This window comes from Adiantum capillus-veneris, chromosome 14, assembly GCF_014529385.1.
Source record: "Adiantum capillus-veneris isolate H3 chromosome 14, ASM1452938v2, whole genome shotgun sequence".
NCBI classification, from domain to species: domain Eukaryota; kingdom Viridiplantae; phylum Streptophyta; class Polypodiopsida; order Polypodiales; family Pteridaceae; genus Adiantum; species Adiantum capillus-veneris.
Window position 1 is genome coordinate 17,513,174 of NC_140944.1, and position 144,179 is coordinate 17,657,352.

A 144,179-nucleotide genomic window follows, 5' to 3' on the forward strand; every position below is an offset into this window, starting at 1 on the left:
GATGCTAGTGAGCGTGGTCGCACTATTCCACTTGTAAATCCTCTTTCTTTTGATAAATCAATGAAGAGCTCGGTTTCTACGTACATGATTTATGTCAAAGAGTCTCTAAAAGCTAATAATGTTTCATCAAATGAAAATGATAGGAATCAAGAAGAGTTAGACTGTTCTACTTTTCTAAAAGGATTCCAAGATGTGTTCATCGATGATATCCCTATGGACCTACCTCCAAAACGAGGGATGATGACCATCGTATTGAGCTCCTTCCAGGAAGCTCACCGCCTAACAAACCTCCTTATGGAGTCTCACAAGCTCAACAAGAGGAGATTATGAGGCAAGTACAGGAATTGTTAGACAAAGGGATGGTGAGGCCTAGTTCCTCTCCCTTTTTTTCTCCAGTCCTTTTAGTGCAAAAGAAAGATGGTACATACCATATGTGTGTGGACTATCGAGCACTAAACCATATCACTATCAAAAACAGATTTCCCGTGCCTCGGGGTAGATGATCTGTTTGATAAGCTATAAGGCTCTACCTACTTCAGTAGGATTGACCTTAAGAGTGGCTATCATCAAATAAGGATAGTGGATGAAGATATCCTAAAGACCGCGTTTCGCACAACATTTGGTCTTTATGAATATCTAGTCATGCCTTTGGCTTGACTAATGCACCAGCTACTTTCAATCGTCTCATGGAGAAAATTTTTAGACCATATCGTAAAATCACTGGAGTGTTCTTTGATGATATCATCATCTACTCCAAGTCTTTGGAGGAACATAAGCAACATCTCCAAGTGATTTTTCAAGCCTTGAGGGAGAACAAACTTTTTCTCAACCAAAAGAAAAGTGAATTCTTCCTTCAAGAGATTCAATATCTAGGTCATATTATCTCTCACGATGGTATTCGTATGGATCCATCAAAGTTAGAGGTAATAAAATCATGGCCTAACCCAAGGAATCTACATGAGCTAAGAAGATTTATTGGTATGTGTGCATACTATAGACGCTGCATAGCAAAATTCTCTCAAGTAGCAGGACCACTACACGACTTAACAAAGAAGAACGTTAAGTTTGTATGGACTGCTAAGGAGCAAAATGCTTTTGAAAAACTCAAAGAGAAGCTTACTTCCCAACCAGTCCTCATGCTTCCGGATCTCTCAAAGCCATTTGAGGTCCAATGTGATGCGTGTGGTGATTGCCTTGGAGCGGTTTTTCTTCAAGAAGGGCATGCCATAGCATATGAGAGCCGAAGGCTCAATAGTGATGAACGAGTCTTGGGCATTTATGAGAAAGAGATTTTAGCTGTTCTACATGCCCTAGACACATGGAAGCACTACCTATTGGGGACTCCATTTATCCTACAAACCGAACACCAAAGTCTCAAGTATTTCATGACGCAAACCAAGCTTTCCGACAAACAAATGAGGTGGGCAAATTTTCTTTCGCAATTTAATTTCCATATTGCTCACATAGCTGGTAAGCACAATCAAGTTGTCGATGCACTTTCACGACGACCAAAAGTTAATGCGGTGTCTATAGATACTCACAATGATCTATCCTCTATGATAGATGAGTATGCTACTGACCCTGACTTTAGAGACATAATGTCAGCCCTTGCTTTGGGGAAGAAAGAGGAACCATTCACCTTGCAGGATGGTTATCTTCTCCACGGCAATAGGCTAAGTGTTACCCATTCCCTTCGTGAGAAAGTTTATTGAAGGAGTACGAGCGGAAGTGCGACGCGAGAGAGAGTGCAAGAAGAAGAGCACGAGGATATGGTGAAATCTCTCTCTACTGTAATGTGTAGAGCATAGTGAGTTTTTATTAGGTTTTTACAAAAGAATATGTGTACATACCTGGCGGCCCGCCCACTTACCTGGGCGACCACATTGGGATTTATACCCCAACAACCTCCCACTTAAAGTCCAATGTGGTACTTTAAGTGTGAGAGAAGCTACTATACAAGCTAATATACAAGAGATGTAGAGAAGTGATGTACTACCCTACACCTAACTGCTTGCGAAAATGCGCAAAGCTCTCTGAGGGAAGTCCTTTTGTAAGTAGATCAGCAAGATTTTCTATGGTGTGAACTTTGACAAGCTGAAGTTGCTTATCCTCGAGCATTTCCCTGATGAAATGATACTTCACATCCACATGCTTTGTCTTTGAGTGATAAACTGGATTGCGAGCCAATTGTATAGCACTTTGACTATCACAATATAACACAGGCATCTCTTCTTTGATTCCCAAATCTGTTACTAGTCGATTAAGCCAAATTGATTCTTTGCATGCCTCTGATGCTGCAACATATTCAGCCTCTGTAGTAGACTGAGTAACACAATCTTGTAATCTACACATTAGGAAATTTTGGAGGTCATTTGGAGGGCCATATGAAGAGAGAGAAAAATAGAGCGCGTCCAATGAGCATAAAGGCTACGTTACGTAGAAAAGTACCTGGAAAAACTCAAAAAATAGGAAAATAGCATAAAACTTTCACGAAACTAGGATTGTAGCATAGTAATTTCCTTACTTTTACCGAGCTTTTAGGTGCTTGCGTGTGGTCCCACTTCTGATATTCTCTCATGGTCATTAACGTACTGGAGGGTGACCATTAAGCCCGCACAAGATATTGGAATTTTGAAACACTTTCCCTCCATTAGAATGCTTTCAAAGTGAATCTCCCTCCACTAAAGCTTTTCTCTGAGAGTTATGGCATCCACGTCTTCTCGCCCAAGAGCCTCAAGGTGTTTACTGTCTCTCACACCAACAAACAACAACGGCACTTTGCCTAGAAGGCCAAGTAGTAGCATATCCTCAATTACAATACCAGCTTCAATAAGTGCAGACAACCAATGGGTTGGACAAAGGATAAACAAAGGTTCATGGGTCCTCATGCAACCAAGAAGACCCAAGAGGTTTAGTGGTATCAACGTTTACCGCTCAGCATGGAAGGCTAGGGTGTTGGATTTCAAAGTTGAGATCGGCAAAAGATCTGTAAAGGAAGTTCTTGTTCAGCATGTGTTTACCCATCCAGAGGTGATAGCAAACGGTGGAAATGTATCAAATATACATCAACCACGTTGCAATTGTAAGTACTCTTGACATGTGAACTTACTGATACTCTCATTATAACTTTTCTTATATATTTTGCAATGTTTCTCCCGCTTGTTATGAGTAATGTCTCTACTCTTCACAACTCAATTACATTAGATTTGTCATTTGTACTTATTGATACTCTTAGTTTAACTCTTCTTTTATATATTGCAGATGTTTATCCCTCTTCTTATGAGCAATGGGAGTTTGTGGAGTGCATAATAGGCCTCTTCCATGTTGTACATGCCCATATTGGTTCTCTACAGTATTCAGAGAGGAGCAGCAAAAGATTGGCTGATGAGGGAATCTTTTTTTATGACCACTTTTACCAACTCAGCTCAGGCAATAAGAATGGCATGTTGGTGAAACTACCTCTACCGACCGATTGGAACACTGTGGACTGGCCAGTTCCCGAGGAAACAATGGTGGAGGCAATGCGAAGTAAGCTCTACAAGGATATACAAAGGTCTCTGCGTAGCTCTGTTCCTACCAAACTGGTTCGAATTGCAAACTTTTGTCCTGTTGCACTCTTCATAGAGCTGTTTCATAGCTACAACATCAGAGTTACAAAAACTATGTTCATGTGCAAGTCATTTCAGCAGTCATCCTGTGACAAACTTCTTGACAAAGGATGGTATGCAAAGGAAGAGATTGGTTTACGGTGCGAGGTCGCGCTTGATACTCTAGTTGTCAAGTACATGATTGCAAGCCAATCACTATTACTCTCATTTTGGTATATGCGATCACAAATGCTAAACGGTAAGTACATTCCTATGGACCAAGTTTCTGCAGGTTTGGAAGATAATCCTACTGTGGATGTGGAAGTGATTGATAAAGAGAATGGCCTACTATTGGTGGTTACAATAAGGGAGCTATGCAGTCTTCAGCATTTGCGAAATGACATCATTGAAGAGTCAATGGACAAGGAACTATCAGATTTTTCCTTTTTCTTAGCTGGTCGTAAGGTGATGCGGCGAAGAGAAAAAGATATTTTGTGCAAAGAGTTGGATGGTCGGGTTGAAGTAGTGTCAATGTAACAGATATTCTTGTAAACCCAAGTGTATACAAATGACTTTCAAGACATGAAGTTTATTGATCTCATTTTTCAATTGTGCCATGTGAAAAAGTGTGCTTGAAATACATTTGTTTACCACGTCAAATCTCTCTCTCTCTCTCTCTCTCTCTCTCTCTCTCTCTCTCTCTCTCTCTCTGTCTATATATTATATATATATATATATATATATATATATGTTAGACAAGACAAAGACAGATAGAAGAATCATCTTAATTCATTAGAAAGTACAAACTCGTCCGTGAACAATGGACTGAGATACAATTTCTGTAAGTATGGAATCAGAATATCTTCAAGGTAAAAATCGAAGGAATGCCCCTCGAAAGAAGGTGGTGAGATAGTTGTTCCCGGCGGATTTAGTTCTCCCTTTTCGGGAGTATCGTCAATTAGTAGTGTATTAGTTGCATCAAAGGGTACACCGATTTGGCTAAACGGTTTGTACAAAAGAGGTAATCCTGGTTTTTTAGGGTGGTAGTGGCCCTCAACAGTAACGCATTTTCTTTGATCATACAAAAAGGCAAAATCTGACGTGTGAGCTTGGCATACACTGCAAACTATTGCAACTAGTGGCGATAAGTTTTGCCTTTGCATTGAAGACCATATGCCAACTCTGAAGCGCGGAAGAAGAAACTCAATAAACTCCTTGGTTCCTGGACGAACCACGACTCGACAAGTTCCCATCCGAAACGTTTGCAAATCATCAAAGGGTCCTCTATCACCGAGAGACACCCGCATCAGCAGCAATCCATTGATGTCCAAGATAATCAACCTCTGTAAAAGTTGACAAGTACATATAAGTAGTTAGAAGCTGAACATATTTTGCCATACTTGAATAGACATTACCGGAACAACCGTATCTACAGGTAGCAAGGGTCCATACTGGGTCTCTGTAGTGTTCATGTCATTGTTGCTCTCCTCCGCTTTATCTTCATAGTCATCATTCAAAGCTTCATCAGGGGTCTCCCCCATGGCCCTTTCTGCCTGATTCAAGGTTGATCGGCTTGCCTCATACATCCTTTCCTGATCCATATCATTTTGCTCGTCCCGAGGCCTGCTTTCCTCATCCATATCCTTTTGCTCATCTATAGGCCTGCTTTCCTCATCTTCGATTTCAGCCATAGGCTCTTTTGGCTGTTCCACAGGCTGACTTGCCTCTTTTATTGTCTCCTCCGGTTGAACCTTAGCTGCTTCCATATGCTCATTTGTCCTTTCCTCATCCTCGACTCTTTGATCTTCTGCTGATATGACACCCTCGGCCCGATGCGATTCCACTGTATCGGATGTAGGGGTTTGTCGTGGTGGCACGTCATGTTTTGTAAGATCAATAGTGCGCTCATCCAAGCCGCTATCTTCAAGCTCTCTAGGGCTAGACATAGTAAGCAGGTGTTGTATTAAACTTACCCGGTATCTTTGCAAATAATCATATGTGTAGTTTTTTAAAGCACTCTGCAAAATTGAAAGACCACATGATGAGAATTCTTTTATAGACTAAACCAAAACTAACTGAATGCATTGCAAAATGGGTACCTTAGTCATGAAAGGTTTTAATGCAAAGTAGCTTTGCAGGACATATTCTGCATGGAGAAGACATCTCCAGCCGCAAGAATTCCCATCGGTTTGATTTGGGACAGGTACTTCTTTGATTGTGGCCTTGTATAGTTCATACCTTCCACATAGCTTGCCATAGGCAAGCAACAACCTCTTTATACAACTGCATTAGGCAATGTCAAGATGTTAGCATGAGGCTTCAAATTTACATGGATATCTATAATAAACACTTTCTGACACAAAACACTTACAGCCTAATTTCAGGGTGGGTTCCTTTTATTGAATTGAACACCCACATTGCTGGTTGGTCAACATCAAGGCATATGAGACTCCAGTGATGGTTGTTCTCATATGGGAAGATGATCACAGTAACTTCCAGCATAGCACAGTGGCGGAACCAGCTCTCAAATGTCCCAGATGGACTATTCTTTTGTCTAATAATTACAGACATTTGTGGATCAAGGAGAAACACCTCTGTGTGAGTGTGCAGTGGGAGTTGACTTTTGATCAGGCTGCAGAGACTCTACCTGAGTTAGCAAACCTATTATCTGAGTTTTCAAAGCTAGCAAGATAGTAACACTTACTTAAGACAAGCATAGATAATTGTGTCTGAAATCTGAGCATCTGGATTCTGCAATAAATCAATGTCCACCTTTTCCAGAGCTAGGCTTCTGGTTCCATCTACAAATGGTATCTCTGCAAGCAAACCATTCTTCATTGAAAGCAGAGTTTCTTGATTCATTGCCTCTATAGACAGGGTCACATTGCACTCTGTTTGTTTCTGGGACACCTCTGCTACTTTTGCTTTCTCCTGAAGCTCTGCTTCCCTGATTTCCTCTGTTTGGTGAGCAATAGTCTCTGCCTTTGCCCTTGTATTCACATCATGTGTGACATCTACAACTGTGAGCTGAGGCACTAGCTCCGGGGGTATAACAAAATTTCTCTCATTTTCTTATCCTTGCACACATTGGGGACCAGCAGTTTGTCATACCTCCACCTTATTCTTTTCAATGTCTCACTATCTTTGTCCATTATAGTAACCCTGTGGGCATGGGCTGCAACAATGGTCATGTCACTGAAGTACTCCAGTAGAAAGTCCTCAGCTGCTTCCTGTAGAGCCATCAATGCCACCACCTTCCACCTTTTGGTGCCCCAGGTAGCTTCATCACATATGGACCTCACCATCCTCTGGAAGGGCAGTTTTGGTATGCATAAATCTACACATTTTTGTGCCTTTCTGATTTCTCTGAAAAGTCCCATGCAGGTTTGGAGCTTCTTCATCCTTGGCCCTTTCAGAATTTTATTTGGTTTTCCAAGTCTTTTCTTTGGGGTTGTTGATCTACCACTTGCTTTCGATGCTAATCCTGGACCCTTGCCTGCCTTCCGTGCAGTGGCTTTTGTTCTAGCCATCTTACTGTACACCAAAAGAAGAGTCTCAATCCCCTTCTCTCTTTCTATGAATCTCTCTCTCTCTCTCTCTCTCTCTCTGACTCTCTGTGACTCTCTCTCTCTCTCTCTCTCTCTCTCTCTCTCTCTCTCTAGCTTAGCATATATAACTAGAGAGAGAGAGAGAGAGAGAGAGAGAGAATTCACATTACTAAAGGCGCGCACAGACCACTGTTTAACCTCAACAAACACGTCCGCGTGCCGTTAGTATAGGTTAAAATAACACACCGATACTCTCTCTCTCTCTCTCTCTCTCTCTGCTCAATGGACTGTACTAACGGCGCGCATAGACACATGAACTACGGGTATGACTCTCTACGCGCGCCGTTGGTATAGAGAGAGAGGGAGAGAGAGAGAGAGAGAGGGAGAGAGAATGTGTGTGTGTGTGTGTGGGTGTGTGTGTGTGTATTTTTAAGATGTGTGTCTGTGTGTAAGTGTGTGTGTTTGTGAGTGTGGGTGTGTGTGTGTGTGTGTGTGTGTGTGTGTGTGTGTGTGTGTGTGTGTGTGTGTGTGTGTGTGTGTGTGTGTGTGTGAGTGTCTGTGTGTGTGTGTGTGTGTGTGTGTGTGTGTGGGTGTATATGTGTGTGTGTGTTTGTGTGTGGGTGACAGAAACAGAGATAGAGAGATTTAGGCAAAGCCAGAGGGAGAAGCAGACCTTCTTTATCTCGCTGCGTGGGGTTGCTGTCGGAGACGCAGGCTTTGCTCTTGCACACTCTCTATCTCACTCTCTCACTCACTCACTCTCTTTCACGAGGTGTAGTTTTTCTCTCTCTTGACCGCTTTATATGGCGTACAAAAAGTATACGGAAATAATAATGACCACACGTGCGACCGCATGCAAATATATTTTAATTGATTGTGACACGTGGGGCGCCGCCGTGTGTATCCGTTAAAGGTGTGATTTTGAGAGAGAGAAAGAGAGAGAACAATAGAGAGAGAGAGAGAGAGAGAGAGAGAGAGAGAGAGAGAGAGAGAGAGTCTTAGAGAGACAGAAAGAGAGAGAGAGAGAGAGAGCAGATTGTCACAAAGAGAGAGAGAGAGAGTGAGAGTCTCAGAGAGAGAGAAAGCGTGATCAGCTTGTCACAGAGATAGGGAGAGGGAGAGACACAGATTGAGAGAGATAGAGAAAGAGGGAGTCCTTACTCTCAGAGGGAGAGAGAGAGAGAGAGGGAGGGAGAAAGACAGACTCCGCTTGACACAGAGAAAAGCAATGGAGGAGACACCGCCCTTTGAGTTCCTGCAAACCCCACCAAAAAAAGGTGATCTGTCACTCTTTCTCTCTGTATTTCTAGCAGTTGGTGTGTGTGTGTGTGTGTGTGTGTGTGTGTGTTCTTCAACACACACACACACCTCAATACCAATAGTTCCATAGACAAATACACAGACACATCCTCTCTCTCTCTCTCTCTCTCTCTCTCTCTCTCTCTCTCTCTCTCTCTCTCTCTCTCTCTCTCTCTCTCTCTCTCTCTCTCTCTTTGCATTTGTCCATTGGACTAAAGGCGCGCGAGGAAGGGAAAGTTCCTTTGGCTACTCTCTCCGCGCGCCGTTAGTAATGTTATTTCTCTGGCAGTTGTACTTAAGGCGCGCGGAGAGGTTTGCAAAAGGCACATTTCCTTCCTCGCGCGCCTTTAGTCCTATAGACAAATGCAAAGTGAGAGAGAGAGAGAGAGAGAGAGAGAGAGAGAGAGAGAGAGACTAGGTGTGTTTCTGTTTTGGTGAGAGACAGATATATTTATTTATTTATTTATTTATATTTATAGATATATTTATATCTATAAGGGGAGAGAGAGAGATCATGATGGTTTGGTTTTGGCAGAATTGTCATGTTTGCTCATGGTTTTGACTTGTTATGTTTCTTGATGATTAGGATTAAGGTCCAGTAGGCAGAAGAGGCTGAAACCAGATCCAGGGCTTGTGCCAGGATTTCAAACCTTGCAGGCTCAGTTGCTTAATGTATCTGCCAAAAGAACTGTTGACTTTTGTCAGGACATATCTGAGGAAAAGTTTCTTGGTGAAGACCAATCAGAGAGGTCACCAGGGCAAGAAGATTCCTCACCCGACAAGGGTGTGGTGCCCTGTAAGGTACATCTCAAGAAAAATACCAGAAAGAGAAATATAGACTTCTCAGATGATGCAGATGTGCTAGAAAGTACAAAATGTAAAGAAAAGGAGGATGTGTCTTCTCTGGAAGACCCAGCTGCAACTGATGAGAGGCTGTTTGATTTTGCAGCATCTTGTGGTGCTGGGGACAAGTATGATCTAATTCATTCTATGTTTAATCCAAAGTTTGACATTGAAGACCTATTAACTCAGCACAGTAATTTCTTGCAGTCCTACAGAGATAAGTTTGAGGTGATGGTGCAGGTAGGAAGGGTTGTTCTGCCTACTATGACTCTTGTGCATTTAAATGACTGTGGTGGAAAGGGACAGGGAGTGAAGAAGTATAGGGAATTACCACCCTCTTGCCGACATTCAGTCTGCCCTTTGCACCAAAAAGAATGCAAACTCATTCAGGAAGCCTTTGGCTTTATGATTTACCTCAACAGCCTGTTTGGATTCCTCATGCAGAATCCTGATGAGGTGTTAGAGGAGCAGGATGCAGCACCAGAAGAGGAATGCGAGGAGACAACTCATATGCAAGAAGTCAAGGAGGTTGAAGACACAGTCGACCTTGAGGTTGAGGCAATTGAAGTACAAAGAAGTAAGATGCTCTCTGTGAAAACCACAGAAATCAAACTTCCATTGGATGTCAGTAACTTCACTGAGAAGCATGCTCAGATGATGTTGCCAGCTGTGCCTGAGTTCAGGATTGGAGACAGGACCTATATCTTCTTACATGATGTGCAAAGTGTGTTTTATTTAAGGGAGGATTTCTCCCTGGCTATTATTTCCAGAGTCCAAGAGGAGAGGAGTGGATTTGTTTCAGAGGATAGTAGTGATGATGAGGCAATGGAAACATCCAGCAATCCAATGGAATGCCTTCGAAGATGCTTTGAGAAAGCTGAAAAATACAAGGAGACACTACCTGATGAAGCCACCTTCCAAGCAATAAGACAAAGCCTAAGACCATCGAAAAGTAACAAAGAAGTGGAGGATTGGTTTAACCATTCAGGTCAGGGGTCAACTACATCTGTAGACCTGTGGCAAGAAAACCTCTTTCTGCAGGATGAGAGCTTCATGGTATCTCTCTCTCTCTCTCTCTCTCTCTCTCTCTCTCTCTCTCTCTCTCTCTCTCTCTCTCTCTCTCTCTCTCTCTCTCTCTCTCTCTCTCTCTCTCTCTCTCTGTTTGTGTCATTTCTGACATTGTATGTGCAGTCTTGGATTGCTGACAAGGATGACTTCCTTCGGCGCCGGACAAGAGAGTATCGAGGAAGGGATGCGGCCCTAGCACAGTACCTTTCAAAGCTCTGCGAGTCACCGATAGTAGTTTTTCACAATTCCATGTCACAAGAGGGTTCAATAGCAACTTACACATTCAAGACACTATCACGCTTCTTGGGTGGACCGGTGCTGCCCAAAAGTGCAGATAAAGTCATTCTTGTTGACAAAGTGTTTGCTAGAGATTGTTTTGGTTACTGCCCAGGCTATACAGGTGGTCGGGCAGCGTATTACTACACGTACACAGCAATGGCACTAGCTCTTGGTAGACAAAACCCAGATGAACTTTTAGAGTATGGCAAACATCTCATGATTCGTTACAAGGGTGACTTGCCAAAAAACAAAATTGAACCTGCAAAATCTTGATACACTTCAAGTAGCAATTGTATAAGATCATGTATTACATAAATTTTTTACAATGCCATCCACTCAGAGTATCTTTCTCCACTTGTGATTCACATACACCATTGTCTCTCTCCACCTTCGTTGACTTTCACGAGCTCCGGAGTTGTTGTATGCCATTGATCTTTTAGCTTTTTGTTGTTGTAAATGTCTGATGGCTTGTGCTGTTGCTGAATTTGCCAAGACTTCTTTTGCCTGCATTCGATGAATGATTCTACGATAGAACCATTCAAATAGTTCTCTCAAACTGTTAGCCTTGATTCGAGAGCCACCATGTCGTGTGTGCCTGAAATAAGCATTTCTCGCCATGTAATGAGACTTTTCCATCCCTTGGGTATTCCATATTGCCGGGTTCCCATACTTCTGTATAAAATATGGCAAATGATTGAAGATGATGTGCTGGATATGAAAACAGATTAGTTAGAATGTTTTACACTCACATATTTGCACATAAGAGAGAAAGAAATACATGATAATACAACCATGTAGTGAGTAATCTGGTGTCTGTCCATGCCGTGATTATGTTTTCAGAAGGGTGAGATTTTCCTTGAACTTGTTCATATCACCTTTGACCACATCATTGGGTCCGCACATCAAAAATAGGATGTCTATTGATCGCCAAACCTCAGCCTTCGCGTTACGAGTAGTTGGTCGTGGTCTTTGACTGCAATATGTAGCTTTTTCCAGCTCTGATACTCTACCTTGCTAACATAAGATGTGTTATATATTTTTCCATGTTTTGTAGCTTTATCTCTTGTACCTTGGGGCTTAGATAAAAACCTCCGTGCCTTCACCCCAACGATGGATGGTTTGCATGGGACATCCTTCCAGCAGTTGATCTCTTTCATCCCGCTGGATTTTCACATTGCCACCATGAAGCCCCATATCCGACAGTACCATTTCTAAGCACTGCAAGGCTACTTGTCGTTCTGCAGAGTTCTTAATCTTCCAAGCAAACCCGATGTATAAGTAGACCAATTTCTCTACAATTCTACAAAGGGCATGCATTGTACAAATGTGAACATTCACAAGTGGTATTTTCAAAACTGGTCGAAAAGCAGGATCCTCAATGTGACGTGTTGGAGCTTTTCTCCACCACTTTGGGTTCATGACCTTTGCAGGCTCCATGCAGAACAAACACGGTGACTTTGCCATTGCACCCATTCCACAATTATACATGCACTTTAATGTTTTAAGGTCACCTGCAAGATGCCACTGAACTTGAAAGTCTCCCCTTCCATCTAGACGTAGTACCTCTCCCTGGTTAGTCTGTCGATCAATCAGCTCCGGAATATTAGTTCGATGGAACACCCAATATAGAATCTCATGATCTTCTTTCTTTACCTGCAACACAAAATAAATGAGACTTAAGTAGATCTGAATATTTGAGCTTACTTGAGAATATCGCTTACCTCAAACGCACCAAGCCACCATATGTTAGATTCTGATTGAACACTAAAATATAAAGGATCATCACTGGGACACTTTGAGAGGGCTCTATTCATTAAAGTAATAGTAACACGTTCTAGCTTATTTCTCTTTAACAAGCTCACACTCATCCAGTTTTAACACAAAATGTAATAGTCCACTTGACTCTTCAAATGTGATATTGTAAAACTCCACCATTCTCTTCTGTAGTATCCGCAGGTCCATAAAAATATTGTTGAACTCATCATATGCCACAGTGTTTGCTCCATGGCCACTGTAAGTTGCTTTAATATGAAAGGGCTGTCCAAGATAGTCTCCCCTGTGCCTCGTTAAGCTGAAGCCTCTCTTTCCAAACACTTGAGGCTGATGGTAGAAGTTTGGATTTTATACCCTTCCTAACAAAGATGGATGAGACAGACTTTTGGATAGCCGAATATCCTCTTTTGCTTACACCAAGTGAATCAAGTGTGCCTTGTATCTCTTTTGCAGGCACTGAGTTCTCTGAAATAAAGCGGTCCACTACATTTCTTTGTAGAACCTTAAACTTCTTGTCATGTACTATATCTGCTGCCAGGCTTCTACTTATAAGTGGCTTCAATCTCTTTCCTATATTGGCTTTGGGGTCAATGTTTTCCTTGTCAGGATAGATTGAGTCTCTACATGAAGACAATGCATAAGTAAATAACAGAAAATTTGCTTCACTAACACTATTTAGGCACATGAAAACAATGCATAACAAGAAAAAACAAAGAGATTACTTAACTAAGACAATGTAGCCAACCAAGAAGCATCACCTTAATGCTCGGATTCTTTTCTTGAGACCTCCTGATGCAACCTGCAATGTTTCAAGATTGCGCAATTTCTTCTTTCGGATACGACCACCCCAAGATGGTGTCCTTCATTTGACAACTTCGCACCTTTTCTTTCAGTTCTTGTACCTCTGTTTTATGTTGCAAAATGGTAACCTGATCTGTAGAATGTAAATGTGAAAGGCGAACAATCTCACATTGTTGAGCTTGGAAAATGCTCTTGTAAGTTCCAGCTTCTCTTGTAAGTGATTTACAATAACCCAGAAGGCCGTTTTCTCCATCACCAGCAAAGTCAATAAGCTTGTAGGATTGACAAACGGTGGAGACGCATTAGTTATTGGATTCTTAGGGTAGAGAGAGCCTCTCGTCCAGATATCTATGTGTTTAGCTCCTTGAGCTCTGAGCGTGTCTATGGAGGTGGGAGGTATATGTGTGTGTTGTTTTACTGCGCTTAATCAATGGTTGGTACTCATTGTCCAAATCAATGTGAAGGTGATATTGGCTCGTTTGTGGGTAACATTTGTGCCATTTGAGGAGTGCGCCATTAGCCAAATGTGCAGGTTTAATGGAAAGTGAATAGCGGCTGCGGATTCGTCCCTCCATGTTAGCCTCATTCCCTCCGTATTGACGTTGTTCATTCAATACAACTAAAAAGAGTATTATCCCTCAATCACTACGAACGAATGTTCAGAGGGGTAAGGAATCTACTTAAAGTACACTTTTTGAAGTTTTACTATGAAAGACCCAGCTCTTTTATTTGTCATTTTTTCTAGAGAGAGAGTGCAAAAAATACATTTCTTAGAAGGCCCTCCAAATGACCTCCGAAATTTCCTAATGACTCCATGATACTGCTCCACCAGCCAATGTAAAGACATACCCTGACGTAGACCTTCGGTTGTCTAAGTCACCTGCATAATCCGAGTCTGTAAAACCCTTTACACTTAGCTCCTGACTCCCATAGCATATACGCATACTCTTTGTAGCTTTCAGGTATCTCAATATTCCTTTCACTGCCTCCCAATGTTTCTTGCCTGGGTTTGACATGTATCGACTTACTACTCCCACTGAAAATGCAATGTCTGGGCGAGTAGCAATCATTGCATACATCAAACTACCCACTGCAGACGCATATGGAATCTTATCCATTTCAGCCTGTTCTTCAAAACACAGGACAATCTTGTTTGCTAAGTTTCACATATGGTGGCAATGGAACACTCAATGCCTTTCCCTTCTCCATATTGAAACGTTGCAAAACCTTGTCAATATACTCTGTTTGAGATAACCAAATCAACTTCTTTGATCTGTCTCTCTCAATGCGCATACCAAGTATATGACTTGCCTCACCCATGTCTTTCATGTCAAACGATTTTTCCATCTTTGACTTCAAAGCTGAAATTTCTTCCAAGTGCTTGCCAGCAATCAACATGTCATCCACATACAAAATAAGGATCAGCCAACTACCATCCTTAGCCTTCTTTGTATATAGACATTGATCGAACTCACTACGTTTGTAGCCTTGAGAAAGCATAAACTTGTGGAATTTTTGGTACCATGCCCTCGGTGATTGTTTTAAGGCATAAAGACTCTTTAACAACTGGCATACCCAATCTTCCTTGCCTTTCTCAACAAACCCCTGTGGCTGCTGCATGTAAATTTCCACATCTAAATCGCCATGCAAGAACGCTGTCTTGACATCCATTTGGTGCAACACCAAATCTAATATGGCAACCAATGCAAGAAAGCATCTCAATGTAGTCATCTTGACCACCGGAGAGAAGACTTCATCAAAGTAAATGCCTTGTTCTTGCTTAAAGCCCTTGGCAACAAGCCTTGCTTTGTACTTTGGCTAACTATCATGAGCGGTGATCTTATACCTGTAAACCCATTTACAGGGTAGAGCCTTTTTGCCCCGTGGTAATTTAACTAGCTTCCATGTCTCGTTTTTATGTAGAGCTGTCATCTCTGACTGCATGGCCAATTGCCAATTGCCGGAGTCCTTCATTTGCACTGCTTCCTTGTAACATGAAGGTTCATTGCAATCAGTCAACATGACATAGTTCATAGATGGAACAAACCTATCAGGAGGTCGCGTGACACGTCCAGATCTACGCACAATAGGTGGCTCAGGCTCAGCCACAACCTGTGGTTCCACTCTATCCTGTCCTTGCTCCTCTTGAGCCCTGACATTTTGTCTTGCACGTGCAGGTCCATCTTCTTGGAAGACAACTCTTCTAATCTCCTCAACCCTCTCTGGTTTAGAATGATATTTGGATTCATTAAAGTGAACATCATTGCTGCGGACAACCTTTCTGGATTCGGGATCCCAAAGTCTGTACCCCATCTCACCAGAATTACCATAGCCTAGAAAGATGCACTTTCTACTCTTTGGCTCAAGTTTGTTACTAAATTCCTTTGGAACGTGAGTATATGCCTCACAACCAAAGACTCTGAGATGCTTGTATGAGGGCATTTTGCCTGACCAAACCATCTCTGGCACTGAATCCTTCTGCAAAACCTTTCTAGGAGATCTATTTACAAGATGAACAGCTGTTGATACAGCTTCAGCCCAAAACCCATTTGGCAGCTGTGCATTAGACAACATACTTCTGACCTTCTCTTGTATGGTCCTATTCATCCTCTCAGCAACACCATTTTGAGGAGGATTGTAAGGAGCAGTAAGTTCACGTTTTATACCTTTTGACTCACAAAAGTCCTGAAAGGCCTTGAAACATACTCTCCACCATTGTCAGTGCGTAAGCATTTAAGCTTCTTGCCACTCTGATTCTCCACAAGTGTCACAAACGTTTTGAAAACACTAAACGCTTAATCCTTGTTCTTGAGAAAGTAAACCCATACTTTCCTCGAGTAATCATCTATAAATGTCATAAAGTAAGAAGCTCCCCCTAGAGATAGGTTAGGCATAGGTCCACACAAATCACTATGAACAAGTGCCAACTGTGTATCTCTTCTACTGCTTCTTCTATGCTTATGTGGCTGTTGTGTTTGCTTACCATACAGACAATGTTCACAGAATTCAAAATCATTAAATGAAAAGCTAGGCAAATAACCAGAACGAGACAAGGACATATGTCCTCACCGGCTATGCCACAAAGAAATGTTCAGCTGCTCGGTTACATTGATTACATTTGATACATAAATCATGTAAAGTCCTCCAGACTTTACTCCATGTGCTACTGTCATATATAGAACCCTTGGATATCTTCCACATGTTCTGTCCAAAAGTGGTGACGTAGCCAGCATCATCAAGTAAACCTGTGCTGATCAAGCTCTTTGTAATTGTGGGAACATGTCTCACATTCTTCAGCGTGAAAGAAGAGCCATTCTGAAACGTCAATTGAACATCTCCAACACCTAAGATCTCACATGTCTGCCCATTGCCTAGCCGAACATGATCTTTAGTGGTCACATAAGAGGTAAACCACTCCTTGTTTGGAGACACATGAAGTGATGCCCCTGAGTCTATTATCCAGTCACTCAGTGCATTTCCATCAGATGCTGTAAGAAGAGATGAGTCCATTGTATTCTTCAAGAAGTAGATGTCTCCTGACACTAGACTGTCATCCTCTGCAACAGTGTTTGTCACATTTATTTCTTGAATCTTCACTGAGGACTTGTTCTTCTCACCATGGTCTTCAGCTTTCTCTTTGCCTTTTTCTGCTTTTCATTCTCTGCAGTCTCTTTTCATGTGACCCTTCTTGCCACAATGGTAGCATTCTATGTCACTCTTGCCTTTAGCACTGCGGGACTTTCTACGAGACTGATTCCTCTTTCCACCTTTGTACTTTTCTTTGGTCCTTCCCCTGACAACTAAGGCTATTCCTTTGCCTTTGTCCATTGTCTTTCTATTGGTTTCTTCATTAAGCAGACTTCCTTCTACACCTGCTATGTTCAAACCATCTGGAGGTGTAGAATTACTCAAAGCTGTGCGAAAAGTGTCCCAACTTTCCGGCAATGTGATCAATAGGAACATAGCTCTAACAGGTTCATCAAACTTGACACCTTGAGCTGACAACTGACTGTAGATGGTATTGAATTCATTCAGATGATTGGACATAGGGGTCCCTTCTTTCATCTTCAAGTCAAAAAGCTTCTTAAGCCAGTATACCTGTGAAGTTGCACTCTGCTTCTCATAAAGATCACTCAGCTTTAACCATGCTTGATAAGCCGACATCTCGCCTGATGCATTGAAGTAAACGCTTTCTACCAAAGTCAGCATAATGGTAGAAAGTGCCAATTCATCCATTTCGCTCCATTCATCTTCGTCCATATCTTCTGGTTTTATCCCCTTGAGCTTTATAGGTTTTATCTGCTTCTTTTGTACCAACACGTGCCAAATCTGCTTCTTCCACAATGGGAAATTGGTTCCATCCAGCTTCTTGATATTGTAAAGAGCAATGTCCTGTGATCCAGCCATAGCTACGCTTCACGGTAGTTTACTTTTCTAGGAAAAATTCGGCAGAGTTTCCCCTGTAAACTGACCTCTAAACCAATATCAACCTGTCAAATGAACCAAGAAAGCTTCAAATTTTGCATAAATTTCGGCAGAGTTTCCTTTGTAAAATGGCTCTGGTGTACTCAAAAACAGACCAAAAAAAACAACTCAAAAAACACTGTCTCTCTGACACTGTAAGCTGCGGGTAAACCTGTCCTGCACCTGTACTGTCTCTCACTGTCCTGTCACTGTCTTGTAAGCATATACTGTGACAATGCCTCAATGGCAGTAAAGCAAAGATGCAATCCCAACTGTCTAACTCACAGTCAATACATCCTAGCTGCCTATCTAAGGGTGCTCGAGGGATCGCTCCAAGACCTGTATCACCGAAAGGATCTCAACATTCGAGAATCCCCCAGCTCAATAAAACCTCACTCGACCCTCAACAAAGGCTGCAGTAAATTTGACAGTACATAGACTTCCCACAAAGTCATACATCCACAAATTTCCCACTGTATACTGTAACCGCTGCAGCGGTTGTTTGCTGCGTGACTCACAGCCAGCAAACCCTCAACAGACATACATCATCTCTGACAATACATCCCATGTGGAAGTACCTGCAATGTCAGGATGAAATCTGGAATATCAAGCAACAAACACAAGCTACCTGATGAACTAGTGGATATCGCCTACAGTGTGTGTGTGTAGATGCGCCCGTGTCGTATGTGACACGCCTCCAAGAACTATGAGCCATCCTTCGATGTGTAGACAGCCACAAATCAACACTCTGGGAGTGTCGATATCCTTAGCACCTGCAGTCGTAGGCCAAAAAACCCAAATTTGCAGAGTCGGATCTGCACCCCCGAGACCACGTAGTCGAAAATGGCCTGCGCAGACCTTTGTCGAAGCCGAACGGTGACCGAGATGACCTCAGAATGAAATTCTGAGAGCACCGCGCCTTTGGGCTCGGCCACAATATTTGGGGCCGTGTCTTTGCCTGTCGAATTTCACTCCAATCTGAGTTGGTGACTCTAGCCTCCTGCAGTGCTGCCCCGAGCCTCGATCTGAGCTCTGATACCAGTTGAAGGAGTACGAGCGGAAGTGCGACGCGAGAGAGAGTGCGAGAAGAAGAGCACAACGATATGGTGAACTCGCTCTACTGTAATGTGTAGAGCATAGTGAGTTCTTATTAGGTTTTTACAAAAGAATATGTGTACATACCTGGTGGCCCGCCCACGTACCTGGGCGACCACATTGGGCTTTATACCCCAACAGTGGAGACCATCGTGAGAGAGTACTACCAGCTTGCTCTGGGTTCTGACGTTATTCTGAGGAGGTGGATCAAGGGTGTTGCACGGGACACCGTGAAACATCGACGAGATGCAGCTCGGAAGGCTTTCAGGAGCGGCTCGCCGAACCCTTCGGGCATCCCACACGAGACGTGGCTGCAGATCAGGGAGGATGAGAAGACAACGGCCACGCGATTCAGACAGCAGCGTGAGGCCGCGCAGATACGACAGATGACCAGGGGGCATCTCATCTGATCGCTTGAGGTGAAACGTTCATATGTGTGAGTTGATTTAATTAAGTAAGTAGATGTGAAGTAATATCAATACTAATTTTGTGAGTTGTCCTATGTGCAGGTTGTGACGCCTAGTCATCAGTGGACCGGATTTCATATATATGCTTTGTGAGACACCGACACGCTTCCGTGTCTCCTTTTGTATAGACATATATACATGGTTATGATTATTGTTCAGACAGTTATTGTTTTCCTTATGGTTATGGTTATTGTCATTATCATTGTATAGGGATGGTTATTTCTCCTATTCTTGTATAGACATAGTTATGGTTTAGGTTTTGTTATGGTTATGTTTAACTTTCTGGTTATGCTTATGGTTCGTTATGCACTACTAGCCAAGGGGTGTGTAGCGACGGCCTAAAATCTACGGGCGTCGCTTAAGCGATGACGAAGGCGATGCATAAGCAAATCTCTGCCCGATGCATAAGCGACGGCCGATGCATAAGCATCGCAAAATTGTTTTAAAAAAAGTTGGCGTCTTTTATGGGACAACCAAGCCTTGCTTATGCGACGCCATAATTAAGCTTTGCTTATACGACAGTAAATAACGATGGCCTTTGCGACGTTTGCAGACTGGATTACGTCCCTTAATGGACTCTCGGGAATTCTCAGTACCCGCGGGCTCCCAAAGTTCGCCGGGCTTTTCAAACGAAGCTCCTTCTATGTTTCTTGGCGAACACCAGCCACACAATTCAGGTATGCTCTCCTCCCTCCCACACCCTCTCTTGGAAATGTTCGTATGTGTGTGTGTGTGTGTGTGTGTGTGTGTGTGAGAGAGAGAGAGAGAGAGAGAGAGAAAAGAAAGCTTTATTAACATCTTCTAGAGGCCGAAGTCGGCATGTGTGTGTGTGTGTGTGTGTGTGTGTGTGTGTGTGTGTGTGTGAGAGAGAGAGAGAGAGAGAGAGAGAGAGAGAGAGAGAGAGAGAGAGAGAGAGGTGTGTGTGTGTGTGTGGAGAGAGAGAGAGAGAGAGAGAGAAATAAGTGTTCAAGTAAGTGGTATCATAAGCGTTTGTGGTATTCTTTATGGTAATGATATCCAATGGGTATATGGTCCCCACATCTGTGTGATCAGTGTGATTTGTAAGTCCTAAACTTTGCAACACAAATTCATTGTTAATAAACAACAAGTCATCCATAAACCTAAATGAGAGAAGGAAAGATTTTAGTCTAACTATAATTTAATCGCGATAGACGTCAAATAAAATCTAATTCAAACCATGCCAAATACAAATTACACCATAATGGGGAACAAGAATATCCCATAGGGATTCCCTTAATTTGTTTGACTATATTGAAACCTAATTTGGTATAGCAATTATCTAAGACAAATGCATTGATGCTAATAAAATCATCAAAATGAACAGATATCTCTTTTTGTTTCTTAGTGAGAATATAAGTGCTTCTAGATTTTTTAAACCCTTTATAAACTAAGGTATTTATTACTTTCAATATGTTTTTAAGAGACTCAATCAAGCTATTGGGACCATAATGAGGAATAGCTTCATAGCATGATTTTATATCGAAAGTATGTATGCTAAAGATTGTTTTAGGTAAATTAATTAGACAATCATATTGATTTTGAATAATCCAATAAGCATTGGTATGAATGTGTGTGAATGTATATATTTTGTTGTGTAAGGACTCAATGTATTCCATAAGGCTATTATTTATTGTCTTTAATAACTTAGTTATAACTGATGTAACATTGGAAAACATGCATCCCATTAGGAGAAATATGAACCTTGCATGGGCCTTGTAAGGAATCCTAATTTTTAGGGATTAAGGCTAATGTTGTGTGGGTTTAGGAGGCAAGGGCATTGAAGAAGGTAGTTTTGAGTAGGCTTTTCTAGCCTTTTTTTTAGACAAATGTAGGATGTGGACCTAAAGGGTTGCTTTCTCTCTCTAGCTTTTTTTAAAGTGAAGGAAGCATAGGGGTGTGTCCACATCAGCAATTCCGTGGGTCAAAAAGAGTCAAAATTTGACTTTTTTTTAAAAAATTCATTTTTATTTGTTTTTTACTTAAAACTCCCCCCCAACATATATACATATCCAAAAATCATTTTTTGACCCATTTTTTAACCCACAAGCTTAGAAAGTCCATTTTTTCAAAAATCTTTCCCCCAAAAAGTAATAAACATTTTGTTCTCTCATCTCCTCCCTCCTCCCTCCTCCCTCCTCCTCCTCCTCTCTCCCCCCTCTCCTCTCCTCTTCCTCCTCTCTGCCCCTACCTTCCTCCTCCTCCCAATCTCTCCCTCCTTCTCTCCTCCCATCCTGCTCGGCCTCTCTACCCTTCCCCCTCTATCTTTTCATCATTTGCTTCCTCACGCAACAGCTTCCATGGTGCTCACGGACATCACAAATGGTTTGCTTCCACCACCACGTACTCCGCACACTAGAAGCATACATATTCGCTTACCCACGGCATTTGCACCGAAGACCACTAGTGAAGGTGATCAAAGGTCATCACAGGAACGTCGCACCGCTTGTGAGACCAATGTTGACATTTGGGTGGATGGCCATTTGTACCCTTACGATCCTATAAGCCGCTTCCATCGACCGTTTAATAGCCTTTCCACATTTCTTCAATTTCTTGGGAGGAGAAGCAGGCTTGTTAGGCTATTGCAAGCGGCTGTGTATGGGTGCAGGTGCTTCTTTGCATATGTGGATGCACGAATGTCAAGCTCTTCACCTCAAGACGACGGCATTACAAGAGAGTGTTGCCTCTTCGGAGAGGGTAATTAAAAGTCTTGAACAACCAATGCAAGAAAAGGAGTCCCACATCCAGAAGCTTACCAACACCATCACATACTTGAAAGAAACACCCCTTGGTGCAAGGGAACGCAAACACCCGTATTCATCCATTGAAACTCTTGCACATTCCGGAGGAGCACGCAAACGATGAGTTACAGCCACAAGGTGATTTGGTCTTTACTTGCATGCTGCATTCTTACTTCACACTATTTTCTAACATTTATGTTTATTTGTTGCTAGAAACTTCATCCAGGAGGCATGCGGTGGAACAAGCCAAGATAATCGAGTCAACCTTCTCACTAGTTGTCTCAATACGAGGAAGTTATTTCTATCTTACAATCACCTGGAGGTAAGCACATTAAGGATGCAGTCACCAAGGACCTTATGCGTAAATTAAGAAATGTGGTTAATGATGATGACGTTCAACAAGCTTGTGATGAGGCTGGAATCAGCACCAAAGCCTATCAGGCTATTTTTCAACTCCTAAAGGATGCCCTCAAAGAACATGGCATTGTGGAAAACCTATTTTCCGTTCCTCACAAGGTCAAGCTCGCAAAGAAGGCCACAAACGAAGATGTGTTCTCCCGCATTGGGACATACCTACACATTGAGGACACAATGCCAACTTCCCTTTATGCTTCGTGCGCAACAAAGACAAGGGGAAAAGGTAAGAAACAATCCATAAGACCTTCAAATAAGGGCTTTCCTTACACAATGTGGAACAATATTTTCGTGGATCTTAGAAGGCTTCAAGAAGCCATGCTTAGATTTTACGAGTTACCTGAAGAAGGTGACACACTTTACTTTTTTCTTTGGTATTATTCTTTTCATAGAAGCTGAAGTTTAAGGTCTTAGCACTATTTATTTTGTAGTGCTTGGCACAAAAGTCGCTTTTGTGCTGAAACTCGATGAGTGTCAAATAGTGAAAGGCCGAAGGTTAGAGAGGCTAAGTGTCACTCTAATGAACGAGGCCCTTCTGCAAACCAAGCGAAGGGATTCAGTCGAGCCATATCCCACCCTATCTTTTAGCGTGCAATCAGAGAAATACATTTGGTGGTTGGGTGCTATTGAGGTGCCCAAAGAGACCAATGGAGTACTTTCGTGGATTTTTTAGAGAACTCCATGGATCACAGAAGTAATACACTCCCAAATTGCAGGTCAGAAGTTGGAGATTGAGGGCTTTGGTAGTTATGATGTGGAGTGGCACTTAGGTGGGGATTTGAAGACCATAAAGTGTTTGCTTGGCTGCAAACAAGGGGCTTCTTCTCTCATGCCTTGTCTATTTTGCACTCGAGGGTACAAACCTAATGGACAAAAATCACATAAGAGCACTGCAAAGGCCAGTAACATGCTTCCATGGCAAGGGCATGGAGAACAAGGGTTAGATTGTCATGATGTCGGAGATGAAGGTAGAGAATGGGAAGCGTCTATTCTGAGATGTCCCATGCTCAATGCCCCAGACCGTGATCCAAAGGACCACACTTGGAATCCAATCTTTCGATTTCCTCTATCAAATGTACATTTTTGTACATTACACGCATTCATGCGTATTTTTGATAGGCTATTGAAGCTCCACATTGACTATGCTTTCACAATGAAACCGTTGGAAAAGTCCCAGGAAGCGATCGAAAGAGTGGAGGTACTCTTGAATTCCATTGGCTGTCACGGTGGAAATGTGTCTATAGTTGCTGCAAAGAACACAGGGGAGGCCCATGAAATTGCTCAACAAGTGTCAATGAGTGGACAAAAAGCTAGACACTTTTTGAAGAAATTTTCCCAAGGAAAGCCAAGTCGATATGATGCTCAAAGCAGCTCCAACCAGCAGGCAAGTAACCTTTGGGAGCTTTGGAAGGAGTTACGCAAAGCTACTACTGACAATGATTCAAATGGCGAGCTTGCAAACAAGCGCAAGCAAGTTTGGGCCCATTTTGATAAAATGGTCAAGCTTATGAGCCTTAACAGCACAACAGAAGAACAATGGCAATCATTTCAAGAAGCTTTGGCGGATTTTACCAAGGTCTTCACCCTTTTTTGGGGTGAAAATAACATCACACATTACATGGTAAGTCATTCATGGTGTATTCATTACAAGGGATTGTTTTTATTTACTAATGTGGATCGTTTGCTCATGTGAACAACATATCTTGTTTGTGCATGGTGCATTTTTTATGCACAAGTATGGATCGCTTGAAATTTTTAGCACTCAAGGCATGGAGAAGTCCCATTATCGAGCAAGGGGAGTGTACTTCATGAATACTCGACATGGTGGTGGAATGGTGCAATCCAATTATTTGGAGGAGATGTTCAACTGGTTTTTTTGCACAACATTTGCTCGTAAGCTAACAATGGAGTGTGCGCGACAATCCAAGATTGCTATTGAAGTGCGCAAATGGAGTCGTCAAGAGCATAGCAACAAGTGGAAAATGTCGCAAGGTCCCACCAAGCATGCTGCATGGCGGCGATGCAGAGTGCGACAAGGATCAAAGTGGATACTGTGCAAGTCACTAAACGTGAACGCAGGGTCCAACTCTTAGCGACATGTTTATTTAAAAAATAATACTTCTTTTAAAAAAATTAGTGTGAACAGGGCCCTTTTAAAATGGGCCCTTATAAATATTGCATGCTCTCATAAATCACTCATTTCTTAAGAACAGGTGAGCTCTTACCAACGAAATGGCGCGCACCAAACAAAGCGCGAAAGAGCATCCGCCTGCCAACAAAAACACCCTCCAAGGATGTGAGAAGCCGTCATGGCTTAAAGGCACAAGAAAACGGCCACGAACACCTGGCCGTTCTAGGAACTCTTCTGGTAGTGGGCATGGTGGTAGGGCATGAGAGTCATCAAGGACTGTTGAATCTCCACCTCCTCAAGATATAACACCTAGAAAGAGAATGAAGCAACGTGCCCAGCACTGGAGAGAAGCAGAGGGCCAGCAAACATCAGAGTCCGATAGGGAGCAGCCGTCGCGCCCCCAATCACAAGCAGGACCATCCAGGACTCGGGTGGTCAATACAGACACCGAATCAGAGAGTGAGCCACCATGGCTGCGAGAAAACATACCGCACACACACCGGGTGGCCGTTGGGGGGAAGACATTGCCTCAAGGCAAGGGAGCTCTCCCCACACGACAAGATCGGCAACCAAGGGAAGAGGAAGAATCAGAACAGGCTGCAGAACCAGCCCCTAAGCATGTAAACAGACGCAAGTCTAAGTTTTTCAAGAAGCCTTCACGGCGCCCGCTAGCAAATGTGCAAGTGCCCCCAAGACAACCGTAGCGGCGCCAAAAAATAACAAGGGCATTTATAGAAATCCGCCACTACCAGAAGAGGATGGAGCTCTTGATTCGACGCGCCCCCTTTGCTCGCACTGTGAAGGAAGTGCTTCAAAGCTATGGAAATCAGTATAGAATGCAAGCAATAGCGCTAGAGGCTATTCAAGAAGCTGCAGAGGCCCACATCATTTCAGTGTTGGAAGATACCAACCTATGTGCCATTCATGCAAAGCGAGTGACAATACAGCCAAAAGATATGCAGCTTGCACGACGACGATGCGACGAGACTTCAAGCATTAGCCGAAGTTACCCCTCTTTTTGTATTGCACACCCTTATCTTTGTAATGATTTGACTTTCCAATGACAATATGATCAACGGTTGTGTCTACTCTGTCTATTATCTTTGTAATTTCAAGTTCTGTATGTAATTGTAGTCAATTTCAGTAAATTTGTGCATTTTAAGTAACCTTAGGGGTAGATAAGCCTACAAGGGGCAGAAAAAGGCCTGGCCACAACGGCGCGCAAATGGCCCATCCAAAACTGATGGATGGGCCATTTGCGCGCCCTTGTGGCCAGGCCTTTTTCTGCCCCTTGTAGGCTTATCTACCCCCAAGGGTACTTAAAATAACCAAATTTACTAAAACCTATTGGTTTTGCATCAATATTTTATATGGATCCTTATGGACACCTTTTTTTGGTCATTTCAAGCTTTGAATTCCTTATAGGATATCAAAACAAATAACATATTGTGAAACCAAGTGTCCAATGTAATTTGACTTTTTGGTGCAAGGGTGTAGTAGGTAGAGCTAAAGCAAGTGATAGTTTGCTGGAAACTTCATTTCATAATTGATTTGAGCTTTTCTAGTGTCCTTGAGTGTGAACATATACTGGAATTGCCATAAAAAGGTTGCATTTAAATGAATGATGCAAAACCAATCCATTGCAATAAATTTGTGCTTTTTAAGTACCCTAGGGGTAGATTGGCCTATAAGGGGCAAAAAATGCCTGGCCACAAGGGCGCGCAAATGGCCCATCCAAAACTGATGGATGGGCCATTTGCACGCCCTTGTGGCCAGGCCTTTTTCTGCCCCTTGTAGGCTTATCTACCCCCAAGGGTACTTAAAATAACCAAATTTACTAAAACCGATTGGTTTTGCATCAATATTTTATATGGATCCTTATGGACACCTTTTTTTGGTCATTTCAAGCTTTGAATTCCTTATAGGATATCAAAACAAATAACATATTGGGAAACCAAGTGTCCAATGTAATTTGACTTTTTTGTGCAAGGGTGTAGTAGGTAGAACTAAAGCAAGTGATAGTTTGCTGGAAACTTCATTTCATAATTGATTTGAGCTTTTCTAGTGTCCTTGAGTGTGAACATATACTGGAATTTCCATAAAAAGGTTGCATTTAAATGAATGATGCAAAACCAATCCATTGCAATAAATTTGTGCTTTTTAAGTACCCTAGGGGGTAGATTGGCCTATAAGGGGCAAAAAAATGCTTGGCCACAACGGCGCGCAAATGGCCCATCCAAAACTGATGGATGGGCCATTTGCGCGCCCTTGTGGCCAGGCATTTTTTGCCCCTTATAGGCTAATCTAACCCCCTAGGGTACTTAAAAATCACAATTATACTCAAATTGACTGCAATTACATACCTTGAAATAACAAAGTCAAAAAACAATTCATATCACCAATTGAAACAATTTTCAAGATTGACAAATCAGATTGAAAAGAATTTGCAATATAGAGAGACAATTTCAAATATTTTTTATTCCTTCTAGCACGGTGATTTTACATCATGTATCTGAGGAGTTCAGAATTTTTTTGACCATTTCCTGGCACCTATTTTGCGCGTAAGGCAACTCCCCAGTCAAGAGGGACTGCGCTATGGCATTTGGGTCAGTTGAGCCAATGGAAGCATGTATCCCTATCTGGGCAAGCACTTTACCACGAAAGCCAGTGCCAAACGCTGTGCATACAAGGGATCTACGCACTAGGAACACTTGATGCGCAGTTTGAGCAATGGTACTCAAACACAAAAACTTGCTCAAAGCTTTTAACGACCAAGTCATAAAATGGGCTTGGGGAGTAAATTCATTATGGATAATGGCCACATCGCCAGGGGGGAGTTGTCCGAGGTAGTGCGCAAGGGAAGCTTGAGGTCCAAAGCCCGTCCGCTTGCCACCCGTCCTTGCAGCAAAATCATCAACCTCCACAACATCCTGTCATAAACCGATGAAAGTTGAGAAAAAAGACAACGAAGGATAAAATAGTAACATGAAAATTAGGATACAGTTTACCTCCTGCTCCTTGTCATCCTCCTCCCTGTTGCCCTTTGCATCCAAGTCAATGGTCCCATGCACCACCACAGATACAAGTTTGGTGGATATCAGATGGGAGGTTGCATAATGGCATAGGCATCAAGCTAAACATTGGCTTGCGTGTGGGTATTCATCAGGCCATGTGCAACTGCTCTGCTCCACCCGACCTCCGCACATACAACTGCAATAGTGTCAGCAACAGAGTCCCCATCTGGCAAGAGCTTGCTTTCTAGGGCATCTGGCATATTGTCTAACACTAGGTTGGTAATGGGACACTTTTATGTCCTGGGACACTTTTATGTCCTGTTAAGTGACCATTTTCCTTGAATTATGTCAAGAGTTTCAAAATGGATTTTGGTGTGCTATCTATCTAGAAAGTTGTCTCATGAGCTGAAAAAAACTCGACATTTTTTTGGAATATCAATTCCATCTTTAACCTTGTCCTTGCACAACATTTCACAAACTAAACTGTGTGAAAAAACGGGTCCTGTTTTTGGCTTTTTTCAACTTTTTGCAACTATACCACTCTAGAATTCATGTTTGTGAGGTCTATAATGCTAGAGAACTATACTTAGTAGTCCTCAACATGTCCTGATGCTTCTAGGGAGAAATAAATGTTAAAGTTGTAAGTTATGAACAAATTACAAAAATTGTCAAATCCTGTTTTTTAGCCAATTTTAGCTCTTCTATGATTTTTTTGGTGGCTTTCATGATATCCAAATGCAGTTTTGATTTTCTATGTCGCATATTGTAACATAAAGCTAATATTCCTTGAGTTTTGGGGCACCTAATACCCTATTTTGCATAGTAGACAACGATGATTGATTTTTTCAATTATAGAAGAAAACGAAACATTCTAGTATATCAAGTATAGCTTTTTCAATATTGTTAGTTTCTTGTGACAACTACATGCATTTTGTAGGTAGTAACCATATCTAGTCATAAGGATCAAATTTGGCTAGATATTGAATAGTTTCTATGGGATTCTACAACTCATAATGTTGAACCCTGATTTTTCATGTTTGCTGTATTTAGCACTTCATCTTTGTCCCCAAGATTCCCCTTGGTAAGAGATGTAATATTCTTTTGACATGCTCCATGGCTCCTTATGAACCTAAAGAACAATAGGGAACTAAGAAAACATGCATATATTATTTGTATTGAGCGTGGCTATAGAAACTTTGATGATAGGTTTGCAGAATGGTAAAAATTCAACTTTTTTGTACCTATTTCTTTTGGCAAAACAAAAAATAGTGAGTGAGAAGCAATCATATGTTCTGGTCACCAACCCATTGAAGTTAACTAGGGAATTTATCTCAAGTCCTACAAAAATCCCTAATCTTATTTTTATGCAACAAAACGTAAGAAATGACTGTTTTGATGAAAATGTACTGGTCCATCAACTTTGGAGGCTTGGTGTGACCAAAAGATGAGAAATTTTACAAGTTTCTTATTTTTTACATGTGTAGTAGGCCTTGAACTATAACCTCATGAAAGGATTTTACAAAATGAATGGATCTGCTATGGTTTTGGAGGTTTTTTTCAAAACCCTGAAAGGACATTTTTATGTCCTGTTAGGTTACCAACCTAGTGCTAAGGGACATTTGTTGCTGTTGCATAGCACGCTCAAGCATTCATCCATGCACAGGCCAAATGCTTTTTCCAAATCAAGCAGGAACACAAAATCCTCCCCATCCACTAACAATGAGGAGAAGCGGCTAATTTCTACCTCTGGAATGGCCACATCCGTCAGTGGTAGTGGCACTGGAGTGTCACTAGGGCCAGCCGCAACTATGGATTTCTCAACCACTTCCTCAAGACCCCTAGGGTACTCGAGCTGGTGTGCTTTTCCTTCCGCTGCAGGGTTCATGGGGATAACCTGCTGCTCCTTGGTGTCCTTGATAAAGGACCCAACTTGAAGGTGTGGTAAGCGGAGCTCCTCCAAATCAGGTTCCTCGCTCACCAAGAAGATAAATGTTGCAAGCCGAGAAAGGTACTCCACCCCCAACTTGCGCTTCTTGAGCGCTGACACCCCAGGGGCTTGCTCGTCCAAGTAATGGCCTGCATTGGTTGCAATTTCTTGGAATCGTTGCAACCGCTTGGCGAATGGGCGATCACCTTTGTGTATATAGCGCAAAAGATCGCAAGGCACCCAGATCCCTGCATGTGGGGGGATAGATACAGAATATTTTATGATGTGCTCCTCCATGAACGCAGAAATCTCCTCAAATGCATCCATGTGAAGGGAAACTGTGGCGTCAAGGTCAGGGAGACGAGTAAAAAAGGTGTGGAGGTCCAACTTCCCTTTGTATTTGGTGTCCTCGAGGAAGAGGATGAAGCGTGACAAAGGGGTGGATGTGGGTACAGATGCAGAGGCTGTGGCAGCATCCATGTTTAGCCTGGGGTGTGGATAGAGAGTGGAGGAGCTCAGGAGTTGCAAAAGTGAAAATAGTGAATGAGTTAGGTGGCCCCCCTTTTATAATGTACCCTTTTTTTAAGACATTAAAAAAAAAAGGCACTTTCACCAAAAAATGATTTCTCATCCCAATGCAAAAAATTATATTCAAAGGCATGATTTGCCGAAGCAAATCATGTTGATTACAGCGGGGATCAATATGAAAATTGCAAGAGTTACAAAGTTATAAGATCGATAGCATAGTTCCATCTATCCCCCAGTCCTCCTCGACCTTTAATTTGTCTTCCATTCTCTTCCCAATCTGCGGACATTCATTACAATAAGCATCTAATGATCGACAAACCATGATGTATTGAAAATGTGGTGGAAGGATTCTCACCTTGTGACCTTGTAAACGAAATTGTGCTTGTTGAAGGGCCTCAAAATCCATAATAACCAAATGTTCTCGAACATTACTGAGAGTCCAATGCTTGTTCACTTGGACTGCCTCCAAAGCATCATTGGGCATCTTCACTGCAATGTCAAAGCTTGCAATAGTGCCGTCTACACTCTGTAAGGGAGTCCACACTCCAAGCTTGCACATCCAACGATCATAGTGAAATCGTATGTACAAGGAGGTGCGGGATTTCAAATAGCGCATTCCAATACCTGAAGCTCCAACCTTACAACGGTACCGGTCCCCATTGTGCATGCCCTCCACAAAACCCCAGTCCTCTTCTAAAAGCCTTCCTAATTCCTCGTAATGCGCATCTTTACATACAAGCATTGTGGTAGTCTCCACAAATCCAAACTCTTTAAAAATGTGCACAAAACAATGAATAGGCAAACACCAGCTCAAGCCCACAGACCTAGAAGCTTTAGAGTATTTCAAAGAGTTTTGGACATCCATTATCATCTTTTGCTTGAAAGATGCTACCGACCACAAATCTGGGACCGGCCACTCCATACTTAATAAGGAAGTTACTTTGATGGGTTCAAGCGTTCCAAATGCTTGTGTAGAAGTAGGGACAATATAGGAGTGAGAATAGAAGAAAATCCTTCTTTGAACCAGTTTGGTTGGGCAAAGATGCGGGAACATTATTGCTCCAATATCCGCATGTATAGCATTGAATGTGCCGGAGAGACTATGTAGTGGCTGCTCCTCCACCAACGTGGATGGAAATATGACTATAAATTCATGACAAATGTTAAGTATGAATCCATAATAACATTACACTGTGATTTCACACCTAGCTTTGTATTCTCAAAACATGTACTTACAATGTGTTGGAAATCGAGGTGGTTGTTGCAAGTGCATGGTTGACATTGAGAAAACATGTTGCACAATGGCTATGGTTCCCTTGTCTTTGCGGTTCTTGAAGCCAAGGAGCTTTCCTTTCCAATGAAGATCCAAGTTTGCACGATTTCGCACACGATGAGGGCCAACAGCAGATGGTTGCATGTATACCCAAGCACCTTTGGTGAACTCTTGTGGCACCCACTCATCATCTACACCTCTAGTGTTGTGGCATGCAAGTGCTGTGACCTCATCCTTTGGTCGCCTTTGCGAAGTAGAGTTGGCCATGGTTGAGCAAAGCAAACTAGGAGGAGGAGAAGAACCTTGCTTGTTGCTACAATGTAGGTGTGATAAAGTGATATGAGAAAATGGTCAACCCTTGTGGCAATGGGAGGAGAAGGTGGACAACCCTTGCTTGGTGTGGCACTGGGAGGAGAAGGTGGATAAACCTTGCTTGGTGTGGCAATGGAAGGTGGTAGGGGAGGAGAGAGGAGCTTCCTTGCTGCAGCAATGGAGATGGTGTAAAGAGAGAGAGTGTTGGAGTAGAGGATGAGTGTGATGGTTGCAACCAAGGAGGGGTTGGAAAAGGGGTTCTAGAGAGAGAAAATCCCTTTTTTCCTAATAACTAATTTTGGGGGAGCTCTGGATAGCAAAAAAAGATTTTTAAAAATTTTGAATTTTAGGGTTTTTGGATGCACGTTTTGACTTTTTGAGATCAGAAAATGCTTTTTTGACCATAAAATAGTTTTAGGGGGGTTTTCAGAAGATGAAATTTGAGTTTTGAAATTTTTGAAAAATTTCAAATTTTTGGGAGGATTTTTTCAACAACCGGATCAAAAAGGAGGGAAGTTGGAGGTTCCATATGCCCCCCCCCCCCCCCCCCTCCCCCCCCTCCCCTCCCCCCCCACCACCATCTCACTAGGTAAGAGCCCCATTTAAAAAGTGTAAGACTACTTTGTCCCCCTACATTTTTGAGGGCATAGAGTGTGTCCACCACCCTCTTCTCATTGGCTGGCCTCTAATTAACCTTAATCCCAAAGGGCCCCTAGAGGGTTCATATTTTTCCTAATGCCATTGCATTAGTGATCCAACGGAAGTCATTTTTATGATATTTTAAAATTTCCCATTAGGTATGGGAATGTATAATGCAAAGGTGAATCAATATTATTATTCAAAGAGAATTTACAAATTGCTTTAAATATAGTATTTTCCTCTACCATGGAGTATTCGAACCACTAGAAGATATCCTTAATTTAGCGGCATTTCTAAAGAGTTTTTTACAAATAAAAGTGGGTGTTTGGGTTGACTTATCCAATCCACAAATGAAAAGATGAGTAGTAAGATAAGCAATCTCATCTAATAAATCTTTATTTCTATACCAAGATTTTTGATCTCTGTCTATGATTTGGGAAAAATAGCAGAGAATTCTCTCATAACTATCTTTTGTTATAATATATGATGTGCTACAGACTCATTGATGCACATTAATTTACACACTTTTGGCCAACAATCACATAATTCATTAATGATTTCTGCTTTGGGATTCAATGGTTCATATGGAATATGATTTAAGCCTTTACTAACCACTTCTTTAAGCAATGGATGTCTACATATCTCTCTGGTTTGTAGTTACTACATGGCAACCATAGTTATCAAAAGTTTTGAGAAATGGTTTGAATCTTTTTGAAGTGGAACAAATACATTCTACTAGTGGGAAAGAGAAGTTGCAAAAAGTTTCTAAGGGTTTGTATAGTAAGGTGGATAATTTTTTAGTGTATTTCCATTGCAAACCCGATGTTTAATTCCTTAAATGTTTTGTTAATATTAAATTCTTTCAAAACCTCTTTAAACACACATTTCAGGGGATAAGAAATCAAAGAACTTATTAACAAATAGGACATGAACAAAATCTCTTACTACATTTCTTCTTAGTGGGAAAAAGAGAAGAGATGATTAGCTTTTCTAGTTAAGAAGCGAACCTGGTCATCATCATCATTGAAATCCAAAGCTTTCGAAGTTTCTCCCCAATTCCTCTGATCCACGAAACTGTCTGGCTTTTTGGTAGCGGATTGCATACTTCCAGGGGTATAATGAAGCCTTTTGAATGAGTCTTTGTTTTTAGAAGGCTTAAGAATAGACTCAATGGTGTTTGCAATAGAGTATTTACTAGCTTTGGGAGTAATTGAGTATTGGGACTATAGAGAATAGGCCACGGGATGCCTCTAGCATATGCTCATGAAACCAAAAGTATACAATAAGAGCAGTTCTTACCTCTATGGAATAGCTGCTACCCACCCAATGAATGCATAGACTTGTGCTGGGTCCAGAAGAGAATGAAGAAAATTTGGGTAAATTTTGGAAGACAAACCATAAAAGGTGGTCTAGCCAAAGGATAGAGGCTGTGCAAGATGAGTTAGGGTCTTCCCTCTTGCATTGACATTTTAAAAAAGGTCTAAAGGTATTCCAACAATTCTTAAGGAATTTTTTTTGGATCCTTGGATTTGTCTTGGTTAATGGGCCCTTTTGTTCGTGCTATAGTGACAAATTAGAGCATTTAGAAGAATCTATATCAGAAAAGCTTGATTTGGATAAGCTCAAAAAGAAATCAGAAGATAGTAAGTGCTTTGCTTGGATAGCAGTGGTTTTAACAATTCTCTACAAGATCAGGGGAGATGCTACAAATAAGGGCTAAGGATTCTAGTGAGAAAGGAGCCATGAGCTCAAAATCCCATAGCTTGTGATCAAGTCGAATAGAGTCCAATTCGACTTGTCTAGGAGGAAGTAAACGAACTAAAGTAGAGAAGGCTACAGAGATGTTTTTAGAAGGAGATAAGTCAGAAGAATGAAAAGCTAGAGTAGACAATGCTTCTTTCTCTTCAGGGTCCAATAAGTCTAAAATCCAAGAGAGGGTTTGAAAACTTCCACTTGAGATTTAAGCTCTATAGGAATAGATGGGAATACCATTTATTTGTAAAAGCTTATTTACGATTATTAGGTAGGGATGAAAAGTAAAAATTCAAATCACTTGAATCTTGGCAATCTATTAATGATAACGAGATTAAATAGCTTATTAAATGCCTCAAGACAATCAGTGGGGTTTTTTCGTGATGTTACGAGAAGAGAAATAAATCATCATTTATAGATGCAATGTTAAGGCAGACAGGGTTTTGTTTTCACATGATAATTTTTCAAAATCTAGGAGTTTCTTATCTGAAAATCAGGGCCTTAAAACAAGATAAAATGCATTGTGTACCAATGGGAGGAATGGGAATAGGCGATTTAGTAGCAGCATATCCAGGTTTAAACCAATGATGGAATCCATTTCTCCTAAATAATACATGTAAACAGTTAAATCTCTAAACAAATTTTCAACTAAATTGACACTTAAGCATATGATACTAGCCCGACCAAAGGCTAGTTAGGAAACAAGGGTGTGTGTGTTTTATGTTTTAATCCTAACCACAATTGGAATCATATGCTTAAGTACAATTTAGATTGAAGTTTCAATACAAAATAAATTATCTTTATGATCATAAATTCCAAAAAAACATAGCATTCAACTTTACAAAGATAAATTCACAAAGAAATTGGAATTTTGTAGGAGATGCTTTTTGCCACAAGCATTCCTAGCTAAGGGATGAGAGACTCACCTGCCAACCAACCAGACAACACATAGTTAGAATTAATCAAGTATTGAATGGCGTGACAAGTGTAAAGCGCCCCCCCATCCACGTGTTATAGTAGTCACACATCTAGCAATGCGTAGCATCTTGCATTCTCCAATAATGAGGTAAATTATCCATTGAGAGAGAGATGAGAGAGAGAGAGAGAGTAGAGAGAGAGAGAGAGAGAGAGAGAGAGAGAGAGAGAGGAGAAAGAAAAAATAATCACCATTTAATAGAAATCGGTTTTAACTCCCAACAATCTCTTATTTTGTAATCAGACAAGTTGAGAACATCTTCTCAAGACATTGAATTCACAACAAAAATATTATTGTGAATATGCATGTATCTATAAATGTAGAGGGTGTGTCCATGAAACTTATAGATTTAAAACCATCACCACGTTTGTAGTATATAATCCCTATTGTATTTATCACAAAACCCTACATTTCATTGTATGGATGTAACAAATAAACCAATATACATATGCACTTATGTCAAAATTCCTTACCGTGTGTGTTTGTGTTGTTTGTGTGTGTGTGTGTGTGTGTGTGTGCACGCACGCGCACATATCGATTAGAAGTATATATTTAGTTATAATCTCTAGCTTTGCTTACTTACATTTGAATGAGTGATTGTGTGTGCACGCGTGCACACACGAACGCACATGCGCACAGGATTTTATACATGTGCATGCATTTTTGTAGGTATAGTGTATTCTCAAGTGAGGGTGTGTTTTGATTCTTTTTGGTGTGTGTGTGTGTGTGTGTGTGTGTGCAAGTGTGCATGCGCACATACATGCACAAGCATGAATGTACCTATGGGTGTGTGAATACATATCATATGAAAACATTTGTACAAAAATTGCAACAATTTCTTCACCATATTTAAAATTGATGACAAAATGATGAATTAAACAACACCTGTGAAGTTGTGGCAAGAAGTAATGCCATGTTGCAAATCACCTCCAAGACTGTGATGTCCAAGGGTACCTTGATGATTGATATAGTGCTACAATTTATACTTTGATTGGCTTCTCAACATATGTAGCTATCATAGAATTATGTTAAATTGAAAGTTAGCAAATAGTCTTTCAAGTTCTACTGTGTAGTACAACTCAAGCTTGTGTATACTCAAGGCTCTCTTGGTAGGCAGCCATCACTCTTCTTCTCCTTTTATCCTCATATGTCCTAAATCTGTTGAAGAGTAGAGTGACCTATTATTAGATACACCAATTTCTATTTTGCATAGAGACAATATTGTGAGTGTGTGTGTGTGTGTGTGTACATGTGAGAAGGAGAGAGAATGATAAAAAACAACAAAGCTGCAATCCATTTCCTCCTCTTTTAGCAATACCCTTTTATTTAAAAAGCAATGCCTAGGAGAGAGTTGTGTGTGTGTGTGTGTGTCCAAAACTTCTTTTGTATGGTGTGCATGAGAGCTAGTGGGAGAAGTTTTTAGAGGTAGGGAAAGTATTTTACACAATCTTTCGTCTTTGTTTGAAAAGAAAAAGTATATGTGATGGTCCTACATGTTTCCTTGTCAATGCAGCCACTACATTTTAAAACAAGTGAAGGATTTTCAAAAAAGTATTTGGATATCTTATTTGTACCCTTCCAATTTGTATAGAAAGAAATTGAAAGCTTTCTCAAGGCCTTGAAGCCACTACATTTTTAAACAAGTGAAAGATTTTCAAAAAAGTATTTGGATATCTTATTTGTACCCTTCCAATTTGTATAGAAAGAAATTGAGAGCTTTCTCAAGGCCTTGAACGGATGCACTTATATGACGTTCTTTTTTGTACATCTAGTGAAAAGGTAGTTTTAATGAGCCTTCAAAATGCAAACTAGGGCCACCATTCAAATTTGAGGGTTGGGTGAGAGTCACACCCAAAAAACATTTTAAGCAAATAATAATAAGATACCCACCCAAAAAAAGGGGGGGAGGGGGGATCTCCTAATTTTGAGAGTGAGTGTGTGTGTGTGTGTGTATACATGTGCAAATATACTGGAGCTTTGTAAAACATCAAAACCTAGTGTGTGTGTGTGTGTGTGTGTGTGTGTATGTGTGTGTGTTTATTTGATTCATACTCTCACCATTTTTTGTAAATCAAATAAATTGATATAAGTTTAAAATTTATTGATACAATTTCATATAATAATAGTAAAAAAATTGGTGATGGTCTAACTCACTCTCTATAGAACTTGGGTATGTGTGCATGTGTGTGATGCATTTTTGTACATGAGGTCTTTTTCAGTTTATTGTGTGTGTGTGTGTGTGTGTGTGTGTGTGTGTGAGAGAGAGAGAGAGAGAGAGAGAGAGAGAGGAGAGAGAGAGAGAGAGAGAGAGAATGTTTTATTAACGTCTTCTTCTAGAGGCCGAAGTCGGCCTATGAGACAGAACCATGTATATATGTGTACCCTATGGTAACCAAAAAGGATAAAAGTGCTGAAAAAACTAAAGTAAAGTGGTACATACTGCTAGGAAAAAGGTGATACAAGGTTACAGTAATCCCCTCAAGGGTAAGGGTGAGTACATGTGTATGTAAAATGAGGCGATGGAGCTCTATCTCTAATGGATGTGTAGCTATATACTCATGAGATACAACCATAATATGAAAACTAGCTCCATCTGGTACCAAACTGGGTGGTAGGATATCATGCATAGGTGGGTAGGGTGTGAAGAGTCCCTGTAGTATGGTGGCAGGGTCCAAGTAGACTCGCTGTATCGCTCTCTGTCTAGCCTGCTCTTGGTGTGCTCGGATCTGGTCGATCTATCTTTGGTGTGCTCGTCAGGTCCGAAATCCCACAAATCTAGGTCGTCTCCTAGATCTAACCACCTCTCCCTACTATAGAGTGACCCTCTCTGTGTGGTAGTGATAGGGGGTGCTGGAGTCGCTCGATGAAAAAAATCTGTAAGCTGGGATTGTCTATCTCCACTGGGTGACTGTAGCATCAGATCTCTATGTTTCTGAATCTCAAGAAGAAAGCGTCCAAGCTGTCTCTGGTCTCTGGACTCCATGAGCTCTTTGAGTGTAGGCTGTCCTAAAAACAAGGCAGTGTAGTGGCTCCGTATATCATGGTAGGCTCGAGAGCTGCAAACATAATACTCCTTGCTCTGCACCTCTGCTCTACATATCCTGCATATCCTGTGCTCTCTAGGATATGAGCTACTCGCCCTACCTCAATCTCTAGTCTGTGTGAAGAGACTTGAAGCTGTCCAATGGCTACTCTAGTGTTGTGGGCATATAAACATCCATGTATCTAGGCCTTTCGATGAAGCCATCCTCTAGAATAGTCATGAACTGATCCTTGTAGTACAACATCTTTAGTGGAAGATGCTGTCTAGGTGTTGATCCATGTCTCCCTGATATATAGCTGCCAAACATCATGTTTGAGCACCTGATTCCTCTCCTCATGGGAAAGGCGAATGAGTGGTGATTCGGGGTTGTACTAAAAGGGTGGTAGCTACTGAATATCCAAACCATGGGTGTTGAACCACTGTGTCACCTGTGCATACCATGATCCACTCTCTCCAGACTCAGCTAGCTGGCGGGATGCCTCAAGTGCTCCATGTGATGTCTATCTGGGGGAAGTTGTCGCACTCGCTGGATAGAACATACTGTCTAAAAAAGAGCCTCTACTAGCTTAGGTGGTGTGGCTAGCTCTGCTCTGATGATGTCATGTGGCACTGAGGGTTTCCGTGTATCAAACGGGATAGTAGCATAATAATATGTGGGTGCTCAACCTTGTGTCCGAGAGAGAGAGAGAGAGAGAGAGAAGAGAGAGAGAGAGAGAAGAAGAGAGAGAGAGAGAGTGATTGATGGAGACAGAGAGAGAGAGGGGCATTGCATGCTTGGAAGAAGAAATAGGGGCATTGTGAGCGCTCTAGGAAAGCATTCGTAGAAGGAAAAGATTTCATAGTGAATTCATTTAGTTGTTTGTGTAAAAGAACTCGTGAAACCACAGTGGTTTGTTGATACTGTTGTTTTAGAAGACTCCACACATCTCATGTGTTGTTGGAGATTGCCGAACTAGTTGTAGTTGTTTGCCCCCGAGATGAAGGACGATTTCGGTGAGTGCTTCAAGGTCCTTTTTATTACAAGCATCAATGCCTGCTTAGGTGGCAGGTGGCTTTCCTGCAACTATTACACCATGGTTTGCCTCTGTTTCATCAATGACTTTCAAATTGCCTGCTTTTTCGAGAACCATTTGGAGTCGTAGACTCCATGGAAGATAGTACATCGTATCCCATAAGATAAGTGGGTGTCTGGTATCTCGGCCTCGTTCACAAGACCATTCTCAATAAGTTGGAGAAGATGCTCTCTATAGCATTAGTTACCTGCAAAGGAAATGGGAAATGGAAACGAGAGTCCCCAAATGCAACCGCAACCGAAGGGTCCTGACTCACAGAAACGCTCCCAAAACGGGGAGTAAAAAAGGCTGATTATGGCTATTTTTGAGAGAGGGAGGGAGAGTCAAGAGAGAGCTAGTTGTATTATATATGTTCAAGTGTTAGTCTGACATATAGTTGTTTTAAAATGTACAAATACAATGAGTGACCCTGGTCGTAGTGTTAAGCTTACCATCATCAAGACTTTGCTACGGAGCACTGGACTTTTAGGAGAGGCGTTGACAGAGGATATGTCCGATTATGTGGAGATGGATGCCGTAGGTTTAGATGACGCCATCGAGATTCTTGGGAGGTTTTAGTATGCCTGTACGTCCGGGAGAGGGTACGTCCTCCCAGCCACATGTAGGAGCAGAGGATCACACTAGAGCATTTAGGTAAGCTTCTGGAGTGATAAAATTGTAATGTCACTCTTCTTTTGTGTAAAGTACTCTTAATGTTGAGAGAAGAAAGAGAGAGCACAGAAAATAGAACCCCAAAAGTGTGTAGAATACACACATGAGATGATGTATATATAGAGGGGACCTGGGTGCCATATATAGAGAAGCCATATATTGAGTAGCTTCACATATAAGCTCAACACCCCCGCTCAAATAAGGGTCCCTAAACTGTGGATGAAAAAACCCTTGGGGGATCAAGGGAAAAACCCACAGCTCTATATACACCCACCGTTATATTATACAAATCATTGAATATACAAATGTTCATGAGGAGCTACATCACTCCTTTTACAATGAATATTTTATGAGGATCTACATCACTCCTTTTACAATGAATGTTTTATGAGGAGTTACATTACTCCTATCCTATCAAATACAATAATGAATACAAAGGTTCAATAAAGAGGTGTAAAGGCTATCGATTAGCTCGTAATCAGAAGTGTCTCCATGAATCTGCTATGTAGCTTGTCATCACTATCGTATCACCAAACATATCTTCATGTTGTCATCAATATGACATCACCAAACATATCTTCATAAGTCACCAAGTTTGTCTTCATAAAATCAATTCTTTGATGAATCCTACATAGATCATATACTAAAAAAAAAACATAGTCATGAAAATTATTAGCATCGTTAGTGAAATAATTTATGTTCACAATGCCATAAGAGATGGTTCGTGATGCCACTCTTTTGACGACATATATACGCACGAAAACATATGGTACATAGAGTATGAACGTAAAAGTACAAGATGCGTGATTACGTGATGCAAATGATATCTGTATATACTACATGAAACAACATTTATCAACGTAGTGATCAATGAATATCATCAAAGTATTAACAAAACATCATCATTGTATCAATAAAAATGAATAAATCATCATGGTATCAACAAAAAGCATCATGATATCACCGAGAATAACCATGGTATCAACGAAACAACATCATGGCATCACCGGGAATAACCATGGTATCAACGAAACAACATCATGGTATCACCTAGAATAACCATGGTATCAACGAAACAGCATCATGGTATCAACAAAAATCACCATGAATTAACGAAACATCATCATGGAATCACCGAGAATAACCATGGTATCAACGAAACATCATCATGGCATCACTGAGAATAACCATGGTATCAATGAAATATCATCATGGTATCAACAAAATCACCATTACCAAAGTTACTAACAAAACATCATCATGGTATCAACAAAAATCACCATGACCAAAGTACTAACAAAACATCATCATGGTACCATCAAAACCACTATGGTATCAACGAGAAATTATCAATAAAACGACGAAACTATATCTCTAAAAGAATAATTATACAGAATCAATGAACGAGTATATCATATAACAAAAGATCATGTACCAACAGTAGCTCGATAGAATTTGGACGATCATCAACTGCTCGACTGAATCGGAACAATATGTAACTGGCTTCTGCAGCAAAGTTACGTCAGTAACAAATATATGATTGATGAAGAAAAAATATAATTGAGAAGTTTTCAATCATGAGAAAAATCAAAAGCAAAAAGTAAAATTTTGCTTTTCAAACATATTCACAGTCCGCGATACGATAACCCAAAATCGGTGCAGAATTTAGAGAAACTTTCTTCTGCAAAGTTATAGACCACATCAATTCCGATGGCTCAAGCGAATAGTTCCTCATCGATTCCGATGTTTGCAGCGGCTAGTCTCTTCTGTAAAGTTGTAGACCACATCGATTCCGATCTCTCACGCGGGTAGTTTTTGCAAATCGTTTTCAATTAGCAGAAAAATCAAAACATAAAACGAAACTTGCTTTTCACGTATGTATGCAGTCCGCGAATGATAACTCAAAATCAGGGCAAAATTTGAAAAAACTTCCTTCTGCAAAGTTGTAGATCACATCGATTCTGGTCACTCAGACGAGTAAATCTGCAAAATCGTTTTTAATTAGCAGAAAAATAAAAAACAAAAAGCGGAACATGCTTTTCAGGCATGTACACAGTCTGCGAACGATAACTCAAAATCGGTGAAGAATTTGAAAAAACTTCCATCTACAAAGTTGTATAAAAAAATTGATTCCGGTCTCTCTCCCGAGTAGTTTTTGTAAAACCGTTTTCAATTAGCAGAGAAATCAAAAACAAAAAGCGGAACATGCTTTTCAAGCATGTACGCAGCCCGCGAACGATAACTCAAAATCGGTAAAGAATTTGAAAAAACTTCCTTCTGCAAAGTTGTAGAACACATCGATTCCGGTCTCAAAATCGTTTTCAATTAGCAGAGAATCAAAAACAAAAAGCGGAACATGCTTTTCAGGCATGTACGAAGTCCGCGAACGATAACTCAAAATCGGTGATGAATTTGAAAAAACTTCCTTCTGCAAAGTTGTAAACCACATCGATTCCGGTCTTTTCAACGGGTAGTTTCTACAAAATCGTTTTCAATTAGCAGATAAATTGAAAACAAAAAGCGGAACATGCTTTTCAGGCATGTACGTAGTCCGCGAACGATAACTCAAAATCGGTGAAGAATTTGAAAAAACTTCCTTCTGCAAAGTTGTAGACCACATTGCTTCCGATCTCTACAGCGGGTAGTTTCTGCAAAATCGTTTTCAATTAGCAGAGAAATCAAAAACAAAAATGTACTGCTCTGATACCATGTTGAGAGAGAAAGAGAGAGCACAGAAATAGAACCCCAAAAATGTGTAGAATACACACATGAGATGATGTATATATAGAGGGGACCTGGATGCCATATATAGAGAAGCCATATATTGAGTAGCTTCACATATAAGCTCAACACTTAAAACTTGTTTCTTTTGCTATCTTTGCTTGCTTAGGACCCCTATCCCAGGTACATCACATCACGAGAGTCAGCAGCTTACTCCTGATGTACCTCCTCGTACTCAGGTGACACCTGAGTCACAAGCTAGTGTGCCGCCATCAGTCTCGGAGGTATTTCTTTTATGTCGATTATGGAATTAATATCAAGTAGTGTTTAGAAACTATCATCCTAACTGCCGTATATTTGTATTCATGTAGCTCACGTTGTCGACAGAGTAGCACGCCACCAAAGATATAGACTCGCGAGAGACCGCCTCAGCCACCAGTGCCCCCCTCAGTTTCCCCGCCATTGCCGATGCGCACTTGCATCGGCAATTTGGGTGTCACGTGCGACATCCTACCTGATGGGTCTATTCTCCCTCTTGGAGTCGTCTTACTCTTCAGATGTCGGATTGGAGATCTCTGCATGTCATATCTAAAGCAAGTTCATATGCCATGGGAGTAAGTATTAATTAACATCAAAAAGTATGATTTATAGTTTTTTATTTGAATTACTAATTGACTTTTTGATGCAATGTAGTGATCAGCTTGAGGATGACAAGAAATATGTCATCAACTCACTCGAGGCGGAGTATGGGACAGGATGGAGCCACAAATGGTTGCTTAAGAGAATGTGCAAGCTCATGGCTCATCGAAGAAACAATACACGGTAATGAATAGAGCGAGGAGAGGAGAGAGCGAGAGAGAGAGAGAGAGAGAGAGAAAGAGAGAGAAGAGAGAGAGAGAGAAAGCTTTATTAATGCTTCTTCTAGAGGCCGAAGTCGGCCTATGAGACAAAACCATGTACATATGTGTATCCTCTGGTAACCAAAAAGGATTAAAGTGCTCAAAAACTAAAGTAAAGTGGTACATACTGCTAAAAAAAAGGTGATACAAGGCTAGAGTAATCTCCTCAAGGGTAGGGTGAGTACATGTGCATGTAAAATGAGGGGATGGAGCTCGATCTCTAATGGATGCGTAGCTATAAGCTCAGGAGATACAACCATGATATGCAAACTAGCTCCATCCGGTACCAAACTGGGGGTGTAGGATATCATGCATAGGAGGGTAGGGTGTGAAGAGTCCTTGTAGTATGGTGGTAGGGTCGGAGTAGACTCGCTGTATCGCTCTCTGTCTGTCATGCTCATGGTGTGCCCGGATCTGGTGGATCTCCCTCTCGTGTGCTTGTCGGGTCCGATATCCCACAACTATAGGTCGTCTCCTAGATCTAACCACCTCTTCCTGCTATAGAGTGACCCCTCTGTAGAGTGACCCCTCTATGTGTGGTAGTAATAGGGGGTGCTGGAGTCGTTCAATGAAAAAAATCTGTAAGCTGGGACTGTCTATCTCCACTAGGTGACTATAGCATCAGATCTCTGTGTCTTTGCATCTCTAGAAGAAAACATCCAAGCTGTCTCTGGTTCTCACTCCATGAGCTCTCTGAGTGTAGGTTGTTCTGAAAACAAGGCAGTGTAGTGGCTCTATTCTGAGAGAGACACAGAGAGAGACAAAGAGAGAGAGAGAGAGAGAGAGATCTAGTTTAAATATTTCAAACTGAGAGGTCCCAAACTCAGCCTACCTTGCAAGGATTGGCTTCTCCCCATCGGCACTACGCATCTTGGACATTTATGGGTGCGCGTAAGTCTCTGAAAGTCATTGTTTTTTGTGTTTTTCAGCGCTCTGCACTTGCTGTTTTTTTGCGGACAGCAGTGGATTTAGTGGGTCTTTTGGATGACATCGACATTTCGGAGGCTTATACACTTCTCGGAAGTGTTTTGGAGGAATCTTGGGCTGTTTTCTCAAGTTGTTTTGAGGAGGAGTCCACTTGCGGTTGTGTTTCTGTGCCTATTCAATCTTGGAGTCTTGCATCTCTCATACGTGGCGTACCTTGCCCGCTGAGGAGGACACTAATCGGAGTTTCAAATTATTCCTTACGGCTTCTCCATGTTCCCCGAGAGTGCCAAGTTGGACAGTGCTAACTGGTCCATATGGAAGACAAAGGTGCATACTATACGTATGTACAACAAAGTTTGGGATTGGCTCGAGGATGCGGCACAGACGGTTATGCCTCACCCAGTGGAGGAGGACTATACACATGGAACAGCAGACAAGTGGCAAAAGATAGACCGCAAGGTGTTTACTTTCCTTTTGCTTAACCTTTCTGATTCTATCCTTCAGGAAGTCAGAACGGAGTCACATGCCCATGGTCTTTGGAAGAGACTCTCAGATCTCTTCATAGACAAGTCTATTGGCCGTATTATGCGATCGGAGAAGGAGCTCTACCAGTTGCAGTGTAGCCAATTCAACTCTCTCTCAGGGTTGACCCGCACGATGCGAAAGCTATGGGATGATTTGGTTTCGATCTGAGGCAGATGACCTCTACTGACCTCTACTCGGATGGCGCAAAAACTCCTATTCAAACTTCTAGACAGGTTCGACTCTTTCTACCAGTGTCTCATCATTCAGTCAAGGTGTACCACGCAACCCACTTGGAGAGGCTCTTTCCCAGCTCATGCAGATTGAGAGCCAAGCCGAGTTTTGTGCCGGAGGTAAAGGTGAGTGTTGGAGTCTCTTTGATTGCCTCACAGGCCCTGCCTTGACCTATTCACAGTCCGGTGCTTGGATTGTGGGATAGTGGTGGGACCACTCACATGACTCCCATGCGGGAGTGGTTCAGTTCGGTTACCTCTTCAGCAGATCAGTACATTACCTTGGGTGATTATCACTCGATTCCAGGCTGGGATTGGAGGATTCCTATCTTCCGCTCTTCAGTAGACCCCAAGTATAGTGCGGTTGATGCGCTTTCGTCCCCCCGACTTAGCCTTCAACCTTCTCTCGGTTTCCTCCTTGGACACCTTGGGAGCTTTTGTCACTTTTGGGGATGGTAAGGTGATTATTACAGATGGTGCTACAGGTCCAATTCTTGCTAGAGGGGAGCGTGATGGCTGGTTATTCAACCTCAAGGCTCTACTCTCACAGGGCGCGTTTCATCTACACTTTGGTATGCTAGTTTGGCCACCTTAGCTATGCGATGTTAAAGCACGTGGCTAGGCATTTCTTGGTGGAGGGGCTTCCATCAATTCGCTCTACATCGACGATCTGCAGGGCTTGCCAAAGACAACAGCAAGCATCCAAGCTTTTGAAAGAGAAGCTTACTACAGAGCCAGTCCTTATTTTGCCGGACTCGAGAAAGTCTTTTCAGGGCAGTGTGATGCATGTGCAGTAGTATTGGTGTTGCGCTTATGCAAGATGGACATGTTATTGCCTATGAGAGCAGGGTATTGAGAGGGCCAAAGCAGCTTATGCAAATTTATGCGAAGGAGTTGCTTGCCGTTATCCATGCTCTAGAGTCATGGAAGCACTATCTTCTTGGAGCGGATTTTACTATGCAGACTGATCATCAGTCATTGCGATATTTTCTCACTTAGGCGAAGCTTTGTGAGAAGCATTTGTCATGGGCCAACTTCTTGTCTATGTTTCATTTTCAGCTTGTGCATGTTGTGGGCAAGGAGAACGCTTCCCAAAAGTGTACTCTGACAATTGGGCACTTTTCCAATGTTCCAAGCATCCATACGACTGCAAAACAATCCAAAAATGGTAATTTTAGGCTGCTGTATTTTCTGGTTATGGCCTGTTTTTGACCTGTTTTCACCTCTCTAGTGTCCCTGTACTGTTCTCTATACCTTGGGCCATGTGCCCCTTGATTCTGGCATGATTCCGAGCACAAAACAGCCCCCAAATAGCTCAAAAGCAACAACCAAACAATGCTAATTTTTGTACCTGTTTGGCGAGGTAATTAACTTCACCTGTTCCTGTATAGGGAGGCTCTTGCCTCAGCAACAGAGCATCAAAAATCACAAGATTATACATGATCAATCTGATGAGCCAGTCAAAAAGCTCAAGAGAAGCATAGATGCCGATTGCACTTCAGAGAAGGTGATTCGGTTTTGCTTTGATTTGAGAAGGCGAGCGTGCCTCATGGAAGATTCATAATGCTTTCCATGTGAGTCTTCTTCGACAGTTCATCGGAGAATTGCAGGAATCAACCCGAGTACAGTCCACAACCCGAGGTTGATGAGCTCGACAAAGTATTACACCCTGAGCAGATTCTAGCCCACAAGGAAAGGCGCCAAGGAGGTAGACTAGTCCATTGTCGTACGTCCAGGTGGAGATATTAATTTAAAAGATTGATCAAAGCCGTTATCTGTCTCTTTGACATATATGCCAAATGTGGTGCACTCAAGAAAGCACGTAAAATTCTTGAGAGTGTGCTTTTGAACGTTGTCTCTTGGAATCCATAAAAGCATAGACTCGAAGTGAACGAGGAGGCTGACTTGGTAGATACGCATATGATTTTTAACTCTACCTAGTTTTGTGGGAGGAATACCATCACATGATGGCACTTTGGAGCAGGCCAAGAGCATGGTGGATACATTGGAGGGACGAGGACTTTTGCTGCTCCAATCCCCGACGACCTTACTCCTGTGGGACCAGCAAAAGATTACAAGGAAGGTGGGCCAGTCAGTCAAGTTTAATACTTTCCATGGTGGGATGGATGAGGTAAAGGCCTTAGCCTTTATCCACTAGTTCAACAACGCCTTTAATGGTGAGAATTTTGCAGAGGCTTCCAAACTTCGCAAAGTCGCTACTTTTCTGAAGGACGATACGCAGTCATGGTGGAATGGCCTTATGAACAACCTCATTCAGCCGAGGACTTGGGTGGATTTCAAGAGAACATTTGCAGCTATCTTTATGACTGTGGCTTTTGAAGCAGATGTGATAGCAACTTGGAGTACACTTTCATATCTTGGTTGCTCGACTATGGAATAATACATATCAAAGTTTTTGGAAGGCACAGTTGCCGATGACTTCGTTTCGGAATGTTACTCTTAAGTCCTGAGCAAGTTGAGTGATTTGTTATAGGATTGCCAAGATACTCGGGAATCATTGTATCAAGTTCCGGTTCGCACTATACATCAGCTAACATTGGTTGACAGGCTTTCTCTATGTATAATACCAAGACAGCCCAGACTATGGCCTGATCTTGATGAACCAGAACCAGAACCAGAGATCGTCTTCGAGTAGATCCCGTCCATCTTCTACCAAACCATTAAAATGTATGGCTTGCTTTCTGTTTCATAGATGATGATCTTCAGGTAAAAATCGTCTATGTCGAAGATATATATTTTTGTTGAGATTTTGCTATAAATCGATTTTAACCAATCACCACAAACAGGACAAGCTTTATAGCCCTTCGTACATATCCCTACATGAGAAAAATAATGAAGGTGATTAGCGCATTAAATATCCTAGCATATGAGATAATTTATATATAAAAGCGCATTTACCTGAGCAAAATCCATATCCTGGAAATTGTGGATAGTCCATGCTAAAGTTCCACGAAAAGTAAATTTTCTCTGATCAATGCTTCTAGACATATCAACGACATCAATCCCTCTCCACAATTCTTGAAGATCATCGATAAGAGGAGCTAAATAAACATTCAAGTCTTTAACTTGTCGTTTTCCGGGAATCAAGAGTGAGAGCATTAAATGTTCTTTCTTGATGCTGAGATATGGGGGTAGGTTATAATTGATAACTACCACCGGCCATGTAGACCATTTACTTGATTTCATAGAAAATGGATTCACACCACCCAATGCTACACCCATCTTTAAATTGCGTGGTTCTTTTGTAAAATCTGGCCATAGCGTTTCAATATGCTCAAATGTAGGACTATCCATTGGAATTCGCATTACTCCATCTTTGCTCTTGTGCTCTGCTCCCCATATCATAAGCTTAGGTAGTTCGGGACTTTGAAACATATGTTTTATACATGGAGCGAGGGGAAAATGTCTCAACACCTTTCTAAGGACCTTACCTTTCTTCTGTTTATAACGAGACGTTTGACATTTTGGACACGACATATTGTCCTTGTACTCACCTCTGTATAAAATGCAATCATTGGGACATGCATGTATAGAAGAATAGTCAAGTCCAAGACTACTTATCCTTATTTTCACCTCATCATGTGATGTAGGAAGGATATTGCTTGTCGGCAAGAACTTCTGAGAGAGTAGTCTGCAAGTTGAACAAAAACTATGATCAATAAAAATCACAAAAGTTTAGAATTCTAACAAAAAAATATGTTGTATTCGTACATACTTCAATAGTGCTGAAGTAGATATATTACTCCATCCAAAACGATTCTTAAGATTAAGTATAAGTAAGCTTGCACTTAGTCGTGTTAGCTGGCTTCCTGTGTAGATATGCTTTAGAGCTTCTTCTCGAAGATATTTCTCATTTTTATGAATATTTGTACTATCATTTTGATACCAATCCTCAATAAAATCAGCCATGCCATCGTCATTATCAAAGATATCAGCCCATCCATTAAAATCCTTTGAATATTGTTCTTTAAGTCTTGCATACGTGTGAGGATCACTTCTGCGTAGGATCCTCATGCACTCTATAGACATGTGAGATACGTCATGTGGATTTTGGTTTGCGACATTATCAATGTCATAATCCGGAATCTGCATAGGCAAATAAGATTGTATCATTAGCATGTTTAGACAGGCACACACATATAAGTAGCACTTTTCCTTATAATTGAAATTGCACTTTGTTACACATGTACAAACATTAAAATAACAGACAAGACGATCATCACAATAAATCCGAGATAAAAGAAACAAGATGTAAATTAAAGTGTAAAATTAGGATATAAGAGTCCAAAATAACATTAATAATTTGTATACAATGAAGTTTTTAATCATAATTTGTTAAGGGTGCTCGCGGAGGTCTACGCCATCCATAGTTTACTAACAATTCATCACCAGCCAGTAATGGTCTGATAGCATTGACAACAATATATCGTGGTACAACCCTACTCATATGTCCTGGTTCATGACTATTCTCACCCTCCACAAATGTGCAATTGGTTCTTGCACTCATCCCTCGACTACTGTTGATTAAACCTGCTATGTTTCCTTGAGAGTAAGGTCTTCCATCAACATAGATTCTTTGTCCTTCTGCATGTATAATCCCTCTATCAGAAAGAGAGGCTGCATTGAGACATAAACCATATGTGCTCATGCTCTGGATGTAACGAGCAAGCCGATGCCATGGACCCCATCCATATATAGGTCAACAAAAAGACATAAGGGTGACCTCTAAATGAGGGGCAACATGCAAATCCTGTGCAATAAAGAGACCTCGTCCTGCTCCACTGATGGTGGACGGAGCAATCATGTAGCGATTGCCCCAAAAGCTAAAAACAACACCATCTAAAGGAAGTGATCCTCCCTGCCATCCTCCGTATCGCCTTCGATCGTACGTCTGTACTAGAGCTTGCAATGAGTAGGCAAGAGGTGATCTCCACTCGTCTCAGCGTCCAAATCAAGAGGTAGAGGCTGCCGAGAAACCTCGAGCTGCAACTGATAAATGACTTATCCGTGCCGTGTGCGAGGGACATGCGCACCACTAATAGTGAAGTCATCCTCCTCATCAGGTGAAGGAACCTACATATATAATAGGTTCTATTACATATCAATTTTTTGTTAATAAAATTTCAATATGAAAATAAGAGAGATCAGTCACATACCATAGGTCGATGTCGCTCCTCAGGAGGTGGTGCTCGCTCAAAAGTACCATAAGTCATTTGATGTGAAAAACACTCCCGTCTAGGTCTCCGATATGTGCCACAACAACGAGTGCACAAACATATAATAGACTCTTCGTAGTACAAATCATCATAAACGGGTTCATTTGCATCCCGATCACGAGTAGTTGGGGGTGGCGGTGTACCCTCTGACCGATCCGAATCTAATTTTCATTTAACATAAAAACAAGAGACATTTATCAAATGAACAAAATAAGAACTCAATAAAAGTAACATAATGTTGAAATCTAACAAGTCTTACAGTATACTCTAATGCTTATTCTAATGAAAAAATAAGCAGACGCTACTGTTTGGTGGAGACAAACAAGAGAAAGGCATCTATTTGCATGGAGACATGCAGAACTACCGCAAGGAGATGAGCTTACGTATCACTTTTCCTTAGTAGAAGGTGTGTGTTTTTGCCAACATATACTAGAATTATTAGAAACTTATCTATTATACGATTCTCTAATGTATGTTATTTTATATAATCAAATCTACATAGGAGGCAGCACGAAAGAGAGTGGCTAGTGGTCACACATCTAGACTAGGCCAGATGGGACGAAATGGATTCGTGGCCACATTTGTTAGTATAGACCCTTCAAATTTGAACTTTCAAAGCTAATATTAGCGAATGAATTTTACAACAAGTCTTTGGTTATGTCTTATTGCAGACCAAAGACTATGGTTGTCCACCTACGATGCAGGAGATAGAGTACGCTACGTACTACGGCTACCGGGCTTTGTGCACGACACTTTCTGACAGGCCAGATCCACTTGTGAGTATGATTGTTTATTTTGTACTTTGTTTTCATGCACATTGTAATATGTTGCTATTTGATTTCACTACGAATACAGGAGCAACATGGCGAGGCCGGTCCAGCAGAGGTGGCTCGACAGGAGGCAGAGGAGCGACACCGAGAGGCTGAGAGGAGCGGCGATCCGGTCAGTGATGACAGACCTAGGGACGTGGTTTGAGATATCCACAGTCGTAGTGCCACGGGTGATGCTGATGGAGATGACACTGTTGGTCACCACACGGATGCTAGTGATTGTTCTGGTAGTGAGCACGGCTCATATAGTGATAGAGACTAGGGATTTGTTTGTTGTATATTTGAGGATGGAGATGAGACTTGTTTTCTATATGTGGCTCATGAGAGTAGATATTTGTTTTATATATGCACTGATGAGACACGTTCTGTATATGTGCTGATGAGACTCGTTTTGTATATGAGCTGATGGAGATGAGACACTTGTTCTATATGTAAAAACCACGAGAGTGGATATTTCTTTGTTTTTTTGTTAATTTATTGATCAATGCACCGTGTGGCCAAGGGATACAACTCGCTGAGAGCTCACAACCTTCGTCGATTGGCGAGCTCCATAGTATGCAAACGTGTCCATCCGCGAGGGGGGTGCTTCTACAAGCCCTAATAGATGTCCATCTTTTTTAAGTCCAGAAGCGTTGTTTTTATGTTATGATCTATTTTTAACATGCTTATGATTCTCTAGTTTCTTCATAAGTGTTGGATTCTACGCTACGCATTCTAATATCCAAATCTAGTCGAGCATCAAATAACAAAGCAACAAGAGTGGGATATGTGTGTTTACCAGAATTCATCCTTGCCGTTGAAGTAGTTATCTGAAATTCCTTGCGCACTGATTCAATCAACTTTCGCAAATAATAAAAACTCCGTAAGCAATCACGAACGCAAGAAAGCGAGCGTGTGTATGTATGTGTATGTCAAAGAGAGAGAGAGAGAGAGAGAGAGAGAGAGAGAGAGAGAGAGAGAGAGAGAGAGAGAGAGAGAGAGAGAGAGCACTACTAGCTAAACAAGAAGAGACAGAGAGAGAGAGAGATAGAGAGAGCACTACTAGCTAAACAAACAAAAAAAGAGAGAGAGAAAGCTGGAGATAGATAGAGAGCAGGCTAAGATAGCAGCGCGAGCTGTTACAAGCTCGCGGCTATAAAAAATGGTCATTTTTTTCTTAATGTTCCTAAACTGTTGCTTGCAACGCACATTTTTTAACAAAAAATGAGACGTCCCATAAGAGACGATGCGTCAATGCTACAAGCGTGGCATAAGCATCAATAATCGATGCTTTATTCGATGCTACAAGCGTGGCATAAGCATCGAAAGGCGATGCCAATAGCGATGCTACATGCCACTGCTACAACCGATGCATAAGCGACGATAAGTCGATGCAAAAAGCCATGCTATGGTCGTGGCATATGCGACTTACAGTAGCGACGTCTCTAGCGACGCATCTGAATCTTGCTTAAGCGACGTTTATCCGTCGCTACAACCGTCGCTAACCACCCCCTTGGCTAGTAGTGATGGTTACGCTTTTAAGTTATGGTTATGGTTCGTTATGGTCATTGGCCTTAAATCTCATGTGAGATCCGACATGGATAGCATGTAGGAGGCGTATACATGATTTTTTTTTTTCAAAAGTTTATGTAAAAACGATGGGAACTCTGCCGAAATTTTTGCGGGAGCACGGTTGATTTTGGTGCTGCTCACTTTCTTGGGCAGAGGGCAGGAACTCTGGGTGTGGTGGCTGTGTCCATCTTTTCACTGGGCACAGGCCAGGTTACCTGCCCTCTGTCCAAGAATTTTTTTTCTGTTATGGTCGTCGATATATGCGACCATATCTGTGTCGCTATCTGCGTCTATAACTGCGTCCATATCTACGTCGCAAATAAAGCCTTTCCACGCAGATATCGACGCAAATAGTGACAGTTTCACAGGGACGTAGATATCGACGCGGGGCGTTGATATCTGCGTCGATGACACCTTTTCTTGTTGTAGTGTCTCTCTCTCTCTCTCTCTCTCTCTCTCTCTCTATTTTTTTTGTCAAGAATGAAATTTTATGTTAATCAAGTGGCTCTAATTAATTTAATGATAAGATATCTTGCAATTTTAATACAAAATTTTAATGAAAAATAACAAATTTATGCTTGGTAATTTTTTAAGAAAATGAAAAAAAAACACTCAAATTTGTAGATTTTGTCTCTAAATCATTCCGTGATAATGTTAGAGTCGATAATGGAGATTATAATTTCTCTCCCTCTTTCAATTGGGTATCATGTCAGTCTTGAAAGTGTGCAAAGGCAAAGTAAGAGAGCTTGTGAAGATAATTCCTCACAAGGTGGTCAATGTTGAGCCCAACTTGTAAAGGCTCGGAACTCCATTGACACAAATACGGAGCTCCTACCTGATGGGCAACATATAGCTTGAAGAAACTAACATACATGCTACCATCTTGTAAAATGTGGACGAACTTGACTCTATCATGATGAAAGTTGAAAAATGTGAGCTCTGGCCAAAGGGGTACCTGAGCAAATAGCACCAGGAATACATTCAAGGTGAGGACGCCTTGTTGAAGGATGGGCTATTTGGTCCAACACAAAAGTAATCCATTTCCCCGCTTAGATGGTGTTGGTAGAAGACGAGGGGGGTTCACTTGTAAAACAATCTAGTTTATGTTTTGCTTTAACGAGACGAAGCAGCTGCCTCAATTTGTGAGGTCAAATTGAGAACATGATGGATGTCATGGGGATCGCTCTTGTGGACATATGGAAATCCCAAGAAAGTAGTGCCCATGCTGCGGCAGAAGATGTCGGCCATATTTGTCATTATTATTCTATTTTTTTGAAATTTTCAATCGTGTTCTTTACTTTTTGCCACCGGAAAATCATAGAGAAATAGCCAACTTTGAATGTTTTATCACCAAAGCAGGATCGGTAATAAAAGTGGGAAACGGGAGTAACTACGGAAATATACGCAGTACTAAACGCAATAGATCCCTTGGCCCTTGGTAACTAGCGTATAGATCTACCTGAGAATATGGCGTTAACACCTACAAATTTTACTGCCAACTAATGGAGATTTGCTCAGTACTACACCTTAATGAATGTTTGGTTGGAAAAGAAAAGTTCTAGTTAAAATAATCCCTTTGCGTTTCACAAGAAGATTAAGAAAGTTTCTCATGTAGGAAAAGGGAGCCTTTTTCAGTGTTTTTCATACAATGCATAACATCATGAGCTTCTGTGAAAGAGGCACGGCATACCTAGTTAGGTACGATTGGGGGCAAGACCCCCTCCCCCCCCAACCGGAAGGGGGGGGATACCGGTCCCCTACCCCAATGGTACCTAACTAGGTATGTCGTGCCTCCCTCACAAAAGCTCATGATGTTGAGGTAAGTCATAATGTGGGAATTATTGTGAGAATTTGTCCAAAACTTCTTGTGTTTTAACATAACTAAACTCAAAATGTATACAAAAGGGCACGAGGGCGCAGTGACCGAACCACTGTTTAATTCGCCAAGGCAGAGATGCAAATTAAAGAATACTCAATAGTTAAAACTTCGGCCGCATGCAGGCATAGAAAATACATTAAAAATCCAAAAGAGCAGGCACAGGCGTTCAGGCACAAATCATCATTATTAATTCATTACAATTACAATATCATTATAATTACAAAAGAGCAGGCACGGCACAAATCATCATTATTATAATTACAAAAGAGCAGGCACGGCACAAATCATCATTATAATTACAAAAGAGCAGGCACGGCACAAATCATCATTATTAATTACAAAAGAGCAGGCACGGCACAAATCATCATTATAATTACAAAAGAGCAGGCACGGCACAAATCATCATTATTAATTCATTATAATTACAAAAGAGCAGGCACGGCACAAATCATCATTATTAATTTCAAAAGAGCAGGCAAGGCACAAATCATCATTATAATTACAAAAGAGCAGGCACGGCACAAATCATCATTATTAATTCATTATAATTACAAAAGAGCAGGCACGGCACAAATCATCATTGTGAGAATTTGTCCAAAACTTCTTGTGTTTTAACATAACTAAACTCAAAATGTATACAAAAGGGCACGAGGGCGCAGTGACCGAACCACTGTTTAATTCGCCAAGGCAGAGATGCAAATTAAAGAATACTCAATAATTAAAACTTCGGCCGCATGCAGGCATAGAAAATACATTAAAAATCCAAAAGAGCAGGCACAGGCGTTCAGGCACAAATCATCATTATTAATTCATTACAATTACAATATCATTAATCGTGGGGACATTAAAGCATGAATCATGACGATTCTGATGAGTTCGTCTTCTACAAAATTTTAGGGTTTTTGAAAATTACCATCACAACTTCAGGTCCTTCATCATCCTGACGCTTGGAGAAGGGACTCCTTATCGAAAGGTGGCACAGGGACGTGCATGATACCCAATTCAGAGATGGCCTTGCGTGGGGTATATTATAAGGGTTTTTCAAGGAGAAGCGCCTTCTCATGCTGGCCTGTAATTGAAAGCCAAGTTTCTTTGTAAGCAGCGCGGCCGACAACGTGTTGCTGGGGGCCTTGCATGTCAACAAGCTGCATCTGCATGGAACAAGCAGCACTTGGTACCTGAAAACAAGCAGCGGCGGCAGACAGGTAGTACTGCTCATTGCCGCCATTAAAGGGCGGGTTTGCGGCAGAGAGAGCGCAGCTGATCATGGGGAAAGCAGGCGCTAGAGGAAGAGCAGTGTAGGAGCTACATTCGGCATGCTTCTGTTGTGGCGCCACCTTGCAGCTTCTGTGGTCCACTTGCTCTTCTTCTTCTGCTGCATAGAATCGCTTCATCTTGTCGAGTTACGAGGCTCTTGATCACAAGAACTTCATGACCAATTTCTAGTTGGAAAAGAGACCATTATTCCCATAAAGATTACCAGATTCAACTGTAAATTGAAAGAGGTATTCCCTTTTCCAATTGAGAAATGTGTAGCATCTGAATTTCCATGTTGAAAAGTTTTCCATGATGTAAAATACTTCTAGGTATTTTTACCATAAAGAAATCAAGACTTTTCTTCATGCACGTGGTAATCTAATTTTCCTAACATGGAAAAATTAAACACTTCACCCCCAACTTGAAAAGTTTTCCACTTGGGATATTACAATTACCAATTGGGATATTAGAACTTCTACATGGGAAACTCTTTTTCCCATTTGGAAATGCTGGACAGTGAAACCATATAAAAAATAATTAAAGCTAGAGTCAAAATTAAGTTTCCAGTAGATAGTTCACATTTTCACCCACAAAGCATTCAAAATAAAGCAACCATGACATTACTTTTAAAGCCACATTTACACCTCATCCCTTAGGCAGTATCCCATGGCCTCATATACCTGCGTTTATCAATATATGTATAATAACACAATGAATGATTCTTCTCTTTCACCCATTATCAAAACTTTCTCTATTTCAAGCAAAACATAAATATGAGCACATGTAGAATGAAGAGACAAAAGGGCAAAAGGGTGGAGAATTTGGCAAAGCTTCATTTTTAATTTGATTAAAAATACAGAGGGCGATTAAATAGAAGCTTTAGTGGTAGCAATCCACTCCACATAAGATCTCAAGAGATCTTCTTGCTTTGATTTGCTAGTGCAATGTTTGAAATGTGACTTGTGAATGCTCTTCAGGTCTCTTACAGTTGGCCAAAGTTGGCCATACATATCATCTACATCATCTAGGTTCAACGCGTCCATTGCGATTGCCTCCATGCGGTCATTGCACAAGACCTCCTCCACAACCTTAAGAATTTAACAAACCAAAAATTAGTAACTTAAAGAAATGCTAGTTTACAATCACGAAGTAATATCATGTGGAGGTTTTACATTTCCTTAATCTCACCTCTTCATCATAGTTATCGTTGAACCTTTGGAGCTTTTTAACAATTCGACACAACCTTGTTGCTATAGGCATCTACACAAGAAAACCATTAATCAAAATTAGTCGTCCTTAAGAATGTCCAAACATTCACAAAATCAAATTACTAAATTTTCCACTCACTATGGGGTTATTCTCGTTGGCCATAGACGGTGAGATTTTATTGGAGAGATCACAAAGAGCCTACATATGGTCAAGAAAATTGATAAACTACCGTGCTCATAGCAACATTTGAGTTAATCACAGAGCGTACCTTCCTTCCACTAAGAGTTGGCACCTTCTTTTTCTTTTTAAGAGGCTCCTTGTTAGAGGTGTTCTAAGAGACGAAACTCTCATTAAGTACATGGCATGGACATAAGGATATTATATAAATTTAAAGCTAGTTTAAATCATAGTGGCAATGATTACCATCACTGAAGACAGGCTTGCAAACTTTTTTGTCGGCTTCTTGGTATTGTTTTCTTTATCCTATGAATCAAAGTTAGAATTTAACAAAGAGCACACACAAACCAAGTAAGAATAGTTTTTTTATCTGTTTTTTTTAGTGTGTGTTTGGGGGGGGGGGTGGGGGGGGGGGGGGGGAAGAGGAGAGAAGAGAGAGAGAGGTGGGACATGGGGGAAGAAAGGAGTGAAGCAATTTTCTTACACCTCAGGTCTTACTTACAAAACTATTAAATCCTATGTCATCGATCATTTGTTGACAACATTTATCCCTCGGCTTTGAATGTTCGTTACCACCCAAGCATTGCATGTTGAGATCCTCCCTTGTTTCATTAGACTCTGGCGAGCCGCTTGAATGAGATAGAATAAATATGTTTTCCTACAACAAACAATCAATTACTAATATACATGAATCAAAATTCAGCCTTTTAAAGAATGATAAGTGCTAGATTGTTTTCAACTAAAAATAAGTCATTTGAAGGGGGGGGGGGGGGGAGAGAGAGAGAGAGGCAGAGAGAGTGTCTAACTTTCGCTCCTATCCGCTTGTCTTGTAAACTGGTCCCACCTTGCTGCACAAAGTCCTCAAGACTTACATTATAGTCAAAATCATTTTGGATCTCATTAGAAATGGAGCCGCTAACAATTGTGCTTCTATTCAACTACTCTACATCTTTTGAAAATGGCCTAGACATATCCTAAAAATGAAATAAAATCCATCAGGTTTCTCATAAATCACAAAAGAGCTAGTGTTGTGTAAGGTTAGTGCTCTAGTGTAGAGAGAGGACACATACCAAAGCAAAAGAAAAGAGATACTAAATGGAGAAAAAAACTTGAGCTAATCTACTTGATGTTAAAAAACACAAAGACATGATGAGTGTCTTTTCCTATTTTATCATTTTTCCATTTTGCATGAATGACCTTTACATTTACACAACAAAACATGACTTACATAAAGCATGGACTTACATTAATTTTGACAAACACAAAGACACGATGGCTATCTTTTCCTATTTTATCATTTTTCCATTTTGAATGAATGACCTTTACATTTACACAACAAAACATGACTTACATAAAGCATGGACTTACATTTTGACAGAGACTAGAAATATTTTACTATACCACTAGCATTAAAAAAGAATTACAGAAATGAATAATGGTAGAGTGTACTAATTTGTGAGCAAACTAACATCTAGCTTTGACATTGTTCACTTACTCCATTTCCTTAGGACTTTCAATAAGCATTTTTAGAGTGCACACATGGAGTTAAGAGTTAATACACACACACACACTGTCACACATTTATATACAAAGTACAAAAATGTGATTTGACTTACAGTAAAGCCATTTTCCATATCAATTGAGTTTTTCTTATTTTTGTAAGAAGGATGTATCACGCTAAACTCTTCAATGAGCCCTTTAGTTGAGTGATGTTCCCATGAGACACTCACGATGTTTGTAATAGACAATTCCTTCACCAATAACAATAGAACACTGTAAGAGTGAGAGATAGTGTACACAAGAAAATCTAGAGAAACAAACTAAGTTTTTAAACATGCTAGAATCATGAGCTCTTTAAAACTTACATGTAGAGCTTGATTATTGTGGCAATCTTTAGAGGACTCCAAGAAACCTTTATTGACGCAAGGATGTAGGACTTCGTAGCTTGCTTGTAATTCTCCCTGCAACCATGCCTCCTAAACAGAATCCATGCATAACTATTTCAAGATGACGTACATACATTTAAAGAATTGAATTCACTTTTTTTAATCAAATCACCTCATCACTATCGTCGAGGGCTATGACGCCTTGGACGAGACCCGTGTAGAATGCACCTCGAGGAGGCTCCTCTTTGAGCAATGTTGTCGACCCAATATTCCCACGAGGGGAAATTTGTGAGGCCTCAATAGTAGGGATGTCATCCATGAGTGACTCATTCTAAAATGAACAATAATTATATAGTGAAATTAGATCAAGAAGCAACCAATACAAGCAATACTAACAAGAAGTAATGAAACTATATACATACATGTAATACCGTTTGCGATTCGGTGTGGTTCGAACCAAGACTTTGATAAATATTGTTGCCTTGTGCGTAAAATCTACGCCTCTTTACATCCACCACTCCCTTTCCACACTTTCTGATGTAGTTCCTATGCTCCAAGACCTTCATATACACATCTTCGACTCGCCATGGCAATAGTCCAAGTTTTCCAAAGTCGAGAGGTGGAATGTGCTTCATATTTTCTTTAATGAATTCGAGAATTTGATTAGACTTTTCTCGACTATTACGGAGATTGATGGATGAAAAATCCTCTTTGTCTTGCCCGCAAAAACCCATTTCGAACAACTCTCTAATATTCACCATGCCCTTGTTGAAGGACGCCCATGCCTCACGGTAATATTTTATAAGAAAGGATTTTCCAACAGTGGAATACATTTCCTTTACCTTCCTAGGATAGAATATCCTATCGTATGTTATTGGACGTGCACCGTTAAGAGGGATTACTACATGACTTGAAATAGAGTCACTTACAAGATCTGGCAAAGTAGTTTTTTCTTGAGGTTGAAGATTGTATTCTAGAGCTTCACTTTGTGAGGTCATGGTCACATTCTGTGAAGTATGAAAGCTTGGTAATGTTATATTCTTTGGAACAAAAGTGGAACCACCTTCTAATACCCTCTTTGACCAACCTACCAAAGCATACCTATGGGCCACTGACTTTATGCCTATTTCATTCCAACCTTCAATAGTAAGGTATAAGAGAAGCTTACCATTGATACAATTGAAAAAAAGGCTCTATGTACTGGGATGTACCACAGAATCTTTCTACAAAATCAACCACTACTGGTGTGTCCCATGTCATCACCTTATTAAGCTCAAAGTTCAAATCTGGAAAGCTGGAAGCAAAATTAAAAGAATCTCAATCAAAGTAAGAACTTACGTTCAAGGAAATATGAGCCGAAATCAACACTCGAGCAAATGCATGCCTGGCATAGCGTGTTTCAGAAGCCATCGTTTCCTTGAACCACTGTAGAGAGCTTGTAATACGGGAACTGCTGCAGAGAGCTCCTAATACAACTTGCTCGCTGAACCACTGGAGAGAGCTTCAACTTGCTGGCTGAACCACTGCAGAGAGCTTGTAATGCGAGACCTCAAGTGAGAGAATGTAGCCACCCCATGGGAGGTATGAAGGTGAAGTTGAGGGTGGCTGAGTCAATGAAGAGATGCAAATTCGTGCTCAATAAAGCTCAACAGGCTTTCAAGCTGAACCTCTTACATGGGGAATATACAGAGGAGGAGCAGAATGTTCAAGCTGCATGGGCGCACTCATATGCAAATACGCAGGGGCTATTGAATTGAGAGAGAGAGAGAGAGAGAGAGAGAGAGAGAGAAGACGCAGGTGCAGGCGGGAGATTAGCATGAGCACCAAATAAACCAGTAAGTGTGTGTGTGTTTTTGGGGGGGGGGGGGGGGAGGGGGAATTAGGCGGTAATCATCCAGATTCCAACTATGTACTTGACCATGTTCGTGTGTGTGTGTGTGTGTGTGTGCGTGCGCGGCTTGGTGGGGCCGTGGGAATCGTCAGTGGCTGCATTACATCGTTACACGCAGTCTGGATTGGGAATCCTAAATCCTAAATATGGTATAAGCTTAAAGAGCTCTCCAGAGGAGTCCAAACTCCAGTGGTGCCGCCTGCGCACAGCCGCAGCTGAGAGATCTAGACCTAGCTTTCCGTGCAGCAGCAGCTTAGAGAGAGAAACTGAAGAAGCAGAAGAAGAGAATATTTGTGTGCCGCAGCTGTGAGAGAGAGAGAGAGAGAGAGAGAGAGAGAGAGAGAGAGAGAGAGAGAGAGAGAGGTGCTGGCCATATGGGCGGGACAAGGTGAGTAGTGGGACCTGGGTCTGTTCATGGCAGCAACGCACAGCCAACATTGATAGAAGCATGATGTCGGTGGCAGCTAACACCATGTGGAGACAGAGCAGAGTTCGGGAAAAATCATTTTTCAAACCATACAAAATTCCTTTCCTTGAGTTTTCCTAAAGGAAATTTAAAAAATAAGGGGTATTTTTTTGGGTTTTTACACTATTTATCTCTATTTTGGGGCGGAATTTTTCCTTTTCCCCTTGTACTCAACCGGCCTTTTTGAAAATTGGAAACGGCACGATATTAAGCTGAAACACATTTTTCCCGAACACTAAGATAGAGGGAAAAAGAGTGAGGATTTGAGGTGCGCACTGGAGTTTGCCACCTGCGCACAGCCGCACCAATGGAGACTTGAGAGAGACCTGCTTCTTGTGATACAGTTGCTTTTTGACAATTTGTCCCTTGATTGGTGGGGTGGCCCACAATAGCGAGCTGGGGGGAGGACAATTTTCAACTTTCAGGGGCAGTTTTTCCCGCCCTTGATTCCTATTTGTTGATCTGTCTGGCTGTTGAGTCTCAATAGAGTCCAACCAGTATTCGGGAAAAAATCATTTTTCCACAATGCATATCCCCCCTGACCGCCAAATTAAAATATCCCAACGCACCAATATGCCTACAGCACACATTAAATTGAGTTTTCTAACCTTCAAATTGACGTTTTCCAACCTCAATAAAAAAGTAAATTGAGGCTTTTTAATCTTCAATTTTAAAATTTAGAGAAAAACCTCAAAATTTCTAATGTTTTATGCATAATTACACTCAACCTAGGTATTTTCATAGGACTACCCTCCTACCCCGCTCACATGCACCTGACTTGAAATTGGAGTGCTCGAAATTGCAACCCTTCCCATCCTTCCTCAGATATCCCAAGCTACAACTCAAAATAAGGAGACAGGTTACTTTCCGACTATGCACTACATAGCCAACATGCACCAGCTAGTGGGGATGCTCATTCGAAGAGATCCTTGCTAGAAGTTGGAACGTATAGTGTCGAGCTTCCAATAAGAAAGAAGTCATGAATCTGCTTAATGGCCTTATAAGTATCTCCTTCTTAGCCAAGAAATGCCCAAGAAAATTAAAGAATAAAGCCTCTAGTCTAGTTGAACACAAAGATATGATATATTAACATCGAGAGAGATGGTGAGCTACAATAATAGCTACGAGCTATGATATAAATAATGCACACTAATATGTACTATACATATAGTCTAGTCTGTGAGGTGATAATACTGATAGTACTGCATGCATTGTCTAGTTGAAAAATAGTGAGGTAGTCTAGTTGAAAACTCATATATGATATATTAACATTGAAAGAGACGATAAGATAGAATAATAAGTTCAAGCTACGATATAAATAATTAACGCTAATAATAAATATGATACATATATTGTAGTTGAATAATAATTGAGCATACAAGTAGTAGAAGGCTAGCAGAGTTGTTAATATAACCCTTTTTTGGGTGGATAGTGTACATGTTCTTGATATCCACTACATTGGGTGTAGATTAGAGATATACGAAGATAGTGCATGATAATAAGGTTTTACAATAATTATGATACCACATGAAATTATTATGACGATTTAATAATGATGGCAGTACTGCATATACTATTGTCTAGTTGGGAAGTAGTGAGATAGGATATAAACAATAACCGGGCCTACAATGATTATGATACCACATGTATAGATAGACAATGTCCATGCTTGTATATATAAAGCTTTGTATATACGTAGACTGTACATATATATAATTAATCGATGGACTTTCCCTTCATATTTCAATACGTGCAATCTATGAATAAATAATGCATGTAGGATAATAATGATGCATGTGTAGGCCTCTTGACTAGTTGGACACTCAGATATGATACATTAACACCGAGAGAGGTGATGAGCTAAAATAATATTTACGTGCTACGATATAAATAATGCACTCAGCTAATAGTTACGATACATATAGTATAGGGAGATAATGAGTTAGCATGTAACTTGTGAGTTAGAAGATATAAACACTAACCTACAATGATTACGATACCACATGTATAGATAGACAATATTAACATGTACATAGAATGTCAACTTATAGATATAATTAATTGATGGACTTGCCCTTCATATTTCAATACATGCGATCTATGAACAAATAATGTGAGGTAATAATGATACATGCATGCCTAGGCCTCTAGTCTAGTTGGACACTCATATGTGATATATTAACATCGAGAGAGATGATGAGCTCAATAATAATTACGAGCTACGATATAAATAATTCACACTAACAAATATGATAAATATAGTCTAGTTGAATAATGATTGAGCATATAAGGAATAATAGGCGACAAGAGTTGTGAATATAACCCTTTTTGGGTGGATAGTGTACATGTTTTTGATATCCACTACATTGGGTGGAAGTTAGAGATATAGGAACGTAGTGCATGATAATAAGGTTTGGCAATAACTATGATACCACATGAAATTATTATGACGATATAATAATGATGGCACTGCATGTATTGTCTAGTTAGGAAGCAGTGAGATAGGATATACACAATAACCTAGCCTACGATGATTATGATACCACATGTATAGATAGACAATGTCCATGCTTATATATATGAAGCTTTGTATATACATAGACTGTCAATTACCTATATATTATTAAATGATAGCCTTGCCCTTCATATTTCAATACGTGTGATCTTTGATTAAATAATGTATGCAAGATAATAATGATGCATGCCTAGGTCTCTTCACTAGTTGGACACTCAAGTATGATATATTGACATCTAGAAGAGGTGATGAGCCACATTAATTTTCTTGCGAGCTACGAGATAAATAACGCACTCTAATAGTTACGACACAGAAATTCTAGCTAGACATTGAGTTAGGATACAACTTGTAAGCTAGAAGAGTTGTGATGGCCCTTCTTTGGGTTGATAGTATTGCACATGTTTAAGATGTCCACTAGATAGGGTGTAAATTGGAGATAAGAAGATAGTGCATGATAACAAGGTGTTGTCATCAATATAATTAATCTCTAACCTTCTGAAAGTATTTTCCAACTCAATTTGGCCAGTTTAGTATGGGGATAATAATAATACATGCTTAGGTCTCTAGTCTAGTTGGACACTAAGATATGATATATTAACATCGAGAGAGATGATGAGCTACAATAATAACTATGACCTATGATATAAATAATGCAGACTAATCATTACGATACATATAGTGTAGTAATTGGATAACTATCTAGCATATAAACAACAAGCTAGAGTCGATGTGATACTCATTCTTTGGGTGGATAGTGTACATGTTTCTGATATCCACTAGACAGGATGTAAATTAGAGATATAAGAGGATAGTGCATGATAACAATTATGATAAGGCATGTACTTATTATGACGATGCCAATGATATATGTTGCGATAATAATGATAGTATTCACGTGCATATATTGTCTAGCTAGAAAGTAGTGAAAATGGATATAAACCCTAAACCTACAGTAATTGTGATCCACATGTATAGATTGACAATATTAACATGTACGTAGAATGTCAACTTATAGATAAGTAATTGACACACTTGCCTTGAATATTTCAATACATGCAAACTATAAATAAATAATGTGAGATAATAACGATACATGCATGCCTAGGCCTCTAGTCTAGTTGAAAACTCATATATAATATATTAACATCGAAAGAGACGATGAGCTAGAATAATAAGTTGAAGCTACGATATACATAATCACGCTAATAATAAATATGATACATATATTGTAGTTGAATAATAATTGAGCATACAAGCAATAGAAGCCTAGAAGAGTTGTTAATATAACCCTTTTTTGGGTGGATAGTGTACATGTTCTTGATATCCACTAGATTGGGTGTAAATTAGAGATATACGAAGATAGTGCATGATAATAAGGTTTGACGATAGCTATGATACCACATGAAATTATTATGACGATATAATAATGATGGCAATACATATACTATTGTCTAGTTGGGAAGTAGTGAGATAGGATATAAACAATAACCTGGCCTACAATGATTATGATACCACATGTATAAATAGACAATGTCCATGCTTGTATATATAAAGCTTTGTATATAAGTAGACTATACCGATATATAATTAATCGATGAACTTTCCCTTCATATTTCAATACGTGAGCACTTTATTTAACCAAGTAAAAACAATTCCAAAACCAGTTACGGTCCTGACAAAGAAATAGCAGCATTAAATACACAGAGATAAAATCCATGCATAATACTTATTCTCATTCACGTACATTAATGAACCAACTATCTATAGTAAAGCTTTTTCTATCATTGCTGTAATTACGTCCATCTATACATGCAAGCATGGCATTTGAGGCTAAGCTACACTAAAATTAAGTTTTGTCATGCACTGTTAATTCGGAATCGAGAGAGCAGTGTACATGATGAGGGAATAAAGATCTTGATTAATAGAGTGCCACGTCTAATCCCTCCGACAATGGAAATAACTAGAGGAGAAAAAATGATAAGCACCTGAAAGATTTAAGAAAACTCAATGCCGATGAGTTGGAGTATTGCGACAGGCGACAGGCTACGCTGCTGCACGACGTCTTCTTCAATATGTCGAAGTGAAGCCTTCACAACTAATTTGAGCAACACGCTCGCGCGCTGGACCAGGCTTGATGGCGGCCTGCAGACTGCTATTCTGGCGTTGGTAGCTTCTTCACATGAGCTGAGATGCACCGAGAGATGAGGGAGATCAGCTACGTCAGGCGTTGGCAGCTCCTACACATGAGCTGGGATGCCCTGACAGACTACGGAGAGCAGCGCCACGCGTTCGCAGCCCCTACACATCAGCTGGAACCAGAGAGATAGAGAGAGACAGAGCAGCAAGTGATGGCGGCCCAGCTAGGCGCTAGTGTACCGATAGCTCCAGGCGATGGAGACCTGGCTTTCTGTGCCGCAGCTGAGAGAAGAAGAAGAAGAAGAAGAGAAGTTTTCTGTGCCGCAGCTGAGAGAGAGAGAGAGAGAGAGAGAGAGAGAGAGAGAGAGAGAGAGAGAGAGAGAGAGAGTGAGAGAGAGAGAGTGAGGTGCTGGCCCTGGCCATTTGGGCGGGACAAGGCGAGTGGGACCTGGGTCTGTTCATGGCAGCGCACAGTCAACATTGATTGAAGCATGATGTTGGTGGCAGCTAGCACCATGTGGAGACAGAAGGGAAAAAGACTGGCGCGCACTGGAATCTCCATGTCCACGGCAAAGTCTCACGCTCAATGTGGGAGAGCCAAAAGGAGGAGTGATCTAATCGCTCATGCAGCACTGCTGGAGTGCGGGCCACCAACCAATCATTGAATATTGGAGCATTACATAATATTAATATTAGTGTAACATACATACATACTTTCCTTGAATTTGCAAAGAGGAAATTTTAGAAAATCCGGCTATGTTTTTGGGTGTTTACACTACTTTTCTCTATTTTGGGGTGGAATTTCTTCTTTCCCCCTTGCTCTCAACCTACATTTTTGAAATTGAAAATGGCACGATATTAAGACCTGTGACGTGCGCTTCCGGGTTACTGTTTGAGAGATGGCCACCACTTTGGAAAGTTGGCCGGGCTTAAGAGGCTGGCCATCTGACAAAGCTTCTAGACCCAAAATCACTTTTTGGCGGACGAATAGGGGGCGCCACCTCCTCTTGGCCATGTTTTGGGTGCCCCAGTGTGACATGGGCCTAAGTTGAGACACATTTGTCGCAAACACTGAGTTTGACAATATTAGTATACAAGCTCGAAAAAAAGTAGGTTCGCTTTATCCACAGCTTGTTCAAAATAAAAAATGGCTGGCTCAAATTTGGGCAAGAAGGTTCTCAAGCCGGTTCATATTATGAAACTTTTAGTTATAATATGTGAAAAAGTTCCAAAGCCGGGTCCACAAAAAATGTTTCACGAGCCTTCGTCCAAATTCGACTCAATAGACCCCGCCGGCTGTGCCTCGCACTTCAAAATTTACCAAAATATCCATGTGCCAATTTAGAGTGCATTAGCACGGGGCTCGGTTTACCCTTGCCAGGCTGGAAAGCTTGGCTTTTGCAGAGGCTGCTACAGTTGATAACGTAGAACCCTACTCGACAATCTCCAATCTCCACACTATATATCTATATATATATCCTCTTAGGGATTCTCTTACTACTCCTACTGCATACAATATTTATTCATAGATCCCACGTATTGGAATATGAAGGGAAAGTCAATCAATTAATTATCTATAAGTTGACACTCTACGTACATATAAAGCTTTACATATACAGTCATGGACATTGTGTATTTATACATGTGGTATCATAATTGTTATAGGTAGGTGTTTATATCCTATCTCACTAATTCCCAACTAGACAATACATGCAATACCATCATTAATATCGCCTCACATACATATATTTACATCGACGTAATAATTACATGTGGTATCATAATTATTATCACACCTTATTATCATGCACTGTCTTCTTATATCTCTTATTTACACATGCTGATGTAGTCGATATCAGAAACATGTACACTATCCACCCAAAGAAGGGGTATATTGAAAACTCTTCTAGCTTATTGTTGCTTATATGCTCAATCATTATCCAACTAGACTATATGTATCGCAATTATTAGTGTGCATTATCTCTATTGTAGCTCATAGTTATTATCGTAGCTTATTAACTCTCTCGATGTTAATGTATCATATCTCAGTGTCCAACTAGACTAGAGGCATAGGCACATGTTATAAAGATTTACTAGATTGGCTCAATAGACAATATAACATTTAGACTAGCATCAGTACTATATAATAAACATTATAGCTCATGAAATGTAACAAGTCTATCTTTACATGTGGTATCATAATCATTGTAGGTTAGCGTTTATATCTTCTAGCTTACAAGTGACATGCTAACTCATCATCGATTTAGACTATATGTATCGTAACTATTAGAGTGCATCATTTATATCGTAGCACGTAAATATTATTGTAGCTCATCACCTCTCTCGATGTTAATGTATTATATCTGGGTGTCCAACTAGTCAAGAGGCCTAGGCATGCATCATTATTATCCTGCATGCATTATTTATTTATAGATCGCACGTATTGAAATATGAAGGGCAACTCCATCGATTAAATATATATACGTATAGTCTACGTACGTATATACAAATTATCTTTATATATACAAGCATGGACATTGTCTATCTATACATGTGGTATCATAATCATTGTCTATCTATACATGTGGTATCATAATCATTGTAGGTCAGGTTATTGTTTATATCCTATCTCACTACTTCCCAACTAGACAGTACTACATGCAGTGCCATCATTATTATATCATTATAATAATTTCATGTGGTATCATAGTTATTGTCAAACCTTACTATCATGCAATATCTTCCTCTATCTCTAATTTACAACCAATGTAGTGGATACCATAAACATGTACACTATCCACCCAAAAAAGGGTTATATATATTCACAACTCTTGTCGCCTATTATTGCTTATATGTTCAATCATTATTCAACTTATAGACTATATGTATCATATTCATTAGCGTGAATTATTTATATCGTATCTTGTACTTATTATTCTAGCTCATTGTCTCTTTCGATGTTAATATATCATATACGAGTTTTTTTAGACTAGAGACCTAGGCATGCATGCATCATTATTATTTATTTATAGATTGCATGTATTGAAATATTCAAGGCAAGTCTGTCAATTAGTTATCTATATGTTGACATTTTACGTTCATGTTAATATTAACTATCTATACATGTGGATCATAATTACTGTAGGTTTAGGGTTTATATCCATTTTCACTACTTTCTAGCTAGACAATATATGCACATGAATACCATCATTATTATCGCATCACATATCGTTGGGATCATCGTAATAATTACATGTGGTATCATAATTACTATCACACCTTATTACCATGCACTATCTTCGTATATCTCTAATTTACATCCTATCTAGTGGATATACGAAACATGTACACTAGCCACCCAAAGAATGAGTATCACAACAACTCTAGCTTGTTGTTTATATGCTAGATTGTTATCCAATTACTATACTATATGTATCGTAATTTTTAGTGTGCATTATTTATATCGTAGGTCGTAGTTATTATTGTAGCTCATCATCTCTCTCGATGTTAATATATCATAGCTTAGGTCCAACTAGACAAGAGGCCTAAGCATGTATGATTATTATCCCGCATTACTTATTCATAGATCCCATGTGGATTAATTATATAGAGGTATAGTCTACGTACGTATATACATAGATTTATATATATAAGCATGTACATTGTCTATCTATACATGTGGTATCATATGTTGACGAGGGAGACGAGAGATGAGACGGAGAGAGAGAGAAAGAGAGAGAGAGACGGCTCCATAGTATTTGCAAACCCCAAGAGTGTGTAAAGTTATCACATGAGATAAGTTTATATAGAGGGGACCAGGGTGCTATATATAGAGATACTATATATAGCTCAACACCCCCACTCAAATGAAGGTCCCTAACTATGGATGAAAAAACCCTTGGGGGCTCAAGGGAAAAACCCCAGCTCTATATATACCCACTGTTATATTGAAATATTTCAAATATATATTTACAATGTTCAAAGGAGCTACATCACTCCTGTTTTACAATGTGCCCTTTCAAGGGTCTTTAACAAGCCTATACATACAATTGATGCAAATTCTTCAATATCTTTGAAAAGCTTTAATATCTTTGAGTAGCTTGAATATCGTTGAGCCCCACATCACATCGGCAGCTTGAATATCTTTGAACCTCTATACACAGTACTTGACATGACTTTCATCCTGTAAACAATATCAACTCAAGAAACATATCGAGATGCGAAGGTTAGAAATAACCACATCAGATTGTCCTTAGAGATGGTTTGCGACACTGCTCTAGAGACGACATAGAAGCAAACGTAATGCTGATGCAATCATATGTGCAGATGACATAGAAACAAATGCAATATCAATGTAATCACATGTGCACACATATATACAAAGCCAAGATGTAATGAACATATTGGGGCCCCCAAGATCTCAACAACTGGTAGTTGTCATCATCATGGCTTTACGTACCATGGCAACACGGTATTGACGATGACATAAGAGACGCTCAGAAAAGCTTTGAAATAGAAATCATCATGGTTTTACGTACCATGACATCATATATGTCTTCTTCAAATCAAATAAAAACTGTAAAATAGTAATCATCATCATGGCTTTACGTACCATGGCATCACGGTATTCACCATGGCATTAGAGACGCTCAGAAAAACTTTGAAATTTCAATCATCATGGCTTTACATACCATGCATGGCATCAGAGACTTTTTTCTCAAATTAAATAAAAACTATAAAATAGTAATCATCATCGTGGCTTTACGTACCATGAGATCGGAGACGCTAGTTTTGTGCAAAATCTGTAAAACCTCAAGACAATGATTAGTTAGTAGATAATGTCAAAGGAAAACTATCACACACATTAGTATACAGTCCCATAAGACGATCATAAAATTACGTGAAATATTTATGACAAATTGCAACAAGATCAATAGCAACAAATTACAAGTTCCTGACGTCCAAACATACAATCTCAATATGGCAAGACATCATAACTTGCAGGACAAGGACGCTTGTAATAGACTTGTCGAAGGATGCTAATAATAGACTTGCCGTGATTGCGTAGCACCTCAATATACAAATGAATCGGCTATTGATCACCATGTGCTAGTATAAAGCGTAACATACGCTTGTATGCACGCTCGCCACTCCAAAAATACAAGCTGCTAGGAGGATTCTAAGGATAAAACGCAACATACGCTATACAAAGCTCTGGCAGTATATGCACGCTCCTCATTATATATATACATATTTATAAATCTTTGTATTTCTTTAAAATAAAAATAGTATTCTGTTTCTCTGTTGCAGTCCCTTCACGAAACACAGATGATATCCTTTCAATCTTCAAAATGGAATATGCAAGAAATTAAGAATATAGTGTACAAGAAGGCTAAGGTCACTCTACTAACGCTACGCTTGCTACTGTGTTTTTATCCTCGGGCAAGTTCTACCCTAATTTGGATTAGCACGGAAGAGTTTCCTTGAACTAGAGTTCCTAAGAGTCACGGTAGAAGCAGTTCTCTCTATCGAAAACGTTGTCGTGCAGCTCCGCTCCCAAGAAAAGAAAGATGCCAGGAAAATTCACATTAAGTTTGTTTGAAGCTTATGTGTTTAATGAACAATGATGAAGGGCTGATTGCAAGACGAGTTCAATGCTGAATGTATGTCAAATGCGGCTGAAAGGGAAAAAATATGCTTTAATAATGCTAAAAAGTGGTATGCTTGAAGTGGACACGGATGGGGTATTGTGCCATAGGAATGCAGTTCTCGATGTGCTCTACCGGCCTGTCTTTACGGCTCATCCATTGGAGCTACGGTGAAGAAGTTATGGCAGTTCGAAGTTTAAGTCAATTGCAGATCCGTGCCGGGTTGGACAACAACGGCTGAGGGGATAGAAATGAAGTAAATGCACTAGGCTGAAGTGCTCGCTTTGTGGAGCATGTCGGTCTTTTCAGATCAGAGATATATCGATTGGACTTATGGTTATCGAATTATTAATTGTTTAACATTTACCGGGGGCCGAGTCCACATTAGTCGGTCCACTCGGTTGGAGTGCCAACACTGCTATGGTTTGCTGTAGAAAACTGAGTAATTTGGCAGAGCTTCGCCGATATGTATGCAAAGGTGGCGGCTGCAGAGAGATGTTTTTAATGGCAATACTTTAATCAGTATGTATGCCGATTGGGGAGGTGACAAGGCTGCAGAGTGTTTGGAAGTGCCTTTGCTGATTTGTATTCTAAAAGTGATTCCTTTAGGAAGGCCGACCGCCCGAAATGATTGTGTCTGGCAATGCTTTGCCGATATGTATGTCAAATGTGGTGCCCTACAAGGGCATAAAACCTCCACCCAAAGCAAGGCCAGCCGTCCAAGGCCAAAAGCCAATGGCCGCCTTAACTAAAGAAAGTGTGAAGCCAAGCAAGGAAAAAAAAAAGAAAAGACCCATGGCGTGAAGACCAGGGGCGAAGGCGCAGAGGAGGGAGATGCACTCGTAGTGCGCGGTGTAAGGCCCGGATGAGCGCGCTGAAGAAACGAAAAACACTCAGAAGTGCCTCGCAATCGGATTTGGTGCTACTGCGGCTGCAAACTGTGATGGGCATCCGACGGCCTGCCACGTCAGCAGGAGGCCGGACCCATTAGCGACATCGCTAATGGGTGCCTTGCCATTTTTAGAAAAGCATGCCCCATGCAACAAAGGGGAGGCTAAGATAAAAGCAAGAAAAACGACCCTGAGGAGGGGGAGAAGAATCATCTTGAGGGGGCTCCTTCTCATAATCTCAAAAGGCTCTCTGAAGCTCTCCTCTTAAGCTCCATCTTCGGGGAAGCTCCATAGCTTTAAACTCTTAAGCATAATCTTCGAACCTCCATAGCCGGAAATTCTTAATCTAATCCTCCTCATAATCTTATGCTCTTCTAGCCGCCTAATATGCTCGGAAGCTCTATACTCTTAAGCTCTGGATAACGGAAGCTCCATTTTCTTAATCTCCATAGCCTTAAGCCATTCATAATCGAGATTTTCTTAATCTCCATATCCGAGTCTCCATAGCCGGAACAAAGCCTAATCTCAAACTGTTAACAGTGTCCATTCGAATCAGGAAGCAGAAGGCAGAGTAAGCAGGATTCCATCAATTCTCTTGTTTAGCACCTGTTTTTTAGCCAGTATTTCTTCTTGTAAAGAGAATTTAAGCTCTATTAGTGATCGATTAATCATGGATTTTGTCAATTAACTGGGAATTAAATGGACTACCTATTTTAAATATTGCTGTCGATAAATTGTATCTGCTACACCTTGCTTGGAAAGCACCTCTCACAGCCAGGGCCCGGTGCCTTCCCAGCTCACCTTTTGCACAATTATCCCCCGACATTCTTGGTGAACCCGACGCGAAACGAGCCGGGTGGGAGGTAAAGATGGAGAACTTAGAGCAGATGATGAAGTTGATTGCAGAATTAAGTGCAAACGGTTTTGATGATAAGTCATCAGTTCCAGATTTTTCGAAGATGCTTCAATTGGTTCAAGGATCTCTGCTTGAAGTGGAGACCGTAAAGAAGAAAAATCAAATCGATGAAGCTTTGGATGCAGTATACGACGAGAGACGACTCTGTGATGGATACGATCCAGAGGGCTGAGCTAGAGACCAAGGTAAGAGGGATACCAAAAGAGTTGATGGTCAAATATTTTGAGCAGTTAGTGAGTTCAGATGTGAAGGAGCAGATTCAAGAGGTTACCAGAGCCTGCAGCGGAAACTGGGAGTATTTCAAAGAAGTTATTGTGCAAGTTATGAGCAGTATGAAAGCTATCAGGAAAAGAGTACAAATTAAGTCTACCGGACTACGCAGATATCCGAGGACAAGTACGATCACAGTTAGAAGCTGTGATTGATGAGTTTATTGTGCAGGATGCTACCTTCTTACAGGCTAATGATGAAGACATAGTCAAAGCCGTGTATGCAAAGTTGGGTCTTGCAGATGCCGTACATGAAGTAGAAGCCTTTGAGGGTGAGTCTTTACAGCTTCAAGATACAGAAGTTGATTTTTGCCTAAAACACATACATGTAGTACAGGAGGAAAAGAGATCAGGAAATCAAAACAATGAAGTGGCTAAAGCTCAAGAGAAAATCGTACAGGTGAATGAGTGCAGCCATATTCAAGTAGACATGCATGAAGATTCGGTTACAACTGATACGTTTGTTAGTGACTCAGAATCATAGCAAAGTTTTTCTGGTACAGATTCTATCATAGAGGTGGGTACAGGTTTTGCCAAAGGGTTGATTAATGATGCAAATGTCAGAGGTCAAAGCAGGGCTGCTGTTGAGAGCAGCATGACCATGGTTTTTGGTATACCAGATTTATCGAATTTGGATGTACCAGATTTTGAGGACTTGGCTAAAAAAGATTATGTGCTTGAAGATCTGCAAAATGTTGATTCAAAGGGGGTGTAGACTCCTTTGATAAGTTTCTGTGACCTAGAGCTACACATCTGGTAGACTGGTCCTGAATTTGATGATGTTGATTTAGAGAGAGAGAAAACTTCCTCTCTATCAAGAATTTGTGACACATGGCTCACACTATGACAGAATGATCATGACCTTGATGTTGCTGATTCAGAGGGGGTGCGTAGTGAAGTGCCATCTCTTGTTGATGAATATGATTTGTTTCATTGTGCCGATGATATAGACAGGGCAGTAGATGAAATTTTCAATGGGCATGCTGAACTTTGTGCTACAGAAGTGCAAAGATATGTGGATGAGGGCGCAAGACTTGAAGAGAAATTTATAGTAGATACATTTAGTATGCATGTCATATGTGAAAATCTTGGTTTACTGCAGCAGCCCGAGATGTGCGAGATGAAGGAACCTTCTCTAGCGGTGGACCTAGATCTTATGTGCTTACTGGATGAAGCTTTAGAAGGATTCTCAAACACAGATGCTAAGGATATCGATCAATCTGGATTCATGCATGAGCAAGTTTGTTCAGATACAGTAGATGATGACCTTATGCAGTTGTTAGATGCTGCACTACTTGATTTTGAGCCTCTACGAGATAGAGAAATGTTTTCAGATGCATCCTTTGAGCCTAATGAAGAGGATTTTACCAGAGACTTGATGTCCTCAGGTATGCATGATTGGGATTCCAATACTAATGAGAGTGAAGGTGCACTACCAATGCTTTTACCTGTGATTGATGATCGACAATTGGATGAGCCAATTGCACAGGGGATATGGTAGTATCTGATGCTACATGATGCTATATGGAATCTGATGTTACCTTATGATGTAGGGGATTTTGAGCAAGCTTTTGACCCAGGAGGTGACAAATATATGCATGGTCCTAGGCAATGGACTTATATGCCATATGATCCAGGCGGTTTGTATGAAGATTTGAGGGCTAATTTATGTTTATGCTATACTGATTGGAAATTCTTGTATTTTTCCTATGATCCTGGAGCATGGAGCAAAATTTTTAGATGAAGGCTCACAATGTGTCAAATGATTGGTTTCCCGTTTCATCCCGGGGGCTACTAAAGTGCCAGTTGCAAATTTGAAGAGTACCAGCTATCTAATGTAGCAGGTTGCATGGTACAAGGTTTTGTTTTCTAGATTATGCTAAGTCAGAATAGCTTTGGTTAGGCATTCAATAAGATTACATGGCTGGTTTCGAGCTGACTTCTTTGGACAATTGATGAAGTATCTTCATATCTTTTGAGTTGGTTATGCTAACAGAACTTGAGGTAAATGACTTGACGGCCATTCCGTGTGCAAACAGAGTAAGACATACTTGAGCTTGACAGGGTTCCCTTAAGAGAACTTAATGGTCAAGCCGTGTGCATAAGTAACCGGAACACTTGAGTCAGGCGGGGTTCACTAAACCGGAGCACTTGAGTCAGGCGGGGTTCACTAAACAAGTTATCCATGATTGAATGCTTTGAAGATACGACAGATGTGATTCAGAGATTTTTGATGGTAGCTACCTAATGATGAAGCTAGAACATTGATGATAGACGGTGTAAGCCTTAGTTTATTTTTCATATGTTTACCAGTTGCATGAGTCTGATGATGGCAACGACCTAAACCTATAACAGATGCAGATTGAAGTACAGTTGGCACAGACCGGAGGCTGTGCAAGTTCAGAGGGGGTGGATGTCATGCAGATCCTCTCCCAAGCAAAGAAAGATGCCAGGAAAATGCACATTAAGTTTGTTTGAAGCTTATGTGTTTAATGAACAGTGATCAAGGGCTGATTGCAGGCTGAGTTCAATGCTGAATGTATTTCAAATGCGGCTGAAAGGGCAAAAATATGCTCTAATAATGCTAAAAAGTGGTATGGTTGAAGTGGACACGGACGGGGTATTGTGCCATAGGACTGCAGTGTTCAATGTGCTCTACGGGACAGTCTTTACGGCTTGTCAAAAGGATCTACGGGTAATAAGTTATGACAGTTTTAAGTTGAGTCAATAGCAGATCTGTACCGGATTGAGCACCTGCTAATAAAAGGTCAAAGGTGATAGGAATGCATGAGTCCGAAGTGCTCACTTTCAGGAGCATGTCGATCTTTTCAGTTCGTCAATCGGGGTTTCAGTTGGCAAGATATGGTCAAATTAAGTATCACCGGGGGCCGGGTTCGAACCGCCCTGGTCGGCTCGATTGGTGTCTCGGCCGGAAGTTTTGTTTATTGTCCAGGGTTGGGATGCGGGAGCAAAAATAGCTTGATGAGTCTCATGACCGGGATGTCGTTTGATGCTGCTTGGCCGGCAGTGGTCGTATTGGTAATACCTGGCTGACAAGAAAGTAACTCTGACATTTTTATCGGATGTGATGGAAAGCCCTTGCTTCAATGGAATCACTTGTATTTGCAGCTTAAAGATATGTATGCCAAATGTGATTCCCTTACGATGCTTATGGCCGCCAATGAAAAAGCCTGGCAAAGCTTCGGTCGACATGCGTATCGGACACGAAGTCCCGAGCTTTTTGGCCGATTTGTATGCCAAATGTGATGCCGTTACGAAGGCCGACCGCCTAATTGTTGTGCTTGAAATTGCCATTGCCCACATGTATGTCAAATATGCCAAATGTGATGCCATTACGAAGGCCGACCGCCTAATTGTTGTGCTTGAAATTGCCTTTGCCCACATGTATGTCAAATGTGACGCCCTACAAGGGTATTAAACCCCTCCAAGCCCAACGTCCCAAGGCCCAAAAGTCGCCCGCCCATGGGGTGGCCACCTAAAACCAAAAGGGTTTTGAAATTAAGTGTGAAGAGGGGAGAAAAGAAAGAAGAGAATGGCATGGCGGCAGCGCGCAGAAGACGCAGCAAGACGAAGAAGCAATCGCGCTGGGCGCTAGAGTGGTCGGGCGAGCTCGACACAGAAGAGAAAAACGCTCAAAAATCCATCACGCACGATTTTGGCACCATCCGCGCAGCTTTTCACGCTAGTCGAAAAACGGCCCTGCCATGTCATTAGAGTGGCTACCGAGCGACGTCGCTAATGGGTGAGCCGAATTTAGCAAAAGGGGGGGTCCCATGCAACTATATAAAGAAAAGCAACGGTTTCCTTGAGGGCATCATCTTGAGGGGGTTCCTTCTCATAATCTCAAAAGGCTCTCTGAAGCTCTCCTCTTAAGCTCCATCTTCGGGGAAGCTCCATAGCTTTAAACTCTTAAGCATAATCTTCGAACCTCCATAGCCGGAAATTCTTAATCTAATCCTCCTCATAATCTTATGCTCTTCTAGCCGCCTAATATGCTCGGAAGCTCTATACTCTTAAGCTCTGGATAACGGAAGCTCCACTTTCTTAATCTCCATAGCCTTAAGCCATTCATAATCGAGATTTTCTTAATCTCCATATCCGAGTCTCCATAGCCGGAACAAAGCCTAATCTCAAACTGTTAACAGTGTCCATTCGAGTCAGGAAGCAGAAGGCAGAGTAAGCAGGATTCCATCAATTCTCTTGTTTAGCACCTGTTTTTTAGCCAGGATTTCTTCTTGTAAAGAGCATTTAAGCTCCATTAGTGATCGATTAATCATGGATTTTGTCAATTAACTGGAATTACCTGTTTTAAATTTGTTGTCGATAAATTGTATTTGCTACACCTTGCTTGGAAAGCACCTCTCACAGCCAGGGGCCCGGTGCCTTCCCGGCTCACCTTTCGCACAATTATCCCCCGACAACGTGAACCCCCTTGCAACATGATCTTTATCCTCTAAACAAAATAAATAAGAACGTTCTCTTGAGAGGAACAAAAATATGACTTATCTTAGATCTTGCGATTGCTGTTGCAGCATGGTGCTCTGCAGACCACGACATATGCATGAACATTTTTCTTGGTGCAAATTGTTGGGAAATCGGTTGCAAGATCTTTCAATAGGCCTCTTTATACACCTCTTCCTGCCTTGCGCTATGACACAACCTGTTGCTTCGTCTCACACGCCTCTTTTGCAGCGACTTTTCGAGCACCCACTTCACTTAGGATAGGCTTAAGTGTGCTTCCAAATAAAGCGAGCAAGCAAAAATCAGGCCGTTATGAGGACACAAGTGAAACTACCAGTATGAAAGTCTGGCTGAGTGTAGGTTTCTCCACAACGTTGTACGTTTTTCTGGCTCGCCGGAGATGATCTCATGGGTTGAGAACACCCAGATTTCTGCAACCTTAATTATAGACAAGAGTGCACCTGACATCAACGGCCATGGTGACTGCGAGCTCGTCATAGTCATCCTCGTAGTGATCCACCCGTTCTTTACAGGACCGTCATCTGTGGTAGAGTTTGTCGAGAACTACTTTCTAGTTCTTAGAGCCGTGCATGAAGTTGAAGCTCTGATACCATGTTGACGAGGGAGACGAGAGATGAGACGGAGAGAGAGAGAAAGAGAGAGAGAGACGGCTCCACAATATTTGCAAACCCCAAGAGTGTGTAAAGTTATCACACGAGATAAGTTTATATAGAGGGGACCAGGGTGCTATATATAGAGATATTATACATAGCTCAACACTATATAGCTCAACATCATAATCATTGTAGGCCAGGTTATTGTTTATATCCTATCTCAATACTTCCCAACTAGACAATAGTATATGCAGTGCCATCATTATTATATCGACATAATAATAATTTCAATGGTATCATAGTTATATTTTACATCCTTTCTAGTGGATAGCAAAAAATGTACACTATCCACAAAAGAATGAGTATACACACAACTCTAGCTTGTTGTTTATATGCTAGATTCTTATCCAATTACTAGATTATATGTATTGTAATGATTAGCGTGAATTATTTATATTGTAGCTCATCATCTCTCTCGATGTTAATATATCATATATGAGCTAGTGTGCAACTAGACTAGAGGCCTAGGCATGCATGTATCATTATTATCTTGCATTATTTGTTCATAGATCGCATGTATTGAAATATGAAGGGCAAGTCCATCAATTAATTTATATTTATATGTTGACATTCTACGTACATGTTAATATTGTCTATCTATACATGTGGTATCATAATCATTGTAGGTTATCTAGCTAGAATATATGTATCGACACTATTACAGTGGATTATCTATATCGTAGCTCGACAATATTATTTAGCTCATCACCTCTCTTGACGGTAATATATCATATCTAAGTGTCCAACTAGTCAAGAGGCCTAGGCATGCATCATTTTTATCCTACATACACTATTTATTCATAGATCGCACGTATTGAAATATGAAGGGCAAGTCCATGGATTAATTATATATAGGTAAGACAGTCTAGGTATATACAAATATTTATATACTAGCATGGACAATGTCTATCCATACATGTGGTATCATAATCATTGTAGCTTATAAGTGTTTATACCTTCTAGCTTACAAGTTACATGCTAACTCATTATTTAGCTAGACTATACGTATCGTTACTATTAGAGTGCTTTATTTATACCGTAGCTCCAAAATATTATTGTAGCTCACCACCTCTCTTGATGTTAATATATCATATCTAAGTGTCCAACTAGTCAAGAGGCCTAGGCATGCATCATTTTTATCCTACAGACGTCAATTATTCATAGATCGCACGTATTGAAATATGAAGGGCAAGTCCATGGATTAATTATATATAGGTAAGATAGTCTAGGTATATATAAAGGTTTATATATACTAGCATGGACAATGTCTATCTATACATGTGGTATCATAATCATTGTAGGCCATGTTATTGTTTATATCCTATCTCACACACTTCCCAACTAGACAATAGTACATGCATGCAATGCCATCATTATTATATCTTCATAATAATTTCATGTGGTAATATAGTTATTATCAAACCTTACTATCATGCACTATCTTCCTATATCTCCAATTTACAACCAATGTACTGGATATTAGAAACATGTACACTATCCACCCAAAAAAGGGTTATATTCACAACTCTTCTAGCCTATTACTGTTGTCATTCTACTTACATGTTAATATTGTCTATCTTTATATGTGGATCATAATTACTGTACGTTTAGGGTTTATATCCATTTTCACTACTTTCTAGCTAGACAATATATGCACATGAATACTATCATTATTATCGCATCACATATAGTTGGGACCATCGTAATAATTACATGCGGTATCATAATTATTATCACACCTTATTATCATGCACTATCCTCTTATATTTCTAATTTACATCATGTCTAGTGGATATCAGAAACATGTACACTATCCACCCAAAGAATGAGTATCACAACAACTCTAGCTTGTTGTTTATATGCTAGATCGTTATCCAATTACTAGATTATATGTATCGTAATTATTAGTGTACATTATTTATATATACTAGCATGGACAATGTCTATCTATACATGTGGTATCATAATCATTGTAGGCTATGTTATTGTTTATATCCTATCTCACACTTCCCAACTAGACAATAGGACATGCATGCAATGCCATCATTATTATATTGTCATAATAATCTCATGTGGTATCATAGTTATTATCAAACCTTACTATCATGCACTATCTTCCTATATCTCGAATTTACAACCAATGTATAAGATATCAGAAACATGTACACTATCCACCCAAAAAAGGGTTATATTCACAACTCTTCTAGCCTATTATTGCTTATATGCTCAACCATTATTTAACTAGACTATATGTATCATATTTATTAGTGTGGATTATTTATACCGTAGCTTGTACCTGTTATTGTAGCTCATCATCTCTCTCGATGTTAATATGTCATATATGAGTGTCCAATTAGATTAGAGGGCTAGGCATGTGTGTATCATTATTATCTCGCGTTATTTATTCATAGATCGCATGTATTGAAATATGAAGGGCAAGTCCATCATATGTATATCTATAAGTTGACATTGCTAGTACATGTTAATATTGTCTATCTATATATGTGGTATCATAACCATTGTAGATTAGTGTTTATATATTCTAGCTTACAAGTCACATGCTAACTCATCATCTAGCTAGACTATATGTATCGTAACTATTAGAGTGCATTATTTATATCGTAGCATGTAAATATTATTGTAGCTCATCACCTCTCTCGATGTTAATGTATCATATCTGAGTGTCCAACTAGTCAAGGGGCCTTGGCATGCATCATTATTATCCTACATTCATAGATTGCACGTATTGAAATATGAAGGGAAAGTTCATCGATTAATTATATATCGGTATAGTCTACTTATATACAAAGCTTTATATATACAAGCATGGACATTGTCTATTTATACATGTGGTATCATAATCATTGTAGGCCAGGTTATTGTTTATATCCTATCTCACTACTTCCCAACTAGACAATAGTATATGTATTGCCATCATTATTATATCGTCATAATAATTTCATGTGGTATCATAGCTATTGTCAAACCTTATTATCATGCACTATCTTTGTATATCTCTAATTTACACCCAATCTAGTGGATATCAAGAACATGTACACTATCCACCCAAAAAAGGGTTATATTAACAACTCTTCTAGGCTTCTATTGCTTGTATGCTCAATTATTATTCAACTACAATATATGTATCATATTTATTATTAGCGTGATTATGTATATCGTAGCTTCAACTTATTATTCTAGCTCATCGTCTCTTTCGATGTTAATATATTATATATGAGTTTTCAACTAGACTAGAGGCCTAGGCATGCATGTATCGTTATTATCTCACATTATTTATTTATAGTTTGCATGTATTGAAATATTCAAGGCAAGTGTGTCAATTACTTATCTATAAGTTGACATTCTACGTACATGTTAATATTGTCAATCTATACATGTGGATCACAATTACTGTAGGTTTAGGGTTTATATCCATTTTCACTACTTTCTAGCTAGACAATATATGCACGTGAATACTATCATTATTATCGCAACATATATCATTGGCATCGTCATAATAAGTACATGCCTTATCATAATTGTTATCATGCACTATCCTCTTATATCTCTAATTTACATCCTGTCTAGTGGATATCAGAAACATGTACACTATCCACCCAAAGAATGAGTATCACATCGACTCTAGCTTGTTGTTTATATGCTAGATAGTTATCCAATTACTACACTATATGTATCGTAATGATTAGTCTGCATTATTTATATCATAGGTCATAGTTATTATTGTAGCTCATCATCTCTCTCGATGTTAATATATCATATCTTAGTGTCCAACTAGACTAGAGACCTAAGCATGTATTATTATTATCCCCATACTAAACTGGCCAAATTGAGTTGGAAAATACTTTCAGAAGGTTAGAGATTAATTATATTGATGACAACACCTTGTTATCATGCACTATCTTCTTATCTCCAATTTACACCCTATCTAGTGGACATCTTAAACATGTGCAATACTATCAACCCAAAGAAGGGCCATCACAACTCTTCTAGCTTACAAGTTAGTGTATCCTAACTCAATGTCTAGCTAGAATTTCTGTGTCGTAACTATTAGAGTGCGTTATTTATCTCGTAGCTCGACAAAATTAATGTGGCTCATCACCTCTTCTAGATGTCAATATATCATACTTGAGTGTCCAACTAGTGAAGAGACCTAGGCATGCATCATTATTATCTTGCATACATTATTTAATCAAAGATCACACGTATTGAAATATGAAGGGCAAGGCTATCATTTAATAATATATAGGTAATTGACAGTCTATGTATATACAAAGCTTCATATATATAAGCATGGACATTGTCTATCTATACATGTGGTATCATAATCATCGTAGGCTAGGTTATTGTGTATATCCTATCTCACTGCTTCCTAACTAGACAATACATGCAGTGCCATCATTATTATATCGTCATAATAATTTCATGTGGTATCATAGTTATTGCCAAACCTTATTATCATGCACTACGTTCCTATATCTCTAACTTCCACCCAATGTAGTGGATATCAAAAACATGTACACTATCCACCCAAAAAAGGGTTATATTCACAACTCTTGTCGCCTATTATTCCTTATATGCTCAATCATTATTCAACTAGACTATATTTATCATATTTGTTAGTGTGAATTATTTATATCGTAGCTCGTAATTATTATTGAGCTCATCATCTCTCTCGATGTTAATATATCACATATGAGTGTCCAACTAGACTAGAGGCCTAGGCATGCATGTATCATTATTACCTCACATTATTTGTTCATAGATCGCATGTATTGAAATATGAAGGGCAAGTCCATCAATTAATTATATCTATAAGTTGACATTCTATGTACATGTTAATATTGTCTATCTATACATGTGGTATCGTAATCATTGTAGGTTAGTGTTTATATCTTCTAACTCACAAGTTACATGCTAACTCATTATCTCCCTATACTATATGTATCGTAACTATTAGCTGAGTGCATTATTTATATCGTAGCACGTAAATATTTTAGCTCATCACCTCTCTCGGTGTTAATGTATCATATCTGAGTGTCCAACTAGTCAAGAGGCCTACACATGCATCATTATTATCCTACATGCATTATTTATTCATAGATTGCACGTATTGAAATATGAAGGGAAAGTCCATCGATTAATTATATATATGTACAGTCTACGTATATACAAAGCTTTATATATACAAGCATGGACATTGTCTATCTATACATGTGGTATCATAATCATTGCCCGGTTATTGTTTATATCCTATCTCACTACTTCCCAACTAGACAATAGTATATGCAGTACTGCCATCATTATTAAATCGTCATAATAATTTCATGTGGTATCATAATTATTGTAAAACCTTATTATCATGCACTATCTTCGTATATCTCTAATCTACACCCAATGTAGTGGATATCAAGAACATGTACACTATCCACCCAAAAAAGGGTTATATTAACAACTCTGCTAGCCTTCTACTACTTGTATGCTCAATTATTATTCAACTACAATATATGTATCATATTTATTATTAGCGTTAATTATTTATATCGTAGCTTGAACTTATTATTCTATCTTATCGTCTCTTTCAATGTTAATATATCATATATGAGTTTTCAACTAGACTACCTCACTATTTTTCAACTAGACAATGCATGCAGTACTATCAGTATTATCACCTCACAGACTAGACTATATGTATAGTACATATTAGTGTGCATTATTTATATCATAGCTCGTAGCTATTATTGTAGCTCACCATCTCTCTCGATGTTAATATATCATATCTTTGTGTTCAACTAGACTAGAGGCTTTATTCTTTAATTTTCTTGGGCATTTCTTGGCTAAGAAGGAGATACTTATAAGGCCATTAAGCAGATTCATGACTTCTTTCTTATTGGAAGCTCGACACTATACGTTCCAACTTCTAGCAAGGATCTCTTCGAATGAGCATCCCCACTAGCTGGTGCATGTTGGCTATGTAGTGCATAGTCGGAAAGTAACCTGTCTCCTTATTTTGAGTTGTAGCTTGGGATATCTGAGGAAGGATGGGAAGGGTTGCAATTTCGAGCACTCCAATTTCAAGTCAGGTGCATGTGAGCGGGGTAGGAGGGTAGTCCTATGAAAATACCTAGGTTGAGTGTAATTATGCATAAAACATTAGAAATTTTGAGGTTTTTCTCTAAATTTTAAAATTGAAGATTAAAAAGCCTCAATTTACTTTTTTATTGAGGTTGGAAAACGTCAATTTGAAGGTTAGAAAACTCAATTTAATGTGTGCTGTAGGCATATTGGTGCGTTGGGATATTTTAATTTGGCGGTCAGGGGGGATATGCATTGTGGAAAAATGATTTTTTCCCGAATACTGGTTGGACTCTATTGAGACTCAACAGCCAGACAGATCAACAAATAGGAATCAAGGGCGGGAAAAACTGCCCCTGAAAGTTGAAAATTGTCCTCCCCCCAGCTCGCTATTGTGGGCCACCCCACCAATCAAGGGACAAATTGTCAAAAAGCAACTGTATCACAAGAAGCAGGTCTCTCTCAAGTCTCCATGGTGCGGCTGTGCGCAGGTGGCAAACTCCAGTGCGCACCTCAAATCCTCACTCTTTTTCCCTCTATCTTAGTGTTCGGGAAAAATGTGTTTCAGCTTAATATCGTGCCGTTTCCAATTTTCAAAAAGGCCGGTTGAGTACAAGGGGAAAAGGAAAAATTCCGCCCCAAAATAGAGATAAATAGTGTAAAAACCCAAAAAAATACCCCTTATTTTTTAAATTTCCTTTAGGAAAACTCAAGGAAAGGAATTTTGTATGGTTTGAAAAATGATTTTTCCGAACTCTGCTCTGTCTCCACATGGTGTTAGCTGCCACCGACATCATGCTTCTATCAATGTTGGCTGTGCGTTGCTGCCATGAACAGACCCAGGTCCCACTACTCACCTTGTCCCGCCCATATGGCCAGCACCTCTCTCTCTCTCTCTCTCTCTCTCTCTCTCTCTCTCTCTCTCTCTCTCTCACAGCTGCGGCACACAAATATTCTCTTCTTCTGCTTCTTCAGTTTCTCTCTCTAAGCTGCTGCTGCACGGAAAGCTAGGTCTAGATCTCTCAGCTGCGGCTGTGCGCAGGCGGCACCACTGGAGTTTGGACTCCTCTGGAGAGCTCTTTAAGCTTATACCATATTTAGGATTTAGGATTCCCAATCCAGACTGCGTGTAACGATGTAATGCAGCCACTGACGATTCCCACGGCCCCACCAAGCCGCGCACGCACACACACACACACACACACACGAACATGGTCAAGTACATAGTTGGAATCTGGATGATTACCGCCCAATTCCCCCCCCCCCCCCCCAAAACACACACACACTTACTGGTTTATTTGGTGCTCATGCTAATCTCCCGCCTGCACCTGCGTCTTCTCTCTCTCTCTCTCTCTCTCTCTCTCTCTCTCTCTCAATTCAATAGCCCCTGCGTATTTGCATATGAGTGCGCCCATGCAGCTTGAACATTCTGCTCCTCCTCTGTATATTCCCCATGTAAGAGGTTCAGCTTGAAAGCCTGTTGAGCTTTATTGAGCACGAATTTGCATCTCTTCATTGACTCAGCCACCCTCAACTTCACCTTCATACCTCCCATGGGGTGGCTACATTCTCTCACTTGAGGTCTCGCATTACAAGCTCTCTGCAGTGGTTCAGCCAGCAAGTTGAAGCTCTCTCCAGTGGTTCAGCGAGCAAGTTGTATTAGGAGCTCTCTGCAGCAGTTCCCGTATTACAAGCTCTCTACAGTGGTTCAAGGAAACGATGGCTTCTGAAACACGCTATGCCAGGCATGCATTTGCTCGAGTGTTGATTTCGGCTCATATTTCCTTGAACGTAAGTTCTTACTTTGATTGAGATTCTTTTAATTTTGCTTCCAGCTTTCCAGATTTGAACTTTGAGCTTAATAAGGTGATGACATGGGACACACCAGTAGTGGTTGATTTTGTAGAAAGATTCTGTGGTACATCCCAGTACATAGAGCCTATTTTTTTCAATTGTATCAATGGTAAGCTTCTCTTATACCTTACTATTGAAGGTTGGAATGAAATAGGCATAAAGTCAGTGGCCCATAGGTATGCTTTGGTAGGTTGGTCAAAGAGGGTATTAGAAGGTGGTTCCACTTTTGTTCCAAAGAATATAACATTACCAAGCTTTCATACTTCACAGAATGTGACCATGACCTCACAAAGTGAAGCTCTAGAATACAATCTTCAACCTCAAGAAAAAACTACTTTGCCAGATCTTGTAAGTGACTCTATTTCAAGTCATGTAGTAATCCCTCTTAACGGTGCACGTCCAATAACATACGATAGGATATTCTATCCTAGGAAGGTAAAGGAAATGTATTCCACTGTTGGAAAATCCTTTCTTATAAAATATTACCGTGAGGCATGGGCGTCCTTCAACAAGGGCATGGTGAATATTAGAGAGTTGTTCGAAATGGGTTTTTGCGGGCAAGACAAAGAGGATTTTTCATCCATCAATCTCCGTAATAGTCGAGAAAAGTCTAATCAAATTCTCGAATTCATTAAAGAAAATATGAAGCACATTCCACCTCTCGACTTTGGAAAACTTGGACTATTGCCATGGCGAGTCGAAGATGTGTATATGAAGGTCTTGGAGCATAGGAACTACATCAGAAAGTGTGGAAAGGAGTGGTGGATGTAAAGAGGCGTAGATTTTACGCACAAGGCAACAATATTTATCAAAGTCTTGGTTCGAACCACACCGAATCGCAAACGGTATTACATGTATGTATATAGTTTCATTACTTCTTGTTAGTATTGCTTGTATTGGTTGCTTCTTGATCTAATTTCACTATATAATTATTGTTCATTTTAGAATGAGTCACTCATGGATGACATCCCTACTATTGAGGCCTCACAAATTTCCCCTCGTGGGAATATTGGGTCGACAACATTGCTCAAAGAGGAGCCTCCTCGAGGTGCATTCTACACGGGTCTCGTCCAAGGCGTCATAGCCCTCGACGATAGTGATGAGGTGATTTGATTAAAAAAAGTGAATTCAATTCTTTAAATGTATGTACGTCATCTTGAAATAGTTATGCATGGATTCTGTTTAGGAGGCATGGTTGCAGGGAGAATTACAAGCAAGCTACGAAGTCCTACATCCTTGCGTCAATAAAGGTTTCTTGGAGTCCTCTAAAGATTGCCACAATAATCAAGCTCTACATGTAAGTTTTAAAGAGCTCATGATTCTAGCATGTTTAAAAACTTAGTTTGTTTCTCTAGATTTTCTTGTGTACACTATCTCTCACTCTTACAGTGTTCTATTGTTATTGGTGAAGGAATTGTCTATTACAAACATCGTGAGTGTCTCATGGGAACATCACTCAACTAAAGGGCTCATTGAAGAGTTTAGCGTGATACATCCTTCTTACAAAAATAAGAAAAACTCAATTGATATGGAAAATGGCTTTACTGTAAGTCAAATCACATTTTTGTACTTTGTATATAAATGTGTGACAGTGTGTGTGTGTATTAACTCTTAACTCCATGTGTGCACTCTAAAAATGCTTATTGAAAGTCCTAAGGAAATGGAGTAAGTGAACAATGTCAAAGCTAGATGTTAGTTTGCTCACAAATTAGTACACTCTACCATTATTCATTTCTGTAATTCTTTTTTAATGCTAGTGGTATAGTAAAATATTTCTAGTCTCTGTCAAAATGTAAGTCCATGCTTTATGTAAGTCATGTTTTGTTGTGTAAATGTAAAGGTCATTCATTCAAAATGGAAAAATGATAAAATAGGAAAAGATAGCCATCGTGTCTTTGTGTTTGTCAAAATTAATGTAAGTCCATGCTTTATGTAAGTCATGTTTTGTTGTGTAAATGTAAAGGTCATTCATGCAAAATGGAAAAATGATAAAATAGGAAAAGACACTCATCATGTCTTTGTGTTTTTTAACATCAAGTAGATTAGCTCAAGTTTTTTTCTCCATTTAGTATCTCTTTTCTTTTGCTTTGGTATGTGTCCTCTCTCTACACTAGAGCACTAACCTTACACAACACTAGCTCTTTTGTGATTTATGAGAAACCTGATGGATTTTATTTCATTTTTAGGATATGTCTAGGCCATTTTCAAAAGATGTAGAGTAGTTGAATAGAAGCACAATTGTTAGCGGCTCCATTTCTAATGAGATCCAAAATGATTTTGACTATAATGTAAGTCTTGAGGACTTTGTGCAGCAAGGTAGGACCAGTTTACAAGACAAGCGGATAGGAGCGAAAGTTAGACACTCTCTCTGCTCTCTCTCTCTCCCCCCCCCCCCCCCCCCCCCCCCTCTTTCAAATGACTTATTTTTAGTTGAAAACAATCTAGCACTTATCATTCTTTAAAAGGCTGAATATTGATTCATGTATATTAGTAGTTGATTGTTAAATGTTGTAGGAAAACATATTTATTCTATCTCATTCAAGCGGCTCGCCAGAGTCTAATGAAACAAGGGAGGATCTCAACATGCAATGCTTGGGTGGTAACGAACATTCAAAGCCGAGGGATAAATGTTGTCAACAAATGATCGATGACATAGGATTTAATAGTTTTGTAAGTAAGACCTGAGGTGTAAGAAAATTGCTTCACTCCTTTCTTCCCCCATGTCCCACCTCTCTCTCTCTCTCTCTCCCTCTTCCCCCCCCCCCCCCCAAACACACACTAAAAAAAACAGATAAAAAAACTATTCTTACTTGGTTTGTGTGTGCTCTTTGTTAAATTCTAACTTTGATTCATAGATAAAGAAAACAATACCAAGAAGCCGACAAAAAAGTTTGCAAGCCTGTCTTCAGTGATGGTAATCATTGCCACTATGATTTAAACTAGCTTTAAATTTATATAATATCCTTATGTCCATGCCATGTACTTAATGAGAGTTTCGTCTCTTAGAACACCTCTAACAAGGAGCCTCTTAAAAAGAAAAAGAAGGTGCCAACTCTTAGTGGAAGGAAGGTACGCTCTGTGATTAACTCAAATGTTGCTATGAGCACGGTAGTTTATCAATTTTCTTGACCATATGTAGGCTCTTTGTGATCTCTCCAATAAAATCTCACCGTCTATGGCCAACGAGAATAACCCCATAGTGAGTGGAAAATTTAGTAATTTGATTTTGTGAATGTTTGGACATTCTTAAGGACGACTAATTTTGATTAATGGTTTTCTTGTGTAGATGCCTATAGCAACAAGGTTGTGTCGAATTGTTAAAAAGCTCCAAAGGTTCAACGATAACTATGATGAAGAGGTGAGATTAAGGAAATGTAAAACCTCCACATGATATTACTTCGTGATTGTAAACTAGCATTTCTTTAAGTTACTAATTTTTGGTTTGTTAAATTCTTAAGGTTGTGGAGGAGGTCTTGTGCAATGACCGCATGGAGGCAATCGCAATGGACGCGTTGAACCTAGATGATGTAGATGATATGTATGGCCAACTTTGGCCAACTGTAAGAGACCTGAAGAGCATTCACAAGTCACATTTCAAACATTGCACTAGCAAATCAAAGCAAGAAGATCTCTTGAGATCTTATGTGGAGTGGATTGCTACCACTAAAGCTTCTATTTAATCGCCCTCTGTATTTTTAATCAAATTAAAAATGAAGCTTTGCCAAATTCTCCACCCTTTTGCCCTTTTGTCTCTTCATTCTACATGTGCTCATATTTATGTTTTGCTTGAAATAGAGAAAGTTTTGATAATGGGTGAAAGAGAAGAATCATTCATTGTGTTATTATACATATATTGATAAACGCAGGTATATGAGGCCATGGGATACTGCCTAAGGGATGAGGTGTAAATGTGGCTTTAAAAGTAATGTCATGGTTGCTTTATTTTGAATGCTTTGTGGGTGAAAATGTGAACTATCTACTGGAAACTTAATTTTGACTCTAGCTTTAATTATTTTTTATATGGTTTCACTGTCCAGCATTTCCAAATGGGAAAAAGAGTTTCCCATGTAGAAGTTCTAATATCCCAATTGGTAATTGTAATATCCCAAGTGGAAAACTTTTCAAGTTGGGGGTGAAGTGTTTAATTTTTCCATGTTAGGAAAATTAGATTACCACGTGCATGAAGAAAAGTCTTGATTTCTTTATGGTAAAAATACCTAGAAGTATTTTACATCATGGAAAACTTTTCAACATGGAAATTCAGATGCTACACATTTCTCAATTGGAAAAGGGAATACCTCTTTCAATTTACAGTTGAATCTGGTAATCTTTATGGGAATAATGGTCTCTTTTCCAACTAGAAATTGGTCATGAAGTTCTTGTGATCAAGAGCCTCGTAACTCGACAAGATGAAGCGATTCTATGCAGCAGAAGAAGAAGAGCAAGTGGACCACAGAAGCTGCAAGGTGGCGCCACAACAGAAGCATGCCGAATGTAGCTCCTACACTGCTCTTCCTCTAGCGCCTGCTTTCCCCATGATCAGCTGCGCTCTCTCTGCCGCAAACCCGCCCTTTAATGGCGGCAATGAGCAGTACTACCTGTCTGCCGCCGCTGCTTGTTTTCAGGTACCAAGTGCTGCTTGTTCCATGCAGATGCAGCTTGTTGACATGCAAGGCCCCCAGCAACACGTTGTCGGCCGCGCTGCTTACAAAGAAACTTGGCTTTCAATTACAGGCCAGCATGAGAAGGCGCTTCTCCTTGAAAAACCCTTATAATATACCCCACGCAAGGCCATCTCTGAATTGGGTATCATGCACGTCCCTGTGCCACCTTTCGATAAGGAGTCCCTTCTCCAAGCGTCAGGATGATGAAGGACCTGAAGTTGTGATGGTAATTTTCAAAAACCCTAAAATTTTGTAGAAGACGAACTCATCAGAATCGTCATGATTCATGCTTTAATGTCCCCACGATTAATGATATTCTAATTGTAATGAATTAATAATGATGATTTGTGCCTGAACGCCTGTGCCTGCTCTTTTGGATTTTTAATGTATTTTCTATGCCTGCATGCGGCCGAAGTTTTAATTATTGAGTATTCTTTAATTTGCATCTCTGCCTTGGCGAATTAAACAGTGGTTCGGTCACTGCGCCCTCGTGCCCTTTTGTATACATTTTGAGTTTAGTTATGTTAAAACACAAGAAGTTTTGGACAAATTCTCACAATAATCCCACATATGACTTACCTCAACATCATGAGCTTTTGTGAGGGAGGCACGACATACCTAGTTAGGTACCATTGGGGTAGGGGACCGGTCCCCCCCCTTCCGGTTGGGGGGGGAGGGGGTCTTGCCCCCAATCGTACCTAACTAGGTATGCCGTGCCTCTTTCACAGAAGCTCATGATGTTATGCATTGTATGAAAAACACTGAAAAGGCTCCCTTTTCCTACATGAGAAACTTTCTTAATCTTCTTGTGAAACGCAAAGGGATTATTTTAACTAGAACTTTTCTTTTCCAACCAAACATTCATTAAGGTGTAGTACTGAGCAAATCTCCATTAGTTGGCAGTAAAATTTGTAGGTGTTAACGCCATATTCTCAGGTAGATCTATACGCTAGTTACCAAGGGCCAAGGGATCTATTGCGTTTAGTACTGCGTATATTTCCGTAGTTACTCCCGTTTCCCACTTTTATTACCGATCCTGCTTTGGTGATAAAACATTCAAAGTTGGCTATTTCTCTATGATTTTCGGTGGCAAAAAGTAAAGAACACGATTGAAAATTTCAAAAAAATAGAATAATAATGACAAATATGGCCGACATCTTCTGCCGCAGCATGGGCACTACTTTCTTGGGATTTCCATATGTCCACAAGAGCGATCCCCATGACATCCATCATGTTCTCAATTTGACCTCACAAATTGAGGCAGCTGCTTCGTCTCGTTAAAGCAAAACATAAACTAGATTGTTTTACAAGTGAACCCCCTCGTCTTCTACCAACACCATCTAAGCGGGGAAATGGATTACTTTTGTGTTGGACCAGATAGCCCATCCTTCAACAAGGCGTCCTCACCTTGAATGTATCCTGGTGCTATTTGCTCAGGTACCCCTTTGGCCAGAGCTCACATTTTCAACTTTCATCATGATAGAGTCAAGTTCGTCCACATTTTACAAGATGGTAGCATGTATGTTAGTTTCTTCAAGCTATATGTTGCCCATCAGGTAGGAGCTCCGTATTTGTGTCAATGGAGTTCCGAGCCTTTACAAGTTGGGCTCAACATTGACCACCTTGTGAGGAATTATCTTCACAAGCTCTCTTACTTTGCCTTTGCACACTTTCAAGACTGACATGATACCCAATTGAAAGAGGGAGAGAAATTATAATCTCCATTATCGACTCTAACATTATCACGGAATGATTTAGAGACAAAATCTACAAATTTGAGTGTTTTTTTTTCATTTTCTTAAAAATTACCAAGCATAAATTTGTTATTTTTCATTAAATTTTGTATTAAAATTGCAAGATATCTTATCATTAAATTAATTAGAGCCACTTGATTAACATAAAATTTCATTCTTGACAAAAAAATAGAGAGAGAGAGAGAGAGAGAGAGAGAGAGAGAGACACTACAACAAGAAAAGGTGTCATCGACGCAGATATCAACGCCCCGCGTCGATATCTACGTCCCTGTGAAACTGTCACTATTTGCGTCGATATCTGCGTGGAAAGGCTTTATTTGCGACGCAGATATGGACGCAGTTATAGACGCAGATAGCGACGCAGATATGGACGACCATAACAGAAAAAAAATTCTTGGACAGAGGGCAGGTAACCTGGCCTGTGCCCAGTGAAAAGATGGACACAGCCACCACACCCAGAGTTCCTGCCCTCTGCCCAAGAAAGTGAGCAGCACCAAAATCAACCGTGCTCCCGCAAAAATTTCGGCAGAGTTCCCATCATTTTTACATAAACTTTTGAAAAAAAAATATCATGTATACGCCTCCTACATGCTATCCATGTAGGATCTCACATGAGATTTAAGGCCAATGACCATAACGAACCATAACCATAACTTAAAAGCGTAACCATCACTACTAGCCAAGGGGGTGGTTAGCGACGGTTGTAGCGACGGATAAACGTCGCTTAAGCAAGATTCAGATGCGTCGCTAGAGACGTCGCTACTGTAAGTCGCATATGCCACGACCATAGCATGGCTTTTTGCATCGACTTATCGTCGCTTATGCATCGGTTGTAGCAGTGGCATGTAGCATCGCTATTGGCATCGCCTTTTGATGCTTATGCCACGCTTGTAGCATCGAATAAAGCATCGATTATGATGCTTATGCCACGCTTGTAGCATTGACGCATCGTCTCTTATGGGACGTCTCATTTTTTGTTAAAAATGTGCGTTGCAAGCAGCAGTTCAGGAACATTAGAAAAAAAATGACCATTTTTTATAGCCGCGAGCTTGTAACAGCTCGCGCTGCTATCTTAGCCTGCTCTCTATCTATCTCCAGCTTTCTCTCTCTCTTTTTTTGTTTGTTTAGCTAGTAGTGCTCTCTATCTCTCTCTCTGTCTCTGTCTCTTCTTGTTTAGCTAGTAGTGCTCTCTCTATCTCTCTCTCTCTCTCTGTCTCTTCTTGTTTAGCTAGTAGTGCTCTCTCTCTCTCTCTCTCTCTCTCTCTCTTCTCTCTCTCTCTCTCTCTCTCTCTCTCTCTCTCTCTCTCTCTCTCTCTCTCTCTCTTTGACATACAATACATACACACGCTCGCTTTCTTGCGTTCGTGATTGCTTACGGAGTTTTTATTATTTGCGAAAGTTGATTGAATCAGTGCGCAAGGAATTTCAGATAACTACTTCAACGGCAAGGATGAATTCTGGTAAACACACATATCCCACTCTTGTTGCTTTGTTATTTGATGCTCGACTAGATTTGGATATTAGAATGCGTAGCGTAGAATCCAACACTTATGAAGAAACTAGAGAATCATAAGCATGTTAAAAATAGATCATACCATAAAAACAACGCTTCTGGACTTAAAAAAGATGGACATCTATTAGGGCTTGCAGAAGCACCCCCCTCGCGGATGGGCACGTTTGCATACTATGGAGCTCGCCAATCGACGAAGGTTGTGAGCTCTCAGCGAGTTGTATCCCTTGGCCACACGGTGCATTGATCAATAAATTAACAAAAAAACAAAGAAAACTTTTTAGTGTTAGATTTAGTACTTGGTACTTGGTGGTTTGGTACATGGTACATAGAATTTGATGCGCCACGTATGTTCTGACTCCTGGTACTTGGTACGTAATATGTATTTTGATTTGGTACGTATAATTTGATACCTGATAGTTCAAACTCGATACTTTGGTACTTTGTACTTAGTACTCGACTTTGTATGTGATACATAGAATCTGATAAGTATCGTATTTTCTCAAATCTCTGCAGAAACTATGGAAATCAAAAGCTTGTTAATATTAGAGTGTGACATAGAAAAATATTCGTAAACTTAAAAAATGACCCATCGACCAGCCACGTTTTGTTTTTCCAATGTAAAAACGAATAAACTACGGTGCTAATTTTTGGTGCACTTTTGAAGTACATGGATCAATAAATTAACAAAAAACAAAGAAAACATTTTAGTGTTAGATTTGGTACTTGGTACTTTGTGGTTTGGTACATGGTACGTAGAATTTGATAAGCCACGTATGTTCTGATATCTGGTACTTGGTACGTAGCATATATTCTGATTTGGTATGTAGAATTTGATACCTCATAGTTCAGACCCGATACTTTGGTACTTGTACTTGGTACCCGACTTTGTACATGATACATAGAATCTGATAAGTATCGTATATTCTCATATCTGTGCAGAAGCTATGGAAATCAAAAGCTTGTTAATATTAGAGTGTGACATAGAAAAATATTTGTAAACTTGAAAAATGACTCATCGACCAGCCACATTTTGTTTTTCTTAATGTAAAAACAAATAAACTACGTTTCAACACTAGTTTGGTACCAAAACAGGACACTTAGGTGTCCCTTTTTGAAAAAATTATATTAAATGCTACTTGCATTAGACAATGCATTTAAAAAAAACCTCTTAATGTGATCAAACATATCAACTAGGAGATCTTTAAAAATATAATCTTGCATTTTGGAAGCTATCATGGTCAAGAATTACACTCATCAAGTGGACCCTTGTAAGACTACGGTTGATGTTTTCAAAACATTGACTTTACAAGCTAAAATAAAAATGAATAGACCTTGTAGAAAATAATGACAAAAGTTTGATATTGACATTTTGAGACAAACACATTAAAATCCTCAAACTTTGCACGTAGATCAACTAGAATTGTTAAAAGACATGGTATGGACACAGTTGGGGCACCTAGAACCTTGGTTTCAATGTGCTTGTATAGGACTTAAAATTTTCAAGAGATTTTGCACGACAAAAAAATCAAGATTGGGTTCAAGCAACAAGATTTAATTTAGTTAGGGATCCAAAAAAATATCCACTCTCGTGGTTTTTACATATAGAACAAGTGTCTCATCTCCATCAGCTCATATACAAAACGAGTCTCATCAGCACATATACAGAACGTGTCTCATCAGTGCATATATAAAACAAATATCTACTCTCATCAGCCACATATAGAAAACAAGTCTCATCTCCATCCTCAAATATACAACAAACAAATCCCTAGTCTCTATCACTATATGAGCCGTGCTCACTACCAGAACAATCACTAGCATCCGTGTGGTGACCAACAATGTCATCTCCATCAGCATCACCCGTGGCACTACGACTGTGGATATCTCAAACCACGTCCCTAGGTCTGTCATCACTGACCGGATCGCCGCTCCTCTCAGCCTCTCGGCGTCGCTCCTCTGCCTCCTGTCGAGCCACCTCTGCTGGATCGGCCTCGCCATGTTGCTCCTGTATTAGTAGTGAAATCAAATAGCAACATATTACAATGTGCATGAAAACAAAGTACAAAATAAACAATCATACTCACAAGTGGATCTGGCCTGTCAGAAAGTGTCGTGCACAAAGCCCGGTAGCCGTAGTACGTAGCGTACTCTATCTCCTGCATCGTAGGTGGACAACCATAGTCTTTGGTCTGCAATAAGACATAACCAAAGACTTGTTGTAAAATTCATTCGCTAATATTAGCTTTGAAAGTTCAAATTTGAAGGGTCTATACTCACAAATGTGGCCACGAATCCGTTTCGTCCCATCTGGCCTAGTCTAGATGTGTGACCACTAGCCACTCTCTTTCGTGCTGCCTCCTATGTAGATTTGATTATATAAAATAACATACATTAGAGAATCGTATAATAGATAAGTTTCTAATAATTCTAGTATATGTTGGCAAAAACACACACCTTCTACTAAGGAAAAGTGATACGTAAGCTCATCTCCTTGCGGTAGTTCTGCATGTCTCCATGCAAATAGACGCCTTTCTCTTGTTTGTCTCCACCAAACAGTAGCGTCTGCTTATTTTTTCATTAGAATAAGCATTAGAGTATACTGTAAGACTTGTTAGATTTCAACATTATGTTACTTTTATTGAGTTCTTATTTTGTTCATTTGATAAATGTCTCTTGTTTTTATGTTAAATGCAAATTAGATTCGGATCGGTCAGAGGGTACACCGCCACCCCCAACTACTCGTGATCGGGATGCAAATGAACCCGTTTATGATGATTTGTACTACGAAGAGTCTATTATATGTTTGTGCACTCGTTGTTGTGGCACATATCGGAGACCTAGACGGGAGTGTTTTTCACATCAAATGACTTATGGTACTTTTGAGCGAGCACCACCTCCTGAGGAGCGACATCGACCTATGGTATGTGACTGATCTCTCTTATTTTCATATTGAAATTTTATTAACAAAAAATTGATATGTAATAGAACCTATTATATATGTAGGTTCCTTCACCTGATGAGGAGGATGACTTCACTATTAGTGGTGCGCATGTCCCTCGCACACGACACGGATAAGTCATTTATCAGTTGCAGCTCGAGGTTTCTCGGCAGCCTCTACCTCTTGATTTGGACGCTGAGACGAGTGGAGATCACCTCTTGCCTACTCATTGCAAGCTCTAGTACAGACGTACGATCGAAGGCGATACGGAGGATGGCAGGGAGGATCACTTCCTTTAGATGGAGTTGTTTTTAGCTTTTGGGGCAATCGCTACATGATTGCTCCGTCCACCATCAGTGGAGCAGGACGAGGTCTCTTTATTGCACAGGATTTGCATGTTCCCCCTCATTCAGAGGTCACCCTTATGTCTTTTTGTTGACCTATATATGGATGGGGTCCATGGCATCGGCTTGCTCGTTACATCCAGAGCATGAGCACATATGGTTTATGTCTCAATGCAGCCTCTCTTTCTGATAGAGGGATTATACATGCAGAAGGACAAAGACTCTATGTTGATGGAAGACCTTACTCTCAAGGAAACATAGCAGGTTTAATCAACAGTAGTCGAGGGATGAGTGCAAGAACCAATTGCACATTTGTGGAGGGTGAGAATAGTCATGAACCAGGACATATGAGTAGGGTTGTACCACGATATATTGTTGTCAATGCTATCAGACCATTACTGGCTGGTGATGAATTGTTAGTAAACTATGGATGGCGTAGACCTCCGCGAGCACCCTTAACGAATTATGATTAAAAACTTCATTGTATACAAATTATTAATGTTATTTTGGACTCTTATATCCTAATTTTACACTTTAATTTACATCTTGTTTCTTTTATCTCGGATTTATTGTGATGATCGTCTTGTCTGTTATTTTAATGTTTGTACATGTGTAACAAAGTGCAATTTCAATTATAAGGAAAAGTGCTACTTATATGTGTGTGCCTGTCTAAACATGCTAATGATACAATCTTATTTGCCTATGCAGATTCCGGATTATGACATTGATAATGTCGCAAACCAAAATCCACATGACGTATCTCACATGTCTATAGAGTGCATGAGGATCCTATGCAGAAGTGATCCTCACACGTATGCAAGACTTAAAGAACAATATTCAAAGGATTTTAATGGATGGGCTGATATCTTTGATAATGACGATGGCATGGCTGATTTTATTGAGGATTGGTATCAAAATGATAGTACAAATATTCATAAAAATGAGAAATATCTTCGAGAAGAAGCTCTAAAGCATATCTACACAGGAAGCCAGCTAACACGACTAAGTGCAAGCTTACTTATACTTAATCTTAAGAATCGTTTTGGATGGAGTAATATATCTACTTCAGCACTATTGAAGTATGTACTTTTGTGATTTTTATTGATCATAGTTTTTGTTCAACTTGCAGACTACTCTCTCAGAAGTTCTTGCCGACAAGCAATATCCTTCCTACATCACATGATGAGGTGAAAAGAAGGATAAGTAGTCTTGGACTTGACTATTCTTCTATACATGCATGTCCCAATGATTGCATTTTATACAGAGGTGAGTACAAGGACAATATGTCGTGTCCAAAATGTCAAACGTCTCGTTATAAACAGAAGAAAGGTAAGGTCCTTAGAAAGGTGTTGAGACATTTTCCCCTCGCTCCACGTATAAAACATATGTTTCAAAGTCCCGAACTACCTAAGCTTATGATATGGGGAGTAGAGCACAAGAGCAAAGATGGAGTAATGCGAATTCCAATGGATAGTCCTACATTTGAGCATATTGAAACGCTATGGCCAGATTTTACAAAAGAACCACGCAATTTAAAGATGGGTGTAGCATTGGGTGGTGTGAATCCATTTTCTATGAAATCAAGTAAATGGTCTACATGGCCGGTGGTAGTTATCAATTATAACCTACCCCCATATCTCAGCATCAAGAAAGAACATTTAATGCTCTCACTCTTGATTCCCGGAAAACGACAAGTTAAAGACTTGAATGTTTATTTAGCTCCTCTTATCGATGATCTTCAAGAATTGTGGAGAGGGATTGATGTCGTTGATATGTCTAGAAGCATTGATCAGAGAAAATTTACTTTTCGTGGAATTTTAGCATGGACTATCCACAATTTTCCAGGATATGGATTTTGCTCAGGTAAATGCACTTTTATATATAAATTATCTCATATGCTAGGATATTTAATGCGCTAATCACCTTCATTATTTTTCTCATGTAGGGATATGTACGAAGGGCTATAAAGCTTGTCCTGTTTGTGGTGATTGGTTAAAATCGATTTATAGCAAAAATCTCAACAAAAATATATATCTTCGACATAGACGATTTTTACCTGAAGATCATCATCTATGAAACAGAAAGCAAGCCATACATTTTAATGGTTTGGTAGAAGATGGACGGGATCTACTCGAAGACGATCTCTGGTTCTGGTTCTGGTTCATCAAGATCAGCCATAGTCTGGGCTGTCTTGGTATACATAGAGAAAGCCTGTCAACCAATGTTAGCTGATGTATAGTGCGAACCCGGAACTTGATACAATGATTCCCGAGTATCTTTGGCAATCCTATAACAAATCACTCAACTTGCTCAGGACTTAAGAGTAACATTCCGAAACGAAGTCATCGGCAACTGTGCCTTCCAAAACTTTGATATGTATTATTCCATAGTCGAGCAACCAAGATATGAAAGTGTACTCCAAGTTGCTATCACATCTGCTTCAAAAGCCACAGTCATAAAGATAGCTGCAAATGTTCTCTTGAAATCCACCCAAGTCCTCGGCTGAATGCGGTTGTTCATAAGGCCATTCCACCATGACTGCGTATCGTCCTTCAGAAAAGTAGTGACTTTGCGAAGTTTGGAAGCCTCTGCAAAATTCTCACCATTAAAGGCGTTGTTGAACTAGTGGATAAAGGCTAAGGCCTTTACCTCATCCATCCCACCATGGAAAGTATTAAACTTGACTGACTGGCCACCTTCCTTGTAATCTTTTGCTGGTCCCACAGGAGTAAGGTCAGTCGGGGATTGGAGCAAAAGTCCTCGAGTCCCTCCAATGTATCCACCATGCTCTTGGCCTGCTCCCAAAGTGCCATCATTGATGGTATTCCTCCCCACAAAACTAGGTAGAGTTCTAAAATCATATGCGTATCTACCAAGTCAGCCTCCTCCGTTCACTTTGAGTCTATGCTTTAATGGATTCCAAGAGACAACGTTCAAAAGCACACTCCTCAAGAATTTTACATGCTTTCTTGAGTGCACCACATTTGGCATATATGTCAAAGAGACAGATAACGGCTTTGATCAATCTTTTAAATTAATATCTCCACCTGGACGTACGACAATGGACTAGTCTACCTCCTTGGCGCCTTTCCTTGTGGGCTAGAATCTGCTCAGGGTGTAATACTTTGTCGAGCTCATCAACCTCGGGTTGTGGACTGTACTCGGGTTGATTCTTGCAATTCTCCCATGAACTGTCGAAGAAGACTCACATGGAAAGCATTATGAATCTTCCACGAGGCACGCTCGCCTTCTCAAATCGAAGCAAAACCGAATCACCTTCTCTGAAGTGCAATCGGCATCTATGCTTCTCTTGAGCTTTTTGACTGGCTCATCAGATTGATCATGTATAATCTTGTGATTTTTGATGCTCTGTTGCTGAGGCAAGAGCCTCCCTATACAGGAACAGGTGAAGTTAATTACCTCGCCAAACAGGTACAAAAATTAGCATTGTTTGGTTTTCTTTTGAGCTATTTGGGGGATGTTTTGTGCTCGAATCATGCCAGAATCAAGGGCACATGCCCAAGGTATAGAGAACAGTACAGGGACACTAGAGAGGTGAAAACAGGTCAAAAACAGGCCATAACTAGAAAATACAGCATCCTGAAATTACCATTTTTGGATTGTTTTGCAATCGTATGGATGCTTGGAACATTGAAAACAGTGCCCAATTGTCAAGAGTTCACTTTTGGGAAGCGTTGGGACTGGAAACAGGTGAAAAACCAATTCTAGAGAGCTGTAGTTGCTCTTCTTGAGTTGGAATTAGAGGGTTTTTGTCGAAGCAAGTGAGTTCTTGGTTGGGAACTTGTTGGGACCAGTTTCGAGTTGTTATGCTGCCAAAATTGGTCTATACAGGTCAATAGGGTGGTGCATGACTCTCTGTCATAACCTTCTGTCGAAGAAGTCGATAAACGCAAAGCTTTCCATGAAACATCAGAAAAGGAATCAAGATGTTCGCCATGAACAAGAGCGTCATAGGGCTCAACAAAATCCGCATCTGTATTGTAATGATCTTGCATCTCATCCAACTCGGTCGCTACATGTGGGCGCCTAGACAAGGTATTTTCTACCATGTTCTCCTTGCCCACAACATGCACAAGCTGAAAATGAAACATAGACAAGAAGTTGGCCCATGACAAATGCTTCTCACAAAGCTTCGCCTAAGTGAGAAAATATCGCAATGACTGATGATCAGTCTGCATAGTAAAATCCGCTCCAAGAAGATAGTGCTTCCATGACTCTAGAGCATGGATAACGGCAAGCAACTCCTTCGCATAAATTTGCATAAGCTGCTTTGGCCCTCTCAATACCCTGCTCTCATAGTCAATAACATGTCCATCTTGCATAAGCGCAACACCAATACTACTGCCACATGCATCACACTGCCCCTGAAAAGACTTTCTCGAGTCCGGCAAAATAAGGACTGGCTCTGTAGTAAGCTTCTCTTTCAAAAGCTTGGATGCTTGCTGTTGTCTTGGAAAGCCCTGCAGATCGTCGATGTAGAGCGAATTGATGGAAGCCCCTCCACCAAGAAATGCCTAGCCACGTGCTTTAACATCGCATAGCTAAGGTGGCCAAACCTAGCATACCAAAGGGTAGATGAAACCGCCCTGTGAGAGTAGAGCCTTGAGGTTGAATAACCAGCCATCACGCTCCCCTCTAGCAAGAATTGGACCTGTAGCACCATCTGTAATAATCACCTTACCATCCCCAAAAGTGACAAAAGCTCCCAAGGTGTCCAAGGAGGAAACCGAGAGAAGGTTGAAGGCTAAGTCGGGGACGAAAAGCGCATCAACCGCACTATACTTGGGGTCTACTGAAGAGCGGAAGATTGGAATCCTCCCAATCCCAGCCTGGAATCGAGTGATAATCACCCAAGGTAATGTACTGATCTGATGAAGAGGTAACCGAACTGAACCACTCCCGCATGGGAGTCATGTGAGTGGTCCCACCACTATCCACAATCCAAGCACCGGACTGTGAATAGGTCAAGGCAGGGTCCTGTGAGGCAATCAAAGAGACTCCAACACTCACCTTTACCTCCGGCACAAAACTCGGCTTGGCTCTCAATCTGCATGAGCTAGGAAAGAGCCTCCTCCCAAGTGGGTTGCGTGGTACACCTTGACTGAATGAGACACTGGTAGAAAGAGTCGAACCTGTCTAGAAGTTTGAATAGGAGTTGTTGCACCATCCGAGTAGAGGTCATCTCGCCTCAGATCGAAACCAAATCATCCCATAGCTTTCGCATCGTGCGGGTCAACCCTGAGAGAGAGTTGAATTGGCTACACTGCAACTGGTAGAGCTCCTTCTCCGATCGCATAATACGGCCAATAGACTTGTCTATGAAGAGATCTGAGAGTCTCTTCCAAAGACCATGGGCATGTGACTCCGTTCTGACTTCCTGAAGGATAGAATCAGAAAGGTTAAGCAAACGGAAAGTAAACACCTTGCGGTCTATCTTTTGCCACTCGTCTGCTGTTCCATGTGTATAGTCCTCCTCCGCTGGGTGAGGCATAACCGTCTGTGCCGCATCCTCGAGCCAATCCCAAACTTTGTTGTACATACGTATAGTACGCACCTTTGTCTTCCATATGGACCAGTTAGCACTGTCCAACTTGGCACTCTCGGGGAACATGGAGAAGCCGTAAGGAATAATTTGAAACTCCGATTAGTGCCCTCCTCAGCGGGCAAGGTACGCCACGTATGAGAGATGCAAGACTCCAAGATTGAATAGGCACAGAAACACAACCGCAAGTGGACTCCTCCTCAAAACAACTCGAGAAAACAGCCCAAGATGCCTCCAAAACACTTTCGAGAAGTGTATAAGCCTCCGAAATGTCGATGTCATCCAAAAGACCCACTAAATCCACTGCTGTCCGCAAAAAAACAGCAAGTGCAGAGCGCTGAAAAACACAAAAAACAATGACTTTCAGAGACTTACGCGCACCCATAAATGTCCAAGATGCGTAGTGCCGATGGGGAGAAGCCAATCCTTGCAAGGTAGGCTGAGTTTGGGACCTCTCAGTTTGAAATATTTAAACTAGATCTCTCTCTCTCTCTCTCTCTCTCTTTGTCTCTCTCTGTGTCTCTCTCAAATAGAGCCACTACACTGCCTTGTTTTCAGAACAACCTACACTCAGAGAGCTCATGGAGTCCAGAGACCAGAGACAGCTTGGATGTTTTCTTCTAGAGATGCAAAGACACAGAGATCTGATGCTATAGTCACCTAGTGGAGATAGACAGTCCCAGCTTACAGATTTTTTTCATCGAACGACTCCAGCACCCCCTATTACTACCACACATAGAGGGGTCACTCTACAGAGGGGTCACTCTATAGCAGGAAGAGGTGGTTAGAGCTAGGAGACGACCTATAGTTGTGGGATATCGGACCCGACAAGCACACAAGAGGGAGATCCACCAGATCCGGGCACACCATGAGCATGACAGACAGAGAGCGATACAGCGAGTCTACTACTCGACCCTACCACCATACTACAAGGACTCTTCACACCCTACCCACCTATGCATGATATCCTACACCCCCAGTTTGGTACCGGATGGAGCTAGTTTGCATATCATGGTTGTATCTCCTGAGCATATAGCTACGCATCCATTAGAGATAGAGCTCCATCCCCTCATTTTACATGCACATGTACTCACCCTACCCTTGAGGAGATTACTCTAGCCTTGTATCACCTTTTTTTAGCAGTATGTACCACTTTACTTTAGTTTTTGAGCACTTTAATCCTTTTTGGTTACCAGAGGATACACATATGTACATGGTTTTGTCTCATAGGCTGACTTCGGCCTCTAGAAGAAGCGTTAATAAAGCTTTCTCTCTCTCTCTCTCTCTCTCTCTCTCTCTCTCTCTCTCTCTCCTCTCTCTCTCTTCTCTCTCTCTCTCTCTCTCTCACTCTCTCTCTCTCTCTCTCTCTCTCTCTCGCTCGCTCGCTCGCTCTCTCTCTCTCATGCATACCGTGTATTGTTTTTGTCGATGAGCCATGAGCTTGCACATTCTCTTAAGCAACCATTTGTGGCTCCATCCTGTCCCATACTCCGCCTCGAGTGAGTTGATGACATATTTCTTGTCATCCTCAAGCTGATCACTACATTGCATCAAAAAGTCAATTAGTAATTCAAATAACAAACTATAAATCATACTTTTTGATGTTAATTAATACTTACTCCCATGGCATATGAACTTGCTTTAGATATGACATGCAGAGATCTCCAATCCGACATCTGAAGAGTAAGACGACTCCAAGAGGGAGAATAGACCCATCAGGTAGGATGTCGCACGTGACACCCAAATTGCCGATGCAAGTGCGCATCGGCAATGGCGGGGACACTGAGGGGGGCTGGTGGCTGAGGCGGTCTCTCGCGAGTCTATATCTCTGGTGGCGTGCTACTCTGTCGACAACGTGAGCTACATGAATACAAATATACGGCAGTTAGGATGAGTTCTTAAACACTACTTGATATTAATTCCATAATCGACATAAAAGAAATACCTCCAAGACTGACGGCCACTAGCCTGTGACTCAGGTCACCTGAGTACGAGGAGGTACATCAGGAGTAAGCCGCTGACTCTCGTGATGTGATGTACCTGGGATAGGGGTCCTAAGCAAGCAAAGATAGCAAAAGAAACAAGTTTTAAGTGTTGAGCTTATATGTGAAGCTACTCAATATATGGCTTCTCTATATATGGCATCCAGGTCCCCTCTATATATACATCATCTCATGTGTGTATTCTACACACTTTTGGGGTTCTATTTCTGTACTCTCTCTTTCTCTCTCAACATGGTATCAGAGCAGTACATTTTTGTTTTTGATTTCTCTGCTAATTGAAAACGATTTTGCAGAAACTACCCGTTGTAGAGATCGGAAGCAATGTGGTCTACAACTTTGCAGAAGGAAGTTTTTTCAAATTCTTCACCGATTTTGAGTTATCGTTCGCGGACTACGTACATGCCTGAAAAGCATGTTCCGCTTTTTGTTTTCAATTTCTCTGCTAATTGAAAACGATTTTGTAGAAACTACCCGTTGAAAAGACCGGAATCGATGTGGTTTACAACTTTGCAGAAGGAAGTTTTTTCAAATTCATCACCGATTTTGAGTTATCGTTCGCGGACTTCGTACATGCCTGAAAAGCATGTTCCGCTTTTTGTTTTTGATTCTCTGCTAATTGAAAATGATTTTGAGACCGGAATCGATGTGTTCTACAACTTTGCAGAAGGAAGTTTTTTCAAATTCTTTACCGATTTTGAGTTATCGTTCGCGGGCTGCGTACATGCTTGAAAAGCATGTTCCGCTTTTTGTTTTTGATTTCTCTGCTAATTGAAAACGGTTTTACAAAAACTACTCGCGAGGAAGACCGGAATCAATTTTTTCTACAACTTCGTAGATGGAAGTTTTTTCAAATTCTTCACCGATTTTGAGTTATCGTTCGCAGACTGTGTACATGCCTGAAAAGCATGTTCCGCTTTTTGTTTTTTATTTTTCTGCTAATTAAAAACGATTTTGTAGATTTACTCGTCTGAAGGACCGGAATCGATGTGATCTACAACTTTGCAGAAGGAAGTTTTTTCAAATTTTGCCCTGATTTTGAGTTATCATTCGCGGACTGCATACATACGTGAAAAGCAAGTTTCGTTTTATGTTTTGATTTTTCTGCTAATTGAAAACGATTTGCAAAAACTACCCGCGTGAGAGATCGGAATCGATGTGGTCTACAACTTTACAGAAGAGACTAGCCGCTGCAGGCATCGGAATCGATGAGGAACTATTCGCTTGAGCCATCGGAATTGATGTGGTCTATAACTTTGCAGAAGAAAGTTTCTCTAAATTCTGCACCGATTTTGGGTTATCGTATCGCGGACTGTGAATATGTTTGAAAAGCAAAATTTTACTTTTTGCTTTTGATTTTTCTCATGATTGAAAACTTCTCAATTATATTTTTTCTTCATCAATCATATATTTGTTACTGACGTAACTTTGCTGCAGAAGCCAGTTACATATTGTTCCGATTCAGTCGAGCAGTTGATGATCGTCCAAATTCTATCGAGCTACTGTTGGTACATGATACATTCTTGTGTTATATGATATACTCGTTCATTGATTCTCGTATAATTATTCTTTTAGAGATATAGTTTCGTCGTTTTATTGATAATTTCTCGTTGATACCATAGTGGTTTTGATGGTACCATGATGATGTTTTGTTAGTACTTTGGTCATGGTGATTTTTGTTGATACCATGATGATGTTTTGTTAGTACTTTGGTAATGGTGATTTTTGTTGATACCATGATGATATTTCATTGATACCATGGTTATTCTCAGTGATGCCATGATGATGTTTCGTTGATACCATGGTTATTCTCGGTGATTCCATGATGATGTTTCGTTAATTCCATGGTGATTTTTGTTGATACCATGATGCTGTTTCGTTGATACCATGGTTATTCTAGGTGATACCATGATGTTGTTTCGTTGATACCATGGTTATTCCCGGTGATGCCATGATGTTGTTTCGTTGATACCATGGTTATTCTCGGTGATATCATGATGCTTTTTGTTGATACCATGATGATTTATTCATTTTTATTGATACAATGATGATGTTTTGTTAATACTTTGATGATATTCATTGATCACTACGTTGATAAATGTTGTTTTATATAGTATATACAGATATCATTTGCATCACGTAATCACGCATCTTGTACTTTTACGTTCATACTCTATGTACCATATGTTTTCGTGCGTATATATGTCGTCAAAAGAGTGGCATCACGAACCATTTCTTATGGCATTGTGAACGTAAATTATTTCACTAACGATGCTAATAATTTTCATGACTATGTTTTTTTTTTCTATGATCTATGTAGGATTCATCAAAGAATTGATTTTATGAAGACAAACTTGGTGACTTATGAAGATATGTTTGGTGATGTCATATTGATGACAACATGAAGATATGTTTGGTGATACGATAGTGATGACAAGCTACATAGCAGATTCATGGAGACACTTCTGATTACGAGCTAATCGATAGCCTTTACACCTCTTTATTGAACCTTTGTATTCATTATTGTATTTGATAGGATAGGAGTAATGTAACTCCTCATAAAACATTCATTGTAAAAGGAGTGATGTAGCTCCTCATAAAATATTCATTGTAAAAGGAGTGATGTAGCTCCTCATGAACATTTGTATATTCAATGATTTGTATAATATAACGGTGGGTGTATATAGAGCTGTGGGTTTTTCCCTTGATCCCCCAAGGTTTTTTCATCCACAGTTAGGGACCCTTATTTGAGCGGGGGTGTTGAGCTTATATGTGAAGCTACTCAATATATGGCTTCTCTATATATGGCACCCAGGTCCCCTCTATATATACATCATCTCATGTGTGTATTCTACACACTTTTGGGGTTCTATTTCTGTGCTCTCTCTTTCTCTATCAACATTAAGAGTACTTTACACAAAAGAAGATTGACATTACAATTTTATCACTCCAGAAGCTTACCTAAATGCTCTAGTGTGATCCTCTGCTCCTACATGTGGCTGGGAGGACGTACCCTCTCCCGGACGTACAGGCATACTAAACCTCCCAAGAATCTCGATGGCGTCATCTAAACCTACGGCATCCATCTCCACATAATCGGACATATCCTCTGTCAACGCCTCTCCTAAAAGTCCAGTGCTCCGTAGCAAAGTCTTGATGATGGTAAGCTTAACACTACGACCAGGGTCACTCATTGTATTTGTACATTTTAAAACAACTATATGTCAGACTAACACTTGAACATATATAATACAACTAGCTCTCTCTTGACTCTCCCTCCCTCTCTCAAAAATAGCCATAATCAGTCTTTTTTACTCCCCCGTTTTGGGAGCGTTTCTGTGAGTCAGGACCCTTCGGTTGCGGTTGCATTTGGGGCCTCTCGTTTCCATTTCCCATTTCCTTTGCAGGTAACTAATGCTATAGAGAGCATCTTCTCCAACTTATTGAGAATGGTCTTGTGAAGAGGCCGAGATACCCAGACACCCACTTATCTTATGGGATACGATGTACTATCTTCCATGGAGTCTACGACTCCAAATGGTTCTCGAAAAAGCAGGCAATTTGAAAGTCATTGATGAAACAGAGGCAGACCATGGTGTAATAGTTGCAGGAAAGCCACCTGCCACCTAAGCAGGCATTGATGCTTGTAATAAAAAGGACCTTGAAGCACTCACCGAAATCGTCCTTCATCTCGGGGGCAAACAACTACAACTAGTTCGGCAATCTCCAACAACACATGAGATGTGGAGTCTTCTAAAACAACAGTATCAACAAACCACTGTGGTTTCACGAGTTTTTTTACACAAACAACTAAATGAATTCACTATGAAATCTTTTCCTTCTACGAATGCTTTCCTAGAGCGCTCACAATGCCCCTATTTCTTCTTCCAAGCATGCAATGCCCCTCTCTCTCTGTCTCCATCAATCACTCTCTCTCTCTCTCTCTCTCTCTCTCTCTCTCTCTCTCTCTCTCTCTCTCTCTCTCTCTCTCTCTCTCTCTCTCTCTCTCTCTCTCCTCTCTCTGACACAAGGTTGAGAACCCACATATTATTATGCTATCCCGTTTGATACACGGGAAACCCTCAGTGCCACATGACATCATCAGAGCAGAGCTAGCCACACCACCTATGCTAGTAGAGGCTCTTTTTTAGACAGTATGTTCTATCTAGCGAGTGCGACAACTTCCCCCAGATAGACATCACATGGAGCACTTGAGGCATCCCGCCAGCTAGCTGAGTCTGGAGAGAGTGGATCATGGTATGCACAGGTGACACAATGGTTCAACACCCATGGTTTGGATATTCAGTAGCTACCACCCCTTCAGTACAACCCCGAATCACCACTCATTCGCCTTTCCCATGAGGAGAGGAATCAGGTGCTCAAACATGATGTTTGGCAGCTATATATCAGGGAGACATGGATCACACCTAGACAGCATCTTCCACTAAAGATGTTGTACTACAAGGATCAGTTCATGACTATTCTAGAGGATGGCTTCATCGAAAGGCCTAGATACATGGATGTTTATATGCCCCACAACACTAGAGTAGCCATTGGACAGCTTCAAGTCTCTTCACACAGACTAGAGATTGAGGTAGGGCGAGTAGCTCATATCCCTAGAGAGCACAGGATATGCAGGATATGTAGAGCAGAGGTGCAGAGCAAGGAGTATATGTTTGCAGCTCTCGAGCCTACCATGATATACGGAGCCACTACACTGCCTTGTTTTTAGGACAGCCTACACTCAAAGAGCTCATGGAGTCCAGAGACCAGAGACAGCTTGGACGCTTTCTTCTTGAGATTCAGAAACATAGAGATCTGATGCTACAGTCACCCAGTGGAGATAGACAATCCCAGCTTACAGATTTTTTTCATCGAGCGACTCCAGCACCCCCTATCACTACCACACAGAGAGGGTCACTCTATAGCAGGGAGAGGTGGTTAGATCTAGGAGACGACCTAGATTTGTGGGATATCAGACCTGACGAGCACACCAAAGATAGATCGACCAGATCCGAGCACACCAAGAGCAGGCTAGACAGAGAGCGATACAGCGAGTCTACTTGGACCCTGCCACCATACTACAGGGACTCTTCACACCCTACCCACCTATGCATGATATCCTACACCCCTAGTTTGGTACCAGATGGAGCTAGTTTTCATATTATGGTTGTATCTCATGAGTATATAGCTACACATCCATTAGAGATAGAGCTCCATCGCCTCATTTTACATACACATGTACTCACCCCACCGTTGAGGGGATTACTGTAACCTTGTATCACCTTTTTCCTAGCAGTATGTACCACTTTACTTTAGTTTTTTCAGCACTTTTATCCTTTTTGGTTACCATAGGGTACACATATATACATGGTTCTGTCTCATAGGCCGACTTCGGCCTCTAGAAGAAGACGTTAATAAAACTTTCTCTCTCTCTCTCTCTCTCTCTCTCTCTCTCTCTCTCTCTCACACACACACACACACACACACACACACACACAATAAACTGAAAAAGACCTCATGTACAAAAATGCATCACACACATGCACACATACCCAAGTTCTATAGAGAGTGAGTTAGACCATCACCAATTTTTTTACTATTATTATATGAAATTGTATCAATAAATTTTAAACTTATATCAATTTATTTGATTTACAAAAAATGGTGAGAGTATGAATCAAATAAACACACACACACACACACAGACACACACACACACTAGGTTTTGATGTTTTACAAAGCTCCAGTATATTTGCACATGTATACACACACACACACACACACTCACTCTCAAAGTTAGGAGATCCCCCCTCCCCCCCTTTTTTTGGGTGGGTATCTTATTATTATTTGCTTAAAATGTTTTTTGGGTGTGACTCTCACCCAACCCTCAAATTTGAATGGTGGCCCTAGTTTGCATTTTGAAGGCTCATTAAAACTACCTTTTCACTAGATGCCGTTCAAGGCCTTGAGAAAGCTCTCAATTTCTTTCTATACAAATTGGAAGGGTACAAATAAGATATCCAAATACTTTTTTGAAAATCTTTCACTTGTTTAAAAATGTAGTGGCTTCAAGGCCTTGAGAAAGCTTTCAATTTCTTTCTATACAAATTGGAAGGGTACAAATAAGATATCCAAATACTTTTTTGAAAATCCTTCACTTGTTTTAAAATGTAGTGGCTGCATTGACAAGGAAACATGTAGGACCATCACATATACTTTTTCTTTTCAAACAAAGACGAAAGATGGTAAAATACTTTCCCTACTCTCTAAAAACTTCTCCCACTAGCTCTCATGCACACCATACAAAAGAAGTTTTGGACACACACACACACACACAACTCTCTCCTAGGCATTGATTTTTAAATAAAAGGGTATTGCTAAAAGAGGAGGAAATGGATTGCAGCTTTGTTGTTTTTATCATTCTCTCTCCTTCTCACATGTACACACACACACACACTCACAATATTGTCTCTATGCAAAATAGAAATTGGTGTATCTAATAATAGGTCACTCTACTCTTCAACAGATTTAGGACATATGAGGATAAAAGGAGAAGAAGAGTGATGGCTGCCTACCAAGAGAGCCTTGAGTATACACAAGCTTGAGTTGTACTACACAGTAGAGCTTGAAAGACTATTTGCTAACTTTCAATTTAGCATAATTCTATGATAGCTACATATGTTGAGAAGCCAATCAAAGTATAAATTGTAGCACTATATCAATCATCAAGGTACCCTTGGACATCACAGTCTTGGAGGTGATTTGCAACATGGCATTACTTCTTGCCACAACTTCACAGGTGTTGTTTAATTCATCATTTTGTCATCAATTTTAAATATGGTGAAGAAATTGTTGCAATTTTTGTACAAATGTTTTCATATGTATTCACACACCCATAGGTACATTCATGCTTGTGCATGTATGTGCGCATGCACACTTGCACACACACACACACACACACACACAAAAGAAAATCAAAACACACCCTCACTTGAGAATACACTATACCTACAAAAATGCATGCACATGTATAAAATCCTGTGCGCATGTGCGTTCGTGTGAGCACATGTGCACACACAATCACTCATTCAAATGTAAGTAAGCAAAGCTAGAGATTATAACTAAATATACTTCTAATCGATATGTGCGCGTGCGTGCACACACACACACACACACAAACAAACAAACACACGGTAAGGAATTTTGACATAAGTGCATATGTATATTGGTTTATTTGTTACATCCATACAATGAAATGTAGGGTTTTGTGATAAATACAATAGGGATTATATACTACAAACGTGGTGATGGTTTTAAATCTATAAGTTTCATGGACACACCCTCTACATTTATAGATACATGCATATTCACAATAATATTTTTGTTGTGAATTCAATGTCTTGAGAAGATGTTCTCAACTTGTCTGATTACAAAATAAGAGATTGTTGGGAGTTAAAACTGATTTCTATTAAATGGTGATTATTTTTTTCTTTCTCCTTCTCTCTCTCTCTCTCTCTCTCTCTCTCTCTCAAATGGATAATTTACCTCATTATTGGAGAATGCAAGATGCTACGCATTGCTAGATGTGACAACTATAACACGTGGATAGGGGCGCTTTACACTTGTCACCCATTCAATACATGATTAATTCTAACTATGTGTTGTCTGGTTGGTTGGCAGGTGAGTCTCTCATCCCTTATCTAGGAATGCTTGTGGCAGAAAGCATCTCCTACAAAATCCAATTTCTTTGTGAATTTATCTTTGTAAAGTTGATTAATGCTATGTTTTTTTGGAATTTATGATCATAAAGATAATTTATTTTGTATTGAAACTTCAATCTAAATTGTACTTAAGCATATGATTCCAATTGTTTAGGATTAAAACATAAAACACACAAACACACACACTTGTTTCCTAACTAGCCTTTGGTCAGCTAGTATCATATGCTTAAGTGTCAATTTAGTTGAAATTTGTTTAGAGATCTAACTGTTTACATGTATTATTTAGGAGAAATGGATTCCATCATTGGTTAAACCTGGATATGCTGCTACTAAATCTCCTATTCCCATTCCTCCCATTGGTACACAATGCATTTTATCTTGTTTTAAGGCCCTGATTTTCATAAGAAACTCCTAGATTTTGAAAAATTATCATGTGAAAACAAAACCCTGTCTGCCCTTAACATTGCATCTATAAATGATTGGATTTCTCTTCTCGTAACATCACGAAAAAACCCCACTGATTGTCTTGAGGCATTTAATAAGCTATTAGTCTCGTTATCATTAATAGATTGCCAAGATTCAAGTGATTTGAATTTTTACTTTTCATCCCTACCTAATATCGTAAATAAGCTTTTACAAATAAATGGTATTCCATCTCTATTCCTATAGAGCTTAAATCTCAAGTTGTCAACCCTCTCTTGGATTTAGACTTATTGGACCCTGAAGAGAAAGAAGCATTGTCTACTCTAGCTTTTCATTCTTCTGACTTATCTCCTTCTAAAAACATCTCTGTAGCCTTCTCTACTTTAGTTCGTTTACTTCCTCCTAGACAAGTCGAATTGGACTCTATTCGACTTGATCACAAGCTATGGGATTTTGAGCTCATGGCTCCTTTCTCACTAGAATCCTTAGCCCTTATTTGTAGCATCTCCCCTGATCTTGTAGAGAATTGTAAAACCACTGCTATCCAAGCAAAGCACTTACTATCTTCTGATTTCTTTTTTGAGCTTAGCCAAATCAAGCTTTCTGATATAGATTCTTCTAAATGCTCTAATTTGTCACTTATAGCACGAACAAAAGGGCCCATTAACCAAGACAAATCCAAGGATCCAAAAAAATTCCTTAAGAATTGTTGGAATACCTTTAGACCTTTTTAAAATGTCAATGCAAGAGGGAAGACCCTAACTCATCTTGCACAGCCTCTATCCTTTGGCTAGACCACCTTTTATGGTTTGTCTTCCAAAATTTACCCAAATTTTTCTCATTCTCTTCTGGACCAGCACAAGTCTATGCATTCATTGGGTGGGTAGCAGCTATTCCCATAGAGGTAAGAACTGCTCTTATTGTATACTTTTGGTTTCATGAGCATATGCTAGAGGCATCCCGTGACCTATTCCTCTATAGTCCCAATACTCCATTACTCCCAAAGCTAGTAAATACTCCTATTGCAAACACCATTGAGTCTATTCTTAAGCCTTGTAAAAACAAAGACTCATTCAAAAGGCTTCCTTATACCCCTGGAAGTATGCAATCCGCTACCAAAAAGCCAAGACAGTTTCGTGGATCAGAGGAATTGGGAGAAACTTCGAAAGCTTTGGATTTCAATGATGATGATGACCAGGTTCGCTTCTTAACTAGAAAAGCTAATCATCTCTTCTCTTTTTCCACTAAGAAGAAATGTAGTAAGAGATTTGTTCATGTCCTATTTGTTAATAAGTTCTTTGATTTCTTATCCCCTGAAACTGTGTTTAAAGAGGTTTTGAAAGAATTTAATATTAACAAAACATTTAAGGAATTAAACATCGGGTTTGCATGGAAATACACTAAAACTTATCCACCTTACTATACAAACCCTTAGAAACTTTTTGCAACTTCTCTTTCCCACTAGTAGAATGTATTTGTTCCACTTCAAAAAGATTCAAACCATTTCTCAAAACTTTTGATAACTATGGTTGCCATGTAGTAACTACAAACCAAGAGATATGTAGACATCCATTGCTTAAAGAAGTGGTTAGTAAAGGCTTAAATCATATTCCATATGAACCATTGAATCCCAAAGCAATCATTAATGAATTATGTGATTGTTGGCCAAAAGTGTGTAAATTAATGTGCATCAATGAGTCTGTAGCACATCATATATTTATAACAAAGATAGTTATGAGAGAATTCTCTGCCATTTTCCCAATCATAGACAGAATCAAAAATCTTGGTATAGAAATAAAGATTTATAGATGAGATTGCTTATCTTACTACTCATCTTTTCATTTGTGGATTGGATAAGTCAACCCAAACACCCACTTTTATTTGTAAAAACCTCATTAGAAATGCCGCTAAATTAAGGATATCTTCTAGTGAGTTCGAATACTCCATGGTAGAGGAAAATAGTATATTTAAAGCAATTTGTAAATTCTCTTTGAATAATAATATTGATTCACCTTTGCATTATACATTCCCATACCTAATGGGAAATTTTAAAATTCATAAAAATGACTTCCGTTGGATCACTAATGCACATGGCATTAGGAAAAATATGAACCCTCTAGGGGCCCTTTGGGATTAAGGTTAATTAGAGGCCAGCCAATGAGAAGAGGGTGGTGGACACACTCTCTGCCCTCAAAAATGTAGGGGGACAAAGTAGTCTTACACTTTTTAAATGGGCTCTTACCTAGTGAGAAGGTGGGGGGGGGGGGGGGGGGGGGGGCATATGGAACCTCCAACTTCCCTCCTTTTTGATCCGGTTTTGAAAAAATCCCAAAAATTTGAAATTTTTCAAAAATTTCAATACTCAAATTTCATCTTCTGAAAACCCCCCTAAAACTATTTTATGGTCAAAAAAGCATTTTCTGATCTCAAAAAGTCAAAACGTGCATCCAAAAACCCTAAAATTCAAAATTTTAAAAAATCTTTTTTTGCTATCCAGAGCTCCCCCAAAATTAGTTATTAGGCAAAAAGGGATTTTCTCTCTCTAGAACCCCTTTTCCAACCCCTCCTTGGTTGCAACCATCACACTCATCCTCTACTCCAACACTCTCTCTCTTTACACCATCTCCATTGTTGCAGCAAGGAAGCTCCTCTCTCCTCCCCTACCACCTTCCATTGCCACACCAAGCAAGGCTTATCCACCTTCTCCTCCCAGTGCCACGCCAAGCAAGGGTTTCCACCTTCTCCTCCCATTGACACAAGGGTTGACCATTTTCTCATATCACTTTATCACACCTACATTGTAGCAACAAGCAAGGTTCTTCTCCTCCTCCTAGTTTGCTTTGCTCAACCATGGCCAACTCTACTTCGCAAAGGCGACCAAAGGATGAGGTCACAGCACTTGCATGCCACAACACTAGAGGTGTAGATGATGAGTGGGTGCCACAAGAGTTCACCAAAGGTGCTTGGGTATACATGCAACCATCTGCTGTTGGCCCTCATCGTGTGCGAAATCGTGAAAACTTGGATCTTCATTGGAAAGGAAAGCTCCTTGGCTTCAAGAACCGCAAAGACAAGGGAACCATAGCCATTGTGCAACATGTTTTCTCAATGTCAACCATGCACTTGCAACAACCACCTCGATTTCCAACACATTGTAAGTACATGTTTTGAGAATACAAAGCTAGGTGTGAAATCACAGTGTAATGTTATTATGGATTCATACTTAACATTTGTCATGAATTTATAGTCATATTTCCATCCACGTTGGTGGAGGAGCAGCCACTACATAGTCTCTCCGGCACATTCAATGCTATACATGCGGATATTGGAGCAATAATGTTCCCGCATCTTTGCCCAACCAAACTGGTTCAAAGAAGGATTTTCTTCTATTCTCACTCCTATATTGTCCCTACTTCTACACAAGCATTTGGAACGCTTGAACCCATCAAAGTAACTTCCTTATTAAGTATGGAGTGGCCGGTCCCAGATTTGTGGTCGGTAGCATCTTTCAAGCAAAAGATGATAATGGATGTCCAAAACTCTTTGAAATACTCTAAAGCTTCTAGGTCTGTGGGCTTGAGCTGGTGTTTGCCTATTCATTGTTTTGTGCACATTTTTAAAGAGTTTGGATTTGTGGAGACTACCACAATGCTTGTATGTAAAGATGCGCATTACGAGGAATTAGGAAGGCTTTTAGAAGAGGACTGGGGTTTTGTGGAGGGCATGCACAATGGGGACCGGTACCGTTGTAAGGTTGGAGCTTCAGGTATTGGAATGCGCTATTTGAAATCCCGCACCTCCTTGTACATACGATTTCACTATGATCGTTGGATGTGCAAGCTTGGAGTGTGGACTCCCTTACAGAGTGTAGACGGCACTATTGCAAGCTTTGACATTGCAGTGAAGATGCCCAACGATGCTTTGGAGGCAGTCCAAGTGAACAAGCATTGGACTCTCAGTAATGTTCGAGAACATTTGGTTATTATGGTTATTTGAGGCCCTTCAACAAGCACAATTTTGTTTACAAGGTCACAAGGTGAGAATCCTTCCACCACATTTTCAATACATCATGGTTTGTCGATCATTAGATGCTTATTGTAATGAATGTCCGCAGATTGGGAAGAGAATGGAAGACAAATTAAAGGTCGAGGAGGACTGGGGGATAGATGGAACTATGCTATCGATCTTATAACTTTGTAACTCTTGCAATTTTCATATTGATCCCCGCTGTAATCAACATGATTTGCTTCGGCAAATCATGCCTTTGAATATAATTTTTTGCATTGGGATGAGAAATCATTTTTTTGGTGAAAGTGCCTTTTTTTTTTAATGTCTTAAAAAAAGGGTACATTATAAAAGGGGGGCCACCTAACTCATTCACTATTTTCACTTTTGCAACTCCTGAGCTCCTCCACTCTCTATCCACACCCCAGGCTAAACATGGATGCTGCCACAGCCTCTGCATCTGTACCCACATCCACCCTTTGTCACGCTTCATCCTCTTCCTCGAGGACACCAAAGACAAAGGGAAGTTGGACCTCCACACCTTTTTTACTCGTCTCCCTGACCTTGACGCCACAGTTTCCCTTCACATGGATGCATTTGAGGAGATTTCTACGTTCATGGAGGAGCACATCATAAAATATTCTGTATCTATCCCCCCACATGCAGGGATCTGGGTGCCTTGCGATCTTTTGCGCTATATACACAAAGGTGATCGCCCATTCGCCAAGCGGTTGCAACGATTCCAAGAAATTGCAACCAATGCAGGCCATTACTTGGACGAGCAAGCCCCTGGGGTGTCAGCGCTCAAGAAGCGCAAGTTGGGGGTGGAGTACCTTTCTCGGCTTGCAACATTTATCTTCTTGGTGAGCGAGGAACCTGATTTGGAGGAGCTCCGCTTACCACACCTTCAAGTTGGGTCCTTTATCAAGGACACCAAGGAGCAGCAGGTTATCCCCATGAACCCTGCAGCGGAAGGAAAAGCACACCAGCTCGAGTACCCTAGGGGTCTTGAGGAAGTGGTTGAGAAATCCATAGTTGCGGCTGGCCCTAGTGACACTCCAGTGCCACTACCACTGACGGATGTGGCCATCCCAGAGGTAGAAATTAGCCGCTTCTCCTCATTGTTAGTGGATGGGGAGGAGTTTGTGTTCCTGCTTGATTTGGAAAAAGCATTTGGCTTGTGCATGGATGAATGCTTGAGCGTGCTATGCAACAGCAGCAAATGTCCCTTAGCACTAGGTTGGTAACCTAACAGGACATAAAAATGTCCTTTCAGGGTTTTGAAAAAAACCTCCAAAACCATAGCAGATCCATTCATTTTGTAAAATCCTTTCATGAGGTTATAGTTCAAGGCCTACTACACATGTAAAAAATAAGAAACTTGTAAAATTTCTCATCTTTTGGTCACACCAAGCCTCCAAAGTTGATGGACCAGTACATTTTCATCAAAACAGTCATTTCTTACGTTTTGTTGCATAAAAATAAGATTAGGGATTTTTGTAGGACTTGAGATAAATTCCCTAGTTAACTTCAATGGGTTGGTGACCAGAACATATGATTGCTTCTCACTCACTATTTTTTGTTTTGCCAAAAGAAATAGGTACAAAAAAGTTGAATTTTTACCATTCTGCAAACCTATCATCAAAGTTTCTATAGCCACGCTCAATACAAATAATATATGCATGTTTTCTTAGTTCCCTATTGTTCTTTAGGTTCATAAGGAGCCATGGAGCATGTCAAAAGAATATTACATCTCTTACCAAGGGGAATCTTGGGGACAAAGATGAAGTGCTAAATACAGCAAACATGAAAAATCAGGGTTCAACATTATGAGTTGTAGAATCCCATAGAAACTATTCAATATCTAGCCAAATTTGATCCTTATGACTAGATATGGTTACTACCTACAAAATGCATGTAGTTGTCACAAGAAACTAACAATATTGAAAAAGCAATACTTGATATACTAGAATGTTTCGTTTTCTTCTATAATTGAAAAAATCAATCATCGTTGTCTACTATGCAAAATAGGGTATTAGGTGCCCCAAAACTCAAGGAATATTAGCTTTATGTTACAATATGCGACATAGAAAATCAAAACTGCATTTGGATATCATGAAAGCCACCAAAAAAAATCATAGAAGAGCTAAAATTGGCTAAAAAACAGGATTTGACAATTTTTGTAATTTGGTCATAACTTACAACTTTAACATTTATTTCTCCCTAGAAGCATCAGGACATGTTGAGGACTACTAAGTATAGTTCTCTAGCATTATAGACCTCACAAACATGAATTCTAGAGTGGTATAGTTGCAAAAAGTTGAAAAAAGCCAAAAACAGGACCCGTTTTTTTCACACAGTTTAGTTTGTGAAATGTTGTGCAAGGACAAGGTTAAAGATGGAATTGATATTCCAAAAAAATGTCGAGTTTTTTTCAGCTCATGAGACAACTTTCTAGATAGATAGCACACCAAAATCCATTTTGAAACTCTTGACATAATTCAAGGAAAATGGTCACTTAACAGGACATAAAAGTGTCCCAGGACATAAAAGTGTCCCATTACCAACCTAGTGTTAGACAATATGCCAGATGCCCTAGAAAGCAAGCTCTTGCCAGATGGGGACTCTGTTGCTGACACTATTCCAGTTGTATGTGCGGAGGTCTTGGCAGCAGAGCAGTTGCACATGGCTGATGAAGATTTCCAAGCCACGCAAGCCAATGTTGAGGCTGCTAGGATGCCTATGCCATTATGCAACCTCCCATCTGATGATCCAAAGCTTGTATCTGTGTGCATGGGCATGGGACCATTGACTTGGATGCAAAGGGCAACAGGGAGGAGGATGACAAGGAGCAGGAGGTAAACTGTATCCTAATTTTCATGTTACTATTTTATCCTTCGTTGTCTTTTTCTCAACTTTCATCGGTTTATGACAGGATGTTGTGGAGGTTGATGATTTTGCTGCAAGGACGGGTGGCAAGCGGACGGGCTTTGGACCTCAAGCTTCCCTTGCGCACTACCTCGGACAACTCCCCCCTGGCGATGTGGCCATTATCCATAATGAATTTACTCCCCAAGCCCATTTTATGACTTGGTCGTTAAAAGCTTTGAGCAAGTTTTTGTGTTTGAGTACCATTGCTCAAACTGCGCATCAAGTGTTCCTAGTGCGTAGATCCCTTGTATGCACAGCGTTTGGCACTGGCTTTCGTGGTAAAGTGCTTGCCCAGATAGGGATACATGCTTCCATTGGCTCAACTGACCCAAATGCCATAGCGCAGTCCCTCTTGACTGGGGAGTTGCCTTACGCGCAAAATAGGTGCCAGGAAATGGTCAAAAAAATTCTGAACTCCTCAGATACATGATGTAAAATCACCGTGCTAGAAGGAATAAAAATATTTGAAATTGTCTCTCTATATTGCAAATTCTTTTCAATCTGATTTGTCAATCTTGAAAATTGTTTCAATTGGTGATATGAATTGTTTTTTTGACTTTGTTATTTCAAGGTATGTAATTGCAGTCAATTTGAGTATAATTGTGATTTTTAAGTACCCTAGGGGTTAGATTAGCCTATAAGGGGCAAAAAATGCCTGGCCACAAGGGCGCGCAAATGGCCCATCCATCAGTTTTGGATGGGCCATTTGCGCGCCGTTGTGGCCAAGCATTTTTTTGCCCCTTATAGGCCAATCTACCCCCTAGGGTACTTAAAAAGCACAAATTTATTGCAATGGATTGGTTTTGCATCATTCATTTAAATGCAACCTTTTTATGGAAATTCCAGTATATGTTCACACTCAAGGACACTAGAAAAGCTCAAATCAATTATGAAATGAAGTTTCCAGCAAACTATCACTTGCTTTAGTTCTACCTACTACACCCTTGCACAAAAAAGTCAAATTACATTGGACACTTGGTTTCCCAATATGTTATTTGTTTTGATATCCTATAAGGAATTCAAAGCTTGAAATGACCAAAAAGGGTGTCCATAAGGATCCATATAAAATATTGATGCAAAACCAATCGGTTTTAGTAAATTTGGTTATTTTAAGTACCCTTGGGGGTAGATAAGCCTACAAGGGGCAGAAAAAGGCCTGGCCACAAGGGCGTGCAAATGGCCCATCCATCAGTTTTGGATGGGCCATTTGCGCGCCGTTGTGGCCAGGCCTTTTTCTGCCCCTTGTAGGCTTATCTACCCCTAAGGTTACTTAAAATGCACAAATTTACTGAAATTGACTACAATTACATACAGAACTTGAAATTACAAAGATAATAGACAGAGTAGACACAACCGTTGATCATATTGTCATTGGAAAGTCAAATCATTACAAAGATAAGGGTGTGCAATACAAAAAGAGGGGTAACTTCGGCTAATGCTTGAAGTCTCGTCGCAATCGTCGTGCAAGCTGCATATCTTTTGGCTGTATTGTCACTCGCTTTGCATGAATGGCACATAGGTTGGTATCTTCCAACACTGAAATGATGTGGGCCTCTGCAGCTTCTTGAATAGCCTCTAGCGCTATTGCTTGCATTCTATACTGATTTCCATAGCTTTGAAGCACTTCCTTCACAGTGCGAGCAAAGGGGGGCGCGTCGAATCAAGAGCTCCATCCTCTTCTGGTAGTGGCGGATTTCTATAAATGCCCTTGTTATTTTTTGGCGCCGCTACGGTTGTCTTGGGGGCACTTGCACATTTGCTAGCGGGCGCCGTGAAGGCTTCTTGAAAAACTTAGACTTGCGTCTGTTTACATGCTTAGGGGCTGGTTCTGCAGCCTGTTCTGATTCTTCCTCTTCCCTTGGTTGCCGATCTTGTCGTGTGGGGAGAGCTCCCTTGCCTTGAGGCAATGTCTTCCCCCCAACGGCCACCCGGTGTGTGTGCGGTATGTTTTCTCGCAGCCATGGTGGCTCACTCTCTGATTCGGTGTCTGTATTGACCACCCGAGTCCTGGATGGTCCTGCTTGTGATTGGGGGCGCGACGGCTGCTCCCTATCGGACTCTGATGTTTGCTGGCCCTCTGCTTCTCTCCAGTGCTGGGCACGTTGCTTCATTCTCTTTCTAGGTGTTATATCTTGAGGAGGTGGAGATTCAACAGTCCTTGATGACTCTCATGCCCTACCACCATGCCCACTACCAGAAGAGTTCCTAGAACGGCCAGGTGTTCGTGGCCGTTTTCTTGTGCCTTTAAGCCATGACGGCTTCTCACATCCTTGGAGGGTGTTTTTGTTGGCAGGCGGATGCTCTTTCGCGCTTTGTTTGGTGCGCGCCATTTCGTTGGTAAGAGCTCACCTGTTCTTAAGAAATGAGTGATTTATGAGAGCATGCAATATTTATAAGGGCCCATTTTAAAAGGGCCCTGTTCACACTAATTTTTTAAAAGAAGTATTATTTTTTAAATAAACATGTCGCTAAGAGTTGGACCCTGCGTTCACGTTTAGTGACTTGCACAGTATCCACTTTGATCCTTGTCGCACTCTGCATCGCCGCCATGCAGCATGCTTGGTGGGACCTTGCGACATTTTCCACTTGTTGCTATGCTCTTGACGACTCCATTTGCGCACTTCAATAGCAATCTTGGATTGTCGCGCACACTCCATTGTTAGCTTACGAGCAAATGTTGTGCAAAAAAACCAGTTGAACATCTCCTCCAAATAATTGGATTGCACCATTCCACCACCATGTCGAGTATTCATGAAGTACACTCCCCTTGCTCGATAATGGGACTTCTCCATGCCTTGAGTGCTAAAAATTTCAAGCGATCCATACTTGTGCATAAAAAATGCACCATGCACAAACAAGATATGTTGTTCACATGAGCAAACGATCCACATTAGTAAATAAAAACAATCCCTTGTAATGAATACACCATGAATGACTTACCATGTAATGTGTGATGTTATTTTCACCCCAAAAAAGGGTGAAGACCTTGGTAAAATCCGCCAAAGCTTCTTGAAATGATTGCCATTGTTCTTCTGTTGTGCTGTTAAGGCTCATAAGCTTGACCATTTTATCAAAATGGGCCCAAACTTGCTTGCGCTTGTTTGCAAGCTCGCCATTTGAATCATTGTCAGTAGTAGCTTTGCGTAACTCCTTCCAAAGCTCCCAAAGGTTACTTGCCTGCTGGTTGGAGCTGCTTTGAGCATCATATCGACTTGGCTTTCCTTGGGAAAATTTCTTCAAAAAGTGTCTAGCTTTTTGTCCACTCATTGACACTTGTTGAGCAATTTCATGGGCCTCCCCTGTGTTCTTTGCAGCAACTATAGACACATTTCCACCGTGACAGCCAATGGAATTCAAGAGTACCTCCACTCTTTCGATCGCTTCCTGGGACTTTTCCAACGGTTTCATTGTGAAAGCATAGTCAATGTGGAGCTTCAATAGCCTATCAAAAATACGCATGAATGCGTGTAATGTACAAAAATGTACATTTGATAGAGGAAATCGAAAGATTGGATTCCAAGTGTGGTCCTTTGGATCACGGTCTGGGGCATTGAGCATGGGACATCTCAGAATAGACGCTTCCCATTCTCTACCTTCATCTCCGACATCATGACAATCTAACCCTTGTTCTCCATGCCCTTGCCATGGAAGCATGTTACTGGCCTTTGCAGTGCTCTTATGTGATTTTTGTCCATTAGGTTTGTACCCTCGAGTGCAAAATAGACAAGGCATGAGAGAAGAAGCCCCTTGTTTGCAGCCAAGCAAACACTTTATGGTCTTCAAATCCCCACCTAAGTGCCACTCCACATCATAACTACCAAAGCCCTCAATCTCCAACTTCTGACCTGCAATTTGGGAGTGTATTACTTCTGTGATCCATGGAGTTCTCTAAAAAATCCACGAAAGTACTCCATTGGTCTCTTTGGGCACCTCAATAGCACCCAACCACCAAATGTATTTCTCTGATTGCACGCTAAAAGATAGGGTGGGATATGGCTCGACTGAATCCCTTCGCTTGGTTTGCAGAAGGGCCTCGTTCATTAGAGTGACACTTAGCCTCTCTAACCTTCGGCCTTTCACTATTTGACACTCATCGAGTTTCAGCACAAAAGCGACTTTTGTGCCAAGCACTACAAAATAAATAGTGCTAAGACCTTAAACTTCAGCTTCTATGAAAAGAATAATACCAAAGAAAAAAGTAAAGTGTGTCACCTTCTTCAGGTAACTCGTAAAATCTAAGCATGGCTTCTTGAAGCCTTCTAAGATCCACGAAAATATTGTTCCACATTGTGTAAGGAAAGCCCTTATTTGAAGGTCTTATGGATTGTTTCTTACCTTTTCCCCTTGTCTTTGTTGCGCACGAAGCATAAAGGGAAGTTGGCATTGTGTCCTCAATGTGTAGGTATGTCCCAATGCGGGAGAACACATCTTCGTTTGTGGCCTTCTTTGCGAGCTTGACCTTGTGAGGAACGGAAAATAGGTTTTCCACAATGCCATGTTCTTTGAGGGCATCCTTTAGGAGTTGAAAAATAGCCTGATAGGCTTTGGTGCTGATTCCAGCCTCATCACAAGCTTGTTGAACGTCATCATCATTAACCACATTTCTTAATTTACGCATAAGGTCCTTGGTGACTGCATCCTTAATGTGCTTACCTCCAGGTGATTGTAAGATAGAAATAACTTCCTCGTATTGAGACAACTAGTGAGAAGGTTGACTCGATTATCTTGGCTTGTTCCACCGCATGCCTCCTGGATGAAGTTTCTAGCAACAAATAAACATAAATGTTAGAAAATAGTGTGAAGTAAGAATGCAGCATGCAAGTAAAGACCAAATCACCTTGTGGCTGTAACTCATCGTTTGCGTGCTCCTCCGGAATGTGCAAGAGTTTCAATGGATGAATACGGGTGTTTGCGTTCCCTTGCACCAAGGGGTGTTTCTTTCAAGTATGTGATGGTGTTGGTAAGCTTCTGGATGTGGGACTCCTTTTCTTGCATTGGTTGTTCAAGACTTTTAATTACCCTCTCCGAAGAGGCAACACTCTCTTGTAATGCCGTCGTCTTGAGGTGAAGAGCTTGACATTCGTGCATCCACATATGCAAAGAAGCACCTGCACCCATACACAGCCGCTTGCAATAGCCTAACAAGCCTGCTTCTCCCCTCCCAAGAAATTGAAGAAATGTGGAAAGGCTATTAAACGGTCGATGGAAGCGGCTTATAGGATCGTAAGGGTACAAATGGCCATCCACCCAAATGTCAACATTGGTCTCACAAGCGGTGCGACGTTCCTGTGATGACCTTTGATCACCTTCACTAGTGGTCTTCGGTGCAAATGCCGTGGGTAAGCGAATATGTATGCTTCTAGTGTGCGGAGTACGTGGTGGTGGAAGCAAACCATTTGTGATGTCCGTGAGCACCATGGAAGCTGTTGCGTGAGGAAGCAAATGATGAAAAGATAGAGGGGGAAGGGTAGAGAGGCCGAGCAGGATGGGAGGAGAGAAGGAGGGAGAGATTGGGGAGGAGGAGGAAGGTAGGGGCAGAGAGGAAGAGGAGAGGGAGAGGGAGAGAGGAGGGAGGAGGGAGGAGGGAGGAGGGAGGAGGATGAGAGAACAAAATGTTTATTACTTTTTGGGGGAAAAGATTTTTGAAAAAATGGACTTTCTAAGCTTGTGGGTTAAAAAATGGGTCAAAAAATGATTTTTGGATATGTATATATGTTGGGAGGGAGTTTTAAGTAAAAAACAAATAAAAATGAATTTTTTTAAAAAAAGTCAAATTTTGACTCTTTTTGACCCACGGAATTGCTGATGTGGACACACCCCTATGCTTCCTTCACTTTAAAAAAAGCTAGAGAGAGAAAGCAACCCTTTAGGTCCACATCCTACATTTGTCTAAAAAAAAGGCTAGAAAAGCCTACTCAAAACTACCTTCTTCAATGCCCTTGCCTCCTAAACCCCACACAACATTAGCCTTAATCCCTAAAAATTAGGATTCCTTACAAGGCCCATGCAAGGTTCATATTTCTCCTAATGGGATGCATGTTTTCCAATGTTACATCAGTTATAACTAAGTTATTAAAGACAATAAATAATAGCCTTATGGAATACATTGAGTCCTTACACAACAAAATATATACATTCACACACATTCATACCAATGCTTATTGGATTATTCAAAATCAATATGATTGTCTAATTAATTTACCTAAAACAATCTTTAGCATACATACTTTCGATATAAAATCATGCTATGAAGCTATTCCTCATTATGGTCCCAATAGCTTGATTGAGTCTCTTAAAAACATATTGAAAGTAATAAATACCTTAGTTTATAAAGGGTTTAAAAAATCTAGAAGCACTTATATTCTCACTAAGAAACAAAAAGAGATATCTGTTCATTTTGATGATTTTATTAGCATCAATGCATTTGTCTTAGATAATTGCTATACCAAATTAGGTTTCAATATAGTCAAACAAATTAAGGGAATCCCTATGGGATATTCTTGTTCCCCATTATGGTGTAATTTGTATTTGGCATGGTTTGAATTAGATTTTATTTGACGTCTATCGCGATTAAATTATAGTTAGACTAAAATCTTTCCTTCTCTCATTTAGGTTTATGGATGACTTGTTGTTTATTAACAATGAATTTGTGTTGCAAAGTTTAGGACTTACAAATCACACTGATCACACAGATGTGGGGACCATATACCCATTGGATATCATTACCATAAAGAATACCACAAACGCTTATGATACCACTTACTTGAACACTTATTTCTCTCTCTCTCTCTCTCTCTCACACACACACACACTCTCTCTCTCTCTCTCTCTCTCTCTCTCTCTCACACACACACACACACACACACACACACACACACATGCCGACTTCGGCCTCTAGAAGATGTTAATAAAGCTTTCTTTTCTCTCTCTCTCTCTCTCTCTCTCTCACACACACACACACACACACACACACATACGAACATTTCCAAGAGAGGGTGTGGGAGGGAGGAGAGCATACCTGAATTGTGTGGCTGGTGTTCGCCAAGAAACATAGAAGGAGCTTCGTTTGAAAAGCCCGGCGAACTTTGGGAGCCCGCGGGTACTGAGAATTCCCGAGAGTCCATTAAGGGACGTAATCCAGTCTGCAAACGTCGCAAAGGCCATCGTTATTTACTGTCGTATAAGCAAAGCTTAATTATGGCGTCGCATAAGCAAGGCTTGGTTGTCCCATAAAAGACGCCAACTTTTTTTAAAACAATTTTGCGATGCTTATGCATCGGCCGTCGCTTATGCATCGGGCAGAGCTTTGCTTATGCATCGCCTTCGTCATCGCTTAAGCGACGCCCGTAGATTTTAGGCCGTCGCTACACACCCCTTGGCTAGTAGTGCATAACGAACCATAAGCATAACCAGAAAGTTAAACATAACCATAAACAAAACCTAAACCATAACTATGTCTATACAAGAATAGGAGAAATAACCATCCCTATACAATGATAATGACAATAACCATAACCATAAGGAAAACAATAACTGTCTGAACAATAATCATAACCATGTATATATGTCTATACAAAAGGAGACACGGAAGCGTGTCGGTGTCTCACAAAGCATATATATGAAATCCGGTCCACTGATGACTAGGCGTCACAACCTGCACATAGGACAACTCACAAAATTAGTATTGATATTACTTCACATCTACTTACTTAATTAAATCAACTCACACATATGAACGTTTCACCTCAAGCGATCAGATGAGATGCCCCCTGGTCATCTGTCGTATCTGCGCGGCCTCACGCTGCTGTCTGAATCGCGTGGCCGTTGTCTTCTCATCCTCCCTGATCTGCAGCCACGTCTCGTGTGGGATGCCCGAAGGGTTCGGCGAGCCGCTCCTGAAAGCCTTCCGAGCTGCATCTCGTCGATGTTTCACGGTGTCCCGTGCAACACCCTTGATCCACCTCCTCAGAATAACGTCTGAACCCAGAGCAAGCTGGTAGTACTCTCTCACGATGGTCTCCACTGTTGGGGTATAAAGCCCAATGTGGTCGCCCAGGTACGTGGGCGGGCCACCAGGTATGTACACATATTCTTTTGTAAAAACCTAATAAGAACTCACTATGCTCTACACATTACAGTAGAGCGAGTTCACCATATCGTTGTGCTCTTCTTCTCGCACTCTCTCTCGCGTCGCACTTCCGCTCGTACTCCTTCAACTGGTATCAGAGCTCAGATCGAGGCTCGGGGCAGCACTGCAGGAGGCTAGAGTCACCAACTCAGATTGGAGTGAAATTCGACAGGCAAAGACACGGCCCCAAATATTGTGGCCGAGCCCAAAGGGCGCGGTGCTCTCAGAATTTCATTCTGAGGTCATCTCGGTCACCGTTCGGCTTCGACAAAGGTCTGCGCAGGCCATTTTCGACTACGTGGTCTCGGCGGGTGCAGATCCGACTCTGCAAATTTGGGTTTTTTGGCCTACGACTGCAGGTGCTAAGGATATCGACACTCCCAGAGTGTTGATTTGTGGCTGTCTACACATCGAAGGATGGCTCATAGTTCTTGGAGGCGTGTCACATACGACACGGGCGCATCTACACACACACACTGTAGGCGATATCCACTAGTTCATCAGGTAGCTTGTGTTTGTTGCTTGATATTCCAGATTTCATCCTGACATTGCAGGTACTTCCACATGGGATGTATTGTCAGAGATGATGTATGTCTGTTGAGGGTTTGCTGGCTGTGAGTCACGCAGCAAACAACCGCTGCAGCGGTTACAGTATACAGTGGGAAATTTGTGGATGTATGACTTTGTGGGAAGTCTATGTACTGTCAAATTTACTGCAGCCTTTGTTGAGGGTCGAGTGAGGTTTTATTGAGCTGGGGGATTCTCGAATGTTGAGATCCTTTCGGTGATACAGGTCTTGGAGCGATCCCTCGAGCACCCTTAGATAGGCAGCTAGGATGTATTGACTGTGAGTTAGACAGTTGGGATTGCATCTTTGCTTTACTGCCATTGAGGCATTGTCACAGTATATGCTTACAAGACAGTGACAGGACAGTGAGAGACAGTACAGGTGCAGGACAGGTTTACCCGCAGCTTACAGTGTCAGAGAGACAGTGTTTTTTGAGTTGTTTTTTTTGGTCTGTTTTTGAGTACACCAGAGCCATTTTACAAAGGAAACTCTGCCGAAATTTATGCAAAATTTGAAGCTTTCTTGGTTCATTTGACAGGTTGATATTGGTTTAGAGGTCAGTTTACAGGGGAAACTCTGCCGAATTTTTCCTAGAAAAGTAAACTACCGTGAAGCGTAGCTATGGCTGGATCACAGGACATTGCTCTTTACAATATCAAGAAGCTGGATGGAACCAATTTCCCATTGTGGAAGAAGCAGATTTGGCACGTGTTGGTACAAAAGAAGCAGATAAAACCTATAAAGCTCAAGGGGATAAAACCAGAAGATATGGACGAAGATGAATGGAGCGAAATGGATGAATTGGCACTTTCTACCATTATGCTGACTTTGGTAGAAAGCGTTTACTTCAATGCATCAGGCGAGATGTCGGCTTATCAAGCATGGTTAAAGCTGAGTGATCTTTATGAGAAGCAGAGTGCAACTTCACAGGTATACTGGCTTAAGAAGCTTTTTGACTTGAAGATGAAAGAAGGGACCCCTATGTCCAATCATCTGAATGAATTCAATACCATCTACAGTCAGTTGTCAGCTCAAGGTGTCAAGTTTGATGAACCTGTTAGAGCTATGTTCCTATTGATCACATTGCCGGAAAGTTGGGACACTTTTCGCACAGCTTTGAGTAATTCTACACCTCCAGATGGTTTGAACATAGCAGGTGTAGAAGGAAGTCTGCTTAATGAAGAAACCAATAGAAAGACAATGGACAAAGGCAAAGGAATAGCCTTAGTTGTCAGGGGAAGGACCAAAGAAAAGTACAAAGGTGGAAAGAGGAATCAGTCTCGTAGAAAGTCCCGCAGTGCTAAAGGCAAGAGTGACATAGAATGCTACCATTGTGGCAAGAAGGGTCACATGAAAAGAGACTGCAGAGAATGAAAAGCAGAAAAAGGCAAAGAGAAAGCTGAAGACCATGGTGAGAAGAACAAGTCCTCAGTGAAGATTCAAGAAATAAATGTGACAAACACTGTTGCAGAGGATGACAGTCTAGTGTCAGGAGACATCTACTTCTTGAAGAATACAATGGACTCATCTCTTCTTACAGCATCTGATGGAAATGCACTGAGTGACTGGATAATAGACTCAGGGGCATCACTTCATGTGTCTCCAAACAAGGAGTGGTTTACCTCTTATGTGACCACTAAAGATCATGTTCGGCTAGGCAATGGGCAGACATGTGAGATCTTAGGTGTTGGAGATGTTCAATTGACGTTTCAGAATGGCTCTTCTTTCACGCTGAAGAATGTGAGACATGTTCCCACAATTACAAAGAGCTTGATCAGCACAGGTTTACTTGATGATGCTGGCTACGTCACCACTTTTGGACAGAACATGTGGAAGATATCCAAGGGTTCTATATATGACAGTAGCACATGGAGTAAAGTCTGGAGGACTTTACATGATTTATGTATCAAATGTAATCAATGTAACCGAGCAGCTGAACATTTCTTTGTGGCATAGCCGGTGAGGACATATGTCCTTGTCTCGTTCTGGTTATTTGCCTAGCTTTTCATTTAATGATTTTGAATTCTGTGAACATTGTCTGTATGGTAAGCAAACACAACAGCCACATAAGCATAGAAGCAGTAGAAGAGATACACAGTTGGCACTTGTTCATAGTGATTTGTGTGGACCTATGCCTAACCTATCTCTAGGGGGAGCTTCTTACTTTATGACATTTATAGATGATTACTCGAGGAAAGTATGGGTTTACTTTCTCAAGAACAAGGATTAAGCGTTTAGTGTTTTCAAAACGTTTGTGACACTTGTGGAGAATCAGAGTGGCAAGAAGCTTAAATGCTTACGCACTGACAATGGTGGAGAGTATGTTTCAAAGGCCTTTCAGGACTTTTGTGAGTCAAAAGGTATAAAACGTGAACTTACTGCTCCTTACAATCCTCCTCAAAATGGTGTTGCTGAGAGGATGAATAGGACCATACAAGAGAAGGTCAGAAGTATGTTGTCTAATGCACAGCTGCCAAATGGGTTTTGGGCTGAAGCTGTATCAACAGCTGTTCATCTTGTAAATAGATCTCCTAGAAAGGTTTTGCAGAAGGATTCAGTGCCAGAGATGGTTTGGTCAGGCAAAATGCCCTCATACAAGCATCTCAGAGTCTTTGGTTGTGAGGCATATACTCACGTTCCAAAGGAATTTAGTAACAAACTTGAGCCAAAGAGTAGAAAGTGCATCTTTCTAGGCTATGGTAATTCTGGTGAGATGGGGTACAGACTTTGGGATCCCGAATCCAGAAAGGTTGTCCGCAGCAATGATGTTCACTTTAATGAATCCAAATATCATTCTAAACCAGAGAGGGTTGAGGAGATTAGAAGAGTTGTCTTCCAAGAAGATGGACCTGCACGTGCAAGACAAAATGTCAGGGCTCAAGAGGAGCAAGGACAGGATAGAGTGGAACCACAGGTTGTGGCTGAGCCTGAGCCACCTATTGTGCGTAGATCTGGACGTGTCACGCGACCTCCTGATAGGTTTGTTCCATCTATGAACTATGTCATGTTGACTGATTGCAATGAACCTTCATGTTACAAGGAAGCAGTGCAAATGAAGGACTCCGGCAATTGGCAATTGGCCATGCAGTCAGAGATGACAGCTCTACATAAAAACGAGACATGGAAGCTAGTTAAATTACCACGGGGCAAAAAGGCTCTACCCTGTAAATGGGTTTACAGGTATAAGATCACCGCTCATGATAGTTAGCCAAAGTACAAAGCAAGGCTTGTTGCCAAGGGCTTTAAGCAAGAACAAGGCATTTACTTTGATGAAGTCTTCTCTCCGGTGGTCAAGATGACTACATTGAGATGCTTTCTTGCATTGGTTGCCATATTAGATTTGGTGTTGCACCAAATGGATGTCAAGACAGCGTTCTTGCATGGCGATTTAGATGTGGAAATTTACATGCAGCAGCCACAGGGGTTTGTTGAGAAAGGCAAGGAAGATTGGGTATGCCAGTTGTTAAAGAGTCTTTATGCCTTAAAACAATCACCGAGGGCATGGTACCAAAAATTCCACAAGTTTATGCTTTCTCAAGGCTACAAACGTAGTGAGTTCGATCAATGTCTATATACAAAGAAGGCTAAGGATGGTAGTTGGCTGATCCTTATTTTGTATGTGGATGACATGTTGATTGCTGGCAAGCACTTGGAAGAAATTTCAGCTTTGAAGTCAAAGATGGAAAAATCGTTTGACATGAAAGACATGGGTGAGGCAAGTCATATACTTGGTATGCGCATTGAGAGAGACAGATCAAAGAAGTTGATTTGGTTATCTCAAACAGAGTATATTGACAAGGTTTTGCAACGTTTCAATATGGAGAAGGGAAAGGCATTGAGTGTTCCATTGCCACCATATGTGAAACTTAGCAAACAAGATTGTCCTGTGTTTTGAAGAACAGGCTGAAATGGATAAGATTCCATATGCGTCTGCAGTGGGTAGTTTGATGTATGCAATGATTGCTACTCGCCCAGACATTGCATTTTCAGTGGGAGTAGTAAGTCGATACATGTCAAACCCAGGCAAGAAACATTGGGAGGCAGTGAAAGGAATATTGAGATACCTGAAAGCTACAAAGAGTATGCGTATATGCTATGGGAGTCAGGAGCTAAGTGTAAAGGGTTTTACAGACTCGGATTATGCAGGTGACTTAGACAACCGAAGGTCTACGTCAGGGTATGTCTTTACATTGGCTGGTGGAGCAGTATCATGGAGTCATTAGGAAATTTCGGAGGTCATTTGGAGGGCCTTCTAAGAAAATGTATTTTTTGCACTCTCTCTCTAGAAAAAATGACAAATAAAAGAGCTGGGTCTTTCATAGTAAAACTTCAAAAAGTGTACTTTAAGTAGATTCCTTACCCCTCTGAACATTCGTTCGTAGTGATTGAGGGATAATACTCTTTTTAGTTGTATTGAATGAACAACGTCAATACGGAGGGAATGAGGCTAACATGGAGGGACGAATCCGCAGCCGCTATTCACTTTCCATTAAACCTGCACATTTGGCTAATGGCGCACTCCTCAAATGGCACAAATGTTACCCACAAACGAGCCAAATATCACCTTCACATTGATTTGGACAATGAGTACCAACCATTGATTAAGCGCAGTAAAACAAACACACATATACCTCCCACCTCCATAGACACGCTCAGAGCTCAAGGAGCTAAACACATAGATATCTGGACGAGAGGCTCTCTCTACCCTAAGAATCCAATAACTAATGCGTCTCCACCGTTTGTCAATCCTACAAGCTTATTGACCTTTGCTGGTGATGGAGAAAACGGCCTTCTGGGTTATTGTAAATCACTTACAAGAGAAGCTGGAACTTACAAGAGCATTTTCCAAGCTCAACAATGTGAGATTGTTCGCCTTTCACATTTACATTCTACAGATCAGGTTACCATTTTGCAACATAAAACAGAGGTACAAGAACTGAAAGAAAAGGTGCGAAGTTGTCAAATGAAGGACACCATCTTGGGTGGTCGTATCCGAAAGAAGAAATTGCGCAATCTTGAAACATTGCAGGTTGCATCAGGAGGTCTCAAGAAAAGAATCCGAGCATTAAGGTGATGCTTCTTGGTTGGCTACATTGTCTTAGTTAAGTAATCTCTTTGTTTTTTCTTGTTATGCATTGTTTTCATGTGCCTAAATAGTGTTAGTGAAGCAAATTTTCTGTTATTTACTTATGCATTGTCTTCATGTAGAGACTCAATCTATCCTGACAAGGAAAACATTGACCCCAAAGCCAATATAGGAAAGAGATTGAAGCCACTTATAAGTAGAAGCCTGGCAGCAGATATAGTACATGACAAGAAGTTTAAGGTTCTACAAAGAAATGTAGTGGACCGCTTTATTTCAGAGAACTCAGTGCCTGCAAAAGAGATACAAGGCACACTTGATTCACTTGGTGTAAGCAAAAGAGGATATTCGGCTATCCAAAAGTCTGTCTCATCCATCTTTGTTAGGAAGGGTATAAAATCCAAACTTCTACCATCAGCCTCAAGTGTTTGGAAAGAGAGGCTTCAGCTTAACGAGGCACAGGGAGACTATCTTGGACAGCCCTTTCATATTAAAGCAACTTACAGTGGCCATGGAGCCAACACTGTGGCATATGATGAGTTCAACAATATTTTTATGGACCTGCGGATACTACAGAAGAGAATGGTGGAGTTTTACAATATCACATTTGAAGAGTCACGTGGACTATTACATTTTGTGTTAAAACTGGATGAGTGTGAGCTTGTTAAAGAGAAAAAGCTAGAACGTGTTACTATTACTTTAATGAATAGAGCCCTCTCAAAGTGTCCCAGTGATGATCCTTTATATTTTAGTGTTCAATCAGAATCTAACATATGGTGGCTTGGTGCGTTTGAGGTAAGCGATATTCTCAAGTAAGCTCAAATATTCAGATCTACTTAAGTCTCATTTATTTTGTGTTGCAGGTAAAGAAAGAAGATCATGAGATTCTATATTGGGTGTTCCATCGAACTAATATTCCGGAGCTGATTGATCGACAGACTAACCAGGGAGAGGTACTACGTCTAGATGGAAGGGGAGACTTTCAAGTTCAGTGGCATCTTGCAGGTGACCTTAAAACATTAAAGTGCATGTATAATTGTGGAATGGGTGCAATGGCAAAGTCACCGTGTTTGTTCTGCATGGAGCCTGCAAAGGTCATGAACCCAAAGTGGTGGAGAAAAGCTCCAACACGTCACATTGAGGATCCTGCTTTTCGACCAGTTTTGAAAATACCACTTGTGAATGTTCACATTTGTACAATGCATGCCCTTTGTAGAATTGTAGAGAAATTGGTCTACTTATACATCGGGTTTGCTTGGAAGATTAAGAACTCTGCAGAACGACAAGTAGCCTTGCAGTGCTTAGAAATGGTACTGTCGGATATGGGGCTTCATGGTGGCAATGTGAAAATCCAGCGGGATGAAAAGAGATCAACTGCTGAGAAGGATGTCCCATGCAAACCATCCATCGGTGGGGTGAAGGCACGGAGGTTTTTATCTAAGCCCCAAGGTACAAGAGATCCAAAGCTAACAAAACATGGAAAAATATATAACACATCTTATGTTAGCAAGGTAGAGTATCAGAGCTGGAAAAAGCTACATATTGCAGTCAAAGACCACGAACCAACTACTCGTAACGCGAAGGCTGAGGTTTGGCGATCAATAGACATCCTATTTTTGATGTGCGACAAAGATGACTGGTCACAAGGTGATATGAACAAGTTCAAGGAAAATCTCAACCTTCTGAAAAAATCATTCAAGACGGCATGGACAGACACCCAGATTACTCACTACATGGTATTATCATGTATTTCTTTCTCTCTTATGTGCAAATATGTGAGTGTAAAACATTCTAACTAATCTGTTTTCATATCCAGCACATCATCTTCAATCATTTGCCATATTTTATACAGAAGTATGGGAACCCGGCAATATGGAATACCCAAGGGATGGAAAAGTCTCATTACATGGCGAGAAATGCTTATTTCAGGCACACACGACATGGTGGCTCTCGAATCAAGGCTAACAGTTTGAGAGAACTATTTGAATGGTTCTATCGTAGAATCATTCATCGAATGCAGGCAAAAGAAGTCTTGGCAAATTCAGCAACAGCACAAGCCATCAGACATTTACAACAACAAAAAGCTAAAAGATCAATGGCATACAACAACTCCGGAGCTCGTGAAAGTCAACGAAGGTGGAGAGAGACAATGGTGTATGTGAATCACAAGTGGAGAAAGATACTCTGAGTGGATGGCATTGTAAAAAATTTATGTAATACATGATCTTATACAATTGCTACTTGAAGTGTATCAAGATTTTGCAGGTTCAATTTTGTTTTTTGGCAAGTCACCCTTGTAACGAATCATGAGATGTTTGCCATACTCTAAAAGTTCATCTGGGTTTTGTCTACCAAGAGCTAGTGCCATTGCTGTGTACGTGTAGTAATACGCTGCCCGACCACCTGTATAGCCTGGGCAGTAACCAAAACAATCTCTAGCAAACACTTTGTCAACAAGAATGACTTTATCTGCACTTTTGGGCAGCACCGGTCCACCCAAGAAGCGTGAGTGATAGTGTCTTGAATGTGTAAGTTGCTATTGAACCCTCTTGTGACATGGAATTGTGAAAAACTACTATCGGTGACTCGCAGAGCTTTGAAAGGTACTGTGCTAGGGCCGCATCCCTTCCTCGATACTCTCTTGTCCGGCGCCGAAGGAAGTCATCCTTGTCAGCAATCCAAGACTGCACATACAATGTCAGAAATGACACAAACAGAGAGAGAGAGAGAGAGAGAGAGAGAGAGAGAGAGAGAGAGAGAGAGAGAGAGAGAGAGAGAGAGAGAGAGAGAGAGAGAGATACCATGAAGCTCATCCTGCTGCAGAAAGAGGTTTTCTTGCCACAGGTCTACAGATGTAGTTGACCCTGACCTGAATGGTTAAACCAATCCTCCACTTCTTTGTTACTTTTCGATGGTCTTAGGCTTTGTCTTATTGCTTGGAAGGTGGCTTCATCAGGTAGTGTCTCCTTGTATTTTTCAGCTTTCTCAAAGCATCTTCGAAGGCATTCCATTGGATTGCTGGATGTTTCCATTGCCTCATCATCACTACTATCCTCTGAAACAAATCCACTCCTCTCCTCTTGGACTCTGGAAATAATAGCCAGGGAGAAATCCTCCCTTAAATAAAACACACTTTGCACATCATGTAAGAAGATATAGGTCCTGTCTCCAATCCTGAACTCAGGCACAGCTGGCAACATCATCTGAGCATGCTTCTCAGTGAAGTTACTGACATCCAATGGAAGTTTGATTTCTGTGGTTTTCACAGAGAGCATCTTACTTCTTTGTACTTCAATTGCCTCAACCTCAAGGTCGACTGTGTCTTCAACCTCCTTGACTTCTTGCATATGAGTTGTCTCCTCGCATTCCTCTTCTGGTGCTGCATCCTGCTCCTCTAACACCTCATCAGGATTCTGCATGAGGAATCCAAACAGGCTGTTGAGGTAAATCATAAAGCCAAAGGCTTCCTGAATGAGTTTGCATTTGGTGCAAAGGGCAGACTGAATGTCGGCAAGAGGGTGGTAATTCCCTATACTTCTTCACTCCCTGTCCCTTTCCACCACAGTCATTTAAATGCACAAGAGTCATAGTAGGCAGAACAACCCTTCCTACCTGCACCATCACCTCAAACTTATCTCTGTAGGACTGCAAGAAATTACTGTGCTGAGTTAATAGGTCTTCAATGTCAAACTTTGGATTAAACATAGAATGAATTAGATCATACTTGTCCCCAGCACCACAAGATGCTGCAAAATCAAACAGCCTCTCATCAGTTGCAGCTGGGTCTTCCAGAGAAGACACATCCTCCTTTTCTTTACATTTTGTACTTTCTAGCACATCTGCATCATCTGAGAAGTCTATATTTCTCTTTCTGGTATTTTTCTTGAGATGTACCTTACAGGGCACCACACCCTTGTCGGGTGAGGAATCTTCTTGCCCTGGTGACCTCTCTGATTGGTCTTCACCAAGAAACTTTTCCTCAGATATGTCCTGACAAAAGTCAACAGTTCTTTTGGCAGATACATTAAGCAACTGAGCCTGCAAGGTTTGAAATCCTGGCACAAGCCCTGGATCTGGTTTCAGCCTCTTCTGCCTACTGGACCTTAATCCTAATCATCAAGAAACATAACAAGTCAAAACCATGAGCAAACATGACAATTCTGCCAAAACCAAACCATCATGATCTCTCTCTCTCCCCTTATAGATATAAATATATCTATAAATATAAATAAATAAATAAATAAATATATCTGTCTCTCACCAAAACAGAAACACACCTAGTCTCTCTCTCTCTCTCTCTCTCTCTCTCTCTCTCTCTCTCTCTCTCACTTTGCATTTGTCTATAGGACTAAAGGCGCGCGAGGAAGGAAATGTGCCTTTTGCAAACCTCTCCGCGCGCCTTAAGTACAACTGCCAGAGAAATAACATTACTAACGGCGCGCGGAGAGAGTAGCCAAAGGAACTTTCCCTTCCTCGCGCGCCTTTAGTCCAATGGACAAATGCAAAGAGAGAGAGAGAGAGAGAGAGAGAGAGAGAGAGAGAGAGAGAGAGAGAGAGAGAGAGAGAGAGAGAGAGGATGTGTCTGTGTATTTGTCTATGGAACTATTGGTATTGAGGTGTGTGTGTGTGTTGAAGAACACACACACACACACACACACACACACACACACCAACTGCTAGAAATACAGAGAGAAAGAGTGACAGATCACCTTTTTTTGGTGGGGTTTGCAGGAACTCAAAGGGCGGTGTCTCCTCCATTGCTTTTCTCTGTGTCAAGCGGAGTCTGTCTTTCTCCCTCCCTCTCTCTCTCTCTCTCCCTCTGAGAGTAAGGACTCCCTCTTTCTCTATCTCTCTCAATCTGTGTCTCTCCCTCTCCCTATCTCTGTGACAAGCTGATCACGCTTTCTCTCTCTCTGAGACTCTCACTCTCTCTCTCTCTCTTTGTGACAATCTGCTCTCTCTCTCTCTCTGTCTCTCTAAGACTCTCTCTCTCTCTCTCTCTCTCTCTCTCTCTCTCTCTCTCTCCTCTATTGTTCTCTCTCTTTCTCTCTCTCAAAATCACACCTTTAACGGATACACACGGCGGCGCCCCACGTGTCACAATCAATTAAAATATATTTGCATGCGGTCGCACGTGTGGTCATTATTATTTCCGTATACTTTTTGTACGCCATATAAAGCGGTCAAGAGAGAGAAAAACTACACCTCGTGAAAGAGAGTGAGTGAGTGAGAGAGTGAGATAGAGAGTGTGCAAGAGCAAAGCCTGCGTCTCCGACAGCAACCCCACGCAGCGAGATAAAGAAGGTCTGCTTCTCCCTCTGGCTTTGCCTAAATCTCTCTATCTCTGTTTCTGTCACCCACACACAAACACACACACACATATACACACCACACACACACACACACACACACACACACAGACACTCACACACACACACACACACACACACACACACACACACACAACACACACACACACACACACACACACACCCCACACTCACAAACACACACACTTACACACAGACACACATCTTAAAAATACACACACACACACCCACACACACACACACACATTCTCTCTCCCTCTCTCTCTCTCTCTCCCTCTCTCTCTATACCAACGGCGCGCGTAGAGAGTCATACCCGTAGTTCATGTGTCTATGCGCGCCGTTAGTACAGTCCATTGAGCAGAGAGAGAGAGAGAGAGAGAGAGAGTATCGGTGTGTTATTTTAACCTATACTAACGGCGCGCGGACGTGTTTGTTGAGGTTAAACAGTGGTCTGTGCGCGCCTTTAGTAATGTGAATTCTCTCTCTCTCTCTCTCTCTCTCTCTAGTTATATATGCTAAGCTAGAGTAGAGAGAGAGAGAGAGAGAGAGAGAGAGAGAGAGTCACAGAGAGTCAGAGAGAGAGAGAGAGAGAGAGGAGAGAGAGAGAGAGAGAGAGAGAGAGAGAGAGAGAGAGAGAGATTCATAGAAAGAGAGAAGGGGATTGAGACTCTTCTTTTGGTGTACAGTAAGATGGCTAGAACAAAAGCCACTGCACGGAAGGCAGGCAAGGGTCCAGGATTAGCATCGAAAGCAAGTGGTAGATCAACAACCCCAAAGAAAAGACTTGGAAAACCAAATAAAATTCTGAAAGGGCCAAGGATGAAGAAGCTCCAAACCTGCATGGGACTTTTCAGAGAAATCAGAAAGGCACAAAAATGTGTAGAATTTATGCATACCAAAACTGCCCTTCCAGAGGATGGTGAGGTCCATATGTGATGAAGCTACCTGGGGCACCAAAAGGTGGAAGGTGGTGGCATTGATGGCTCTACAGGAAGCAGCTGAGGACTTTCTACTGGAGTACTTCAGTGACATGACCATTGTTGCAGCCCATGCCCACAGGGTTACTATAATGGACAAAGATAGTGAGACATTGAAAAGAATAAGGTGGAGGTATGACAAACTGCTGGTCCCCAATGTGTGCAAGGATAAGAAAATGAGAGAAATTTTGTTATACCCCCCGGAGCTAGTGCCTCAGCTCACAGTTGTAGATGTCACACATGATGTGAATACAAGGGCAAAGGCAGAGACTATTGCTCACCAAACAGAGGAAATCAGGGAAGCAGAGCTTCAGGAGAAAGCAAAAGTAGCAGAGGTGTCCCAGAAACAAACAGAGTGCAATGTGACCCTGTCTATAGAGGCAATGAATCAAGAAACTCTGCTTTCAATGAAGAATGGTTTGCTTGCAGAGATACCATTTGTAGATGGAACCAGAAGCCTAGCTCTGGAAAAGGTGGACATTGATTTATTGCAGAATCCAGATGCTCAGATTTCAGACACAATTATCTATGCTTGTCTTAAGTAAGTGTTACTATCTTGCTAGCTTTGAAAACTCAGATAATAGGTTTGCTAACTCAGGTAGAGTCTCTGCAGCCTGATCAAAAGTCAACTCCCACTGCACACTCACACAGAGGTGTTTCTCCTTGATCCACAAATGTCTGTAATTATTAGACAAAAGAATAGTCCATCTGGGACATTTGAGAGCTGGTTCCGCCACTGTGCTATGCTGGAAGTTACTGTGATCATCTTCCCATATGAGAACAACCATCACTGGAGTCTCATATGCCTTGATGTTGACCAACCAGCAGTGTGGGTGTTCAATTCAATAAAAGGAACCCACCCTGAAATTAGGCTGTAAGTGTTTTGTGTCAGAAAGTGTTTATTATAGATATCCATGTAAATTTGAAGCCTCATGCTAACATCTTGACATTGCCTAATGCAGTTGTATAAAGAGGTTGTTGCTTGCCTATGGCAAGCTATGTGGGAAGGTATGAACTATACAAGGCCACAATCAAAGAAGTACCTGTCCCAAATCAAAACCGATGGGAATTCTTGCGGCTGGAGATGTCTTCTCCATGCAGAATATGTCCTGCAAAGCTACTTTGCATTAAAACCTTTCATGACTAAGGTACCCATTTTGCAATGCATTCAGTTAGTTTTGGTTTAGTCTAAAAAGAATTCTCATCATGTGGTCTTTCAATTTTGCAGAGTGCTTTAAAAAACTACACATATGATTATTTGCAAAGATACCGGGTAAGTTTAATACAACACCTGCTTACTATGTCTAGCCCTAGAGAGCTTGAAGATAGCGGCTTGGATGAGCGCACTATTGATCTTACAAAACATGACGTGCCACCACGACAAACCCCTACATCCGATACAGTGGAATCGCATCGGGCGAGGGTGTCATATCAGCAGAAGATCAAAGAGTCGAGGATGAGGAAAGGACAAATGAGCATATGGAAGCAGCTAAGGTTCAACCGGAGGAGACAATAAAAGAGGCAAGTCAGCCTGTGGAACAGCCAAAAGAGCCTATGGCTGAAATCGAAGATGAGGAAAGCAGGCCTATAGATGAGCAAAAGGATATGGATGAGGAAAGCAGGCCTCGGGACGAGCAAAATGATATGGATCAGGAAAGGATGTATGAGGCAAGCCGATCAACCTTGAATCAGGCAGAAAGGGCCATGGGGGAGACCCCTGATGAAGCTTTGAATGATGACTATGAAGATAAAGCGGAGGAGAGCAACAATGACATGAACACTACAGAGACCCAGTATGGACCTTGCTACCTGTAGATACGGTTGTTCCGGTAATGTCTATTCAAGTATGGCAAAATATGTTCAGCTTCTAACTACTTATATGTACTTGTCAACTTTTACAGAGGTTGATTATCTTGGACATCAATGGATTGCTGCTGATGCGGGTGTCTCTCGGTGATAGAGGACCCTTTGATGATTTGCAAACGTTTCGGATGGGAACTTGTCGAGTCGTGGTTCGTCCAGGAACAAGGAGTTTATTGAGTTTCTTCTTCCGCGCTTCAGAGTTGGCATATGGTCTTCAATGCAAAGGCAAACTTATCGCCACTAGTTGCAATAGTTTGCAGTGTATGCCAAGCTCACACGTCAGATTTTGCCTTTTTGTATGATCAAAGAAAATGCGTTACTGTTGAGGGCCACTACCACCCTAAAAAACCAGGATTACCTCTTTTGTACAAACCGTTTAGCCAAATCGGTGTACCCTTTGATGCAACTAATACACTACTAATTGACGATACTCCCGAAAAGGGAGAACTAAATCCGCCGCCGGGAACAACTATCTCACCACCTTCTTTCGAGGGGCATTCCTTCGATTTTTACCTTGAAGATATTCTGATTCCATACTTACAGAAATTGTATCTCAGTCCATTGTTCACGGACGAGTTTGTACTTTCTAATGAATTAAGATGATTCTTCTATCTGTCTTTGTCTTGTCTAACATATATATATATATATATATATATATATATAATATATAGACAGAGAGAGAGAGAGAGGAGAGAGAGAGAGAGAGAGAGAGAGAGAGAGATTTGACGTGGTAAACAAATGTATTTCAAGCACACTTTTTCACATGGCACAATTGAAAAATGAGATCAATAAACTTCATGTCTTGAAAGTCATTTGTATACACTTGGGTTTACAAGAATATCTGTTACATTGACACTACTTCAACCCGACCATCCAACTCTTTGCACAAAATATCTTTTTCTCTTCGCCGCATCACCTTACGACCAGCTAAGAAAAAGGAAAAATCTGATAGTTCCTTGTCCATTGACTCTTCAATGATGTCATTTCGCAAATGCTGAAGACTGCATAGCTCCCTTATTGTAACCACCAATAGTAGGCCATTCTCTTTATCAATCACTTCCACATCCACAGTAGGATTATCTTCCAAACTGCAGAAACTTGGTCCATAGGAATGTACTTACCGTTTAGCATTTGTGATCGCATATACCAAAATGAGAGTAGTAATAGTGATTGGCTTGCAATCATGTACTTGACAACTAGAGTATCAAGCGCGACCTCGCACCGTAAACCAATCTCTTCCTTTGCATACCATCCTTTGTCAAGAAGTTTGTCACAGGATGACTGCTGAAATGACTTGCACATGAACATAGTTTTTGTAACTCTGATGTTGTAGCTATGAAACAGCTCTATGAAGAGTGCAACAGGACAAAAGTTTGCAATTCGAACCAGTTTGGTAGGAACAGAGCTACGCAGAGACCTTTGTATATCCTTGTAGAGCTTACTTCGCATTGCCTCCCCATTGTTTCCTCGGGAACTGGCCAGTCCACAGTGTT

The 144,179-nt window shown here is 40.7% G+C and overlaps 1 protein-coding gene and 9 pseudogenes across 1 annotated transcript; 5 read left to right on the forward strand and 5 right to left on the reverse strand.

Moving 5' to 3' along the window:
* Positions 1-44,217: 44,217 nt before the first annotated feature.
* Positions 44,218-44,745, forward strand: LOC147441995 (uncharacterized; annotated as a pseudogene).
* A 4,615-nt stretch (positions 44,746-49,360) lies between these two features.
* Positions 49,361-49,843, reverse strand: LOC147441996 (uncharacterized; annotated as a pseudogene).
* Positions 49,844-50,607: 764 nt separating this feature from the next.
* On the forward strand, positions 50,608-51,347 carry LOC147441997 (uncharacterized; annotated as a pseudogene).
* Positions 51,348-55,258: 3,911 nt separating this feature from the next.
* LOC147441998 (uncharacterized) lies at positions 55,259-56,055 on the reverse strand (annotated as a pseudogene).
* Positions 56,056-56,638: 583 nt separating this feature from the next.
* LOC147441999 (uncharacterized) lies at positions 56,639-60,042 on the reverse strand. The gene is made up of 9 exons (XM_086529319.1): positions 59,476-60,042; positions 59,217-59,369; positions 59,024-59,134; positions 58,775-58,909; positions 57,661-57,816; positions 57,405-57,464; positions 57,250-57,312; positions 56,961-57,032; positions 56,639-56,860 (listed from the first exon to the last, which is right to left on the reverse strand). Exons 1-9 carry the CDS (start codon positions 60,040-60,042, stop codon positions 56,639-56,641), a joined length of 1,539 nt encoding a protein of 512 aa, XP_086385445.1.
* A 27,115-nt stretch (positions 60,043-87,157) lies between these two features.
* Positions 87,158-90,558, forward strand: LOC147442000 (uncharacterized; annotated as a pseudogene).
* A 583-nt stretch (positions 90,559-91,141) lies between these two features.
* On the forward strand, positions 91,142-91,981 carry LOC147442001 (uncharacterized; annotated as a pseudogene).
* Positions 91,982-96,577: 4,596 nt separating this feature from the next.
* LOC147442002 (uncharacterized) lies at positions 96,578-97,317 on the reverse strand (annotated as a pseudogene).
* Positions 97,318-98,081: 764 nt separating this feature from the next.
* Positions 98,082-98,564, forward strand: LOC147442003 (uncharacterized; annotated as a pseudogene).
* Positions 98,565-103,511: 4,947 nt separating this feature from the next.
* On the reverse strand, positions 103,512-104,039 carry LOC147442004 (uncharacterized; annotated as a pseudogene).
* Positions 104,040-144,179: the final 40,140 nt, after the last annotated feature.

What these genes read in the sequence shown, in the direction of transcription:
- LOC147441999 (XM_086529319.1), bottom strand. Translation starts at nt 60,042, where the DNA reads ATGACCTCACAAAGTGAAGCTCTAGAATACAATCTTCAACCTCAAGAA. An exon ending in CCCTCGACGATAGTGATGAG is followed by an intron (nt 59,135 to 59,216) that starts GTGATTTGATTA and finishes GATTCTGTTTAG; the next exon opens with GAGGCATGGTTGCAGGGAGA. An exon ending in ATATGGAAAATGGCTTTACT is followed by an intron (nt 57,817 to 58,774) that starts GTAAGTCAAATC and finishes TGTTTGTTGTAG; the next exon opens with GAAAACATATTTATTCTATC.